The sequence below is a fragment of the Squalius cephalus genome (genome assembly GCF_949319135.1).
Source record: "Squalius cephalus genome assembly, chromosome: 13".
In the NCBI taxonomy this organism is placed as follows: domain Eukaryota; kingdom Metazoa; phylum Chordata; class Actinopteri; order Cypriniformes; family Leuciscidae; genus Squalius; species Squalius cephalus.
The window spans coordinates 11,676,993-11,821,171 of NC_137134.1; the positions used below are offsets into that span (position 1 = coordinate 11,676,993).

At 37.9% G+C, this 144,179-nt stretch overlaps 6 protein-coding genes and 1 long non-coding RNA gene across 12 annotated transcripts in view; 3 read left to right on the forward strand and 4 right to left on the reverse strand.

The window, feature by feature from the left end:
• LOC307169361 (semaphorin-3D) overlaps positions 1–24,729 on the forward strand; it is a 58,828-nt gene extending 34,099 nt beyond the window's left edge. For all 3 annotated transcript variants that reach the window (XM_079889964.1, XM_079889965.1, XM_079889966.1), the window contains 16 exons: positions 10,636–10,796; positions 13,230–13,292; positions 13,624–13,743; positions 13,926–14,019; positions 14,636–14,764; positions 16,374–16,516; positions 17,289–17,403; positions 17,504–17,573; positions 18,022–18,166; positions 19,277–19,499; positions 20,154–20,242; positions 21,200–21,241; positions 21,370–21,527; positions 21,720–21,784; positions 23,000–23,133; positions 23,248–24,729. In XM_079889964.1, coding sequence (XP_079746090.1) covers positions 10,636–10,796; positions 13,230–13,292; positions 13,624–13,743; positions 13,926–14,019; positions 14,636–14,764; positions 16,374–16,516; positions 17,289–17,403; positions 17,504–17,573; positions 18,022–18,166; positions 19,277–19,499; positions 20,154–20,242; positions 21,200–21,241; positions 21,370–21,527; positions 21,720–21,784; positions 23,000–23,133; positions 23,248–23,661 — 2,165 coding nt within the window. In that variant the 3' untranslated portion in view covers positions 23,662–24,729. The remainder of the gene's footprint in view (positions 1–10,635; positions 10,797–13,229; positions 13,293–13,623; positions 13,744–13,925; positions 14,020–14,635; positions 14,765–16,373; positions 16,517–17,288; positions 17,404–17,503; positions 17,574–18,021; positions 18,167–19,276; positions 19,500–20,153; positions 20,243–21,199; positions 21,242–21,369; positions 21,528–21,719; positions 21,785–22,999; positions 23,134–23,247) is intronic.
• A 6,924-nt stretch (positions 24,730–31,653) lies between these two features.
• Positions 31,654–33,706, reverse strand: LOC307169403. Its single transcript, XR_013823114.1, has 4 exons — positions 33,571–33,706; positions 33,140–33,472; positions 32,598–32,750; positions 31,654–32,460 (listed from the first exon to the last, which is right to left on the reverse strand). It is a non-coding gene; the product is annotated as an uncharacterized lncRNA (long non-coding RNA).
• Positions 33,707–44,924: 11,218 nt separating this feature from the next.
• On the forward strand, positions 44,925–69,684 carry LOC307169393 (V-set domain-containing T-cell activation inhibitor 1-like). Of its 4 annotated transcripts, none has more exons than XM_079890013.1 (4): positions 44,925–45,465; positions 57,702–57,748; positions 57,824–58,124; positions 58,244–60,633. In XM_079890013.1, the coding sequence occupies exons 2-4, from the start codon at positions 57,743–57,745 to the stop codon at positions 58,363–58,365; spliced, it is 429 nt and encodes a 142-aa protein (XP_079746139.1). In that variant the 5' UTR covers positions 44,925–45,465; positions 57,702–57,742; the 3' UTR covers positions 58,366–60,633. The 4 variants fall into 4 exon arrangements, with proteins under 4 accessions (XP_079746139.1, XP_079746141.1, XP_079746140.1 ...); XM_079890015.1 differs by lacking the exon at positions 58,244–60,633 and adding an exon at positions 69,374–69,684 and having other exon boundaries at positions 45,423–45,465; XM_079890014.1 differs by lacking the exon at positions 44,925–45,465 and adding an exon at positions 51,694–52,028.
• On the reverse strand, positions 50,426–53,719 carry LOC307169374 (uncharacterized protein). Its single transcript, XM_079889987.1, has 5 exons — positions 53,623–53,719; positions 53,092–53,418; positions 52,819–53,007; positions 52,244–52,353; positions 50,426–52,151 (listed from the first exon to the last, which is right to left on the reverse strand). The coding sequence occupies exons 1-5, from the start codon at positions 53,642–53,644 to the stop codon at positions 52,062–52,064; spliced, it is 738 nt and encodes a 245-aa protein (XP_079746113.1). The 5' UTR covers positions 53,645–53,719; the 3' UTR covers positions 50,426–52,061.
• Positions 69,685–77,097: 7,413 nt separating the features above from the next.
• LOC307170299 (uncharacterized protein) lies at positions 77,098–79,584 on the reverse strand. Its single transcript, XM_079891385.1, has 5 exons — positions 79,265–79,584; positions 78,715–79,041; positions 78,508–78,636; positions 77,459–77,568; positions 77,098–77,350 (listed from the first exon to the last, which is right to left on the reverse strand). Exons 1-5 carry the CDS (start codon positions 79,284–79,286, stop codon positions 77,261–77,263), a joined length of 678 nt encoding a protein of 225 aa, XP_079747511.1. The 5' UTR covers positions 79,287–79,584; the 3' UTR covers positions 77,098–77,260.
• An 11,473-nt stretch (positions 79,585–91,057) lies between these two features.
• On the forward strand, positions 91,058–96,806 carry LOC307170379 (natural killer cell receptor 2B4-like). Its single transcript, XM_079891469.1, has 5 exons — positions 91,058–91,194; positions 92,645–92,956; positions 93,278–93,580; positions 93,976–94,092; positions 94,190–96,806. Exons 1-5 carry the CDS (start codon positions 91,146–91,148, stop codon positions 94,267–94,269), a joined length of 861 nt encoding a protein of 286 aa, XP_079747595.1. The 5' UTR covers positions 91,058–91,145; the 3' UTR covers positions 94,270–96,806.
• A 7,786-nt stretch (positions 96,807–104,592) lies between these two features.
• LOC307170298 (uncharacterized protein) lies at positions 104,593–116,448 on the reverse strand. The gene is made up of 7 exons (XM_079891384.1): positions 116,386–116,448; positions 110,603–110,932; positions 107,817–108,152; positions 107,267–107,566; positions 107,005–107,115; positions 106,834–106,901; positions 104,593–105,142 (listed from the first exon to the last, which is right to left on the reverse strand). Exons 1-7 carry the CDS (start codon positions 116,405–116,407, stop codon positions 105,095–105,097), a joined length of 1,215 nt encoding a protein of 404 aa, XP_079747510.1. The 5' UTR covers positions 116,408–116,448; the 3' UTR covers positions 104,593–105,094.
• Between the last annotated feature and the right edge of the window lie 27,731 nt (positions 116,449–144,179).

The following is a 144,179-nucleotide window of genomic DNA, read 5'->3' on the forward strand; positions in this document are numbered from 1 at the left end:
AGTTTTCAGTCAAAACCTGATCTTTATCTAGGAAACTGACTCTTAATGTTCTTTTTAGCAGAACTGTTGACTGCAGTTTTACAGACGGGTCACTTAAAGTTCATAATGCTTTCCTGACCTTCTTAAAATCTCAATCAAACTGTTTCCTTTCTCCTCTTAATCGAACCTCTTATCTCTAAATATCTTGCTAGGCAAGCTATGTATTCTGTTGCATTATCTTAACTTGTACTCTCCACAAACTCAAGAAACTCATCTTAATGTCCCGAAATCCATTTCTGCCTATGCTTTACTCTCTACAAATCAAATTTCACTGCACTTAGTGCACAAACAAATCTTCTATACCTACACATAAGTTGAATGTTTGAGAAAATGTTTGCATTGTAGCTTGTTCTATAAAAGCGTAAAGATTACGATCTGCATGATATGGTTGGTGTGTGAAATTCTGATTTGTGGAGTAAAAGGTACGTCTGGTCCAAACTGTAGTGAAGCCAGCTTCAGATGCCAGATGTTCTGTGCAAAGCGTTCAGAATGTGTTACAGGTCAAGGACAGTTCAGTCTCTGAAGCACTGCTCTCAAACCTACTGCCTACGTAGACAGTTGCCTTCTAAGGGGCCATTCGTGTGTGTTATGGCGTTCCAAAACAACGAAAATGTAGCGCAACAAAATGCAACAGAATGCAGGAATCTTGAGATGTGTTTAAAACGTTGTTGTGACGCTAGGCGCTAATGGCATCCTAACTGAAATGTTACTCACAAGTTTCTTATTTGAAACACACTTGATACGCAGTAAATCTGTGTGGAGTTCAAATAGAATTCGACTCAGTTCAGTTTGATGTTAGCATGTCGCTAAGCTAACAATGTTAAACATAAAAACCTAACGTTGTAAAATTAAATAAAGTGTTTAATCAGCCTTTTTTTATCAAAGGCTGTTAAAATTTAATAAAAATATATTTCTAACTGACTTATCTCATGGCGCTAGATGCTAAATGCTTCGAAGTTACTGATTTGAAACACTCGTACAATCCCAATTGATTCCAAGAGTTTAATGGTAGCATGTTGCTAAGCTAACAAGTATAAAAAAAAATATGTAACGCACACAAATAACAGAGCATTTTAACTTTTTTTATAAATGCTTTTCAGTACTGACTTGTCGCTTGACTCATCCGCCATCTTGGATTACATTTTTCACTGACCTTGTTGCATTGCATTCTGGGATTGCCTTCATTACAATGAATTTGTGCAGTGCTGCCTTTGAATTTGAACTTCTTTGAATACCAAAAGCATAATGCTTCAGGCCACCTTAAATTGCTTCCTAGTTAGGGAGCTCACTAGGTGTTGTAACATTAAAGTGTATACACAATGTTTAGTTCATTAAGTTTTCATTTTTACTCCCTGGTCAAGCTTTATTTAGTTTATGTGGAACAATTCTTGGGTCTTGAGTCATTACAGATGTGCCAACGGCGATCAAAACAATCGTTGAAAGCCAAAACAGCAAAAGGAATAAATAAGCAGCTATGTTTTCCTCACCACTTAGGATATATAGGGCCTCAGAGAGGAAACTGAGTAAAGTTTATTAGCTTTTAATACGTCACTCTCACTTCAGGGTGACTACCTGAAAAATTTGGCATGGATAACCGTACAGTAGGCCAACAGAAGTTAGCTTGCGTGATTCTCCGACAGATTGATGTTGTTTTGCATAGACACGCATCCCTTGCTTTAGCAGATGGAAAAGATCTACATGTTCAGGTCCATGTTGGGTTTTTACTCTGATTTTGAACAGTTTGCTTATTCAAGTGGTCGGACGCAGATGCAATGGCATGGAGATGTTCTCTTGATCTTCCCCTTACAGAGACTTTTGCCTTTCCAATGAGCTTCTGACCCTTGGCATTCCTGTGATTTTCCCATCACTCAAGCTTTACACCCAATCAAAAGCCAGCAGCACTTGATGAAATCCGAGATAACGAGGGAAACGGACTCCCTGCTGCTTGAGGAGTGACAGAATCTGTCAATAGAGTCCCTCCTCCGGCTAATCAGCCATCTACTATAATGAGAGCTCTGTTTCAAACGCTCATACCCATGGAGAAATTGAATAGTCTGATTAAAAGCATTCACGCAAGCAATGCCGGTCTTTCTTAAAGGGACAGTTCACTTAAAAATGACAATTCTGTCATTATGTACTCACAGGTTATTTCATATGACAAATCAAAGTGGCTCGGACTGTCAAGTTAAAAAAAAAAAAAGCCATGAAAGTACATTCCGATTGAACCACACTGTAAAAATGTTTTATTAATGTTTTGAAAATAATATAATAAATGCATATTGTTGCAAAATGTTGTTATGATATAAATAATGACAGTAATGAAATAATGATAGATTATATGTTTGGGTGAACCGTTCCTTTAAAGTTCTTGAGTTTCTGTCTTCAATTAGAGACACACTTCCTAATTTCTCAGAAGTGGCTGCTTTGAAAAGTTTGTTACAGGTGTTTGGCAGAGTCCCAGCGATCCTTTCTGTTTGATGTGCCCATGGATTAAAAGCAAATGTTCGCAATTGTCTTGCGTCGGATACAAGACAGAGCGCTTGAGTTTTGTGATCTCTTGAGACTGTGAACTCGCCAGCACCCCATTCCAACGTACAAGAAGCAAAACAACTCTGGACTTGATTATCAGGATTTCGCTTTTATTGATATTGGATTCGTAAAGATACTTTGTCGAAGAGCTCAAAGTGGAATAGAATTCTGGGTGGGCTAATTGCATTTCCAAGCCTAATCCACAAGTTTCAGTACGTAAAGAGGAACGGTAATCAAGACATCACCTTTGACCCCTTAAATCTTTAAGGTTTCGGCAACTTGGCCTTTGAAACACTTAACTGAGGCTGAACAAAAGGTGCATCAATGTCAGATAGCTGATGTACTGAAAGACCGAACAGTATCTGACAGTGGACAAATTGGTTGCCCATTACTTTTTTTTAAGCTCCACATAACGCAAACCACATTAAATATCAGTCCCACTTCAGAGGTCTTCCCATTCTTGACTGGAAATTCAGCAATTATTTTAAAACCAAAAACATGTAGCTATGTTCCATATTTTTTGTGCAACCCTACAATAAAATAACAAATAAAAATCTGGCGCCCAGAAAAGTACATAATTTAGACCCTTTGTACAGCATGACAGGAAGACAATAAAAAAAAAAATCAGTCCAGTTTTTTACACAATTGTAGTATTGACTGTATTCATTAACCTTGAGCATCCCTGTCATCCAAGTAATATATATCTATACCTACAATTCAATATTTTGTCCTAGTTAACTAGTTAGTCGCTGGCAAGCAGTGTTGTTATTGTTGACTAAAATGATTATTGATTGGTAATTGAAATAAGAGTAAAATAAAATAAGAAAAAATAGATGAAAAAGTTAAACAACAAAAGTTGAGTACTAAAGATGAAGCATTAAAAAAATTGAAATGACAAATTTAGTGCTAAAGAATGATAAATTACTAAAACAAAATAAAATTTAAATATGAAAATGCTAATTTAAAATCTGAATAAATACTATAATCATTTAAATAATACTATAATGGCACTGCTGCTAAGTGACAGCTTAATTTAGGCTACATTTGCAAACCTGTTATCAATTCTGATGTTGTTGCTTTTTTAAAGATGACGAATTGTATGAATTAATTTATTTGTAACAAAAAGCACAAAAAACAGTTTTTTTCTAAACGTCCTCAATATTATTAACAGCACTGTACAACAATATATGATCAATGAGTTATGACAAGGTGTTTTTACATTGCTTTAGCTCATAAGTTAAGCAATTTTCAATGTTTTTATGTTATGCAAGATTCAACTAATTTTTTTTAACATCAGTTAAAATTAAATGTAAATTTAAGTTGAAACGACCTAAACATCCAAGTTGATTGTACTTAAAAAAATTAAGGCAGCAAAAAAAAATGATTACAGTGAGGGTGGAAAAAAAGGCAAATATATTTTATAAAAGTAAGTAAAACTTATATACTAAATATATAACAATATAATGTATACTATATATATGTGTGTGTGTGTGTGTGTAAACTTTTAAACAAGCAGCTTTTTTCTGAATTTTAAGCTCTTAAAGTTCACTAGCCTTTTGTTGAAGAAGAAAAAACATGTCTTTTCTTAAAAAAGATTTTAAACCTTTTTTTCTGACATTGTCTAAACAGTTTGTTGCAATGACATGATGTTCTGAACAATCAAATAAATATCCGAAATGATTGACAGAAAGCTAAACACATTAATGGATAAAACAAACAATATAATGCACAACTTTAAACAGTTGATGTCCACTTGAGTGGTTGAAGTAAAATGCCCGGAATCAATGGCTAAATATCTTGAAAATAAACAACTCAGCAACTCATTAAACACTCAACATCAAGTAATAATAAAATACATTGTATTACTGCGAGTGCAAAATGACTTTCAGCATGAATGGATCGTTCAGAAGATCTCATGATTCCAGCTGTATCATGTCGACCAGATGTGCATGTCAGTCTTGATCAGAGCCGCTCTGTGTTGAAGATCTCAAGCCTGAACGTCTTTTATCCCTAATCATTTCATCAATCACAGATCAGTCAATTAGCATGCTAGTTTAGTTGCTAGCACAACGTCATTGTTTCCAGTCACATGTTCAGATATGATTTACTAACTGTTCCAAACCATCATACTATAAGCAAACGTCATTGACTTGGGTCAGTGCTTGGGTGTTTTATGATTGGGACACATTAAAGCAAACCATTTCCTAACAGATTCTGGCTAGACCTGCAAAACTCTTTCATGCATTCATAAGACTTGATGTGAACCTGTACACTGGCACAGCATCTTAACAGCCTGGAAAAGTCTGTCCATCCAGCTGATAACTGGACCCAGTGGACAGGGTGGAGTCTCAACCAGATGTGTCTTTGAAAGAGATATAAGGAATGGAGTTTTTTGTGGCCATGCTTGTTTTTAAGACTAGTAATGAGAAGTTGTGTGTTTAGGAAGTGGGTGGGAAAGGGGGATTTCTTTCTCATTTATCAGGAATATGTGGGAATTGTTCCTGATCCAGCGCATGACACACGAGCAACACATGCTAGACTCTCAATAGCCATGATCTCATACAAAGGCTGTTTCTTTGGTCGACAATAAAATAAAGATGTCTAGTAAGATTGCGTAATGCAAACTGTGAACGCTCTAAATGAACTCAGACCCTGTAGCGAACAAAACATCACAGGAGAGGAACAGATGAGCTTCTAGCATTTTGGATTTAACTGAATCCGCGTATTCAGTGGTGGAAATGGGCAAAATTCACTGGGTGGACTCTATTTTGAAAAAGAAAAAAAAATAGAGGTCATCTGGCTTTAGTTGACCTTTCAGATGTTTAAAAACCTTTATTTAATTATTTATTTTATGTTTCATTGAACCCCCTGGGGTCGGCTATTGCAAATAATAAAAACAAAACGTTGTGTTTTTTGCATCTGCGTCCGTAAAATATAAATAAACATGATGCTCACGCATGTATTTCTGGATTAGCCTACAGTGTGCGTTTCTGGATCTGTTACTGTTTTTTTTTTTTCACTCGATACGTGTAACGGAAATTCGGTTTCGAAATCCGAAAAGCTCTTTTCGAACAAAACAACCGGTTTAAGATGGCCATTTTTTTATTATTTTAGACTGGATCATTTCAGCTACGTTAATACAGCTTACCCATACGAAAGTTTCTGTTATGACATCTGTTAAAGTAACGGTTTCTATTCATTTTTTCGAACAATATTACAGTTCATCATCCAAGATTATTTATTTACCTCAAGCGGTCTGTTTTGAAGTTCTGTGAGTAGTAAGAAAGACGCGCACTGATAGAGAAGCATTTCCATTGGCTGCAGTCTGCAGGCATTGGCCAATAACAAAAGACGACATAGCGCAGCCAATTTTACAGAATGCCATTGATAAATATCAATATCCCTCTAAGTTTTTATTATCATATATTGTGCTACGTTTATGTAGCTATTATATTGTAGATAAAATATAGTAATCGTTACAATTTCCACAAAAAAAAAAAAAACTATATATATAGCCTATATATAACCATTTTTTTCCCCTTTCAACTGGAACACCGTCCCCCCTCGAAATTCACTCCCCACACTCCGTCCCCCCGCGTCCGTCCCCCCCATTTCCAGCCCTGGGCGTATTAGAAAACTATGTAAACTACTCACTCCTTGTTGGTATTAAATGTTTTGGTCGATCGGATCACAAGTGGGCGACGCTAAATACAGGTGTAAACGGGGTCTAAAACGTTTTGAGCTTGTCCACTTTCAACCACTTTCAGAGGTAGACTGAAACACAATAGACCGGATTGCTTTTGTAGTGTAAACTCTCATGGTCGAATGTGTTCAAACAGCCACAAAAGACCATCTACTCTCCTCCTACTGACCAAATGCGTAAATATTCATATTCAGTTTCAAATATTTCAAATTGAACCCTAGTGCATTAGCATTCATCTTACGTCATCACAAACATGCACGGCGCATGATAGTAACGTAACATACAACAATAACAGAACGTGGTCAATATATTGTGTGTTTTTTTGGCGCTATTATGCTCAGCTGAGTAAACGACACTTGGGTTTACTGTATGTGTGTCGGATGACGGAGGCTTTCTGCTGCTTGCAAACAAAATCTTTTGAGAAAAAACATCGCAATCGGCTAAAATGCTTGCGCAGGTTGCTTTCTCATTCACTCGAATCGCGGCACAGTTCGAGTGCAACCGGTACAGGTAGTCTCGGGTTCAGTTCCCCTTTGCGATCAGGAGTCCGAATGACCGCTTTCACATTATTTCCAATTTTTCATGCATACCGTGCCCTGCTCTGAACTAAACTGCCAGAGTGAAAACACCCTTAGTGCATGTTAGAAATCAGAAATGGAGAGAGAACATTGTGCTTGGTATGTTTTTGTCTTCAAACCAAACTTGGGTCTTAAGCCAGCAAAGTTGAAATCGGTCTTGCTAGTGCTGTTCCCATAATGTTTACACACTAAACATCAGTTGGCGGAGAGTAGGCGTCTTTTGTGGCTGTTTGAACACATTCGACCACATGAGAGTTTACACTACGAACGCAATCCGGTCTAATGTGTTTCCAACTACCTCTGGAAGTGGTCGAAAGTGGACAAGCTCAAAACGTTTTAGACCCCGTTTACAGCTATTTAGCGTCGTCCACTTGTGATCCGATCGACCAAAACATTTAATACCAACAAGGCGTGTAGATTACATAGTTTTCTAATACGCCCCTCATTCAGTTAAATCCAAAACGCTAGAAGCTCATCTGTTCCTCTCCTGTGATGTTTTGTTCGCTACAGGGTCTGAGTTCATTTAGAGCGTTCACAGTTTGCATTACGCAATCTTACTAGACATCTTTATTTTATTGTCGACAAAAGAAACAGCCTTTGTATGAGATCATGGCTATTGAGAGTCTAGTATGTGTTGCTCGTGTGTCATGCGCTGGATCAGGAACAATTCCCACAAATTTCTGATAAAGGAGAATAAATAAATACATATATATGGAGTGTTCGATTTTCTTTAAGTTTATTAAAGTTATATTGCATTTGGATCGCATTCGCCTTTCTTCATCATCTTTGTGGACCAAAACCGTGACAATAACTAAAGAAATACAGAATAATTACAAAAGAAAGAAATATATATTTGTATAGTAGTACAGTATAATATTGTAATGTTCCAAGTTTTAAAAAAGAAATAGAAAAACAAGAAAGCGGAGAGCTGTTCAACACCGAACCAGATCGAAATGAGATCTGACTCTACTTTTAAGGCCAGGAACAGTGTGAATGCAACGAGAACTGAAAAATAATCACTTTTTGATTCACTTAAATTTGGTCTAAGTTTGGTTCTTTTAAAAGGAGTCAAGTTTGAAAACATCCTTTTAGATTTTTTTGTATTGAGAGTGAAAAAATTTAATCAAGAGACCAGTAAGAGTCACCTAAATGTGAACTCTCCATATGAAATGAGCCAAATTCCCCAAAGAACAGATTCCTTCCGGAAACACTCTAACCGAGCGCTGGAAGCCGCAGTGGAAAGGATTCCTGCAGGTGCTGTGACTTGTGTGTTGGCCTTCGTGCTAAATGGGTTTCATGATGAATAGCATCAACATGCCCCAATTATGAGATTTATTTTACTTGTCAGTGAGAAATCACCTTGTGTCATCTAAGAATTCCTTTAATGGTGAGTCATGCAATGTGCTGCTTTCATGAAGTATGAAAACTAAAAAAGAAAACTGAAGCAGGAAGAGATGTGAAATATAATCCAGAAAGACATTTGGCTTGCATTAATCACAGATCCTAATTGCATTCATTTGCATTACATATGTGGGCGATTCAGTAATTAACTTTACGTGTTTTAATGGATCATGTTACTGGATATGTTTCTTTTTTAAAGGCAGCATGGCAACTTTTTTCACAGAAATAGGCTTTATATTTTATAAATGTTACAACCTCATTAGCAAGCAGTGGAATTTCCTCACACAGGTGGAACTTTATCATGGCCTCTTCATGTCAGTTAACACACACACACAATTTGTCTAAACGAGGACATTTCATATGAAGTATATTGTTTTCATAACCATAACTTTAATAACAACAGAACATGTTTGATTTTTTTGAATAAAAATATAGTGTGAGTTATATATGAAGTATTAGGCAATGCTAATTTAAACAAGATGATTAAAATCATGGTCATGTTTTATTTTTAAAACAAATGTTTCTTTTGATATTCCCGTTTCTTAATTGTTTTCTTTAAAATAAAAAATAATTTGTTAATATATTAATGTTTAAATTTAAACAATATAATAATATTGCATTCATTTGGAATTGATTTGGCATTAAAAGAGTGGTTACTGTATTTGTAATTGTACTTATTAATCCATTTTCTACTTGCTTTATTTGTCAATGATGTTGGCTGCCTACAAATTTAGCTGGAGGTAGATTTAAAATAGTTTATATCACACTATTTAAAGTGGACCTATTATGCTTTTTAAGGTGTTCAACTTTCTTTAATGAGTAATGTTGCTGTTTGAGCATGAAAAAGGTCTGCAAAGTTACAAAACACAAAGTTTTTCTCTATATCAGTGCGCACTGTTTCTGAACTCCTTGAAACGCCTCTATTGAAGCGTCTATCTGGGAAAAAACATGTCACAATATTCCTCATTTAAATAATTCCCGCCCAACTCATACGCAAAAATAGGTGCAAGGCCTGGTTGAGTTAGTTAGTAGTGTGCTGAAACTCACGGTTATGGTAAGGCGTTTGACATTTCCAAAACACACCTGAAGCGCTTGACTAATCACAACACACTGGTCAGCCAACCAATCAGAGCACATTGTGCTTTTCAGAAGGAGGGGCTTTATAGAGACAGCAACTAAACAGAGCTGAGTTTCCCAAATGCATCATAGGCCTAAGTATTGTAGAACCATTGCTACCAATGGTCTCTACGTCCAACTTAACCCAGAGCGTTACTGACAGACTGGGAAGAGAGGTGCCGCAACAATGTCAAATATGTGAAAAATATTGTGTTTTTGAACATTGAAGCATGAAAACCTATTCTAGTATAGCCTAAAAACAAAACCAAGACTTTGTGAAAGGGCCTATTTATCTCAGAAAAGAAAAAACAGGAAAGCAACATCCAGATGCACCATTTAACCTTCACCTTGGTGTGACTGGACCAAGTAAAGAATGCAGTCTCTAGACCTTGAGCTATTTCCTGTGCAACATCTCAACTCCCTTTCATCGGCAGGGTGTGCGGCTAAGAAAACACCTGTCAATGTTTATTACCACAATCCTCCTCTAATGCCCGGCACCTCCAAAAGCTGGACGTTCTGCTAACTCAAGCTGCTTGTCGACGTGTAATTATGCACACTTATGCCACATATGTAGGCCCCTCGTCCCACTGGAATTGTGGGTAGCAGGAGTGCAGCTGTCAAGGAACGTGTTCAGGGTTAATTGGCTTTAATTGGAAGGGTTGTTTTTCCCTGCTTAAGCACCAGCGAGGGGGGTTTGCAGAGATGTGGACGTGTCTGAATGTGTCTGTTTGAGAATGCATCATGTATAATTATGTGTGAATGTCACTGTAGGGGAATATTGATACTTGTAACCTGAAATGTGAGCATGCCAGAAACCATTTCTGCATATGATTGGCATATTTATTTGACATATCCATCAAAGATCAGAATCACTTCACAATGACGTCAATCTAACAAGTTTCAAACTGCAACACAATCCTTCTAAAATGAGTCATACACTGATATACAAAATAAAGGTTCTTTATTGGCATTGATGGTTCCATGAAAAACTTTAACATGGAATCTTTCCATTCCACAAAAAGGTTCTTTAAAGTGGAACAAGGTTCTTAGATTTTGAAAGTTCTTCACATTAAGGAAAAACTGGTTCTTTTAAGAACTGTTCACTGAAAGGTTCTTTGGGGAACCAAAAATGGTTATTCTATGGTATCGCTGTGAAAAAATCATTATTTTTAAGTGTGTAGCTTTCGATATTCTAGTTAAAGTCACGTGGTACTAGAACATTTGGGAGTTCAGAACAACTAAACAAACTTTTTTTTTGTTGTCTGTCAGAACTGAGGTCGAGGAACGGCTCTGCGGTGTTCTGGGACGGTGGTGAGGCGGGAGCGTACCAGGCCTTACTGCTGGATGAGGACCGCGGATGGCTGCTGGTCGGAGGCCGAGACCACATCTACATGCTGAACTCTGACAGCCTCACACAACCGACACGCAAGGTCAGCGCACGCAAATACCTCAATCTGACAGCGCGTGATGTCATTTATAGGCCGAGAGGATAAGGGTCACGAAAGTGAAAACAGAGCGTGATTACAATGCATTACTGTTCACATGAATCTTATGAAGTTACAGGATTCCGTCTAAAACTGCTCCACCTCATGCACAGAAAATGACTCGTCCCTCAGTAAAAGTGTATGAAAATGCATTTACTAGTATATTTACAATTGCAAACTCAACAAAATGTAAACTATTTTATCGCACTGCTCTATATATAAAGTTGGATATTGTAAATACAATATATTTGCATAAAGCAATGTATACTATATAGCAAATTACAACTGCTTGATTGTTCATATCATCACAAAATGTAAAGTATATTATCGCACAGCTCTAAATGTGACTATAAGGCATAAAGATAGTATGATATTCTAAGCATTAACATCAACATTTTCTGTAAAGAAAATCTTTCTTTGAAACAATGTTTCACAATACACATTGTTTTCTTTGAAACAATGTGTATTGTGAATAAATATACAAATACACTGTAAAAAAACTTTTTTTTCTTTTGTCAGGTCAACTTAGATAATTCATGGGGTTCAGATAACATAATATTTTGAGTTTTGTTGACTAAACCAATCTCCTTTGTTGTATTAACATTGTATAAATGTTTTATTTCAATTAACTTTAAGGCAACCAGGTTACTTACTTTTTTAAGTTAAACCAACAATAATTTTTTTCAGTGTAAAATTTAAAAACTTGCTAGCAACACCGAAAAGCAAGGCTTTTAACTGTTATTATTGTATGTTTGTTTCATTAGTATATTCCCAGCTAATATGGAATGTTCCCAAGGTTTTGTAAATGTTAGGACAAAACATTCTTAAAATAATGAGACGTTCTTGTAACATTATATTATATCTCGTAATGTTGAGAAGAAAACGTTGTTAATCGTGTTTTAAACGTTGAGCGAACATTCAGATATAACGTTCTCATGACGTTTTCAAAACGATAAAATGGAATATTCCTCTAACGTTCACATAACCACGAATAAATGTTCTTTATACATAAAAAACTATATAATATATAGCGTGCGCTGCAGTTTTGTCGTCTGCCGCTTTAAATGCTCATGCTCTTTAAAACAGGATGGATTCTGATTGGCTGTCAATGTTTTTTATCGTTCATCAGCTGAAAAAAATCATTCTAAAAATGATTCCAACGATATCGCTTCTCTGTGAAGTTATCGTTATAGTTGTGGTGTGGACTCTGCTATTCGTTTATATTTAGAATGATTTATAACTATCTTTATCGTTATCATTATAGTCCTTGGTGTGAACGGGCCTTTCTATTTATATTTATATCCAATCTTTGAACTCAACTATTATAGTTAACTATTGTAAACACACTTTTTGTTAGTTTTTACAAACGGAGGGACAAATTGAAATTATTTTCTGAGGCAATTGACACAAGTTTAACTGAACACAAACGCTAGTATGTACGCCAACCGATTTCGTCAACCGAAATATGCATTGAAATGTCAAACACTGATGCAGGCTATAGTATATATGAACTTTTTCTACAGTTTTCAGGTCAACTAGCATGTCCAGTTTAATAACACAGATATTTGAAGGTATCTCTATCGCCCCCTTGAGTACGGGGCTTAAGTAAAGTGCTTGCAATGTGTTGACAAGGCATTCATATCTACATCTACATTTACATACTTCAGGCCTAAATTCTCCACTACACATAATCACATCTAAATAAAAATTACATTTGGTTCAATATTAATTGATTCTGTCTTTTATAATAGTGAAATACCAAAAGATGCCTGTAAGAAATTGTGAGGTTAAATGTAAGGTCATGGCACAGTCATTCATACGTGATCTTCATAAGAACTAAAGCACGGCAGGTTCTCGATCTTCCAATTATATCATTATGTACAGTGTGCTGATTGCCGGCTAATGATTAGGTCAATACCTGCACATTATTTCCACATGGAAATCATTACAGTTTGAGAGGCATGCAGATTGTTGAGTGATGATGGTATTGCGCCAAGGAGAGTTAATCAACTCAATACTTGTTCCTCACATTTTTTACAAAAACATTAATGTGATGCACAATAAAAAAAAATAAAAAAAGGGGTATATGACATTTTAGTAATAATTATTACTGGGCCCCGGATTTAATAATATATTTTTTCCTTTAAATATGAAACAATTATTCAAACTTATGGTATTATTAAACTGTTTATAGTACATTTAAATACAGTATATTAATATATTGTTGAGTGTTTAAGCATTTCTCTGCTTTACAAACAGCCCAACTTACAACTATAATGTGTTGTTTCGTTATGCATTATTTTCTGTTCTTTGGAAAAACTCTCTTTTATCGTTAAAGAATTCCTTGGGGAAACTCTCTTTTATCTCTTTTATTTATAGATTCACTGGCCAGCTGGACAGGAACACATCGAACGCTGCAAATATGCAGGAAAGAATCTATCGGTAAGACGCTACAACTTTAAAAGGGCACAAATGGAGAAAAAAGCATTCAAGGACCCATAGATGCCTTTTTAATAAAGTGATCTCACAGACCAAGATAAGAATAAAAGCTGGGGGGAAAAAATCATATTTATAGCTCTATGGGGGGAATATTTCAAGTTGAAAAGTCTTAAGGGAGGGCAAGTCTGAAGTTTTAACATAATTCCCCCAGGCAATAACAGGCAAAAAATCAGTAGGTGCATTACTGTGTGATTTAAACTGCTTCACATCCACCTATCCTTACAAATACTCTTTAAAATCAGGCTTTTAATCACATACCACATGTATCTCTCAGATGGACTGTGCCAATTACGTGAGACTCCTACAACCCTTCAATAAAACTCATGTCTACGTATGTGGAACCGGCGCGTTCCACCCACAATGCACCTACATTGACCTGGGACACAATCTTGAGGTGAGCAGTCAATCTTTTTAGGCCTTTAACCAGTGTGAAATGCAGTAAACACATTTTAAGCTTGTTATCTTGTACATATGAGCACCGACTTGGACCCAACAGAGGCTTATTGACCATCATAGCTGAACTAATACTGAGGGTAATGGTGCAAACAAAGTGACAGTCTTGTCTCTGTGTCCTAGAAACCAACTTTCCGGCTTCTCAGCCATGTTGGAGAATCCGGGAGAGGAAAATGTCCCTTCAGTCCGCATGAGACATTTACCGCCCATCTGACAGGTGAGTTTCCTGACCCTACACCCTAAACACATTGTCCTCAAAAACAACCCATCAGCCCTTTGCAGGCGGTAAAAGGAAAAATGCACAAAATTGTGCATTTGTTAGACGTACTCCCATGTGAGTCACTGATGAATTAATCTGTATAGCTCCGGACCAGATGTTAGTTTGCACGGGGCAATTTGGAAGTTCCCAAGTAAACAGATTTGTCACCCATATTTGTCTCCAATGGACACTTACGGTAATAGGCAGTAATTCAACAACAACAAAAAAAAGGTTAAAAAAAATTGCCCAGTTGCTGTTACAGTGTGGTCAGGAAAAGAAACCCAGCTGCAAAAATGTATAATATATTTAGATTTTTTATGACCCAGATGGTCATAATGCATAAACCATATGCTACCTAATTAAAGGCTATTACTGCAACTGGAGACCTTTTTGACCATTTAATGATGCCTCTGGAATAATCGAAATTTCCTTTTCACACAAGCTGCTGTAAAACAGAGTATTTTGACTAAGGATCTGGAGTCAGAGGGTAGAATCATTAAAAATGAGCTATGTATCATAGAAAATCATTTGTCATTCTAAGTCTAATGTGATTTTGTGTATATACTCACCTTAGATGGGGACCTGTACGCTGGGACGTCCGTAGACTTCATGGGAACGAATGCCGCCATTTTTCGCACATCTGTGCATAGCAGCAATCAACACTATATCCGCACTGAAGCTTACCAGGACCACTGGCTAAATGGTGAGAAGTGAAATAAAACATTCATTGTTTTTTATTGTGTATGCAAACTGCATGAACTTGGTTCCCAAACTAGGATGGTAGAGAAAGTGATCTAGTTTATATTTCATTGACAAATAAACAACAACTGAACACAATAAAAATGTTCATATCACAATTATAAACAATATTTTGTGAAAGCTAACAAGCATGCATAAGGGTCTAATGTACCTGGAGACAGCATTGTTTTGGATTTCCATTAATCTCAATGGTAGTTCCTCAGCTGCCAAATGCAGCCCAGAAGTACCTAACCTGGATGCTGCCATGTTTATTTTTTCATACAAAAAAACATATACTACATGTACTACACATTTGAAATACTAATTTCTTTAGTTAGCTAACAGTTAACTAACTTTTTGGATACTGCCAGCAAATTAGACTGTTAGATTAGTGTATATTTAACTGATTAGCTTTAGCATACTGTTATTAATTAGCGTCTTAGCTTGGCATTCAGCTAATATTAGTCTGAGTAGCTTTCAAATAGACTGCTAGCTTAGATACCATTGCTACAAAAAGAAATGTATAAACAGCTAACAAGAGAAGAGTTTTTTTAAGCCAATCGCCTGTGGTATGTCATGTGACTGATCAGTGTTTTTTGCAAATAACTCTTATTTTCAGTGTTGGGGAAACTTTTAAAAATAATGCATTACAGTATTGCATTACTCCCTAAAAAAGTAACTAATTACTTAGCATTACTTAGTTACTTTTTTTTGTAAAGTAATGCGTTATGTTACTTTTGCATTACTTTTTCTCACTTGGGCTGGTCTGCTTGTTTGTTTTTTAATAACAAAAACTATTTTGGGCAACTGTAAAGGCCATTTTATGCCAAAAGTTAAATGAATAATCCTCAGGCTGAAGGAAATGCAAATTCACACCTGTATAGTAGAGGGCGCTGCTCAAACCTTCCAGCTGTGCTGCCATTCTGGATCACAGAATAAGAGGACTCATGAGGAGAAAGTTTAACACTCTTTCTTCAGCATTAAAAAGAAAAATTAAACATAAATGTGATGTTCATCTAAAGTCATTTTTGCTTGTATAACTGAATTGGATCATCAAAAGTCACTAGCATTAGTTAATAAAATTAGTTTAAATCCATAAATTTGTGTTGTTGAACATGTTTTGCAGGTTTGTGTAATATTCTGAGCTTGCATTTCACTGTTTTTATTCATTTTGAGGAATACTAAACCTCTTAACATGGGGACAGGAGAGCTATCAGTCAATAAGTGCGAAAACAAAGTAGGGTGCATTTTTTATTTAAAAAAGTAATGTAATGCGATACTTTACTAGTTACTTGAAAAAAGTAATCCGATTACGTAACTCAAGTTACCCCAACACTGCTTACACTGTAATATATATCAAGCCTTAGTATCTCAAAAAAAGTGTCAGGTTTTAAGGATGTGTAGTGATTTCTTCTGAAATACGAGAAATAATACTGGTATAGAAATGTTTGGCAGTGAATAAGAAGGAGTATGTTCTGAAAAGTTTGCAAATCACTGTTTTGGGGAGCTGGTGCTGCCTAATTAACTTGTGTGACTTCCTCCACCCTCACTCTGATGCCAAATTCTTTTCACAGAGCCAGAGTTTGTGGGATCATATTCCATCCCTGACACTCACAGCTTGGATGATGAAAAAGTCTACTTCTTCTTTAAAGAGACCTCCGTCGAGTCCAACCAGCTCGACAAGCGTGTCTACAGTCGGGTGGCCCGTGTCTGCAAGGTGAGTGCCAAGTCCAGCGCCGTAATGAGCCAATAAAAACATGAAATAGATCCAAAAGACCTTTGTTTGGTATGCAGAATCAATGAGTCTTTTGTAGGCATTAATGAATGGACGTGTAGGCCTCGGTATCATCTGTTGCACACTGATGTATCTAATAATGGAAGAATGAGGTGTTTGTTTGAGAGTAATTAAACACCAATCTAGCAACAAATCTAGCAAACTAGGTTTTCAGTTCAGGGTTATCTTATCAGAGCATTCTTGAAGTGCTTTAAATATTTCAGATATTTTACGCTATATTTGTTTGTTATGTATAAAAATGATATTTTCTTTTGAGATAATGTCATTGCTTAAGGCTTGAATACACTACATGATTTTTGCACCAATTTTAGGATAGTTTGGCTAGTTGCCAAAAGTCTGATTTTGGTGATTTTTCAAAGAAAATCGTGTAGTGTATGTTGGGCACAGGCAGGAATCGAATGTTTTTAGCTTCAGATTATGATTCCATCCAACATGTTTGATATTTTGAGTCGATTTTAGAACACATATTGTGTTTCATTTGTCATGCATCTCCTATAATGAGGCACAGGATGTTTCTGTGTGAGTTTGGTGTGTTCGGAAAGGCTTAAATGCCTGGTAGTGTGTGATCCTTAGTCATTTAGTGTATTACGCCCAGTTTTTCCTCTGTAACAATTTATAATGTCATCAAGTGTATGATGCCTTGTGTTTTAAAAGTTGTGTAGTGTATTAAAATCAAGCTCTTGGTGTTCATAAGAATGACATAGGAGGAAAACGAAGCTTGATTAATCGTTGGAGCACCTTCCTGAAGGCCAGGCTGGTGTGTTCAGTATCAGGACCTGGAGGCATGGACACACACTTTGACGAGCTGGGTATATTTACACACTCGAATCACCCATCTGTTATAGTCAACATGAACTTCAAAATTCACCCTAGTTATACTGTACTTTCTGCCCATTTTTTTATTTTTAGAGGACATATTTCTTTTGGAGACCAAAGATCCACAGAATCCAGTAATCTATGGTGTCTTCTCCACTTCCAGGTAGGTTCATTACTTGGAAAATCTGTCATTCATTGGGTCACCACCCCATAATCCTCTTAACTTTTTAGAACGACATTCCTGTCAATGTTATATTTGTTTACCTCAATTTCTGCATTGGCTCCATCCAAATCAGCCAATCCGTCACACTCATTCTCATTTAACAAACCCTTCAGGTTCTCAGACCTCCCTTGTTCGTTCCAACAACCTAAATCTGATTATCTCAGTTTATCTTGTGAACTGACATCAGTATCAAAACGCCCCTAAAATCAACAGTCTGGTCACAGGATGGTCTCCGTCCCGCCCGATCCATCTAGAACAATCCGTCTCGGTGCTCCCACCCGAGGAATGGATAGCTTGAGGCCATAAGGGGGGGTGAAAGGTCACCAAACTTGAAGAACTCTGTTATTCTAACCTGGCATTTGACTAATACATGTTTCCTTTTCAAAAGCTCCGTCTTCAGAGGTTCAGCCGTTTGCGTCTATACCATGGCCTCCATCCGAGCCGCCTTCAACGGGCCTTTTGCTCATAAGGAGGGGCCTGATTATCGCTGGATGGAGTACAAGGGGAGGATCCCTTATCCACGACCAGGGACGGTGAGTTCTCAACAGGGAGGAATTATGTTTGGCAGGGTAGAGAAGATATTTCATTTGGAGGGATGCTTCTTTTTGCTTTCATGTTGACAACTTGAACGACTTTGGGTAGAGTCTAACTGTTACCTTGATGCTGCTATCGCAAGTGCATGCAATATTTGAGATCTATGGTTAGTTCTGGATTGCAGAAGTGTTGGAGCAGCTTGGAAACCATGCGGCCAGTCACTCCTTGCACTAACTGCACTGGCTCAAGGGGACCGTAAAAGTGTCGTCAAGCACTCTAGGGGTCACGTGTCTGGGCAGTTTGTGAAGTGGCTGGAGTGTGGACTTTTAGTGGTGAGGTCTCCAGAAGGAAGTCAATTATCAGGGCTGTGAATTCTGCTCCATTAATTGTCAAAGTCACAACCACAGAGTTGAGCTGAACTCTTGAGTAGACAGATTAACCTTTTCAAATTATGGGGTTTAATGACTGGAAGGTGCAGTTGAGATCATGTTGACACTAAAGGAACCTACTTTAGACTCATTTTACATGTAGTAGGAAAATGTTTCTATTTCATTCAGATGCCATGTTCATCCCTGCTGAAAAATCCAGCATGAATTCATGTTGGTTCAGGCTGGTTCATGCTGGTTAGAGCTGGTATAGTGCTGGTCTAGCGGATGACCAGAATAGTCATGCTGTTCTAGAGCAAAACTGAGCTGGTGTAGCTGGTCCACCAGCTCTCCCGCTTCCCATGCCATGTTTGCCAGCTTTACAAGTTCATAACAGAGGTTGTAATATTAGATTTAACTTTGCACAGGCAAGGTTAGTAAGCAAGTTTATCATACCAGTTTCATGTTAACACTTACTGTATAACATACACCGCTTTGAGGTTTTAGATGGACTCGCTTCAGTGGGTAAACTGACTGACAACAGAAGATTCCTTTAAAACTGTATTGCTCAATATGGAAAAATAAGAATTATGATGCTTGCTGCACTATGATCTTAAACAGTGGCCAAAACCCACATCTGCACAAATGTTTTCGACTATTTTTACCTTAGTCTGTGACTGTTATGCCAAATTCTCCACAGGGTTCCAGAATATGAGCTTAACTATGTGTCCTATGTCCCTTCAGTGTCCGAGCGAGACCTACGACCCATTGCACAAGTCCACCCGGGATTTCCCAGACGATGTTGTGAGCTTCATGAGGGCCCATCAGCTGATGTGGGAGCCAGTGGTGCCCATCCACAAGCATCCCGTCTTCACTCGGATCAACGCACCCTACAAGCTAAAGAAGCTTGTGGTGGACAGGGTTGATGCAGAGGATGGCCAATATGATGTCTTACACCTTGGCACAGGTATGTTGGAAAGTGGTTAACATGTTCAAAGAGCGAATCTTTTATACTAGTAAAAAGTGTGACAACTAGCCCTGGTGTTCCAACATCACTTCTTATAATTGGTTCTATTGTCGCATCGCGCCATTCGCGTCAGTTGTAGACACAGTGTTAGACCTAAATTGCACTACAAATGTGTAAATCTCCTAGATAGGCTACCAGATCCGGTAAACACTATCAAAGATGTTCCCATGCTGGTCAGTGGTCTTGTTGCCTGGGATCATCCCAACATTCCGCAGTGCCAATGTTTCTTTTCCTGTCTAACATTTGTCCTCCTGGACTGATGGGTGTGTGATTTGAACTCTGCCACATCTAAGTGAATCATGTGGGACAAATAGATTCTCTGTTCAGGACAAATTTGCTTAACCTGTGTGTACAGAGAGCAGATTTGCAATTTTACACTGTGCAGGACTAGAACAGTGCAACAGCTGCCAGCCCTCAGGGGGCTGGATAAATACACACGCCAAAGGCCAGTGCTCACTTACCATGGTAACTAAGGAAAGGGTGCATTATGGGAAATATTTAAAGGTTAAAGTTAATGTGAATATCTATTTATCCATCCATCATCTGTCTATCTATCTAGTGAAATCTCACACAGTTAATCTTCTGTATCCCCAGATGATGGCAAAGTAATAAAGGTGGTGTCTGTACCTAAAGAGAACTGGGAAACTGAAGAAATCATTCTAGAGGAGTTGAATGTCTTCAAGGTAATTGAATAAGATCAAATTCTCTCTCTCTCTCTCTCTCTCTCTCTCTCTCTCTCTCTCTCTCTCTCTCTCTCTCCTCTGCTGGTTTGTCATGCCATCTGCTGGACTCCCTCATGACCCCTGACCTTGGGCTCTTATTGGTTGTTGTTTTCATGTCAAGCACTTCCCAAACAAAAATAACTCCTAAAGAAGTAAAACAGATTGCTCTAAGATTTCCCATGGCTGTCTACTTAAGTGACCAAACCCAGGGACAGGAGAGGCAACGTCAACTCAGAAATATTGATTTGTATTGATACTGATATACTGATACTGAATACTGATTTATCTAAAACTTAAGACAATGAGGAATGTGTCAGTTTTGCTCTGTGGATGGAGGGAATGTACGCAATCAAAAGTCAACTGGTTAAATATGAGATTCCTGGAGAATTTCTGTAGTATAATAATGGATTTATAATAGCATTTAGCTTAGAGTTATCATTTCTTAAAAATATATGTAGGCCATGCCACTCATGTGCTATATGTTAAGTCTTCTATAGTCAGACAATAACTTTGTGTGAGGAATTTACAATTTAAATTATTCACTGAATACCACTGCATCCCTCAAATCTCATTTGTTTTTGACCAAAACACAAAGAATTGGTATGTACATTATGAATAGCTAGTATGTCAAATATCAGTCAAACCTGTCAGGAGACATATGATAGCAGACATTGCCCACCAGCATCCCACCAGCCATTTGGAGAGCCAGAGTCGTTTTAAGAGTCAAGGCTCATTTGCTGCTGTATATGAAAGAGAAATGAACCAATGGAGCTGAAAGCTTTAAAACATTCACAAGGGCCTGTTATGATGAGCTGCTCTTATTCAGCGCCAACAATGCGTGTCGTCCCCCACTTTGTTCGGGAGTTGATTCATTTTGTGTGTTGACATTTTTCTTCCTCTCTTTTTTTCGTTCTGTAGACTCCGACCCCAATACTGAGCATGGAGCTCTCCACCAAGAGGGTAAGTGGATGTGTTTGGTGGGTGGTCACTTAATAATGCTATAAGGACTTAGCTTTAACAACATTATGAGCTTTATGATTCTGCAAACCTGTCACATATCCTCATTTTTTATTTGATTTCTTCTCTAGCAAGTGCTGTTTGTAAGCAGTGATGAGGGTATCGTCCAGCTTCCTGTGCAGAGATGTGATCTCTATGGTAAAGCGTGTGTAGACTGCTGTTTAGCTCGAGACCCATACTGCGCTTGGGACGGCTCCTCCTGTACTAACTACTTCCCCAGCAACAAAAGGTACAACTTATTCTACTAGTTGACATGTAGTTACAAAGTTATTTACAGTTAGTTGAATGTCTAAAGTGGACTATTGAAATAAAGCAAAAGCTTATTTATTATTGACCTAAATAATAATACTGAAAACCACCAGCAAACCTTTGAAATAATGCATCTGAGGGTTGGGTCCTAATATCCTCTTGTGGTCCGCAGGCGCGCCCGGAGACAGGATGTGAGGTATGGAGACCCCTGGAGCCAGTGTCAGGACATGAGAGACGGTAATAAATCACACTATGTTCACGACTCTTCACCATCAGGTTGTATATGATATTGCCCAGTCCTGGAAAAAAGAATGCACACTACTCCCTCTAGTGTGCATAATGGATACTAACACATGCTAAGTGTGCACCATTTCAATATGAAATACAAACTGATTCTGTTTACTTTCTTAATGCAAGTTTTTGCTGTTACTGTGACAAATTATTAAAACATGTTTCAAAGAAATAAAAAATCTTTTATGAAGCTAAATACCCTGATTTTTTCATTTGAGCAGGGTTTAGATGAATATGCTGCACACTTTCTTCTCAATAACAAAATAAATGCAACAATAATTACAAGGAATGTTTACATCTAAACATCAAAAAAGGCGAAACGTTTGGGAAAGTTCGCTTTGGCCAAACAAACTTTCATTTGGCCTAATTTTGTTCGAAATTATGTCACCCCAGTTCTTTAATTTCTCTGGAAGTATATAAACACTTTTTGTCTGTTGGTTGAAACTCTCTTCACATCCTAATAGCAAACAATAATAGAAGTGGTCTAAAAATTAGAACATATATCTTCTGTGCAAGTCTGAGGACCAAAAAACATTTCGTCCAATTATTGCATTCGGTCCGAATGCAATGATAGGATATTCTCCCTGCCTGTCAGCATATGTATTTCCATACCTCCACGCACATGCTCGCGCAGACATCACACCTCATCAGTGCTTTCTATAAGGCTATGCGGGTTGTAGACAGACGTTAGTCACTGAGCACCACAAACAAACAGCATCCGCCTTTACAGTTCCTCCTGAACCAAAACAACGATCTTATGCTGCGTTCATGTCATGCCATAACCGTAATTACAAGAAGGCAACCCATGACGTTCTACTCAGAGCTGTTCACATCCTAAGACTCGGATTTATGCGTTTCTGTCAGCGCTATCAATGCTGAAATTAATCTGCAGCAGTCAGGTGGTACAACTTTGTCTGTAATTTGTTTACTTTCATTATTATTGTACTCTAATGTGCTCTGAGACACGAGGTAGTTTAGTGTCTCTCGTCTTGTGACTCTTTGCAGACTTTGCTGTGTGCATTCAGGAGTTTTGAAGGAGGCGTGGCTTTGGAGATGCTCTGAAAGGAGGGAGGGATCTTATGCTTTCAATGCTAGCTCACTATTGCTAGCCTCTCAGAAATTGCTTACCCTGCCTTTAAAAGTGTCCATTCCTCTCTGCAGGTTCAGAGCAGCCTGAACTGAAGACGGTATACGGCGTGGAGACAAACTCAACCTTCCTGGAATGTGTCCCACGTTCACCACAAGCCACAATCAAGTGGATAACTCAGCCAAACAACAACCAGAACAGCAAAGAGGTCCGTCCACATCCTGTTATTAGAGAAGATTTCATCGTAAACATCTGTAAACTGATAAGTGGATACACACTTAACTCACTTCTACACTAACTCAAACCCCTTTCTGTATCTCAGTTGTTTCCAGGTGAAGAAAACCTCATCCACATGCAACGTGGACTTCTCATCCAGCAGCTAACGTCTGCTAACGCTGGCCTGTACCTCTGCGTAGCCTACGAACACTCGTTCTCCCGCACGCTAGCCCGCTACGAGCTACACGTCATCCCCCAGAACAACATGTCGAAAGCGCAGAACACCCAAGCCGGAAATTACGCAGCCTCACCGCGAAGCTTAAAGGAACTACATCTCATGGGAGTTAGCGGGCTAACGGCTGACGAGTACTGTGAACATCTTTGGTACCGTGAAAAACGGCGACAGCAAAAACTTCGCACACTAAAGTGGAAGCAGGTGTCTGAAAACCGTAAAGCACGAGTAAGGCGACAAAATCCACCCTACGAGCCTCTAGGCGGAGGTGAAACTGCAGACTTTTGATGAAAAGGAGAGTGTCTTTATCTGGACAATTAGCATCTTGTTTGTAGCTTAACAAAGGCTACTTCCAACTAGCTGCAACCACCAATTGCTACTAGCACAACAACAAAAGGCTACAGACCTTGAGAACTGTATTATTCTTCATTAAGTCCTCTCTTAAGTTTAATTATGTAGCCTGTGCTAGTGTTAGCATGTAGCTGTAACACAGTATAACCAAACAGCCTGTAGCTGTGCAACTATGAATTTGTGCAATCTGGCATCGAGCTAAACACATTTTGCATTCATTTTCTGTAATATTTTCATTGTATTTCTTTTCTTGAAAGACAAGCATCTATGCTAAATGCTAGGTATGCTTGGAAAGCTAATACTGAAAATGGACAATCTAACACGCTGCCCTAAGCTAACGGCAGTGCAAAGATGAACTGACTTCTCTTGCTTTCACTAGGCATGTAGATTAAATAGATCATTGATATTATATTTGGACTCTTGATAGTCAAATGTACAAATTTGTAGTTTGTTCTGACAACAGCAGGTGCCTCCATGTTCAGAGGAAGTTTGCCCAGGATGAACCCTTCATGTTTCCTTCCTTTTCAAGAACAATCTCTTCTGCTCTTTCCTGAGAACATCCATGAGTAAATATTGTGTTTGTTTTATGACTTCTTTGCATGTCATTTTGTAAAGAAAAGCTCTCCACAACAGCTCAGCTCGTCTCTCGTGTGTACAGTTGTCTAAAATGTGTTCGTGTCGGAGCATCTGGGAATGGTAAATAGAGGATGGCCTCCATGGATTCATCAAAGGGCTTTTTTAATTCTTTTGACTGCCCATGAAAATGACTTCCAGGATCCTCAGGCCTTTGTTCTTTTCTTCCACATCTGAATGAAAAGATGTCATTGGCTCACGGTGGAATCTAAAAATAGGTTCATTGTTGATTGGTTAAAGTGGTGAGTTAGTTAAAGCTAAATGTTTTCATGTTCGTTGATTGAATAACAGAGCTCACATGTTGGGTTACTCGAGTTAATGTACGTATAATGTATTGTCATATATGTATTGAGAATATATTTTCTGGCTATACACCTATCAGAAGAACCATTTTTTTATCTCTGAATTTTTATTTCTAGATTTTGAGCACAAAAGTGTATTTCTGTGATAGTGGTTGCTATATATTTAAATTCATAATACATGATTTAATAACTGTACACTCTACTATTCAAAAGTTTGGGTTTAATTAGTTCATTAATACTTTTCTTCAGCCAGAATAATTAAATGAATCAAAAGTTTTAAAAGAATTCTATATTTCAAATAAATGCTGTTCTTTTGAATTTTTCATTTCTAATGTATCACGGTTTCCACAAAAACATTAAGCAGCACAACTGTTTCAACACTGATAATAATAGTAATAAATGTTTCATGAGGATCAAATCATCATAGAGTTATTTCTGAAGGATCATGTGACACTAAAGACTGGAGTAATGATGCTGAAAATTCAGCTTTACTATCATAGAAATAAATTACAATTTAAAATAAATAGATTTAAAAATGGTAGCCTAATAATATTTCACAACATTACTGTTTTACTGTATTTTTGATCAAATAAATGCCGCCTTAGTGAGCACAATATACTGACATACCCATTTTTAACAGTGTATTTTTGTTTAATGTCAGTAACAGCATTTTTAAACTTTTGAACGGATATGTATGTATGTGTATATATCAATATGATGGCAGTTACCAGCAACTGCGTATGTGGCCTCAGGGTATTAATATCTATGATCAGCTATGAAATACTTCATACAGAAACTATTTTAAACCCCTGCAACATTTTTTTTTTTCTTTTGAGGTGAATAAAATGGTGACGACTATGAAACTCAAGGCCAAGGTGAAAACATTTGGTTAATTCACACATCCTGCTGTGGGTGAGACTTCGTGGTTCATTGTTTGTGGTGCAAAGCTTTTACTGAGCTTGCCTCAACTTTAATTATAAAGAAATGTTAGGCACACCACAAATATTGAAGATCACAGATTTTTTAATGGTTTCTACAAACCCTAATATGTATTAATATTTACCTAACTCAGCATACTGAAAGAGTGATGGGGACACAAGAATTGGCGTTAGCAACTGTGGCAAAACAACTAACTAACACATTCGTTCAAGTAATCATGCTTTGACATAATGTATCACTGTTGGGGCTGTTCAGGATCCATAATTTGAAACTGTTGTAGGTCCATGACTTGAGGTGGTTGTGGATATTCGTTTCTGCAATCAACAATAAACTTTTACTAGGCCTGAAAAAAAAAAAAAAAAAAAAAAAAAAAATAGTAATAGGCTATTTTCTACCCGCTGCTTAAAAATGGATAGAATGAGGGTTAAAAATAATATATACTGAAAATCTACTATTTTTAACCCTCATTCTATCCATTTTTAGGGAGCGGCTATATCATTTGTTTAGCTTAGTCAAAATGAACAAACAAAGGAAAGGCTGCTGCAAGAAAGTTTACCTTCAGGAAACTACAAATGCTGTCACGGTTTATCTGTGAATATAAATGAAGTATGAAGAAGTCAAGTGATTGGAGCTTTTTGAAGCACTGAATCAATTGAACCAATAGGTAAAATGATTCACTGTTTCAAAGCGCTCGAAACACCACATGCTGGCGGCACCTGCTGGTCAGAACAGTGTAATGCAACGAAAACTCAGCCCAAACATGTATAGGGGAGAGTGGGGTAAGATGAGCCAGTTGGTAAGTTGACTCACCCCATTTATCTCGGCAACTGTATACTTTTATTGTCATGTGACCATATATTTTGGAACCACCCATTATTTCTGCCAGACTGTGAAAAGGAGAAGCACATGGGAGGAGTGGAAGGCACCCATTTCTACTTAAAAACCTGTTTTTGGCTTTTTTTTTTCTCTTATCTTGAGGACCACGTGAGTAAAAAAAAAAAAAAAATAAAAAAAAAATAAAGGCTCATCTCCCCACTCTCCCCTAATGATAATGCATGTATAAATTGCCTTTTACAAGCCTATTGCAAATGTTTTCATGAAAATGTAATCTTTAAAATGTAATCTACTAATACCATTAAATATGAAGGTTATTTTTCTGTTTACTCTAAGCGCGTTTATCCGTTACAGCAGGATGGATTCTGATTGGCTGTCAATTTTTAGCATTCATTAGCTGGATAAAATCGTTCTGAAGCGATATCTTTTCTCTGTGCCGTTATCGTTGTGGTGTGAACTCTGATATGCTTTAATGTTGAGAACGATTTTTTAGATCTATCTTTATCGTTATCTGCATACTTGATGTGAATGGGCCTTTAGACTATAGGTAGGCTGTGGGGTTTGGCAAATTAGGTAAATTCTAAGAAATTAAGTGTCTTGATCGTTTTTTCATTATACACGCTTTTGCCACAGTCACAGATAAATAGCTGCGATGGAAAAGAGCACTCGCTATTTCTCAATCATCTTTAATATTAAGCATTTTATACTGATTCCATTTATATTTTGTCTTTTCCCTTCCAAAATATTTGTAGCGGCAAGGTCTGAGGTCAACTTATGACGCTCGCTTGGTTTTTACGTTCAAAAACATCAAAATGAATAAGTAATAGGCTATTTTCTACCCTGGTTTTGAGCCTAGCTCCTTAAACTCTCGGTTTTTATGGGCGTGCCGCATTGAAGACTTGGAAGTAAACGCCCACTGCTATGATTGGATAACAGTTTTGCATATTATAATGAGTTTCATTTAATGTGCGAATCGGTGGGTGGGGCTAAACAGGCAGTGTTGAAGTAGGCGTTGATCTTCTTCTGCAGAGGCGGGGTTTGATACCCTTTGATGTCATAGATCCCCACTTTGAAAAACCTGTCGTTCGCTGTTTTTGTTGGACTTAAAAGGAAGTTTTCAGTTCTGAAACTTACAGGATATTCTTATAGTATGATGACCTCTTATGTCAAAAGCCCAAGGAAAATTTGATTTCTCAGTTCATCACCCCTTTAAGTTTGTTTAATAGTTACCGTAATGTTTGTTGTTTAGTTCCTGTTTAGTATCCTCAGTACAGAATGAGTCAAAATTCTGGTGGCTGTAATAAACCACCGGCTGGACGACGTTACTAGTTATATTTCGTAACAAGACCAAAATAGGTACAAAAATCATTTACAGTGTTACAAAAATTTTTGTAACACTGTAAGGATTTCTGTTGTTTTCACACTAATATTACTGTATACAGTAATATAAGAATGTAAATGTATACCTTGAAATGCAATGTAAGTCGCTTTGGATAAAAAGCGTCTGCCAAATGCATAAATGTAAAATGTATCTGAGTACAGTTACTGTAGATTTTGTCATTTTCACATAATTATTAACAGTTTCCTATTGTATAAGCTGTTTACAGTATGTTACTGTAGATTTTCAATGCATTGCAGGAAAATATTAACCTACTGTTTGTTGCCGAATTTTCATTTTATGTCGACTTTAAGTTATGTCTAGTTAATCTCTAAATGAAATTTGAAAGAGTAAAGAGTTTTTAAAAAGTAGGGGTTGCACACAACATTTCTCATTTCTCATTGGTCAAAGAGGTCTGAATGTGGTCAGACTACGTTGGTCTCTGACAATGTATACCCTTAAATCGACTTGATGGGATGATGAGAAAAAAGAGAGTCTATAAAAGCACAAACAAACAAAAACACCTGCGAGTCTCGAGTCTTGACATCCTGCCTTGATAAAGATGAAAGTTTGTGGTTTGATATTTGCATAGTGCAAAGCCAGTGGAACAATGCACTGAGCTTGCCTCAACACGTTATGACAAGCTACTCCAAAGAAATGTTAGTCGCAGGTATTATATGGGTCAGTATCACTAGAAAGTGCCTTTGGTGTCCTCATCAGAATCGCTCAGTCATCATGAACATAATGCAAAATAATTAAATTCTGAGGTTTTATTATATTATAAATGGCCAAACACTTACACACATACAAGTACAATGATACGTCTCTTGAAATGTGTTTTTCTGATTTTATACCATTTTCTTTGATTGGATGTATGTGATTTTGGCATGTCCCACACGCTGCTCATCTCTTCAGTGAGTGTAAAAAATGTACTTATTGTCCTCAGCAAGCTATTTAATAAAACAAGTCATTTTGATTATTTATATTTTATTTTCATAATAATATTAAGCAGTTTGCATGTGTCCCTGAAATTGCTGTCCACCCTGTCATTATGGGGTAAACGGCCCTTTAAGAAACCAACTGATGTACTCAGTGACATCCCCTCCCCCACTTGGTCTTTCTTCAGTGGAGGTTAAAACATCTGCAACACACACAGTAAGTATCTACACTTATATTTCCTAATTTTCATCATATTGTGTTTGTTTGTAGTTGCGTGCTGTCAAGCTTAACATGTCCACCCTGTCATTGTGAAATATTAATTAATATAAAAACCTTTCAGAAATTCTAAAAATATATTTTAAACAGTGCACAGTCAGCTTCAACAGTGAATCACTTTGCTAACTGCTGTACACCATGTCGAGGGCTTGGAGCCAGAGGGGCGTAAGTGGCTTTTGACAAACTTTACAGTAGAGACTAAACAAAATTTTGACCACACTTCAATCACCTGTATTATTAACCTTAAACCACAAACATTGTAACCACAGGCATACTTACATGAATGAGTATTTAAAGGCACAATATGTAACTTTTTTGCTTTAAAAATAGCAAAAATCACTATATCTATGTTATATATATTTTTTTAGTTGTGTACTTAAATTATCCCGACTGTTTCCAACAACTTTCAAACCAGGAGAAATTTTAATTTAATTCGAAGACACGGCACGTTTCTTTATTTCCGTTTTGTCGCAGTCAATGGCGTCATATCCGCGTTGTCCCTAGTTTCCGCTCGTACTGCCATGGTAACCAGAGCTATGAACCAGAGCCCTCTGATAGTAATCAAAGCGACAGACGTGGACAATGTAGTTCGCAATGTCTATTTGCACGCTGTTGTTGTTTCGTTCAAACATTATGGACCATGGCAAGCAGACGTTGGATAAAAAAGGAGAACTAAAACGAGAATCAATATCAACGCGGTGTTTTCGAGATGCCTAGAGCTCCACGTCCAAGACTTCGACCGCTCCTTCATGTACTTTATTAAACAGGTGAGCACATTTACATAAAACTAATCAATGTTATATAGTTCAACAATGATAAAATGTTAGAATATGATCTGTATGTTATTCTAATGTTGATCTAGCTTACTGCTAGTCTCACTGCTTTAGTGTGCTAGTGTAATGTTAGACCAGGTGAAACAGCGCTGTGTTACCTCACAAGTTTATTTTGTCTAATAAACTGACCTGTGAGTTGTAATTCTGCACTTGCGTGTAGTTCGGTGGAATGAAATGTCCATATTCCTTTTATATCTGCGGGAGCTCGCGTCGCGTGTGGAGCTGAGAGCTGTCTCTTAGCAATCCCGAACTGCTTCATATCACAGTCGTGATAAAAACATCGATGTATTCAGTCATCCATAAACATTATTAGATCGGTCGGCTACTCGGCTTGACGTTGGCGACAAGATCCATAATTCTTAGCAAATGTTGCGTCATCAAACTACGCCTTTGTTATTGTAAAGAGGTTAGCGACCCCTAGTGGAGAAAAAATTCCATACTGTACATTTAAGTAACAAACTTATGGCATATTAACACAATGAACAGGTTCTAAAACATTTTAAATAAAAAAAATATGGCAAAACCGTCAGATACGCCTTTTTGGCACCAAACATTTCCAAGTCTTCTATGCGTATCTGATAAACAATGCAGAAAAGAATTGGTCAAAAGGGGAATTGATTGAATAATTAACACTTGAATAACACTTGAAAAAGTAATTCATTTTCATTTAACTCATTAATTAATTCATTTATTTAGTTTTCATTTCACGTTTCCATTCTGGGCATCTGCTGAACAGTACAGACTGTAATAAAAGTCACTGAACTTGCTAAACACACTTCTGATTGGCAATTCATGAGTTGTTCAATTTATTTCATTACATTCATTCTTTTTTTTTTCAAATACTCTATACAACTGACAGTTCTCTCGTGTTCTTTTTACTCATTTCACTTTTCTTTTTTGTTCAACCATTTCAATTACTCTGTGAGTCTATTAATTGATCACATCCAAAGAATCATGTCACGTCTTATTTGCTTTTCTGTTCACTGGTTTGTTTAGTTCTACTCACTCTCCACTGTCAGAGCATTGTAGAACTCTGCGTATGTGTGAGGAACACCCTCACCTACATGTACTTTTCAGAGCCAGAAGGGCGTAAGTGTGGATTTACGCCCTTCTGGCTCCAAACATTACTCACACTTTTGTGTTAGGTCTTTATTGTTTTGTTGCTTTATTCAATACAGTTTGATCTCAGATAGGTCTTATTGGCCCTCGATGTGCTCATTAAATACTAACTTTAGCCAAAAAAATGGCTTTCACCAAGCCTTCCATGACAGGGTGGACATTTGCAACTCCTGAAAATCAGCCTGAGCCAGGCCCCTCCTTTTTCTATATTGGTTAAGGGTTTCTTGAAGTTCCTGTTGTTTTTCTAATGTTCCCCCGTTCTAGTTCACCCATTAAAGCATTTGTCCACCCTGTCATGCCAAGTTCCACCCTGTCACTTTGTTGTCCACCCTGTCATGTTCAACTTTTATGATGAAAATAAGCAAATTATTTTAACAAGTTAACAAAACCTTGTGTGTGATTTCTTAATAAACAAATGAGGGCCAGTTAGTATTGTTTTAAAGTTTGACTAAATATCTTTGTTGTTAGAATTTATTTAGAATAGAATGTGCAACTATCGCATATTTTATTGGGCAATACATATTTAAGCAGTAACTTCATTATTATCAAAATACTTTTACCATTAAGTAAAATGTTTTGTTGGGAAAGGGACACATTATCTTTCCTCAGATCTACATTTTATAATCACTATGCGATGAAAATGTATTTATTCTACTATGAATTTGTCCATGACAGGGTGGACATATTTTATGGTTTGCTCGTATATTGTCAGCTTGCAGTTAATTTATAAAAAGTGCTGGAGCTTGACCAATATGCATTTCTAACAGCCTAATGTCTCTTTAATACAACACATATGAAGTTAAATGGAAAATCTCAGATTTTTTGGAGGAAATTGTGAAGTCTCAAAGGCACTTTATGGTGATTTTGATTTTGAGTCGTCACTGCTTGAAGAAATTTCAACTACACATGTAATTTTTACAGCAGATGACTTTTAAGGCTTTGTGTTCAATTTATTTCAACAAAATATTCATGATGGAACCTGAAACAAAACGCAAAGCCATGTAATATTTAAGCGATTTTATTATGATGACGTTAGCGGAAGTCGAAAATAGAGAGCGTTACTCGATATGATATGTTGATAAGCATTTTATCATTTATGGTCGTTATTAAAAGATATTACTCACAGTCACCTAGAAAGCAGTAGCAGATAGGCTACTTTCCGTGCAGAGGAGGAGCGGAAACTCTTTTGAAAGCAAAAGGCGAGTGTTGTTGTGGCTGCTTAACACAGGCGAATAATGAGTAACAGCAAGCCCACTTGCAATGGTAAAGAAACAGCTTTACATCTCCGTAAACGACACCTTACAGTAAATAGGAGGATATTGAGAGATAAAGGGAAACGTCCGTGATAGTGATATTTATATTTGTAGAGTTGTCCCGACACCGGGTCACACGTCGTGAAACGTCTGGACACTTGAAACTGCCGTAGGTCCATCTCATGAGGTCGTTTGTTGCTTCCAAAAACACTTTATCATTGCCAAGAATGCTAAAAAATAAATTAATAAATCACATTAAGATCTAGCCTACTGGAAAATAACATTATACCTATGTTCATTATTGTTTACAGATTTTCTTTACATTTAACATTTAATTAGGCTATAATATTTTCGAAAACCAACTTACCGATCAACCCAATGACTAGAATAGCACTGATCAGACAAAATATGACAGTAACAGTCTGCCACAACATCGGCTCATCATCACCATCATGCTGCCCCACTACTGTGCGATTCTGACACTGTGGGTTTACTGTAGATTCTGTGGGTTGACTCGGGTCTGGAAAGAAAAAGTGTTAAAATTTCAAGCGCGCGAAAAAAAAAAAAAAAAAAAAAAAAAACAGCACACCCAACCTAAAACATCTTTCCGCACCCCTGTAAATATATAGGCTACAAATGTTTTTGAATATGCAAATGTGTAGCCTATTATTATAATGTTAGTTGCAATAACATAATATAGTAGTCAACATTTGAACTGGATCAAAAAAGTTCATCAAAGTTGTCCTATAAGACAAGAACGGGTATTGTTCAAAATTCATGTAACTTAAATGAACTTTTGATCCGCTTCTAATGTTGTCATAATATAAACAGGCTATATTAAATGTAGTGTATATATAATAGAATATAGGATATAATTTTACATGTAGTGTGTAGGATACATTCACTTACAGATGATGTATAGTCTGGTGCCATTGCTGAATTTCACAGTTGTTTCTGTGTCCATGCAGTAATAAACTCCTAACTCTTCAATGGTGATGCTATTTATGAACAGATGATGTGCAAATTTCACTGAATATTTCTGTCTGAAGGTATTTTTGTAGTAAAATTCTGTTGGTGGGTTTAAGAAGGAGTGTAATATCACAACCGGAGGATCTGGTAGATTCAGCAACAGCCATGTCACCTCTTTTGCATCATCAAGATCACAGTTTATCGTCACATTTTGACCCAAATCTGTTACTCGATCAGTTAAAGTTTCAGCAGCTCGACACAATATGAACAGATCTACGAGGAGAACATTATTTAGGAGTATTTCACTTAAAAATTGTTCGTTATAACATGTCAAATGCATTTGAAAAGATTGTGATGTATAATAAACTCACAGAGGTGCAGCTTTAGGATCCTCAACATGACGTGGTCTGGTTCACACTGCTTTAGGTGAAGCCGGACCCCAGTGTTTTTCGGAGGGCTCTTTTAACCACATCAAGCTGAGGAAGTCAAAGCCCACACTCTAAATAAATAAAAGGCACAACAGTCCAGCAGGTGGCAATATTGTAAAAAAAAATTAAAAATTAATGAACAAAAAATAATGAGCTGACAAACATTCAGAAGAAAAATGAAAGGGATGAGTGTTTTTCATTTTCAATATTTTGAAGGCAACAGAATTAAATAAAACTAGAGCAGGAAGTAGGCCTATTTATACAAAGAATATAATAGTTTGGTGGTCCCAATCCAAACTAACATACCTTTCATTGTATGATATCCGACACAAGACATCAGAAAAAGAACCCAGACAGCAACATAGTGTTGGCCCAGATCCGGCCCAATTATGGCCGACACTGTAGGGGCTTTCGCATGGGATAGTTCTAGGAACTTAGTTCTAGGAACTCGCCACCTGGATGGTTCCACGAGAACTAATGGTTCTCATAGGAACGTTTTCCTGGTTGCATTCGCACCACCAGTAGGAACTCTGAAGTGACGTAAGCCGCGCTTGTTGTTGTGACTTTTATTTTGACGGCGCTGAGAACGCCAGAGCTAACAGTGCTCGCATTCTCCGTGTTCATAGTTTATAATCTGTCTAACAGTCCTGTTTAATATGTTATTAAATAGAAATGTTATACATAAGTATACAGTGATGAAAAGATATTAGCGTATGCCGTGTGGTTGATGTCCAGTGTTGCTAGCTGAGCAGAAATACATAATCATGTTTCGCTCGGTCCCCTCAAAGTCGCGTTGGATTTTCTCCTCAGCGTAAAAGTTGAGAGGCCCATCTATCACTGTTTTCCATGTTCGTAGAGTTAGTTTCTGGAGTTTAACTATAATCTGTGTGCTTACACAGCCTTTTAAAAAATAGCGGGTGCTGGTGTTTCATGTGTGTTCGGCCAATCAGCGCATACTAATGTCACGGATAGTTCCTATAGTGTTGGTTTAGACCCGAAGTAGGAGCTAAATTAGTTCCTCCAAAAGGAGTTCCTAGCTAAAATCGTTCCTAGTTCCTGCGGTGCGAACGCGCCAAAAACCGTGAACTTCGATCCGCCAATGGTTCTAGGAACTATGAAAAGGTTCCTCCGGTGGGAAAGCCCCTAATGCTGAAGGTTCCCAGATTAGAGAAATTGTATCATCTCATCAGGGGCGTGTTTCCCGTACAACGACGTAACTCGCTGCCTTACTAGTATGATGCATCGTTGAAGAAATCAACTAGCTAGTCACGACTGTTTCTTGAAACCATATTGTCGCAAAGTGGTCGTTCAACCGCGTTGGTTAATGATGTCACGCACCTGTTGGAGTAATAGCCTAACTACTTTTAATGAATCTGTTTGAGATCTAATTAATAGGCTACTAGATGTTTTTATATAAATTACAGACATGGCATCTGAGGACTATTTCTCATTATTTTTAGTTATTTTGCTTTATTTCCAGATTCAATCATAGGCTCGTTCTTATAGTAGAGCACACATGCGCACTCTTCAAAAACAGTGCTTTAAATCTCTTGACAAACTACAGTATAAGGCATAATGACATTTGTATGTATTCAAATAAAAGACACATATTGTACTGAATGTCATCTTGCTTATTTTGCTCAAGATTAGGATTTATTGACTCCACATGTCATGCAAACAAGAAACTCTGCTTCTAACCACAGGTCGAGAGCTGTCGTTCCAACCACTCAACTTTGCAATGCTGTTTGCGAATGTTTACTAGGGTGATATTGGACAATCATTGGTAAAAGAGCCTTGCAGGGCAATGAATATTAACTGGGCTAAAAAAATCTTATAATGGAAATAAAGTTCAAGAAACGGTTGAAAAATAATCATATTCGGATTCAAGTTTCGGCAAAACGGCAATGAGGTGGTACACAAATGTGGGCAAAGGAGAACAAGTAGAAGTTTTTTAGGTTTCTGAGTGTGTGGTATGAACGATCTGCAGTTGTGAATATTTATATGATTAGATCATAGGGCAGCTGTCGCCTCACAACAAGAATTGGACTGTGACTCTGGAGACGTTGGATGTGAAGGAGGAGCTGTGGGAAAGATGATCTACTTTCACTCTCACAGAATCACTCGGTGGACAAGATTGTAACAAAGGTTAGTCGCAAAGATTTTCAGAGCGGTACACCTATTTGATGCTTTTAATTGGAAATTATGAGTAATAATGAGTGAGATGTTTTTTATGTGCCAGGATTTACTTCACAGAACTGAAGATGACCGCTTCCAATTGGTCCACGGCAAGTGGTTTTGGAGGTTGAAGATATTTCTGAGAGTCTACAGACCTCTACAAACGAGGGCGCCGCCATCTTTAGAATATTGTCTTTTAACTTCCGTTTTTGCGGTCGCTCTTTATATTTCTATGGCATTGCTTTCCAGGAGTAATTAGCTTTTGAAGTGGATTTACTTAATGTAAAGTTAACGAAAGTTATCATGAGGACTGTAATGTTTAAAGTAGATGTCTTAACAAATGTCAGTCGACCGGGAAGATTTTAAAACGAGCCGTTCATTAATAAACACGCAGAACCGCTGTGAAAATACAGACCGGAAGTCAAAAGACAACGAGCGCAGCGCTGAAAACTGGCGGGGCTACATAAGGTCAATAGGCTACATTCTGTTACAAACAAGAAGTCATTGTTTCCAGCATGGAATTCTGCCAAAAATCTGGAAATGTCAGGAGGTAGGCTAACATATTTTGTTTCAACATAGGCCAACTAATCTACACTTAACCTATTACATAAATATGGATGTAAATATAAATGGCAATTATAAAATGTTGGCCAAACATACACACTTTATAATATCTTTTATTTTGTAGATGAATTAGAACAACAAGTCAAGCTCTTACTGAAGCTTTTGTGTCTTGTTTCAAAAGCATCACTAATAATTTGATTAATAATGATACAACTTATATGATGATGTTCAAAACAGCTGTTACATGGATACATGGATTGTGAATGCTGTTTTCTTTTAGTTTACTTGGACATCATACATGTGTAAAGATGTTGAGAACTCAGTGAAAGAACATGTATAAGTGTATTGCAGGGATGTACAGTGTGTTCTGTCTGCAACACTATAGCCACTGTGGAGGAAGAGGAAAACTGAAGCATTTATCTAAGGCCCTGTTTACTACTGGTATTAAGATGTGTTTTCATTGTTCTGATCAGAAGTGGTTAACTGTGTGAATGGAAAGATTGTAATCTGTGTGTTTTGGCACATCATAGCCAAGTTGGAATGGATTGTTTTGTGCACTTTCTCAAAAGATAATACTCTGGCGTTAAGCCAGTGGGTGGTGAGTACCCAGCTAACAGAAATATGTTCTAAGAATGTTTTGTTTACGTTTCCAATAACTCACGAAAATTTTATTTCTGAAAGCTCTCTGACCGTTCAAAGGGTACATTTTTTCTACATTCAAATTTTTTTTGTGGCTGTTTGAAAGCATTTTTTTTTTTTTAAATTAGACTGTATTTAAAGGTGGGATTGGTAGTTTTTGAAATATGCTGTTTGGATGTTAGTAAATCCGACACCAACATCAAACGTGTCAGCCAATCAGCATTAGAGGGAAGACGAGAGACAATGAGCAAGAGGGAGATTTGAACTGAAGAAAGACTGCAGAAATAGAGATGAGACACAATACAAAAAAGAAAAGCTCTGAAGAAATCACTGGAAAATAAAGGGTTATGTCTGGGCAAGAGCTTTAGGACCCATGTTAATATTAGAAAAGCTGGATATCCAGCACTGGAGAGGGCGAAGCGGGAAGGCCTGAAAACAGACACGGATGTTACTTTGATTCGCTCCACACGTGAGTAACACTGGGTTAGAGTGTCATCGTGTGTCTGGAGCTGCTGTGCTGTTGGCAACTAACAACAAACTCTTGTTTGGAATTACCATTGTGTAGTGTACGTTAATTTTTTGTGCTTCCTTGTCATTCGTTCATCATCTGAAGCATTATTCTCTTGCGCTTCTGTATAAACAGACATGCACTCCTGGGCTGCGTTCCAGTCCACTTTTAGACACGCACTTGCGAACTTCCCTAAGCACTTCCACTTGGGGGAAGTTTATATGGACAGACCCTCGTTCCCTCGATTTTGACCGAGGGAGCGAGTCTACTTCACTTCAGGCACCTATATGTCCCACAATGCAGTACGATTGTGATGTCACCACAGATCTCATCTAATCACCACCACAAACAACTCTATGATATATTAATTCTATTTTGTTTTATTTAAAACAACCCAAACACACCTATAAACATGTGGATGCTGCATTAAACAAATTCTTAAAGGGCTTAGGACGTTCCAGTTCAGCCCATTGCAGTTTCAGCCAGTAGTGGGCACTCATGCAACGTAAGCAATGACGTACATCCGAGTGAACGAGACGGAGGGAAGTTAGCGAGTGAAGGGCATGACAATTTTGGACTGGAATGCAGCACTGGATTGTGTGCCTAATGGAGGACAGTTAGTGTGAGTCGCGCTGACGACTGCTAGTGAATGCCGTGTTTAGCGTCAGTGTTAGTGCACTCGACTCGCTTGCAGGGGGATTGGGGTTCGAGAGCGACTCGGAGCGGGGTGGTTAGGATTGGAGTGTGAAGGGGTGTGTTTGTTTGGGTTGATTTCAAATATCAGCATTGGCTAATAGCATATTTCAAAAAGTACTGATCCCACCTTTAATTTCGTCAGTAATTAAAATCTTTTTCTGTGTTTACAGACGGGGGTTATTTTATTTCCTGCTTGTGTTTCTTTTAATAAATGAAGGTGAGTGCTAAAATGAACAATTATTTCAGAGGCAAATTTCTACTTTTCTTATCTGCTAATTCATATTTGTTTCTTTTTTATAACCTCTCTCTGTTTTCAGTGTCTCTGCAGGAGTCCGTTGAGGGTTTTATCGGAGGCTCTGCTGTTTTACCGTGTTCGTCTGAAAAACATCAGCCTAAACTTGAAGACATCACTGTGCATTGGAGACACAACAGCCTGAGTGTTTATGAGATTAGTAAGGGTAAAGACTCTGTAGAAGCACAGAATCCAGCATACAAGAACAGAACTGAAACCTTCCCTGAGGAGTATCTGAATGGAAACTTCTCACTCAAACTCATCAATCTTCAACACAATGACGCAGGAAAGTACAAGTGCTTCATGACCACACAGGATTCAGTGGTGAAGTCCGTCCAGCTTTTGGTTAAAGGTGTGTAAAACCAAATGATTGGCATAAATGTTCACACCCTATTACATTCTACCATAGAAACATAAAAGGATATACTTGTGTGTTTATCACTGAACTTTTGTAATTGTTTTGTCTTTCAGAGACACAAAAATTGCACAGTACAAATGAAGGATCAACCCAAAAACCAGAGATGATTGTAATGATCATTTCCACTCTGTGTATTGGCATATTTTTTGAGCTGTAAGTACATTTAGCAATGTTAACAGCGTGATCAACATGTACTTTATATTGTAAGTAGGTGACAACCTCTAATTAAATGTTATTACAATGTTTTACTGAACACCCAACAGGGTTAAAGAGTTTCTTTCCATTGCTGACTTCCAGTTCGCATGACTCAACGTGAACCTCACAGATCCCTGGAAACAGCTGGATGGTTTTCACCAGTTCATCATAAATGGCCTGTCCGTAAGAAATCGACAGTGCTTGTTTTACAGGATCATACAAAGACAAAACACACAACACTAAAATGATGAAGAAAAAACAACAATGACAACACTGTAATGTGCATAATCGATAACTAATATAAGCACTGAACTATCCCGACAGACTTCTGTAATTGTCATTTCACTGTTTTCACCATTTATTATCTCTCATTATCTCTCTATATTTACTAATTCCTTAATAATAATATATTCAAAGCTATGCACTGTTAACAAATGATTCAGATATAAGGGAATGTATCCGTTTCATGTTTTTTTTAACATCACAGGATTATGTTATGCATATTCTGTCTGGATTTCACAATTTAAAAAAAAAATTTTTTTTGGTCTACAGTGTTCAATATTCAACACATGCCGTATTTTTATCTCTGTGAAGTGAACTCTGGGTGTTCACTGTCTCTACTAATTTTCCTTGTGGTCTCATTCAGGATGTTATCAAATGAACATTGAATTGTGGTTTGCACTTTGATACTTCCTGAATGTTATTGGTGCAGGAACCTGTAGGGGGAGCGCTCCTCTTATCTATAGGCCTATATAAATGGTTATGTGCACATGTGTGTTTTATTTTATTCGTACTGTATAGTACAGCACTACTCACAGAACAAATGTTGAAATGTACTTTAGGAAGACAAACTCTACATTGATGTATCTGTTCTGTGTACCTCTCTGTCACAGAGTGATAAAGCTGTGTATCCAAAGCCTTGCCAGTCATTATTTGCTACCTAAAATTGAATTGTTTATTTACTGCAATGCAAATATTTAAATGAAAATAAATACAGGTACAAAATGACATTTGTGGACATGTGTATTGTATTGTGAGCTTTTTAAACAGGAGGTTATGATATTACTTTAACTCCATAGATGAACAATCAAGAAGATCTAAACTCCACATGCTCCTTTCTGCAGATCATCACACATTTTCTAGCATTTACAGAAGTGTGATGCTAACGGACAGAGATTAGGAGATTTCAGACACTTTCATTCAATAACAAAACATGGTTTATTTTGTAAAAAAATAAATTAGTTGCACTTACAATACTATATAAACCTCAGGGAAAAGAGTAGGAAATGTGGATCTAATTGCAGCTTTATTAAGCATGTGAAGGATATACAAGATAAACAGAAGAGAACAAGATTACAGCCAAAGGAAAAGCAAAACACTACAACTTAAAACAAGATGGCTGCATTAAAACAAGAACTGACAACAAACTGAAAGATTCAGGGTATGTTTACACGACAACGATGTACTAAAAACGCAAAACTGTTCACACAGATCCGCGAAAACGATTCAAAACACTATTATTCATGCCAGGCCAGTAGATGGCGATATCACTTTGTAAAGAAACACTATGCACCTATAGACCTTATGTAGCCCCGCCCCTTTTCAGCGCTGCGCTCGTTGTCTTTTGTCTTCCGGTCTGTATTTTCACAGCGATCTTACGTATTTGTGAATGAACGGCTCGTTTTAAAATCTTCCCGGTCATTTGTTAATACATCTGCTTTAAACATTACAATGCTCAAGATAACTTTCGTTAACTTCACAATAAGTAAATCCACTTCACCAGCTAATTACTCCTCGACAGCAAAGCCATAGAGATATACAGAGCGACCGCAAAAACGGAAGTTCCAAGACATTATTTTAAAGATGGCTGCGCGCTTGTTTCTCTGGCACATAAGGTCTATAGACTGAATATGTAATATACATGCGCATGGGGCACTATTTCTTAAAGGGGAACTATGCTGGATTTTTTTAGCTTAATTTACCTTAACTGAACAGCTTCGGAGTCATTGGAATGGTTATATGACTTTTTTTCGGATTGAATGGTGGCCGTCTCGCTTCCCCCTAGTGCCTGTGAGCGGAAAAAAACCCTTGCAACATTCAGGAAGAATCGCGTGATATCAGGTCTCGCAATGTAACAAATTGCTTTACGGCACTGCACACATACATTTATATGCTAGCCTTCTGTGTATCATACATACCTCAGTGGACATGGCTCCGTTCGCCGGCTTCTTTGAAAACAAATGGACATGACCAGAGGGAGAAGATGGGTAAATTAATGTCCAAAACTCAAATAAAAACTGTTTTCTGTTTTTAGTTGAAAATACCTCAGTGTATATAGAGAGACTAAGATTACAAGATTGAAAGCAGCTGTGCATGATCAAAACTACAAAAAAAAAAGAAGAAATACCGGGAATGAGAACACCGATACAAAGCAACCTAATAGAAACTAAGAGTCCATGGATAAAATTTAAATAAGAGTCTCTGGTCAAAAACACAGAATACACATGACATTAATCCCTCCAATGGGGGACTCATGATGCCCACTTATCGTAGCCAAAAGAAATCATGATAATGATATATCGTGATATTTATAGAAATCTTGAAAAATTTCCAGTCAAATTCAAATTTCCAGTCAAATTCAAATTCCAAATTCCATACATGTTCCAGTCAAATTCATCTTTATTTTGTTTAGGGTTATCATTAACCAAAATTATTTTGTGGTAATAAAAACAGACCTAAGCAAACAATAGCCTTTAAAATGACTTAAAAAAAAGGTTACATATATAATAAAAATTAGGCAATAATTTTGGTTCAAATAAAGTATCAAAAACAAGAAATCATGTGGTTTTATAGAACGTCCATTGCTGTGTGGTTTTGCCTGCATTACAGGATAAGAAATATCTTTGGCCGTAGGATCTGTTTCTAACAGTTTTAATGACAAAATAAAGGTATAGATCCAGTTCATTTGTATGGCACTGACAACATAGTTGTATATAATTAGTTTAATAATAAGGAAAAAAATAATAATTAGGATAAATACTTTAAATTTTGCACTGCAAATGAACTTCACACTCTTTTTTTTATTGACCTATGACATGAAATTCAAATGATCTCATGGATGTGGTTGTTGTGGTTCACAGTCATAGTGGCACCAGCTGGCTGCAGTGAATGTGGCATATTCAATCGACTTTGACATAGTTCTTTTACATTTGCCTGGCTTTAAATGCATATTGCCCGGTGTGCACCGTTGCCCAGACTGCATGGGCTTGGGCCCATCGTCACTGCTTGCAGCTATATTGAATTCCTGCTTTTCTTTTCATGAAGAGTAAAACCATTCATAATTGTATAATCTCTTTCTGTTTCAGTTTTATACAGGATTGATTTATTCACAAATAACAATAGTGTCAATTGTTCAGTGCTACTTTTATTTTCGAAATGAGTCTGGCTGAAACTCTCTCAATTAAAGCAAAGTATAAAATCCCATTACAAGCTCATACACAGAAAATGTAACAGACAGATAACCTGTTGACCTTTACTCCAGTGCTGCTGTAACATCCACAGATTTGACGAATCAGCAACTATTTGGGCTGTTAATTCCATCATGAAAAAAAGCCAAAGACATTAATTGCTCAAAATCTGTTTATATTATTTTTTGTTTTTTTGGCAAACTGACATTAAATTCTATTGACTCTGGCACAATTTATATGCATTGTCCTAATCTGTCCAGGAATGAGGCTGTATTACAGGCTGTCAAATGTGGCACTGAGGTTATGAAATCAAGTGCATCTGCAGCATGGTAAAATATAAAATCAGAAAAAGTAATGATAATTTTTTTTGCCAGGACAATATCCAGTAACTTTATGGAAATTTCCGTTAACCCTTAAACCACAACCTAATGCAATGCATAATTGAAAATACAGGTAAAACAACTGTAAAAATCCAATATGGAAAATTCCTTAGATAGATAGATAGATAGATAGATAGATAGATAGATAGATAGATAGATAGATAGATAGATAGATAGATAGATAGATAGATAGATAGATTTGTAATCATAACAACCTGGAGATGAACACGCTCAAAACAGTGGAGATGATTGTGGTCTTCAGGAGAAACACCCCTTCAGCACTGGAGTCATTCATGTTCCTGGGCAACACCATCTCTCAGGACCTGAAGTGGAAGTTCCACATATATTCCATTGTAAAAAAGGCCTAGGATATGTTGTACTTCCTTTGCCAGCTGAGGAAGATCAATCTGCCATAGGAGCTGCCGATACAATTCTACTCTGCAGTCATTGAGTCTGTCCTGTGTTCATCTATAACTGTGTGGTTTGGTTCAGCCACCAAATCAGACAGCAGGAGACTACAACAGTTCGGACTGCAGAGAGGGTTATTGGTGTTCCCCTGCCCAGCCTCCAGGACCTGTACTCTTCCAGAGTGAAGAAGAGGGCAAGTAAAATCATCACAGACTCCACTCGTTGTTGCGGTCTGGACGGTGGGTCAGATCACTATAGGCACAGGAACAGTTTCTTCCCACAGGCTATTTCCCTCTTGAACAGTTAAATGCCTTCCAAGTGCAATACCCCACTTTTTTGTGCCATATTCTTATAGATTTATTTATTAACTCATATTATTATTCACAATACTGTAAATGTTTCATCTGTACATTTTTATTCTGACTAAACCTACACTGTTAAAAAAAGTGTAATTTTACAGGTAATGGTCTGTATTATTATTATTTTTTTATTATTATTATTTTTTTTAGTTCAGACCAATTTCAGTCCATCCTGTCCATAAAGTCATGATGACTTGCTGCCTAACACAATATACAGTGGAATACATAACACATAAATCTCTTAAAATGATAGTTCACCCAAAAATGAAAATTTACATGTAAGTCAATGCTACGTCAACTGTCTGGTAACCCATTTTCTTCAAAATATCTTCTAGAAAGAAACTCATACAGGGTTGAGTAAATGATGATTTTGGGTGAACTGTCCCTTTAATGAGGGTTTGGTTTTTAAGCTTTGGCAGCCTCTGTTGGTAGATATCATAACTACACCATTATGTGGACAAAGAACATTTTAACAGATAGCTCTTTCCAGCTATTATAGACCTCTTTAAAATCACTTTGTGTAACAGCAAGTTTGACATGCTCTGTCTTTTAATATCAAAACACTTGCCGAATAAAAAGCAATGAAATATCTGAAGTCAGATGGCGATCTTCCACTCAAATCTATCACCACCATCTCTGCTGCAGGGTGCCTGAAAAGCCATTAAAAGTTGCAATAGTATTTTCTGCCTCATTGTGACGTATATCTGAGTGAGACGGCTTCTTGAACAAGAAAAACTGTAGGGTGAGACTAGGGTTGGACGACACAGCTAAAAAAATAACCTTTTTTAAACAAAGGCCAGTTAAAAAAAAGGTTTGAATTTAACTACTGTCTTTTTAATTGACCCAATTTATTAAGGCAAACAACAAATAATCATAGTTTTAACAGTCAAACACAAAATAAAATTTAAACAAATATCTTTCTTATGCATTATATGAAGATTAAATAAATGTTAAAGAAATTTTTGGCTTGTCTTCTGAGGCCACAAGAGGGCGCAATGAGCAAAATATCAAGATACTGCATTAAACTGTTTATTTAAAGCAATGAAATAACAGGACTTTCTGTTAAAATACCTCGATTGAATTCTCCCTCACATACCCACTAGGTGGAAATATTTGCATAATGCCGCCCAAATGCATACGCAAAGAAAGAAGGTGTGGCTTCAGTTATTGTAGTAGTGTTGTGGCCGCCAAGTCGTGAGATGGTGTGTTTCTATACGAAAGCAAAAGCAGCACTTTTATTTGGCCTTCAGAAAGTGGACACAATAAGAAATCAGTGGTTATGATTTATTTACAGCACTTGTAATGTCTCTGTAATGTCTCTTAGAGCATTTACAGTAATTGAAGGTACAGTGAGAACTGCTGCGAGAGTGTGTCTGTAATAAATGTGAAAGTTGAGCAGGAGAAGAAATAACCGCTACACTGACTTTTGTACTGTTTCTTTTTCTCACCCATGAATGTGGATGAGTGTGACGTTCAAGTCATTTTATTAAATACGCCTTTATACGCCTCCAACACCACAGATTGTTTTTCTCTCTGGGCAACATCTCAACTTTGCCTTACACACTGTTCCAGAACAGTACAACCCAAATGCTCATGTGTGTGCAGCGCATTTACGGAGGACAGTTTCCTGATGTGAACCTGGGAGACTACAAGACCAGCTGAGCACAACGGCTATTTCTAAAAAATGGGGTAATTCCAACTTTGCTAGGACAATCTGGCACTTCTGAATCAGAGCCTGTAAGTATGTTTTATTATTTGTGACCCTGGACCACAAAACCAGTCACATGGGTCAATTTTCTTGAAATTTTTGAAATTGATTCATACATCAGAATAAATAATTATTCTTATACAAATAAGCTTTCCATTGATGTATGGTTTGTTATGATAGGACAATATTTGGCCGAGATACAACTATTTGAAAATCTGGAATCTGAGGGTGCAAAAAATTCGAAACATTGAGAAAATCACCTTTAAAGTTGTCCATTTATGTTCACTATTTTGCTGCATTCACTCACAAAAATAAATGTTTTATATATTTACGGTAGGAAATTTACAAAATATCTTCATGGACCATAATCTTTACTTAATATCCTAATTAGTCTAGATGGAAATAGGGGTCCACGCGCACCCCCCGGCTTTTTTTATGCCACCTGATTTTTTAAAATCTTTAAAGTGTCTATTTTCAGAATCTGCCGGGTACCAAGCTGAAATAATGTCCCAAAGGCTTCATTTTTAACGCTTTGCTGCACCCGACCGGAACCCGAATAATCAAAAAACTATATAGAGAGTGGCATAACATTTAAAGTAAACAACATACAGAGACAAATGAACACATTTTCCCATACAATTCTGACCCCAGGAATTTAATGGAATTGTTATTTTTTGACATTTGACAACATATTTCTGGACAATAATAGCAAAAAATGGCCAAAGATGTGTAGAGGATCAACTATATTTTCGTTTTCTCAAGCGCATAGGGTGATTTTTTTTTTTTCACAACCTGTTATTTCTTTATGATTCAAGTGTCTATTTTAAGATTAAATTGGGAACCAAGCTGAAATAATGTCCAAAATGCTTTATTTTTTGCACCAAACCCGAAAAATATAATGTGATATAAAGTGCCATAACTTTTGATGTAAACAACTCACAGAGACAAATGGACACATTTTTCCATACAATTCTGACCCAGGGAAATTGTTATTTGTTATATTTTACAACATCTTGAACCATCAATGGTCAAAAACAGAAAAAAAAAAAAAAAAAAGCTAATTTGACAACGTTTTTATTATACTAATAGCAGCCTGAAATGGGGTTTATTTTAACCTTTTACTGCAGCTATCCTGAACCTGAAGAAATTGAAAATAGCTTTACTTTTGAAGTAAACAAAACAAAGCAAAGCAAATTAACTTCCAAAATTAAAAAATCCAAAAAGGTCCAAAAAGTTGACTTACTGCCAGTTTGGGAATGTTGGGGCTTTGCAGTTGGCAGTTGGTGGCCGTTGGTTGGTACCTGCAGATCGCCATCTCCCACTGCTCTCTCTTTTGGAACAATTTTAGTTAGTATTTGAAACTATAATTAAGATATATCTTTGTAGTCATAACTAAGTCATAAGTAATTTTTCAACAGTTTTTACTATAATCACAGGCTTTCGGAAAGCGAGAAGCTATCATATCTACACAGTATCCGAGATATGAGACTCTGTGAAGCAGCCAGTTCACCATACTGCATGATGGATATAAAAAATCACCCTATGCGCTTGAGAAAACGAAAATTTAGTTGATCCTCTACACATCTTTGGCCATTTCTTTCTGTTTTTGTCCAGAAATATGATCAATATGTTGTCAAATATCAAAAATAACCATTCCATTAAATTCCTGGGGTCAGAATTGTATGGGAAAATGTGTTCATTTGCCTCTGTCTGTATGTTGTTTACTTCAAATGTTATGCCACTTTCTATATAGTTTTTTTCGGGTTCCGGTCGGGTGCAGCAAAGGGTTAAAAATGAAGCCTTTGGGACATTATTTCAGCTTGGTATAAAAGACTGATCAGGGGTCAAATTTTATGTCCCGTGTGTTCTCCCAGGTGCTGCAGCAGCTGTCTATTCAGCACTGTTTTTCTTCTGCCTACCATCCAGAGTCTCAGGGAGCCCTAGAGAGGTTTCACCAGACTCTAAATGCAATGTTGCGAGCATACTGTAGAGAGTTTGAAAAAGATTGGGATGAGGGAACCCTTTTACTCCTCTTTGCGGCTAGAGAGGTGACCCAAGAGTCCTTTGGTTTCAGTCCGGCTGAACTGGTGTTTGGCCATACTGTGCGGGGTCCACTGAAACTCTTGAAGGAGAAGTGGTTGGGAAATCAGCCTTCTACTACTAACCTCTTAGACTTTGTGTGTAACTTTCGGTCTAAGCTTAACAAGGCATGTAAACTGGCCAAGCAAAATTTGGAGGGAGTTCAAGGGAGGATGAAGGAGTATTATGATAAAAAGGCAAAACATCGAGTGTTTAATCCAGGTGACAAGGTATTAGTCCTTTTGCCCCTTCTTGGATCTGCTTTGCAGGCTCAATATAGTGGACCATATGTGATTGAGCGTCCGGTCGGTGAATGTGATTACTTGGTTAGGACCCCAGATCGGAAGCGTAAAACACGTTTATGCCATGTTAACCTGTTAAAGTCCTATTGTGAGAGAAATCAGGCTGTGCATGTAGATGTGAAGGCCGTTGCTGTGTTGAATATTCCAATCCATGTAGGTGAGAAGGACGCTGATGTTGTTGTTAATCCAGAAATGTCTCAAGGTAGGCTGCCAAATTCAAGAATCCTGGCCAGTTTAGATGACCATCTTTCTTACCTGGATCCCCCAAATCGTTTTGACATCATGGAAGTAATTCACCAACATCCTGACCTTTTCTCTGATGTGCCTACATGCACCAATGTTCTTCATCATGATATTGATGTAGGTGTTGCTGGTCCAATTAAGCAACCTCCTTACAGAGTCAACCCTGTTAAGCGTCAGCTTTTACGTAGGGAAGTAGACTATATGCTGCAGCATGGCATTGCTGAACCTAGTGCTAGTTCATGGAGTTCTCCATGCCTGCTTGTGGATAAGTAAGGAGTTGTAGATTGTGAGGCTTATCTTGATTATGTGGTTATTTACAGCTCTACCTTGTCTCAACATGTAGTCCAGTTGAAAGAGGTGTTCCATTGGCTGGTTGCTGCAAATTTGACTTTGAACCATGCCAAATGTGAATTTGGACAGGCCACAGTAACATACTTGGGCAAGATTGTTGGACATGGAAAGGTCTGTGCCAACGGCGCTAAAGTAGAGGCCATTGTGAACTTTGGTGTGCCGACGACTCGGCGTGAGCTGAAACGTTTTCTTGGGATGGCAGGCTATTATAGGAGCTTTTGTAAGAACTTTGCTACCATTGCTGCTGCCTTGACTAACCTTCTCAGCCCAAAGGTACCGTTTGTTTGGTCCAGCTTGTGTCAATCTGCATTCGAGAACTTGAAAGCACTGTTAGTAAGTGCTCCTGTTCTTGCTGCCCCTGATTTTGATTGGCCTTTTAAATTAGCTGTTGATGCTAGTGATGCTGGTGTTGGGGGTGTCTTATTCCAAGAGGATTCAGAGGGAGTTGAGCATCCTGTATGCTATTTTTCTAAGAAGTTTGACGTACATCAGAAGTATTAGGCTCAATCCCAATTCTATTTTATACCCCTTCGCCTACCCCTAACCCTTCGCCTACCCCTTACCCTTTTCCCTTGAAACAGAGTTTCAAGGCGTAGGGGTGAAAATATTCCCCTAAGAAATGGGACACCACTACTACACCGTTACATGTCATTATACATCGTCGCTAGCGCCTACGTCACAGGAGATGCGCCAATGTTTATCACAAACTTCCAAGACGCCGTCGTCAGCTGTAGTCTTGCGTGAGTTACAGCTATTTTTTTCAATTTTTCTTCTGAAGTTTGCAGAAAACAACGGAGATGACGATATCTTCGACGCCTACTGCTGCGTTCACACCAAACGCGAATAGAGCGTCTGGCGCGAGTGATTTCAATGTTAAGACGCGTTTACGCGCGTCTGGAGGTCTTGCGGCGTGAATGAGGCGTTTAGCGCGGCGCGGTGGACGCGAATTCGCCTCATTCGCGCGTCCACTTCGCTTCAAACTTTTGCTTTTTACACGCGTCATATTGTTAACGAACTTTAACGATTTTTTTGCAACCGTTTCTTTGAAGAACATGACCGTAAACACTAGATTGAATGTGACATAAAGAAAATGATTATTGGCAGTCATGTTGCCTCTGTAGCCGGTGTATGCAGGTACATTTCTCACACCCCTTCGTTTGAAGAGTGGTCCCAAAAAATCTTCGTTTCAAGGGCTATCTGGCCCTTCCCCTTACCCCTACCCCTCCAACCAAAAGAGAATCGAGACAGCCCTACCCCTTCACGGGAACGCGCAAAACGGAGGGGTAGGGCCAAGGGGTAGGGGCAAGGGGTGAATTGGGATTGAGCCTTATTCTACTATAGAGAAAGAGGCCTTGGTCCTTATTCTAGCTCTGGTTCATTTTGATGTTTATACCTCTTCTTGTCAGACCCTAGTGGTCTATACAGACCATAACCCTCTTGTTTTTCTCGGTAGGATGAAAAACTCCAACCCCCGGCTAATGCGATGGAGTTTATTTTTGCAGGGGTTTAATTTGGACATCCAGGACATCCGTGGAAAGGACAATGTGTTTGCAGATGCCCTGTCTAGGTCGTATATATGCAGTCAGTTTAGTTTTGTGTTATTCTGTGTGACATTTAACTGAGTGGTTGCTTTAGAGCAACCTACTTATGGAAGGAGGTGTTATGTCCAAAGTTATACTCCTCCCATCATTTCCCTAATTACCTGGGTCTGCTGGCCAGCCTTTAAAAGCCTGTGTCTAGCTCCACCCACTCTCTCTCACACACTGCAGCCTGGAGCAGTAGCATTGTTAGCAGCAGCCACCATTATTCTTTGTCTGTTTAACTTTGTTTGCAATAAACCTTATTTTGGTCATAATAGACGTTTGTGACTCCTCTATGTTGCCTCCCTTGAGCCAGGGTCGTAACACTTAGATCTAAACATTTTGTGGCTGTCACCTCCTACACGTTCCTTTCTGCAAATTGTCACACCTCTATTTTAAAGTGTGAAGATAACAACAGCAATGATACAGAAATCAGGGGATTGCATGACACTTTAATTCAATAAGAAAAATGGTTGAACATGGCATATAAGCTTAAATATTTATGGCTTTCAGGTTATTGTGAAATATATAATTCTTAGCATATCATAAAATATCACACACTTGTTGAGAACACCGATAGCCTACGCAAATGTTAACATCACAGAAGACAAAGAGGAAAAACTCTTCACTGGGTTAAAGTGCAAACCACTTGTCTAGATGCAACACTTCTTCTGAAGCAGACCAAACCACACGGCACACCTATTATCATGTGCACTACAACACCAGAGCTTCAGTTATTTGTTCTGTGCTTGATCTTATTTTTTATTTACATCTCTGCTGCAGGGTGCCTGAAAAGACATGATCTGTTACTTCAAAGTCGACATGAAACAAAAGTTGCGATAGTATTTTCTGCCCCATTGTGACGTATATCTGAGTGAACAAGAAAAACTGTAGGGTGAGACTAGGGCTGGGCGACACGGCTAAAAAAATAATCAAACAACAAATAATCTTAGTTTTAACAGTATCAAATATCTTTCTTATACATTATATGAAGATTAAATAAGTATTAAAGAAACGCTCAGCTTGTCTCCTGAGGCCACAAGAGGGCACAATGAGCAAAATGTTAAGATACTGCATTAAACTGTTTATTTAAAGCAATGAAATAACATGATCGAGTCGCCAGACCAGAAAACGTATCGGATCCATTTGAATTCTGCACAGAATGATATATTTTAAAGTGATATGGAGGAGATTATGAGGAGAAACGGTTAGATATTAGGAATTGCGTCTTTACTGCTCAACAGCTCTGTGGCCAAACTGTGATATAAACTAAACGCTATTGGCCATTTTAAAAAAGGGGAGGAGCTGTTCAATATTTCCCGCCCCGTCTTCCTGTTTCAGTGGAAATGACATCAACACATTGAATAATGCTGCGCATTTCAAAGGAACTTCAGTGGGCCTTTAAATTGAAATACTATTGCTGAATTAAAGATATAGCAGCACTGTGGTTGTTTTAAAACTCACAGGATCTTCAGAAAAACTATTAATATTAGTTGGTAGTTTAGTGTTGTTTTGGGTGTTGTTGTATTTGTCTGTGCCTCATGTCTGCCACAGTTCCAGCTTACTCAGCTCACCTTAGATCTAGACTTTTTGTGGTTGTCACCTCCTCCACATGTTCCTTTCTGCAAACAGTCACACTTCTATTTTAAAGCATTTTGCAGAAGTGTGAAGATAACTCCAGAAATGATACAGAAATCAGGGGATTGCATGACACTTTAATTCAATAAGAAACATGGTTGAACATGGCATATTAGCTGAAATATTTATGGCTTTCAGGTTGCTGTGAAATATTAGCATATTAGCATTAGCATATATAGCATATCATAAAATATCACACACTTGTTGAGAACACCGATAGCCCACACAAATGTTAACATCTAAACTCTTGGAAAAACTCTTCTCTGGGTTAAAGTGCAGACCACTTGTCTAGATGCAACACTTCTGAAGAAGACCAAACCACACGGCACACTTATCATGTGCACTTGGACAACACCAGAGCTTCAGTTATTTGTTCTGTGCTTGATCTACCGCTATGAAGTAAGTATGCGGTCAGCTGTACGCTTGTGTGTATTATTTTGGCAGCTGTAATGTAACATAGGTGCCGTTGACTGGAAAGGGATGAATATTTGTACATAGCATGGAACTGTCCACCTCAGCATGCTGAAAGAACAAAGAGGAAAAGAGTGTTAGATGGATGGATGGATGGATGGATGGATGGATGGATGGATGGATGGATACATCACATAATGTACCTGTAATTGATTTGGATCTAGATGCTGTTGTAAATCTGGTGTCGGCTGTACATCAGTATTATGAAGATGTTGTTCTGCAGACCTTCTAACAGCACAAACCTTCAAAAGTCCTGAGAATGGAATAAAATAAATGAAATACAATGAAATAATGTACAGTATGTTTCAACAATTAAACACTTAGAGCATTATGTTGAGCTTTTCACAGATGCAACCCCTACACTGTATTGGCTGATTTTAGCGATATAATGTATCATATCTGTTGATATTTTTATTGTGCTTGCTTATTTCCTCTATATTTATTTAAGCCATCATCCAGCTCTCACTTAACGTTAATCTTTAAAAACACTTATAATTTATGTTCACTGTCAAAAGTGATCTATAGCAAATCTGAAAATGAATTATAATGTTGAGATGCCTACATTCACTTTTAAATGTAAAAATGATTGAAATTTAAATATAGTGGAATTTTAATGTGGGACATTTATCGGTTATCAGCCATGACAGGAAATAATTATCAGTTTATTGGTATTGGTGCAATTATTGGTGTAATTTTACTTACACTGATGAAAACTCACCTATAACCACAATGACCAAAACAGCATTGAACAGAGCAGATATGAGAGTAAGAGTCTGCCATGACGTCTGGTTCTGCTGAATGTACTTCACCTCCGTCTGGTTCTGCTGAATGTACTTCACCACCGTCTGGTTCTGCTGAATATACTGTACGACTGTATGATTCTGGCACTCAGTTACTGGAGTTGGTTCTGTAAAGAATGAATTAAGCTACAATGTGTTAATAATCTCTAAATAATCACTGTACAGAACAATATGACTAAAAGTGTACTCACCAATGATGTGTAGTCTGGTGGGATTGCTGAATTTTGGATCTGAGTCTGTGCTCATACAGTAATAAACTCCTAACTCATCAATAGTGACATTATTTATGAACATATGATGTTTAGAGTTCACTGAATATTTGTGGATGGATCTTTTATTGAAGTAAAACGGAGATGAGTGTGAAACAGAGCGCATTATCAAAACCGCAGAATCTTGAAGTTTTAGTAAAAACCAATAAACCTCTTCTTCATCAAGATCACAGTTTATGGTCACATTTTGCCCCAAATCTGTTAGTTGATCTGTTAAAGTCTCTGCAGCTCGACACCATATGAGCAGATCTACAAGATAAAAAAAAAAAAAATCAAAGAATCATGTTCATTTATAAGTATCCTCTTAAAACGCTGTCACACATATTTTAATTATTTATGTATCAAGAGAAATTAATATAGTGCAGTGTGTCCAAACATTTGACTGAATACATGAAATAAAGTTACAGGAATAAAGCGCATGAAAAGCTGTTCAAAATACTCAAAGATACTTACAGAGATAAAGCTGAATAATCATGTTGTAGTTGTAAATAAACACTTGAATATGAAACCCGGGTCCCTCGAGACAGTGATGAACTCTTGTACAGCAAACAGAGGAAAAGTTCAACCACGTTAAACACAGGAAGTCAGGTTTGCTCCGGCCACTTTTTCTGCATTTCACCCATCATCTGCATTTCATAAGTGACTGAGTGGAGATATTACATAGTATAAACCTAGATATTTATAGAAAACCATTGGGGAGCAAAATGTATTTTGGTGGGATCAGAAAAAAAAACTTGAATTGAGACAAAGAATTAATAAAACATTGCAGTTAATATTAAGGCATCCAACCCCTGAAGATGAGCTTATTTTCATCTGGAAGATGTATTTCTTTGAGCATTTGCCCATCTCCAATATGTCTGAGACTCCTGTCACAAATATACATTTAGATTTTAATTGTTCTTAAAATGTTTGATTCCAAATGTATGTAAAAATGTTTGTTTTGCATATTATAAACAGATGACTATCAGATGTCTGTATACAACAAAAGGGTTTTTTAAGGGTATTTTTATTTTTTTTTTCTAAAAGATGACGTGTGCTATTTGCAAATGGTGCAACATGCTGAAATATTGAGTGTGCAGGAGCCAAATGTAATGATTGTTCAACCACTAGATGGCGGTGTGCACCAGTCTGTGTAGGTGTAGTATGTTAAAGCTACACTGTGTGATTTTTACCCCCATCTAGCGGTGAAATTGTATATGACTACCCAGTGAATATTAGTTTCTGTTCCTCTCAATTCCGAGGGCGTTTTAACTCCTACGGTGGCCGTATTATTCCAAGATTAACATGGCTTCCAGTTATCGACTTCGTCCATGACAATAATAAACAATACGTCTAAAATAAATAAAACTACAGGACAGATGTCAGGAGGTAAACGTCACCCTTGGAATCGGCTATCCCAGCATAATCAGATTAGGCTAACGTTACAATGTGTACAAAGTAAAAGCAATTAAAAATAACTAAAATTTACAGTGTCCTTTTTTTTACATAGCTTAAAAAATTGCGCCTTTAAAACTATTCATCACCTGTGATCCGTCGCAGCACAGATTTATGTTACAAGGTAAACAATACTTTTTCACCATTGACGCGAGGATGAAGTTATACTAGAGGTCGTTCTGGCGTTATGCACAACCATGCTATGGTTAGACAAGCAACTATAAAACTTCGAATTTACACAAATGAATTACAACAGGCTGAATTACCTGTCGAGAAGAAAGCAGGCAACCTCGGCGTCCGTTTTAAAATCTTTTCTCCTCATGAGCTCTTTCCATCTGGGAAAAGTTACTCCAATATTGTCTATGGTCTTGCTGATTTGCCTGTCGCGTTGACGTTTTAATTCTCTCTTTCAAATGTGAGTACGCACGCACACATGCACATGCACACACACCACACTATCTTTCAAATCTGCCGGCACTCGAGAGCTCGCGAGTAATCTCCCCCTCGCATTCGTCACGGTGTCACTGAGTGAAAAACGCAAAAGGCGAAGCTTGAATTTACAGGCATGTCCCTCTTTGGCTAATGTAGTTTCAAGATGGAGGGGCAACATGGCGACCGGCATTCGAACCCCTCACCCGTATCAGAGAATGGGTGTTTCTCAAAACCAAGAATGCCAAGAACGGACTTGTGTTCTTGGGGAGAATGCTCTTGCTAGTTGTTCTTGGAAGAATGAACTCACAAGGTGACGAGCACACTGACAGTTTGAGACGATGTGTTCTTGCTGGTATTGCGCAATAATACCCCCGCACATACGCCGTCTGCAGTACCCAAACATAACGAGAATTTAACAGCCAGGCTTTATCGCCCAAGCCTACCCCTCAGCTCAAGGGATTACTCTACAACTGTACACTATGTAATGTATATTCATAACAATAAAGCTACCTATGCTGGAGATTCTCACTTCCGAAAACGTTTGAGCGCATTTTCGAAAAATGCCAATATTTGAAATCTACACAGTTGATTTCTCGCATCAAATGTTCTCAGAAGTGAATTTAGTGATGAAATGGCGTACGAAATTGTAGAAAAACGACTTGCTGTATTGACCTCTCGTTCCTCGAATGCCGAAATGAATGCTGGGATATTTCTGCCGTCAAGTTCACACAAGTTACCAACCTATGCATCCTCGGTAAAATGGGCGTGTCAAGAACACTTCCGGGATTTTTAACCGTTCTTGCCAAAATGCAAACTTGTGTATTGGGACGGTACTTGGGCAGCGACTGATGACGTTTCACAAGTCCACAAGAACGCAAGTACAGACAAGAACACATATTGAGAAACGGCCAATGTCTAATAGGAAGAGAATTGGCACTCTCTGCTTACTTCCGGTTTCTGGACTGGCTGCAGTAACACGTCTCTGTCCATGCGGGGGCGCTCACAGGCGAGTGCAGAATGAATGGAGGTCTATGGCGAAATACCCCTCAAAATCCACTTTTCTCAGGATATAATTTTTTGTCTAGTAATTTGAATGTTGTATTCGAAAGGAGATGCAAAGAAATTACACATTGCTGGGTGTTAGATTTTTTAGAGTCACTTATTTGCTTTAAAAAGTCTTTTAAAATGTCAATGACGTCAGAATGCTGACGTCATTAGCAGAATGCTAGCGTGTTATGGGCAACAACAACTCAACCTGTAAGAAATCGAAAAGAAATAAGTACTCGTTCATTCAACTTTCGACCTATAACCCATGTTGAACTTGCAAAACCTACAATAAAATCTGAGATTTCTCAACGGCAATCGGGTGAAAGAGACACATTTAGCCGTCTAGCCCCATAGACTCCCATTCAGTCTGCACTCGCCCGCGATCACCTCCAGTGGAATTCTAATGGAACTGCAACCAAGATCGATACAATGGGGCTAATAGGAAGTGCCAAGGCTCTCCGTAGACGGGCTCTGCCCGTATGTACTTTCAATGGCAGATTATAAACTTAAGAGAATACTTTATTACTTGAAAGAAGTAAATATACATTAATGAGCACATATATTTTTGAAAGAACTAAGTGTTTTTTGCTAAGAATCAACTAAAAAAGTTACACAGTGTAGCTTTAAATAACATTAATTTGAACAATAAATTGAACATATCAATTTAACAGATGTTATCAGGAGGGACAGGTGTGCTTGTTTTAAAAACAAGTTACGGTATATTTTTCATCATACAGACAACAAAGCATTGAAAAGGATATTGCTGTGTGGACATTGTTTATTTGTTTATAACAAACTATGAGTGAAGAATATCTTACCACTGTTCCCTGGATTAAAGGAAAGCCACTAGTGTGTAAAGACACATTTTACTTGAGGATTTCAAGAGGAAAGGTGGACAGGAAATAATTAGTCAAATTGGGACAGTGTCACGATTCCTGTCCTGTGTTTCCCTTGTCTTGTGTGGACTTTTGTTATTTCCTGTCCTGTGCCATGTTTTGTAGTCCTTTGTAGTTTTTCTTGTTTATTAGTCTCCCCAGGTGTTTCTGATTAACCACACCCCCTTGTTATCTTGTTTAGCTTGTTTGCCTGTGTATATATACCTCTGTGCTTCAGTTGTTGTTTGTTGGTTGTTGTAGCTGTTTCCTGTCCTGAGTTCCGTGTTCTGTTTGTTCTATTAAAGTATGCTTGCATATGGATTCTCTCTCCGCTTCATTCCTGCCTCATCATAACAGACAGTATGGAATATTACGTTAATATTATTGGAGAGAAACAGACTGAAGTAGTGAGTAATATTAAATTGCTGTAACACACAGCAGTTCATCAAATCTAAAATATGAGAGTCAAACACGAATAAATAAAATACAAATAATATTTGAAAAATAAAAAAATACATGGCTACAGACTGCTTAGATTTTTACTTTAAATTTCGTTACTGTTAATGAAGGCTCCGACTGAAACCCCACGGTACGCCACTGCTTTTAGCTAGAGCTCTTATAGAGGAAGAAAAATATATAAATAGACTACAATAATAATTTTACACTTTTACTACTTTCTTAATTTTTGAATGCAGAGGTGTAGCCTACTGTTACCTTGACTAAGTGCTGACATTGTGTTTACAGGTGTTCACGGGTGTTTTTTCTGCATGTGTTTCTGTTAGTAAATGAAGGTGAGCACTTAAAAAAAAAATTTTTATCTGGTAATTCATATTTGTTTCTTTTTTATAACTTCTCTCTGTTTTCAGTGTCTCTGCTGGAGATCCCTTTTACCTTGTTCTTCTGAAGAACATCAGCTTAAACTTGAAGACATCAGTGTGCTTTGGAGACACATCAGCCTGAGTGTTTATGAGATTAGTAAGGGTAAAGACTCTGTAGAAGCACAGGATCCAGCATACAAGAACAGAGCTGAAACCTTCCCTGAGGAGTATCTGAATGGAAACTTCTCACTCAAACTCAACTATCTTCAACACAATGACGCAGGAAAGTACAAGTGCTTCATGATCACACAGAAACCAGAGGTGAAGTCCGTCCAGCTTTTGGTTAAAGGTGTGTAAAACCAAATGATTGGCAAAAATGTTCACACCCTATTACATTCTACCATAGAAACATAAAAGGATACACTTGTGTGTTTATCACTGAACTTTTGTAATTGTTTTGTCTTTCAGTGAGACAAGAAATACAGGATAATACAAATGAAGGATCAAACCCAAAACCAGAGATGATTGTAATGATCATTTCCACTCTGTGTATTGGTATTATATTTTATTTGAGCTGTAAGTACATTTAGCAATGTTAACAGCGTGATTAACACAGGGCCGTGCACAGGGGGGTGGCCTGGTGGCTAGAGCCACTGCCCTTCTGCCCTCATCAGCTGAGGTGCCCCTCTCGCCCCCCTCCCTAACCCTCCAGAGGATTCCCATAAAAACGTTCTGTTATCGCTCTGCTAAAGATCCACTGATTCCGCTAATCCGCTCCATGTTTTCCACAGACAAGCACCTGGTCTTGCAAAATATCCATGTTCTTGGAAGAAAATTAAAAATCTTGTTCAATCAAATTATTTTACCTGATTTACATTTTCTGTTGTCGGCAGATTTTGTAGACAAAAAACAATGCCTTCACAAAATTAGAAGACGACAGAGTGAGAAAGAGCAAAGACAGGTTAAAGGTCCCGTTCTTCGTGATCCCATGTTTCAAACTTTAGTTAGTGTGTAATGTTGCTGTTAGAGCATAAATAATATCTGTAAAATTATAAAGCTCAAAGTTCAATGCCAAGCGAGATATTTTATTTAACAGAAGTCGACTACAGTGAACGGCTCGTTTGGACTACATCCCTCTACTTCCTTCTTTAATGATGTCACTAGAACCGTTTTTTGACTAACCTCCGACCCACAGGAATACTCCCTCATCTCTACCAAAATTCGTTTATGTACTTGCGCACTTCTAATAACTTACTGTCTAAGCTCTTACGGTGATTTTCTGAAGTAAAACTGACGCTTCATCTTTTGTGTGATGTACAATAAACTTTATTAAACTCATCAGTATATGTTTGATCATCATTCACACAGCAGACTTGTAGGCTATTAATAAATAATGGATGCATACAAGCAGATGACAAATACGTTATAATAACCGTAATTAAACTACTAAACTATACCTGTTTCATCTCTATACAGCACTCTGACTCTGTAGGCATTATTGTCCGACTCGAACTGAACACCGTTACTGAGAGTTTCTGATATTATCATCATTCCGTGAGATGAAATTGTTCTGAGAGACTGTGCGTGAGCTCGTGAAGCTCCGCCCCCTGTGTCGTGCAGCAGCAGCTCATTTGCATTTAAAGGGCACACACTAAAACAGCGCGTTTTTCTGAGCCCCAAAAAATGACAATTTAAACATGCTGTAAAAAATGATCTGTTGCGTATTTTGAGCTGAAACTTCACATACACACTCTGGGGACATCAGAGACTTATTTTACATCTTGTGAAAAGGGGCATAGAACAGGACCTTTAAAGCCCATTCAACATTGCAAACATTGATTCAAAGTTCTAGAAAGCCAGCGGGTAAATTATTATATAGCCTATAGAATTTTTAGCAGACAGTTTTTCACACTTTAACTCCTGTAAATATATTTCCCATTATAATCAATTGCCTTAGTTGATACTTAGTATCTATGTATAACATATTTCTAATATTTTACAGTTTTTTACGATTGCTATGACAGATTTTTTTTGAAAACTGTTAACAATTTTCCAAAACTCTTAACACAGTTAGCACTACATCCGTCTGTGTAAGCTATACTATTAACACATTTCTTGTTGCTTTAACACAAAATGCATACAATTAACACAAATTTAAAATGCTTGAACTTCTTTTACACAGAAGCTCAAACAAGACCAAAACAATGGATTTTTACTGCCAAATTTACCAATGCTTTTACACTGTATGTCAGAACAGATAACACCATGTTCTAAACCTAACCTTACAGGCTGAAGTCAAGGTGAGCAGCTGTTTATATTGTGAATTGAAACACAAATATATCCCCTGTATTTTATTCCATTGCTACTGAGAAACAGCTGATTGAAGTTATGCAAATATGGGACAATGTGGCATTCCACCATTCCCGTCTATAGTCACAGCCTGATTTGACGCCAATCAGAGGATGATGTCCATTTTCCCCTTACTTTTCCTCAACCCCATTGAGGAGTTTTCTCAGCCTGGAGATGAAGAAAGGTTTTTGACCATAGTCCACAGGACCAAATGTCCCTCCTGTATGCAAAAGATGCTGCATACCAAGACATCACAGCTGAACACTGCCAGGGGTGGATAAGGCATGCCAAAAGATTCTTCCCAAGATGCCTTGCCAGGGAAGATATCAGGTGTGATGTGGATGAGAACATGTGGAGAAATGCAGAAGACTGGGCAGATTAGAAGATGGATTTTTTTTGTTTGTATATTTTGTATTTTCACATACAGTAATACTGTAAATGGCAGCTATATTGCATATTTATGTTATCTTGCAGAAATGTCCTGTTGCAAATAAAGCCGTTACTGCAGCAATTCTGTCTCTGTACTTTTTTTTTCATAAACCATACATTCTATAAAGCTACTCTAAGAAGGGTCATTTATTTTGTTGTATTGAATTTCAACAAACAACAACAACAAAATGCATGCATTTACATTACAAACAAAACAAAAATGAAGAGAGACTTCAAAAGAAACTGCAGTGTAAAACACAATTTATGATCAATACAATATACTGTCTATTGTATAAGGGCATACCTGACACATATAAAATAATGCAGTTTCTGTAATTCCATGTGATGTTAGTGTTTTTACAACATTGTGCTATGATTGACTAAATGTTCCTGTTGGAAGAGAACATGTGTTAATGCTTTGGTAGACAGAGTATTGTGTTAGTGTATTGTTGTATTTTGAAAATTAGTGTTGGAGTTTAGTTTACAATGTGTGATTTTGAGCATGAAATTAACTGTTTTGCCAATTGTGTTTTATAGGTGTGTAGGTGCGTTAAGAGTTTAGGAAATGTGTTAAAAGTATTGGAAAAATTGTCATAGCGATTGTAAAAAACTGTAATAAGACCATATTAACATTATGCATGATAAAAGGTAATATACTATAAATTATCTAAATGAGTTCTAATCTAAATGAATAGTACCAGTACAAGGTGGCCAAAGGCACACCCAAAGAAACATTTGCTTTTCACTACTCCCATAGTGTATGATTGCAGAAAAGTATATGTTTGAAAACTGATGAGCAACAGATTTTGTGTGAAAATAAATCATAAAGGTGGTTTGTTGGTTTAAAAATCATATTAATGTATGAGGTGGTACACACGGGGTAAAACCAGCATGGTATAAAAGACACACAGTATTGATACTTTAGCTAAATTAAAATGCTTTTAATAATGCATAAGTTGATACTTGTTCAAAATAATCACTTTAGCAAAGTTTATACTATTTTTGGGGTTATTTTGATAAATTAAATAAATAATGTTTGTTCAGTAAATATACTGTCATCAAAATTTACTTAAAAAATACAGAAACAAAAGTATTTTAAAAACTAAAAGATTCTTGAGATCTTTGTATTTAAGTTGCTACATAAGTTTAAAACATTTTTTAAAAAAACATAAAATATTAGATCAAATTAGTACAGAATCAACTTTGCCGCGATCAAGTCAAGGATCAGCCAAATTTTCTTTTCATCAGCTTTTCTCTGAGCTGAATTTGTGCCATCCTACGGAAGCGTATTGCATTCACTTGAGGAAAAAAAATCTACTCTGTTTTTCTGAATTAATGAGTTAATTATCTCAGAATTACGAGATAATTTTTCATGAAAAAAAAGTTTTTGCTCTGTTTTTCTGAATTAACGAGTTAATTATCTCAGAATTACGAGATAATTTTTCATGAATAAAAATTTTTTGCTCTGTTTTTCTGAATTAATGACTTAATGACTTAGATAATTAAGTCATTATTTCAGAAAAACAGAGCAAATATTTTTTTTCAAGAAAAAATTATCTCATAATTCTGAGATAATTAAGTCATTAATGATTATATGGAATGATTATATGACTTTTTTCGGGTTGAATGGTGGCCGTCTCGCTTCCCCCTAGTGCCTGTGAGCGGAAAAAACACCCTTGCAACTTTGGGCCGGCGGGCTGGAATTACCGCGTTATATCGGGTCTCGCGATGTAACGAATTGCTTTACGGCACTGCACACATACACATATGTGACCCCGCCTGTGAAACCCCGGCTAAAGTCGCAGAATCGAATTATGAGTTAACGAGCGTCAAAGTAGGCTAGTCATAGCCATAAAAATGACAAAAATAGTCCATGTGTGTTTATTGCTGTAAATTATAGATTATACCATTGGTTTTGAGATGCAATACTTACATTTTCATTTATAACATGATAAATACTGAAATTAATGATTTTATTGACACTACGTTATACTTTTGCGCAACAAAAAAAAAACGGACGTGGGCTTCCTAAACATTGATTTCAGTCGTCTCTGCGTTTATTTCGCGCAACAACACTGCTGATTCGTATATCAATCGGTTCAGGAACTTCTTTTCTGTGTATTTTATATTAGAAAGAGTAAAAACAGACTTTAATATCAATCCGCGAGCGCCGGTAATCAGGTCAACACAATGCAAAAAAAGAGAGAGATGTCAGCCGCGTTTAGATGTCTGTGGTGATTTTTTCTTGTCATAGCCAATATTTTAAGAACTGCTTATTTGTTTTGTAGCTTAGTATTCTGCCAATAATATTAAACTTATTTTAAGGACATTTTTGGCCTGCTACGTGTTATTTGCTGGATGATGGTAACGTAACGTTAATGCGTTGTTTTGACATCTGCCGGCGACACCGAAGTATGAGCAGGAACGGAAAATAGCTGCTTGCTTAAACAGCTTGCTTGATATTAATCTCGGTGGAATTGAACCCAAATTATGATTTAACCGGTTTTATTGCGGATTATTTTCTGGAGGATGATTGTGATGATGAACAGGACACTTCTTTGACGAAACTGACGAGGAATTTGACGGTAAGTTTTTGTTATTATTGTTTTATGCTAAATATGTAGGCCTAAATGTATACTGTCAGTGTCCAGCCAATGTAATGCTAACACATATCTGTGATGCAAAAATAGTGGATTTAAATGTTTATTACATTTGTTGATTGGGATTTAGTCAGTTTAAATGAATTACGTTTATGGCATGATGTTTATTTGTTTCATTACACTCTGAATTGAAGTCTGCTTACCAGCTATAGGTAGGGTGACCACCCGTCCCGCGTAGCGCGTGCGCGCACAGCGTTTGAAGCCCAATTCATGCGTCCCGCAAATTGAGACCGTGTCACGCATAATCTTTGCTTGCTCAAAAAAAAATTTGGTCGCTCTATATCCTCAAGCCCCAGGCAGCCAAACGAACATTACTTGACAGTTCAGCACGCTATTGTTGCCACACCCACCCCTCAGTTGAACTGCTCACTAGGTTGTTGTCAACTTTTTCGTTGTTGTCATGACAGCGCACGCACGCGCATACCAGACACACTGAGAAGGAACTTTTAGATGCGCGCTTTCCAATTCGAAAAATGGAGAAAGAGACTGAGAGGCACCGCCATCATCAATTAAAAAGAGAAGGTGTGGGTACAAGAAAGACTGGGAAAATGAATATTTGTGGCTGAAAGGTGTTGAGGGGGATACCGAGAGGGCTTTTTGTGACCTTTGCAAAACGTCCTTCTCAATCGGACATGGAGGGGAATACGATGTCAATCGTATTTTTTTTTAAATACTTTTTTTATATATATTACTGTTCCTGTGGTGTTGAGCAACTACAATTCCTGTTAATCCTATAATTTTATATTATAATTTATTTAAAGTGAATAAATTGTAATGAAAAATAAATAAATTAAATTAAATAGTAAATCTTAAGTGGAAGTGCATCTGTCAATTCATTGAATGTTCAAAATATTATGAATCTTTATTTAGAAAAAAATACACATTGGTTGGCCTATTCATGAGCATACATCAGCAATTACACGTTTAGGGGAATAGGGCATTATTAATATACCATGTAAGGTGGTATGTGCTAGAAATGGGTAAACCACTATCAGTGAGTTTGCCTGTGGGATGGGGGCACCGCCACACCAGGCAGTGTCCCACATTGTCCCTCAGAAACATACCCCTTGTCCCCCCTTGGGATTATTAGCAGGTGGTCACCCTAGCTATAGGCTGTTTCTTATTCCTATATGCCCTCCCCTCAATTAATCAGATCCAGTCTGACTAAACTGAAAAAATATTTTCTGATATTTTCATATAAAATGCTTCATTATCCATTTTAAATGTGAAATTAAACCCATTTCCCATTCTTGCATGTTACACAATCATGTTTTTAGGTATCTTGCTTTGAATTGAAAAAAAATGATCTTTGCTTTTTCAGGCAGTGACCAACATGATGAGGAGGACAAGCCAGTTTTGGTGATTGAACCCCAAGCTATTTGTCTGGCGAACATGAAGAGGGAACACCAGCAAGAAAAATTTGCTTTGAATGCTGGAAGTCCAGATGTGAAACTGAAAATCAGTTTCTCTTGCAACTGCAAGTATTTCAATGGGGAAAAGTGTTCTTTATTTTTCAAGGAGGGAGAGTTGCTGTCACTCAGGATTTTATTTTGCATCTAGACAATTTTAGAATGTGTACAAAGTTTGAGACTGACCTGTTAAAGGGATAGTTCACCCAAAAATTATTTACTCATACTCATACTCACCCTCATGTTACCCTATCCAATCCTGTATAAGTTTATTGCTTCTGTTTAACAAAAAATAAGATATTTTAAAGAATGTTGGTAACCAGACAGTTGGCGGCACCTATGGAAGTCAATGGGGTCCGTCAACTGTCTGGTTACAAACATTCTTTAAAATATCTTATTTTTTGCTCAGCAGAAGAAAGAAACTCATACAGGTTTGGAACAACATCAGGGTGAGTAAATTATGACAGAATTGTAGTTTTTGGGTGAACTATCCCTTGAAATGTTATTTGTTTATTTATTTTTTACTCCAGATTTACTCAATGTTACACCGTGGGCCAGTAAGAGAAAGATAATTTCAGAGAATGAGAAATGGTATGTTATTTAATTGATATATTATTGACATTTCACTGATATTTCATTTTACTAATAAAGTTATACAAATCATTCCACTGAATTGACATGGTAATTGTTGCTACGATAAAGCTCTTGTGGTACCCCCATTCGTTTTCAATGTTTTTATGCTTTTAGCTTTTTGGACATGCACATCATAATAAATAGATCTGTTTTACAAAACTTTAAGAATTTTTCCACTGATGTGTCATATATCACTAAAAAGGGGAGAATCTCAGCTTTAATGTGTTATAAGTCACATATGCAGGATAACTATGGATCAAATGTGTTGCAGTTTTAAAAAATAACTTATCTTTAAATTGGAATTTCTCAAAAATATGATTTTCTGAGGCCGAATTTGAGCAAATCTTTGACATGGCCTTACTCAGTCAATTTTAAAGATATCAAGGTTATATTTTCACAGAATGTTCTTTACATTGTGTAGGATGATTTTATGTAAAAAACACTGAATCACAAAAAAATGACTTTAGCTGGGTTTTCACAGGCAGGGTCACATATGCTAGCCTTCTGTGTATCATACACACCTCAGTGGACATGGCTCCGTGCGTTCGCCGGCTTCTTTGAAAACAAATGCACATGACCAGCGGGAGAAGATGGGAGGGGGGAGAGTCGCCAATGAGTTTTTACGACAGTGTTGTCAAATATCTATTCTGAAACTGTAGGGGAAGCTCTATAGAGAAACCTGCCAGCAAAAAGCAAGAAAACAGCAACTGCATAGCGCTGCTTTAAATTTGCGTTTTTTGTAGTTTACAAATAGATTTTAATGGTATTGTTTTCAAAAACTTGCATTTTGAAACCTGTTTTTAAAAGTTTGTGTTGTCAGGCCTCCAAAACACTGTTGTCATGTAAATTAATGTCCAAAACTCAAATAAAAAATGTTTTCCGTTTTTAGTTGAAAAAAACTCAAAGTGCATATAGAGAGACTAAGATTACAAGATTGAAAGCAGCTGTGCATGATCATTAACTACAGACATAAATATAAACAGGAAAAGAACCACCAGGAATGAGAACACTGATACAAAGTGTTCTTAACATTAAAATAAGAGTCTGATTCGATTAATCAGTAACTATTTGGGCTGTTAATTCCATCATGAAAAAAGCCAAAGACATTTATTGCTCAAAATCTGTTTGTATTATTATAATTTTTTTTGCAAACTGACATTAAATTCTATTGACTCTAGTGTGGCACAATTTATATGCATTGTCCTAATCTGGCCAGGAATGAGAAATGGCGTTACAGATAACTAAGCTTAGCTTCTGTCCAATCTATTTCAATTAACTGAGGGACTATAGCTCCAAGACGCATCTTTTGTCTTTAATGGCTCTGGGATGGCCCGTGGAACCAGAGTTCCTGGCCAGTATCAGCATTTGAATAGGTATGTTGATTAAATTGATACTGGTAACACGCTGGGGTCTGGGGCGGGTTCCTTAACCTGTATACCTAATTTGCATGCTTTGTTCAACCTCAATGTAAATCCCTCCCCCTAAATGTCTATAAATTTGCAAGGAAACTGTCTTGAGTTAGTCTTGATGATGATGAATTACAGACTACAGACTTAGAAGAATAAATCTCTTCTGCTTATAAGATCCATCTCAAGTCTCCTGGTTTTTGCTTCGATGAAGGAATAATAAGTTCCCAACAATTTGGTGCCGTGACCCGGATGGAGAAAAAGGAAACTGAATCTTGAAACTTCAAGCTCAAAGATCTCAACAAAGCCTGACTAAGTTCCAGACTGAATCTTCTGAATCCAGATTGAAAAACTTCAAGCTCCAAAAAGATCTCAAAGACTGAATTTTTCCAGAAGGAATCTTTCTCTACAAACGAAAGACTTGGTGAGTTTCACTCCATTCATAGAACCTTTGCAGACCAGTACAAAATTTTTTTCCTCTGCGCCGTTCAGAGAAGTAGTTAACAAACAGCTGTAGAGTTTGGTTAACTAAAGATAAGCCTCTAAAGTTTGCTTTTAGAGATGAAAGATATCCTCTGCCAGGCAGGGAAGATTAACAGTTACATGTTAATATTGTGTGTATCCTCTTGCTAGAGAAGACCTATCCTCTGTAAGCTAGAGAAGATTAGCGTCATGTGCTAATAAGATTGTACCCTCTGTTTGTAAGACAGTAGAGAGAAGTTTTAGTGTTTGTTTGTGTGGTAACAAAGCAAATCACAAAATGGTTAGAAGGAATACTAGGCTGATTCCCACAACAGAGAAAGGTGGATTAGCTAGCCCGTTATGGACAGACAATGAGTTTAAGTCTTTGTTAAGAGAGCACATGGACTCAATCGTGACTGAGGAAGTCAGATTGAATTTAACAAAGAAATTTGGCATTGATGCAGACAAAGTATGGTCAATTGAAGATTGCAAGAAAGTGTTGGGTGCATGTATCAGGAAGAAAAATGTGAAAGGTATTATCTTCTGTCACAGAGAATTTAGCTTATCCATTGTACAAGAACAAGCTTGTTGTATTGATAAGTTAAAAGAACAGAACAAACAATTGCATACTCAAGTGTCCTGTTTCACGAAAAAGTTGGGCCATAACAAGACCTCAACCAAATGTGACTCAGAAAACCAACAGTCAGATGAAAGCTATCCTGATTTACAGTCTTTTGATAGAATAGAGGACAATGTCAATGCAATGATGAAAGATGTAAATGCATTCGAAGTGTGTGGAGCAAGACAAAAGGCTCAGAGTAGGGAAAAAGGAGTTGATCCAGTTCTATGTGCAACCCCAATACAAGCAGTCAACACAGCTTTAGGTCCTAAAGATATAGAGAGACTCTCCCAGAGTTTACCCTCAGCACGCACACATTTTTCTGAATTTAGAAGAGCATTGATCAGTAGAATGTGTCTTTACGACATGTTGTTGCCGGAAGTCACACAGCTGATGTCACAAATTCTAACTGAATCTGAATTCAACAGTTTTGAGTCTGCTGTTACTTCCGAACTGCTATATGCCAGTAAGGGCGATTTGAGAGAAGGTGTTTTGAAAATCCTAAAGAATATCTTAGGACCCAAAATCAATTGGTCGAAAATTACCAATTGTGTACAGAAGTAGGGTGAAACTGTTTGTGAGTACACAGAACGATTCTGTCAGTCAGCTGCAGCGTACAGTGGAATTGCAGACACTCCAGAGAAGGTGTTAGGTGATAATGGCCCTTTGGTTCGCACATGGTTTCATTGTCTTTTGCCAGAACACAGAAAGGCGTTGCCTTACTTAAACATCACATGGTGTACGAGAACCCTGCAAGACAACTTGGTCAGTTTAGTTACTTGGGAAAGAGACTCTGATGTCAAAGAGAGAGTAAGAATTGCAGCAGTTTCTGTTAAGGGCAACTCAGAGAAGCAAAAGAAACGCAAAAGCCCTAGAGAAGCCAGTTGTTCTTACTGTGGCAAGCACGGACATTTTGGAAAAGAGTGTAGAAAAAACAAAAATAACTTAAGACAAGTTAACAATGTTATGCAGCTTTTACTACATTTGTTTGCTACTTTGAAGCAACCCCTCCCCTCGTCATTGGAATCGTGGGTAAGCTTTTTCAGGTGTTAACCATTTTATCCCCAGTAACTTACAACAAAGATGAAAGACTTATCGACTGTCACAGCTTTGTTTGGGGGACATTCATTATACTCACAGCCTTAAATGTTATACCACAGAATATTCCAGTCAGACACCTCTGTTATGATGCCTATTAGGACTGATGTTTCACTGGAGAATGGAAATGTGCCAATTTTCTCACACACTGTACAGTTGTTTCCCCCTTCTACAGAGACAGGATAGGACACACAGACAAGTGAGGTGCCCTGGGAAGAACTGAACGCAACAGGCGTTCGGGGGTGAACCCATGGTGAAGACACTACCTCATAGGCCTTTCCCCATTTAGTCCATCCTTACCTCACTGGTCCATAGGTGTCGAATCAATTAAGATTAGGAAAAGAAAAAACACTATACGATCACAATGTTTACTGTAATATAGTTATATGTAAAAACTATATGGTCACCTGAAGTTTTACTTTGATAACAGTTAGACGTAAAACCACTATACGATCAAATGACTTATGGAAGAATGAAGTCTATGCATGAATACTGCTGGTCTGCCGTTTCTGCCTTGTTTTCTTGTGTTACAGGTATGTGTTGATGTCTTCGCAAGCGGAAACCTGGTGTAAAGCATCACCTCAGATATCCACGAACAAGCCTCATGAGGGACGAGTCATCAGAGCGACTCTACGTGGGAAATGGACTCTACAGGAAACAGACTTCACAGCTATTCAGGCGCCATGGACTTTCCAGACTTCCACTCTTATGCTACATGGTTTTCTGTGTAATCATGTAGTTTATATGACATTTTACACCCTGCGTCGCAGGTGTCAACAGTTATGGTTTCGAGAAGAACTATGACACTCATGTAAATCAAGGACACAACACAGAATAAGTTATACGTGCCTGTAACTTACACAAGTTACAAGAATGAACATATGCTATGTGCCTGTAACTTACAAGAATTAACTTTTAAGTGTATAAATTTGTATATTATGTGAGAGTTATTAGAACTCTCAAAGGGGGAAATGTTGTATTACAATTTTATTAAATGTTTAATTTAGTTTGCAACAGTAAAAGTTGAGTATATTGAAGTTAGCATTTTAAGGTTAGGTTAGGATAATGGTATCAACAGTTCCTGCCAGTCCTGTTTTCTCTATTGTGTTTTAAATGAGTCTTTAATGGCTCTAGCCAGTAGCTCCAAGACGCACCTTTTGTCTTTAATGGCTCTGGGATGGCCCGTGGAACCAGAGTTCCTGGCCAGTATCAGCATTTGAATAGGTATGCTGATTAAATTGATACTGGTAACACGCTGGGGTCTGGGGCGGGTTCCTTAACCTGTATACCTAATTTGCATGCTTTGTTCAACCTCAATGTAAATCCCTCCCCCTAAATGTCTATAAATTTGCAAGGCAACTGTCTTGAGTTAGTCTTGATGATGATGAACTACAGACTACAGACTTAGAAGAATAAATCTCTTCTGCTTATAAGATTCATCTCAAGTCTCCTGGTTTTTGCTTCGATGAAGGAATAATAAGTTCCCAACAGCTGTCAAATGTGGCACTGAGGTTATGAAATCAAGTGCATCTGCAGCACGGTAAAAAATAAAAACGGAAAATGTACTGATTATTTTTTTGCCAGGACAATATCCAGTAACTTTACGGAAATTTACGTTAACCCTTAAAACACAACCTAATGTAATGCGTAATTCAAAATACAGGTAAAACACCTGTAAAAACCCAATATGGACAATTCCTTATTATACAGTACATTGTGCCCTATTTTTGCTGATTTGTTTTACAGTGTAGGCCACAATCATGAGACATTTTTTACAACCAAATCTTGCTTTGTGTGCCAGATATATTTTTAGCACTATGGTCTTTTAGTAAACATATGGAGAAATCAACCAAAATGTAAGCATATCTATTAAGTTTGAGAAAAGAGATAATATTTACTCATATTATTATTCACAATACTGTAAATGTTTCATCATCTGTACATTTTTATTCTGACTGAACCTACACTGTTAAAAAGTGTCATTTTACAGGTAATGGTCTGTAGTATTATTATTATTATTTTATTTATTTTTTCAGACCAATTTCAGTCCATCCTGTCCATAAAGTCATGATGACTTGCTGCCTAACACAATATACAAAATCATAATGGAACACATGATAATGGCCACAAATCTCTTAAAGGGATATTTACATAATTTACATGTAAGTCAATGCTACATCAACTGTCTGGTAACCCATATTCTTCAAACTATCTTCTAGAAAGAAACTCATACAGGGTTGAGTAAATGATGATTTTGGGTGAACTGTCCCTTTAATGAGGGTTTGGTTTTTAAGCTTTGGCAGCCTCTGCTGGTAGATATCCAAACTACACCATTATATGGACAAAGATAAGGTTAACAGATAGCTCTTTCCAGCTATTATAGACCTCTTTAAAATCACTTTGTGTAACAGCAAGTTTGACATGCTCTGTCTTTTAATATCAAAACTCTTGCTGAATAAAAGGCAATGAAATATCTGAAGTTAGATGGCGATCTTCCACTCAAATCTATCACCACCATCTCTGCAGCAGGGTGCCTGAAAAGACATGATCTGTTACTTCAAAGTCGACATGAAACAGAAGTTGCAATAGTATTTTCTGCCCCATTGTGACGTATATCTGAGTGAAACGGCTTCTTGAACAAGAAAAGCTGTAGGGTGAGACTAGGGCCGGACGACACGGCAAAAAAAAAAAACCTTTTTTAAATCAAGGCCAGTTCAAAAAAAGGTTTGAATTTAACTACTGTATTTTTAATTGACCCAATTCATTAAGGCAAACAACAAATAATCATAGTTTTAACAGTCAAACACAAAATAAAATTTAAACAAATATCTTTCTTATACTTTACATGAAGATTAAATAAGTGTTAAAGAAACTTTTGGCTTGTCTTCTGAGGCCACAAGAAGAAATACCATGGGTTAACAAATAATGTAAAGATTAAAGGGATACTCCACTTTTTTCAGAAATATGCTCATTTTACAACTCCCCCAGAGTTACCGTTTTAGAATCCATTCAGCCGAACTCCGGGTCTGACGGTATACCACTTTTAGCATAGATTAGCATAGATCATTGATTCTAATGAGCCCAGTAGCATTTCTTTCAAAATGACCAACGAGTTTCAATATTTTTCCTTTTTAAAACTTGACTCTTCTGTAGTTAAAGTCCAACTGAAATCAAAATTGACCCTATTTACTTTGTTAGTGCATATTACTAGTCTTGAGGTGAAAAATTTATCCGTGCAAGTTAATACACAGAAAAAAATTGTTTGCCGTCGTAATCTTTAATCAAAGTCTGAAAAGTTACTTCCGGTCTGGAATGGCTGATGATGTAGGTTTGACGGCTTGGGTTGGGAAACGCTTAACCACTCCCCTCAAACCGTTAGTCTGATATGAGCAGAGATGGAGAGAGGAGGAGCGCTAGAGTAAAACCCTGCCCTCTGTTCAATATTCTGTTTCACTGGGAAATACGTCACAACACTGGAGAAAAGTCGTTTGCAACTTCCGGTTCACGCGGACTTTAAACCGTGTACTAAGATCGACGGAAAATGAAAAGTTGCGATTTTCTAAGCCTATATGGCTAGGAACTATACTCTCATTCCGGTGTAATAATCAAGGAACTGTGCGGCAGTACCATGGGTGCAGCAGGCGTAATGATATGACGCATCGCCTGATAATAGTCCCCAGCTCGGTAGCCTATTATCAGGCGGCAGGCGCTGCGTCATATCAATACGCCTGCTGCACCCATGGTACGGCCGCACAGTTCCTTGATTATTTTTTGTTCAGTGTAGAGTAACCATATTGTTTGTTATTCTTATGATCAAAAGTGCAGATATGGATTTATGTTTACAAACATAGTATCCTATATATACGAGTATCAGGTTCCGATCGACCGGCTTGGTCATCTGGGGCCTCATGTATCATTCTTGCGTACGCACAAAAACTTTGCGTACGCCAGCTTTCACGCTCACGGTCGGATGTACTAACAGTGAAATTAACGCGAGAATGTGCGTTCCTCCACGCCAATTTCATGTCTGGCGTACGTACATTTCCCATTGTTTTTGTCCGACTCTTAGGCAATGAAGTGAAGTTGCAAACATTACACAACGAATTGTTCTACAAGTCTATCGCACCACCACCTGTGGGAAGCATTGCTATTAATTTGCAATTTATAAAATAATTGACATATATTGTCACACGAGCCTTATGGGAATATTTATGCAATTAAGTAAGAACATATAAAAGCATATGCAAATTGATACAATGCTCAGTCTATAAATAAAATAAAATAAAATATAAAATAAAATAATATAAAATATAATATAATATAATATAATATTAATAAAAATATTAAATATGAATTAATATAAAATAAATAATATAATATATAATAATATATAATATAATATATAATATATATAATATATAATAATATATTTAATATATAATAATATAATATATATATATATATATATATATATATATATATATATAAAATCATATATATAATAATAATAATAATAATACCGCATTGATGGCATCAGCCAAACTCTCCCGCTCATATTTTTTCCTTTTGTTATAAATTCCGGAGGACAAAGTTCCAAATAAAATATTTTTTCTCGTTTCTACCTCCGATAGTAGCACCTCCAATTCACTTTCTGTAAAGTTTCGTTTCTTGCCGCTTGCTTTAGCCATTTTCTTACTGATTTCTTTTGCCAAAATTGACTCATTACAATATTTCAATTGATTTAATTAAGGGAGGAGACTGGGTGGGGCGTTGTGCTCGTGCATGTGCGCTCAATTTACGTTAATTGGGATGTACAAAGAGAATATGCGTGGGATCCTTCGTACGCAGAGATTCATACATCTGTTTGTTTTTTTTGTGCGTACGCACATTTACAGCTTTGTCTGTACACAATGTTTTAGTATGAATTCAATGCAAGTCTTTGTACATGAGGCCCCAGGATTTTCAGAATCCGACCCGGGCTCGAACTGATATGGTAAAACTGTCTTTAGTCCTTATGGTAAAAAAAAAGTCTTTAGAATTGCTTTGGAAGCTGAAGCTGGCAATTGTAGTAAGGGGCGTTACATTTCCAACGCACTCTCGGGAAATCACAATGCACTAGGTCAGCTGGCCAATCAGAGCACAATATGCTTTTTGGAAGGAGGGGCTTTGTAGAATTCGACTGTGGCAAGAAGGACGGGGCCAAGAGCCGTGGGAACGGAACAAGGGCGGTGGCGTGATTACTATTGAGATTGCTAATGACTTGATTTTGTCCATGGAGAATTGATTGGATTGTTGGATGGTTGTGGTTTGCTTTTGGTAGATCTCATGTGAGTGACAGGTTGTCCTGCCCTCGCACTAGAAAACGTCATCATAGAGATAAATAATCATGAACAGATAAACAAATTATAATAAAAACTGCAATATTACAAAACAAAAAAAACAAGAATTGTCCATTTTGATTGATCTTTTAGTATGAATATGTTAGCCTTACTGTTTAAGCTAGTGTGCTCCAAAACAATGACGAAATTCACATTGAGAAGATTATATATAAGCATTCAAAGCATTCAAAACACCGACTATGGATCGGTGATTTTGATGACATCACTCTTTTCAGCCTCTCATCAGATTTTCTGTCCAATCAAATGCTCTCTAGAATCTGAAGCCCCGCCCCCTTCATTATAAAAAGCTGCGGCTGAATTCAATCACTTGTTCACACATTCGCTATTTTCTACAAGGTGAATGGCACATAGTGCACTATATAGGGGATGGGGAACGATTCAGCCGAATGAAATCTGGTTTCATGTTAATGTCACACAAACCGCCACAGTGCACACAGTCTTCTCCAGTCTAGAGTCATGACAACACAGAGTGGATCTTATGTGCAAATCGCCGCAGAACAGAAAACGTATCGGACTCATATGTATTCTGCACAGAATGCTATATTATAAAGTGATATGGAGGGGATTTGGAGGAGAAACGGTTAGAGATTAAAAAGAAACTGTGTCTTTACTGTGGTCAACATCTCTGGCTGAGCTGTGAAATAAACTAAACACTAAAGGGGAGGAGCTGTTCAATATTTCCCGCCCTGTCTTCCTGTTTCAGTGGAAATGACATCAACACATTGAATAATGCTGTGCATTTCAAAGGAACTTCAGTGGGCCTCTCACAGTGGGAACTTCAGTGGGAACTCACAGGATCTTCAGAAAAACTATTAATAATAGTTGGTAGCAGATTCTTGTTCGGGCAAATATTCTTAGTGTTGTTTTTGGTGTTGTTGTATTTGTCTGCCACAGTTCCAGCTTATTCAGCTCACCTTAGATCTAGACATTTTGTGGCTGTCATGTTCCTTTCTGCAAATTGTCACACCTCTATTTTAAAGAGTGAAGATAACTCCAGAAATGATACAGAAATCAGGGGATTGCATGACACCAATAAGAAACATGGTTGAACATGGCATATTAGCTGAAATATTTATGGCTTTCAGGTTACTGTGAAATATATAACACTTAGCATATCATAAAATATCACACACTTGTTGAGAACACCGATAGCCTACGCAAATGTTAACATCACAGAAGAGAAAGAGGAAAACCTCTTCACTGGGTTAAAGTGCAGACCACTTGTCTGGATGCAACACTTTTTCTTGACCAAACCACACGGCACACCTATTATCATGTGCACTACAACACTAGAGCTTCAGTTTGTTCCGTGCTTGATCTTATTTTTTATTTATCCATTTGAATTCTGCACAGAATGATATATTTTAAAGTGATATGGAGGAGATTAGGAGGAGAAACGGTTAAGGAGGAAACTGCGTCTTTACTGAGCTCAACAGGGCTGCGTTCAGCCCCGACAAAACGTTGCACAACGTTTTTTAAACAGAAACGGTGATGCGTTGAACACACTGTTCTGATGACGCAAGAGTTGCAACTATGGCAGCTGAGAAGGCCATTCTTTGTGTTCTTTGGGAAGAATTTTCGGAGCCTGATGAAGTCGGTATAAACATGTGTTTAATACTGTTTAAATATGCCCGATGTTACAGTTACTGCACTTGCCGCCCAGAACAAAAGAGAACATCCCAATCGAGTGAAGGGATTGCTGAAACTGAAATGGAAGCACACATCTTACCTAATTCAGACTAAAACACATCTATTTAGCCTCACACTGACTTTATTTGTAGTTCATACTGTTTTAATACCCTGTATTTTCTTTCTCATTTTTAGGAAAAGCACTTAATTACCATTGTTTATTTCTATGTCATACACTTGCAATGAAGCTAAAAATATAAACAACTACATCATGTTGATATCCTATATTTTTACAACAAAACTTACGACAAACATGTCTTCTAATATCCTCAGTTGTTGCGTATACCGAGCTGCATCGAACACATTTGTAAATTACTTTCCTTGAACCCATTGTGCGAGTTCACTTTAATACCGCGTGCTTTATATACATGTTGCTGCTGATTGGACTGCAGTTCTGACACACCCACCAAACAAGAGAAAACGTATCTCAAACCCCGTTGCACATCGGTGCACGGCGTTTCCAGGAAACATGACGTTCAACCCGGAAACCGTGGCAAAACGTTGCGCACCGTTTTGAACTTGAACGTGCCTCAGCTCTGTGGCCGAACTGTGATATAAACTAAACGCTATTGGCCATTTTAAAAAAGGGGAGGAGCTGTTCAATATCTCCCGCCCTGTCTTCCTGTTTCAGTGGAAATGACATCAACACATTGAATAAATGCTGTGCATTTCAAGGCACTTCAGTGGGCCTTTAAACTGAAATTTTATATTGCTGAATTAAAGCTATAGAAGCACTGTGCTTGTTTTAAAACAGAACAACTATCAATATTAGTTGGTAGCTTAGTGTTGTTTTTGGTGATGTTGTATTTGTCTGCCACAGTTCCAGCTTATTCAACTCACCTTATCTAGACATTTTGTGGCTGTCACGTCCTACACGTTACTTTCTGCAAACTGTCACACTTATATTTTACAGCATTTTGCAGAAGTGTGAAGATAACTCCAGAAATGATACAGAAATCAGGGGATTGCATGACACTTTAATTCAATAAGAAACATGGTTGAACATGGCATATTAGCTGAAATATTTATGGCTTTCAGGTTGCTGTGAAATATTAGCATATTAGCATTAGCATATATAGCATATCATCAAATATTACACACTTGTTGAGAACACCGATAGCCTACACAAATGTTAACATCTAAACTCTTGGAAAAACTCTTCTCTGGGTTAAAGTGCAGACCACTTGTCTAGATGCAACACTTCTGAAGAAGACCAAACCACACGGCACACTTATCATGTGCACTTGGACAACACCAGAGCTTCAGTTATTTGTTCTGTGCTTGATCTACCGCTATGAAGTAAGTATGCGGTCAGCTGTACGCTTGTGTGTATTATTTTGGCAGCTGTAATGTAACATAGGTGCTATCGACTGGAACGGGATGAATATTTGTACATAGCATGGAACTGTCCACCTCAGCATGCTGAAAGAACAAAGAGGAAAAGAGTGTTAGATGGATGGATGGATGGATGGATGGATGGATGGATGGATGGATGGATGGATGGATGGATGGATACATCACATAATGTACCTGTAATTGATTTGGATCTAGATGCTGTTGTAAATCTGGTGTCGGCTGTACATCAGTATTATGAAGATGTTGTTCTGCAGACCTTCTAACAGCACAAACCTTCAAAAGTCCTGAGAATGGAATAAAATAAATGAAATACAATGAAATAATGTACAGTATGTTTAAACAATTAAACACTTACAGCATTATTATCTTTTCACAGATGCAACCCCTACACTGTATTGGCTGATTTTAGCGATATAATGTATCATATCTGTTGATATTTTTAATGTGCTTGCTTATTTCCTCTATATTTATTTAAGCCATCATCCAGCTCTCACTTAACGTTAATGTAACGGTCACCAGCTGGAGTGCCCTTGAGAGCCACCAGAGGGCACTCCACATAAGATTATTATCACTCACATACTACATTTCCCATACTCACTGCCCGGACTCATCATCACTTATCACTGATCACATTCACCTGTACCTCATTCACTGATTGCATTCACCTGTGTCTCATCATCCTGTTAGTCTCAGTCTAATTATACCATGTTCATTCATTCACTCACCGCAAAGTCTTGTTTAGTGTACACTGCAACTCTGAGCGTTTTCCTGGTTTTCCTGGTTTTCTTGCCTCTGACCCCTGCCTGTCTTGTTTTTGTTTTGTTTTGTTTTGTTTTGTTTGGACTGTCTACCTGTGTTTTGACCCATTGCCTGTTTATTGGATACGTGTCTGGATTGCCCCTTAATAAAGCTGCGTTTGGATCCTCTACCTTCGTGTCTCGGAGCAGTTCATAGTTAATCTTTAAAAACACTTGTAATTTATGTTCACTGTCAAAAGTGATCTATAGCAAATCTCAAAATGAATATCCATTTTTCATACTGTACATTATAATGTTGAGATGCCTACATTCACTTTTAAATATAAAAATGATTGAAATTTAAATATAGTGGAATTTTAATGAGGGCCATTTATCGGTTATCAGCCATGACAGGAAATAATTATCAGTTTTATCGGTATCGGTGAAATTATTGGTGTAATTTTACTTACACTGATGAAAACTCACCTATAACCACAACGACCAAAACAGCATTGAACAGAGCAGATATGAGAGTAAGAGTCTGCCATGACGTCTGGTTCTGCTGAATATACTGTACGACTGTATGATTCTGGCACTCGGTTACTGGAGTTGGTTCTGTAAATAATGAATTAAGATGGTTAATAATCTCTAAATAATCACTGTATAGAACAATATGACTAAAAGTGTACTCACCAATGATGTGTAGTCTAGTGGGATTGCTGAATTTTGGATCTGAGTCTGTGCCCATGCAGTAATAAACTCCTAACTCATCAATAGTGACATTATTTATGAACAGATGATGTTTAGAGTCCACTGAATATTTGTGGATGGATCTTTTATTGAAGTAAAACGGAGATGAGTTTGGAAAAGTGCGCATTATCAAAACCGCAGAATCTTGAAGTTTTAGTAAAAACCAATAAACCTCTTTTTCATCAAGATCACAGTTTATGGTCACATTTTGCCCCAAATCTGTTAGTTGATCTGTTAAAGTCTCTGCAGCTTCACACCATATGAGCAGATCTACAAGATAAAAAAAATCAAATAATCATGTTCATTTATAAGTATCCTCTTAAAACGCTGTCACACATATTTTAATTCTTTATCATTATTATGCAACCAAGTTTTTATGTATCAAGAGAAATTAATATAGTGCAGTGTGTCCAAACATTTGACTGAATACATGAAATAAAGTTACAGGAATAAAGCACATGAAAAGCTGTTCAAAATACTCAAAGATACTTACAGAGATAAAGCTGAATTATCATGTTGTAGTTGTAAATAAACACTTGAAAATGAAACCCGGGTCCCTCGAGACAGTGATGAACTCTTGTACAGCAAAGAGAGGAAAAATTCAACCACGTCAAGCACAGGAAGTCAGGTTTGCTCTGACCACTTTTTCCTGCATTTCACCCATCATCTGCATTTCATAAGTGACTGAGTGGAGATATTACATAGTATAAACCTAGATATTTATAGAAAAACATTGGGGAGCAAAATGTATTTTGGTGGGATCATAAAAAAAAACTTGAATTGAGACAAAGAATTAATAAAACATTGCAGTTAATATTAAGGCATCCAACCCCTGAAGATGAGCTTATTTTCATCTGGAAGATGTATTTCTTTGAGCATTTACCCATCTCCAATATGTCTGAGACTCTTCCTGGCACAAATATACATTTAGATTTTAAATGTCCTTAAAATGTTTGCAAAAAACAAATGTTTTTTTTTCTAAAAGATGACGTGTGCTATCTGCAAATGATGCAACATGCTGAAATATTGAGTGTGCAGGAGACGAATGTAATGATTGTTCAACCACTAGATGGCGGTGTGCACCAGTGGTGTAGGTGTAGGTACCTGTTCATGTTATTTAATATTATGTTACACATATCAGTTTAACAGATGTTATCAGGAGGGACAGGTGTGCTTGTTTTAAAAACAATTTATATTTTTCATCAAATGGACAACAAAGCATTGAAAAGGATATTGCTGTGTGGACGTTGTTTATTTGTTAATTCCAAACTATGAGTGAAGAATATCTTACATCCGTTTCCTGGATTAAAGGAAAGCCACTACAGTGTGTAAAGACGAATTTTACTTGAGGATTTCAAGAGGAAAGGGGGACAGGAAATAATGAATAAAATTGGGAAAGTATTGAATATTACATTAATATTATTGGAGAGAAACAGACTGAAGTAGTGAGTAATATTAAATTGCTGTAACACACAGCAGTTCATCAAATCTAAAATATGAGAGTGAAACAAGTAAAAACGAATGAGCGAATTCGGACAGCCATTGAACGTATAGGCTACATCATTATTAGGCTACTCATTATTGTGGTGCAATGCGGGGTTGAATAAGTAGGCTGCATTCAAGAACATCCACTATGGTTTCGGACAACACAAATGGCTGAATAGGGGGCGATTTCAGATTCAGCCTAAGATTTATGCAGAAGGTCGGATCTCCACGCCGCTCCCGTGCGCCTCAGCATCGTCTGTAATACAGCAAAAGTGGGCATAAGTGGTTTGAGCTCTCTTGCAGGCCGTTTCTCAATAAGCGTTTTTATGCGATCTTACGTCCTTGCTTCTTGTTCAACGCCGTTATCAACTGCCGAAGTTCAGTTCCAATACTCAAGAACGCAAGTACAGAGGACGCTTGAAAATACTATTGTGGAAAATATGCAATTGTCCTGTTAGCCTATAAGACTAGTCAAGTCAAGTCACCTTTATTTATACAGTGCTTTTTACAATACAGATTGTATCAAAGCAGCTTCACAGTGATAACATGAAAATAATACTACAAAGTTTGTTTCTAGAAGAAAATTGCGTCATTGTGTAACGGATGACAGACAGGATGTATATGCAACAACGCTCTTTATTGAAAACACTCAGTGGGTCAGAAACACAGCACAAAGACGATCGCCAACACAGCGGGACAGGTGGGCAGACACAAACGCTGATGGTGTGGTGACGCAGGGACCTCGGTGGGCAACAGGTGCTGGTGCGGTGATCCAGTGGTAATCCCTCGTGAGTGCAAGATGAATCCGTGAAGAGTGCAGAAATCCAGGAGAACACGACGAAGACAGGAAGATCCAAACAGCACGGGGAACACAGGAACAAGCACGGGAACACACCAGGAACAACCACAACGATCTGACAACATGAGACACCGGTTACTGAGCTTATAAAGGGACAGACAATTGAAACCAGCTGGCGCTACTGATCACTAATGATTAGTGACCACGCCCACAGACACACACACAAACACACAACAGCACGTTAGACGAGAGAGAGACAGCGAATTCATGAACCGTGACACATTGTCCACCTTAAGTAAGGCAGATCATAGCCGTTGAATATTAAATGTCCCCAACTAAGCAAGCCAAAAGCCAAGGCAACAGGAACCAAAACTCCATCAGATAATCTTTAGATTAGAAACGACTTATTATGTCAAAATAACAAGATATTATGTCGAAATAACGAGATATTTATGTCGAAATAACAAGATATGTCAAAATAACGAGATATTTATGTCGAAATAACGAGATATTATGTAGAAATAACAACTTATGTCGAAATAACGAGATATTATGTCAAAAATAACGAGATATTTATGTCGAAATAACAAGATATTATGTCGAAATAACGACTTAATATCTCAAGTATTTTGGGAGTGAGAGCGGGGACTCAGGGATCTTTTTAGTATGATCCCTGTTAATCGTTATGATAATTTCATCCTCTTTGAGTAAGGATTCAATTAATTCATAACAAATGAGGCTCGTCCGTTCGTGTTTTTTTTTTTTTTTTTGTGATTTTAGAATTATTATTTTTTTTACAAATGTCTAATGAGTGTACCGTTGTCTGTTTTTTCGGTGGGTAGCAATTATTCCTAAAAATCTTGCTGTTCTTAAAAGGAAAAAAGCAGTGATGAATGTTAAATATGGAGTTTGACATTGAAGCATTTCTTTCTAAACCCAATATACAGCAATTTAATGCGTTGCGGGGAAAAAAGCGTCAAAAGCAAGAAAATAGAGTGTTACATTTGTGTGAGTTGGAGATGGTGCATAAAGAGAAAGAAAGAGAGCATGCATGAACTGCCATGCCTTCATCTAATCACTCTGCAGAAAGGGTAACTTATATGCCTACTGATGTGACTTCATTTGATCCTAGTAAGCATATTAATCTTGTGCCTCCTTTTCGAGAGTCAGAGGTTGATGCTTATTTTATTGCATTTGAATGAATTGTTGCCAAACTCAAATGGCCAAAGGATATGTGGGCATTAATGATGCAGTGTAGTTTGGTAGGTAAGGCACACAGAGTCTGTTCAGCTTTGCCCATTGAAGATTATCTGAATTATGCTTTAGTGAAAGCTGCTGTCTTGTGGGTTATAGCTTGTTTCTGAAGCATAGAGACAGAAGTTTCGTAACTATACTAAATCAGCGAGACAAGCTTTTGTGGAATTTGCACGTGATAAGAAAGTTTTTTTAGTAAAGTGGTGCGCTGCCTGCATCTAAGACAACTACATTAAATAAGAATATCGTTGCAGAAGCGCTGTCTAGGGTTTATGGTTTATTAAAGGGTAACTCTCGTCAAAATGCAACCTAGGGTCTTTTTGTTAATTTTGTTAATTAGAATGGAAGCGCCACTTTTAAGTTTGACTGTATTTTTGTTTTCAGTCAAATTGCCTTGTGAATGGGAGTGCTAGAGGCACGACTATGAAAGCATCAAAAATCACTATTTTTAAAACACTGAGAAGGCTCGACACAAATGAAACTTTGTTTGAAGTATCACTTCTTTATTAGTTCCTAAGGCTGACTCCTCAGTTAGTTTCTGCACTGGCTATCGCAAGGTCAATGCAGTGACTAAACCTGATTCCTTTTCACTTCCACGTATGGAGGACTGCATAGGCTGAGTTGGACCTGCAAAGTTTGTAACGAAATTAGATCTCCTGAAGGGATACTGGCAAGTTCCCCTTACTTCTCGGGCATCGGAGGTTTCATGAAGTATTCTGTTATGGTGTTCAGAATGCGCAACGCACCATCAACATTCCAATGCATTGTTTTAAATGGAGTTGAGAAATGTGAAGCTTATTTAGACGATATTGTAATATATTCTTCCAGTTGGGAAGAGAATCTTTAAATGATGTGTTTTCACGTTTTGTTGATGCTTCTCTGACTTTAATCTTAGCCAAATGTGAGTTCGCTAAGGCAACAGTGGTGTAACTAGGGAGAAGGGTAGGTCAGGGACAAGTATGTCCAGTTGAAGCGAAGATCTGTTATGGAATGTCAGTGAATAAAAGGGAGTTGCGTAGATTTTTGGGTATGGCAGGATATTACAGAGGATTCTGTCATAACTTTGCCAGTGTTGTATCACCATTAACAGATCTTCTCAGCATAACTCAAGTTTTTGTGTGGTCTCCTGCTTGTGAGGAAGCTTTTCGAGCAGCTAAGGTTTTGTTGTGTAACGCCCCTAGTCTCTCAGCGCCGGACTTCGAGTTAGAAGTGGATTCTTCTGCTACTGGGGCTGGTGCGGTTCTTCAAGAAAGCGAGTTAGGGATTGAACATCCAGGGATTGTCACATAGTTATAGGAATAGTTTCCTTGCTATATAGTGAATAACTGTAATATCTAACCTTACGTTTAATGTAATTTTACAGTAAATACAACATTGTACAGTTTATTGAACTGAAAAACAAGTCATTGTATAATTTGACAAAAACATAAATTGCCATTCCCAGTATTCTGTGTGACACTTCATATTTGATGTTTTTTCCTTGAAATTACTGTTTCTTATTTTTTTCTAATCAGTTGTGTATATTAGGGTTTTTTATTTTTGTTACAGCAAATGTTGTTCAGTGAATTCTTATTGCATTCATTTAAGTGTCAAGTGTAGCTACACAATCACTAATGACTAAAAAAGACACACCAGAAAGGAATGATCAAACACTGAACCAATGAGATCATATGACACATGACTAGAAGAGACCATGACAGACAAGAAACTAAACTTTGAAAACAACATGAAACAAAACCAAAACTAGGCACGACACTGATACTCCCTATGAAGACAGTTCCTGAATGTTAGTAAATGCAGTATAAGGTCAACACAACTAGAAGTACTAACATTGTTGACATTCATACCAATTCTTGCTAGTTGAGTAATCATCTGTGTGCGTGCAAACATCAGCCATTGATTTTAACTTTTTTGTTAATGAGCAGTTTTTCAAAAAACAATCAATAGTAAAATTACCAAGTAAAAATATATCCTTATTTTCTTCTGTTACCCCATCCATGTTTACACATATTGTCATGAACCACTCAGAGACTCGAAGGTGAGATCCAAATGCAGCTTTATTTAAGGGCAATCCAAAGGCCTAATCCAAAGTACAGGCAATAGTTCATACACAGGCAGGCAGTCCGTAAAAACAAACAAACAAAACAGGCAGGGGTCAAAGGCAAAGAGTAATCCAGGGAACAGGGCAATAAATCCAAAAAAAACAAGAGACATGAAACCAGGGAGAATGCTCAGAAATGCAGTTAGACACATACAAAACTTCACAATGAGTGATGGGGTGAACCAGGCTTATATGGGGTGAACTAAACAAGATAAGACACAGGTGACTGTGATAATGAGTGTTGAGTCTGGGCAGTGAGTTCTGGGAAATGTAGTTTGTGAGTGAAATATGATAGTCTGGTGTGGAGTGCCCTCTGGTGGCTCTCAAGGGCACTCCAGCTACATAGCCCCCCCTCAAAGGAGCGGCTTCCAGACGCTCTAAAAAAAATTGTCCAGGAGGGAGGAGGAGCGGAGGCGGACCCCGGGGCGGGATGGAGGGCCAGGCCCATGGAGCGGAAGAGGACCTGGAGACTGCGGCAAGACGGGAGGCCAGGGCGGAGCAGGCGACCAGGGCAAAGCAGGCGGTGCAGGCGACCCTTCGGGTGGAGCAGGCGGAGGAGACGACCCTTCGGGCGGCCAGGGAGGAGCAGGCTGTGCAGACAGCCAGGGAGGAGACGACCCTTTAGGCGGCCAGGGAGCAGGCTGTGCAGACGGCCAGGGAGGAGACGACCCTTCAGGCGGCCATGGCACAGGAACAGACACCGGCCCAGGAACAGACACTGTGGCGGCGGCCATCTCTGCTGAGAGCTCAGGTTCAGGTGTGTCGGCGGCCATCTCTGCTGAGGGCTCAGGTTCAGGTGTGTCGGCGGCCATCTCTGCTGAGAGCTCAGGTTCAGGCGTGTCGGCGGCCATCTCTGCTGAGGGCTCAGGTTCAGGCATGTCGGCGGCCATCTCTGCTGAGAGCTCAGGTTCAGGTGTGTCGGCGGCCATCTCTGCTGAGGGCTCAGGTTCAGGCATGTCGGCGGCCATCTCTGCTGAGAGCTCAGGTTCAGGCATGTCGGCGGCCATCTCTGCTGAGAGCTCAGGTTCAGGCATGTCGGCGGCCATCTCTGCTGAGAGCTCAGGTTCAGGCGTGTCGGCGGCCATCTCTGCTGAGGGCTCAGGTTCAGGCGTGTCGGCGGCCATCTCTGCTGAGGGCTCAGGTTCAGGCATGTCGGCGGCCATCTCTGCTGAGAGCTCAGGTTCAGGTGTGTCGGCGGCCATCTCTGCTGAGGGCTCAGGTTCAGGCATGTCGGCGGCCATCTCTGCTGAGAGCTCAGGTTCAGGCATGTCGGCGGCCATCTCTGCTGAGAGCTCAGGTTCAGGCATGTCGGCGGCCATCTCTGCTGAGAGCTCAGGTTCAGGCGTGTCGGCGGCCATCTCTGCTGAGGGCTCAGGTTCAGGCATGTCGGCGGCCATCTCTGCTGAGAGCTCAGGTTCAGGTGTGTCGGCGGCCATCTCTGCTGAGAGCTCAGGTTCAGGCATGTCGGCGGCCATCTCTGCTGAGAGCTCAGGTTCAGGTGTGTCGGCGGCCATCTCTGCTGAGGGCTCAGGTTCAGGCGTGTCGGCGGCCATCTCTGCTGAGGGCTCAGGTTCAGGCGTGTCGGCGGCCATCTCTGCTGAGGGCTCAGGTTCAGGCGTGTCGGCGGCCATCTCTGCTGAGGGCTCAGGTTCAGGCGTGTCGGCGGCCATCTCTGCTGAGGGCTCAGGTTCAGGCGTGTCGGCGGCCATCTCTGCTGAGAGCTCAGGTTCAGGTGTGTCGGCGGCCATCTCTGCTGAGAGCTCAGGTTCAGGCGTGTCGGCGGCCATCTCTGCTGAGGGCTCAGGTTCAGGCGTGTCGGCGGCCATCACTGCTGAGGGCTCAGGTTCAGGCGTGTCGGCGGCCATCTCTGCTGAGGGCTCAGGTTCAGGCATGTCGGCGGCCATCTCTGCTGAGGGCTCAGGTTCAGGCGTGTCGGCGGCCATCTCTGCTGAGAGCTCAGGTTCAGGTGTGTCGGCGGCCATCTCTGCTGAGGGCTCAGGTTCAGGCATGTCGGCGGCCATCTCTGCTGAGAGCTCAGGTTCAGGTGTGTCGGCGGCCATCTTGTCCGGAGACACTGGCTCGGCGGAGACACTGGCTCGGTGACGGCCATCTTGTACGGAGACACTGGCTCGGCGGCAGACTTGGCAGGCATGACGTGAAGAGACTCAGACTTGGCAGGTGTGACATGAACAGTCTCTGGCTCGGCAGCGGCCATGATGGGATGAGGCTCTGATATGACTACGCTGGTGAGCTGGATTTGCCAACACTAGAGTGGGCATGACGTGAAGTAGCTCAGGCATGGCAGGGCTGACGTGGAGCGCAGGCTCGGCAGGGCTGACGTGGAGAAGCTCAGGCTGAGAGGATGCTGTGAGATTGTGGGACCCCTCATCCACAACGCCCACAGTAAAGAACACGCCACTTATTCAAAGGGTGATGTCAATATATTGTCTTAAGGTCCATTGAGGGGTGTTATCAGGCATGAGGTAATCTAGAATGTCCATAAGCCCATAGCGGAACATGTCCTTTAAGACACCCTCATTAAAGTCCACCTCCTGGCAGAGCTCACAAAACTCCTCCACATACCTCTCAATAGGGCGGTCACCTTGGCTGAGATGCATAAGTCTCACTGCTGGATCCATGTTGGCGAAGTTTTGTCATGAACCGCTCAGAGACTCGAAGGTGAGATCCAAATGCAGCTTTATTTAAGGGCAATCCAAAGGCGTAATCCAAAGTACAGGCAATAGGTCATACACAGGCAAGCAGTCCGTAAAAACAAACAAACAAACAAACAAACAAACAAACAGGGGTCAAAGGCAAAGAGTAATCCAGGGAACAGGGCAATAAATCCAAAAGACCAAGAGACATGAAACCAGGGAGAATGCTCAGAAATGCAGTTAGACACAAACAAAACTTCGCAGTGAGTGATGGGATGAACCAGGCTTATATGGGGTGAACTAAACAAGATAATAAGACACAGGTGAATGTGATAATGAGTGTTGATGAGTCTGGGCAGTGAGTTAAAAAGTGATAATGTACACCTAAATAAACCGTCAGGCGTAACCAAGGAAACCAAGTTATTGTTTGTAACTTGTAACTTTAGATTTCGATTGTAAAACTAATTAAAATATAAACTAATGTTTTAAAAATGTGTTATTTGGCAAGTGACCATGGTATAAGAGGGTTAATGCCCGACGAGGTGTCCATTATCAGGTTTTAATGGACGACGGCGAGGCGTGAACCGTCCGACGCGCAGCGGAGTTATGTTATGTTACTTACATGCACTGTTATGTTACTTACATAACAGTGATCTTTTATTGACAAGCCTCAAAGGAGCCACCCCTTAAAAACAGATCATTTCAGAGTCAGAATGAAGGTTGAAAATAATAGTTTTTCCACGTATATTTGTTTTCTGTGTAAAAAACATTAATAACATTATAATTGAATCTTCAAGGAGCATATTAAAATAACAAAAATATCCATGTCATGACCCCTTTAACCTGTTTTTAAATATTTAATGTTTGAATAAATCCGTCATGAAAACAAGTTAACCATTTAGCCACCATTTAAATGTTTATATTTAAAAAAAATAAATAATTGGAGTTGTGGTATATTTTCCGCTACGCAACTGACTTAAGTTAAACCGGGTGTCCCAGAAACCTATAAAATGTATACTCTACTAAGCGTTCTTCAATACCTGTTTGAGTCAAATGACATCTCGTCCTTTTTGAACACTATCACTTGGGAATAAGGTCTCTAGTGCTCCACTAAACAAAGTCACTTGGGAATAGAAGTAAGATCTCTAGTGTTTAAAGGGTAACTCTCGCCAAAATCCAACCTAGGGTCTTTTTGTTAATCTACCTGAGGCAAATTTTCGTGTAAAAGCATAATTAGAATGGAAACTCCACTTTTAAGTTTGACCGTATTTTCGTTTTCGGTCAAACTGCCTTTTGAATGGGAGTGAATGGGGCACGACTATGAAAGCATCAAAAATTTTATTTTTAAAACACTAAGAAGACTCGACACAACATGAAACTTTGCTGGAAGTATCACCAGGGGCTCTACACATGAACTCCAGCATTGAGAACATTGTTTGTGTACACAGAGTTTACTAAAAAGAAAGATTTTGAACAACTCACTGAAGCTGTGTCCGCCGGCATTTTGACAGTCAACGTAACGGGGAGGAGAGTAAAGATGGAAAGCTCCTAAAGCTCAGTTTCATATAAATTCACAGATATTTTGTTGTTTTGTTGTTAGTGAAAATCAATATTGACCTTGTATTTGAAAAAGGATGCTCATATAAGAAGCAATATTAAAATTCAGAGTCAGTTCATTCGCATTCGGAGATCGACTCGTTTAATTCAGCAAATCTAAATTACTTCACTTTGTTACTCAAAGTCATGGGTTTATATATTTTGATGACTCTAGTTTCATTTCCTCTTTTGTTATGATGATTCATGACACATGACACGGACATGATTCAGACACCCTTTAGTCCAAGTTTTGAGGACATTTGTTTTTCAATATACATGTTAATCCTGAAGGAAAAAGAAATGCTAGTTATGATTAATAAAATAAAAAATAAAAAAATCCATAACAGAGTAGAAACATAATTGTGATTTATAACGTTATTATTATAAAACTTACTGTCATTTTAAAGGTTTGTATACAAAAAAGGTAATTTTAACCTTTAAAATTACAGTAATGTTCCGAATGACAGTAAGGTCTGTAGGCCTATAATTTACAGCAGTCATTGAGAGAGACTTAAAAAAAAATTTTTGTACTGTACCTAAAATGTGATCCTGGACCACAAAACCAGTCACGAGTCGCACGGGTATATTTGTGGCAATAGCCAACAATACATTGTATGGGTCAAAATGATTGATTTTTCTTTTATGCCAAAAATCATTAGGATATTAAGTTAAAATCATGGTCCGTGAAGGTATTTTGTAAATTTCCTACCGTAAATAAATATTAAATGTATTTTTGTGAGTGAATGCAGCACTATCGCAAACATAAATGGACAACTTTAAAGGAGATTTTCTCAGTGTTTAGATTTTTGTGCACCCTCAGATTCCATATATTCAAATAGTATAGTAATTGTATCTCGGATAAATATTGTCCTATTCTAACAAACCAAAACTATTTATTCAGCTCTCTGATGACGTAAAAATCTCAATTTCAAAAAATGTACCCTTGTGACTGATTTTGTGGTCCAGGGTCACAAATAGCAAATTAATTGATATCGAATCGAAATTGTAATGGAATTTAAGTGCAAGCTTGTAAATCGAAATGTAAAATTCGTGTCAGTACTCAGTCCTGCCATACTGATCAACATTTTATATATATATATATATATATATATATATATGTATATATATATATATATATATAGTAACTCTGCTTTTGTCAAATGAGTAGATCACAATGTTCCTGACTTACTGTTTTTATGTCCCCACCCTAAAAGCTTTTGAAGTGCTTCATCTTTAAAAAGAAAAAAAATTACTTAAGCAGTGCACATTGCGTGCTGTTTGAGGGGCATTTGTAAGGTGGCCAAGAGAGCTCCAGGGGAACCAAATAAGTGACGAACCGGGCTGGGACATGCTTATTGTTCGTGAGCATCCCTAGGGCAGACGGTAGAGCTCTTGTAGTGGGCACTTTGGAGTGAGCAGGGCACTAGTGTGCCATTATGTAGCCGTTTGGAACGCACTTAATGAAGGGAGCAACGAAAAACAACGTAATTTCCTCATTATTTTCACCGGGGATGTTCCCATGACAACGAAGCACGGTGTCCATCAGCTGAATACCTGTTCTTACGACAGAAATATAATGCTGTTAACATAATGGTTGCAAATATTTTTTTTTTTTTTTTATTTATTTTTTTTTTACAAAAAAGCTTTTAAAATATGCGTTATATATCTGTGTGTGAGTGTCTCAACTTTAAAACTTTGGACCCTACATTTCCTAACATTTCTTATTAAACTTTTTTTTATGAAAATTTAAACATAACATGAAAAAATTTGTACAGTGTAACTGATGTATAGATTAATATCTTTCCCTCATGTTCTTTTTCTCTATCTTTTTTATTTATTTTATTTTTCAGCTCATTGTTCTTTTTTCATTTGTATTCTGATGACATTGAACATATTGTTAATACGTTTTGTATATTGTATACAAGTTGTATGTCATAAAAATGGAATCGCTGTATGTTTTACAACAACAACACTAACAACAACAAAAAGTTAAAAGAAATAAATTAAAATAAAATAAAGTAGACTTTTTTGAGCTGTAAGCACGTCCCAGCCGGGTTTGTCACTTATTTCCCCTGCAAACATTTCTGTTATGGTCTGTGTTATTTGCAGTGCGTTTCTGTATTTGGTTGTGTTGTGAGTATTTGGAGCACATGTGTGGTGTGAAACTGATGAAGATGTTTTCTTAATTTTTGGGTGTCTATTCAGAAAGAAATTATAAAATGTTTGAGTAGGCTATATAATTTTTCATAATCTACTTTAAAGTTTTGCTAAAATGTTATGTTGGTTAATCACCTTTTGTGATTTGCAATGTATCTTTTTGTTTCTGTTTCTGTTCTTCCAATAGGAGTCAGTTCTCCCTTCCACTCACAAGATAATCAGCTGCTCCCTTTCAACAAAGCTCACATGACATAGATCCAGATAAACAACCTGTCTTAAAACTGGAACACGTTATTTTCAGCTTCAACTCTTCCATTGTCTAAGGAATATGGAAAGCTGCTTCAAGTTTCTTTCTTTATCATTACTGATCACAAATGGTATGTTTTTATAGCTTCATCATTTCAGTTTTGATCATTCTGTCAGTAGATTTGAAATGTTGGGTTGGTACAGAAAGGGTGGTTCGCCTAGGGCACCATATGAGCTAGAACCGCCACTGAGACAAATACAATGTCTGTCATTGTACAGTGCATATACAGTGAAATAGTTGTTAAAGTGACTTCAATGTCACTTTCATAGTTGTTTATAATTATCGTCTTAATATTTTTCAATTAAAGCCATATCGTATCCGATCAGTGACTTCTCATTAATGAGTGAATGCACAATGTTTATTTTCATCGATATTTATGAGAAATTTTATTTGAATATATCATTATATTAAATTTATAAGAACATACAATATGATAATTACCACCAGTATGAACTCCATTGATTTCAATGATTTAATTAAATTCATTGAACTTCTAACTTGCGACTGCTCAAAACACTCTAAAGTTATGAAAACGACATATTCTTTTTCAAAACATATAAAACAACATCAATTTGACTGAAATGTTTTCAAACAAAATACTTGCATAAACTGCATAAGCAGAGTGAAATGTGGACCTCTTTTCAAACCCTCTTTCCTTTTTTTTAAAATTTAGACTATTTAGTCTAGATTACATGTTTTTCTCTTCCTCTATATCATCTGTTTTGAATATGTTTGTGTTTGTGTGTGGTCCTGGTAAACCCTACGTTATTGCAATTAACAACTTTTTTTTTGTCCCAATGAAGAAAACAGCTTATAAATCAGCTTATAAATTATGTTTGAAAACAGCTTGTAAAAGTGCAGAAAGTTTTCTGCCGATGTGTGGACAAAAACAGTTTAAACATTTCTCAGAATACCTTGCGGGTTTAGGATGACAAAACAGACCAGTAAAGCAGGTTTTTTTTGTTTTTTTTACTGGGTGAGGTTGCTATGTGTCCTGTGGGTGTGGGTGTGTGTGTTGCCACAACTTGCAGTAGAGGAGAGGATTTAGTTTCAGTATTTATTTTGAACTAAAGTAAATACTCTAAAATGTAGAATGCAATGGGGAACATAACACAAAAACACATAACACTTAAGAGAAGAGACTGAACCAGACAAGGGACTATAATTGCACAAAATAATAAGTGATAAAACAAAAAGCGCTTTGGGTGTACAGTGGTAACGTTATATAAATGCCTCATTTCATTTTCATTTAAAACAAGGCACAGGTTGGATTGATCAATCAATTAATAAGCAACCATAGACACAGGAACTAAACACAGGCCAAAAAACTAAATTCAAAGAACCAAAACACAGACAACATGTGAATTTTCAATGTCCAGCAAACTGACATCCCTGAACACTTGTTTTTATGTCCATTGTTAGTCTTTATCCGTAGTTGAAACATTGTTAATGTTATTTGACAATAATGAGAGTACTGGCCATAGTGTAAGTAAAAAAAATAATAGTATTTTTTTCTCTAGGTGTGTTTGGTGTTGAGACTGAAGGAATGGCAGTGATGGAGGGGAGTTCTGTCACTCTACAAACAGGTGTTAATAAACAGAATGATGATCTGATAGTGTGGTATTTTGGACCTGCCAACACTCTTGTTGCCCAAATCAATGGAAAGGCCAATAGCACCACAATTCATGCGAGTGTTGTTAGGAGAATGCAGCTAGATAATGATGGGTCTCTCACCATCCTAAACACCATAACCGCAGATTCTGGTCTTTATAATCTTAAGATCACCAGCAAAAAAAGAGTTTCATACAAGAGATTCAGTGTTACAGTCTATGGTGAGTATTCTAAATTCAGCAACCTTGATACATTACACTTTTAGGGGGCAGCAGCTCTGCATGCACCTACTGTCATGATTCCTACAGTATATAAAGGCCCTTTCATCAAACACAATGAAAAAATATTCAGATTCAGAAACATTCGTTTTTGATGAATTTTTGGTTTCAATAATGTAACCTGTCCGCAGCTGCTTCTTTTTTTTTTTTTTTTTTCTGAATAAGTATTTCTACATATAGAAAGTGATACACTGCAATATTCCATCTGTTTGCAGTCTAAAATACAAATTGGGGAGACAATCTTTTTTCTCTTCTGTTTTTCAGACAATCTCCCCGTTCCTGTCATCATCAGAAACTCTTCACAATGTTCTTCATCATCTGAAAGTTCATCAGTCTCTAGATGTGTGCTGCAGTGTTCAGTGGTGAATGTGAGTGATGTGACTCTCTCCTGGTACAGAGGACTCAGTTTATTGTCCAGCATCAGTGTGTCTAATCTCAGCATCAGTCTCGCTTTACCTCTGGAGGTGGAATATCAGGATAAAAACACATACAGCTGTGTGTTGAACAATCCCATCAGCAACCAGGCCACGCATCTGGATATCACTCAACTCTGTCAGCCTTGTACAGGTACGTCAGTGATATTCGTGTATCTCTGTCAGTCATGTCTTTATATAATTCATTATAATTGATCAGAACTCATTGATTGGTTAGCATGGCAAAGGTTTAAAATTGCTATATGTCTACAAGAGATGTTTCTGATCAAGATCAGATTAAGCTCATCACTGTTAACTGAATATAAGGTATGATAGCTTTTGCTAGAATAATTGCAATTATTCCTTACGTAGTTAATTTTACTGAGTACTTATTTTTGTAATTACACTGTAACATCACCTTAAAACCTGTAACCTGAAGTATTTATCAGCTGATTCGAATCGGTGACCAATCCCACCCCTAATGGCCACTATATTTTTAGGTCCTTAAATTTATTTGATAGTAGTTTTTGTCTTTATTTGTCTTTTTAGATGCTCGCTATAGACCCATATTTCTTCCAGTGTGTTTGATTGCAGTATTATTTGCAGTAATCCTAATAACACACAGAGTGATATTCTTCAAAACAAAAAGAGGAGGATATCAAAAAGGCAGGTCTTATAAAGAAAACAAAATCATTTTCATGACTTTCTCCTCATCATAATGAGTGAAAAATGAAACATTTTTATCCTTTATTCTGCTTTTCAGCCAACTTGATGAAAATTGGGCATGCTGAAACATTTCTGAAGACCAAAGAAAGAGGACATAAAATCCAGGAGCAAGTCTGAAGATGCAAATGCATGCCTGAATAATTGAAATTGTCTAATCTCTTATCTCTTATTCTAATTTTAATCTACAGGTGATATAAGTCATTATGTGCAATAGCAAATGCTCCACATACATTATATTCAGTATCATAGTAGTTTAATGCTGCTTTCACATGCTATCAGAAATGTTAGTTCCCACTTCTGATCGTGATTATGAGCTTGTCGCTTTCAAGTGCTTTGTTGTCCAAAAGAATAGTAAATCATGGAGGACACTAGATTTCTTAAGGAAATCTTATTAAAGTCAAAATGTATTGAAGATATGTAGTTTTGAATAAAATGTAGCGGCCCATCCATTGACAATAAATATTCTAGATAGTGAGCTTGATAAAGATTCTGGAATTTCGGTCAAATATACAGGCTGTTTTCGCTGTGTATAAAATATACAATACTCTTCAAATAATTATTCGTATATGTAAATATGCACTACTTTAAGAAGACAAGGCAATGTAACTTTTGTGGAAAACTGAAGAATAGCAGTCACAGCAGCAATCGTTCTCCCCTCTGCCATGTTTAAAGTTTATGGTACGCCTAACTCGCTAACTGTAAAATGATTCCCAAGCTTCCCAGTGGTAAATGATTTGAGAGGGTGTGCATGTCTAATTTTTAACTAGGAAACTCATATTTATGATAATTTCGATAGCATGTGAAGGCAGCATAAAAATATCATTAAACATAGAAACTTTAAATTCATCCATCCCTGCTTACTTTACAACAGTATTCCCGGCAACACTTTACAATAAGGTTTAAATTTTTTAACATTAGTTTACAGAGAACGGAAAGGCGTAGCACCAAGCACTAGTCCAAAACGGAAGAATGAGCCAACTTCTTGTGGTGCGTAGATCCCAAAAAATCTGCACACAAATTTGCCAAAAAATTTGCAAAACACTTTTTGCACTTTTGCACTTTATTTGTGGCCTCAGGACAACATTATTGTAAGTTTTTGGCCACTTTCTTTATGTGCAGATATTTTTTTCTGATTTTTTAACATTATTATATAGTTAACATGAACTAACAGTATACTGTACAACAATTCTACAGCATTTATTAATCTTAATGTTAACCTCAACATTTACCAATACATTTTTAAAATCAAAATTGGTATCTGTTAACAAAAGTTTAATGCATTATGAACTAAAATGAATATTTTATTATATAACATTCACAAAGGTTAATAAAAGCTGTAAAAATATATTTGTCACGGCTTGGCAGATTAAGGTCATTTCCAACGGAGATAAGTTAATGTAACAAGCAGGCATAACAGAATGTAACAGCGTGTCCACAAGACATGAACAATAACCGACAAGAGACTGAACTGAACAGGGAGACTACACAGAGTAATGAGGGAACAAACTAGACACAGGTGGATGAAGGTTAACTAACGAGAACAGGTGCAGACAAGACAGAACATACTTGTGTCAACATTGCTCATTGTTAGTTCATGTTGGTTAATGCATTAACAAATGTTAACAAATTATTTTAAATATTATTATTGTATAAAATGTATTGTTGTTACCTTATTGTAAAGTGTTGCCAAATTCATTGCAATGCAGCTGCAGGACACTTGAACAGGTATATTGATTAATTAGTTTGGACTCTGAATTATGGATTTTATTTATTATGACTTTTCCCCCCTCTCAGGTTAAAAAGAAAATAAGACATAAATGCAAGCTGCTTGATATTGCATTCGATTCTGCCATCCCAGAATAGGGAAGTCCTGTCTGGATTAATGTTTTTTGGTACAAGGCTTGAGTGACACTGACTAGCACTGGTTTTTAGATATTCTGCAGTCATTCCATCAAATCCTGCAACCCCGTATTTCTTATTTAACCCAGCCATATAGTTGATTATTCTGCCATATGCCGGTCCCAAGCCCGGATTAATGGGGAGGGTTGGGGAAAATAACTAAAAACAAGCCTGGAAAAAATACATTAGTTATACAGATATAAATACTAATATATAGAAGGTGCACAGTGTCATACACACAAATACACAACACCACCACAACACTGAACACACGTGACACCAAATTATTAATTAAACAATATAAGATGTAAAAATGAAACCCAAATTTATATAAAAAAATCATTAAACAAAATACCTTCAAGTGTCATGCAGGGAATTTTGTACAGTACAGTTTTTACAATAATCTTTTACTTTTAAAATTATGTTTACACTATAATGGAGCAGTGGTTTAGGTTTAGCCTATGGGTGCTTGGCTTTTCATAATAGACTTAAATAACATGGTTAAAATTATCCCATTTAGCTTGGGATCTTAATTAGCATGCATCAAAGTTATAGTAGTTTTAATAATCACATTTTTATACCTGTATGTCTATGTCTTATCTTAAAAATTGTTAATTGTTAAACTAAAGTAATATTACAGTTATGAAAATTCTGTAGGAAAACATGTTACAGAAAAGAGCAATATAGAAACCCTGACACTGAAGCTGAAATTACAAGAACAGACTTTTGAAAGACATTGGACAAATGGAAAATGTATACATAAAAGAAAATTAAGGGATAAATAGAAATGTGATTGTATATGCATATGTAAGCATATATTTTATATGAGCATGTAAATATGTCTGCAGATTTATAATTATATACTGTATATTGCAACTTGTTGTCTTTAAGGAATTCAGTGATTGTACTAAATTGATGTAAATAATGAATATGTATAATAAATAAAATAATAAATATGTAGTCTGTATGTGACTTACTACTATTTACTACTGTTTGTTTGATGCTAAATAAATAAAAATACTGTGAAATATGGTTCTGCGGTTCTGCAGTTGGTTATTATCAGAGGTGGGTAGAGTATTTGTATAGAAATATTTACTCAAAGTAAGAATCTTAATAGTTAGTTACTATTAGTTACTAGTTACTTCATATACTGTGCAAAAGTCTTCGGCACGTTAGTATTTTCAGAGTTAAAACTGTTCAGATGTGCTCGCGCTCGTGACCACTACTGAACATCTGAACACAAACAACTATCAAATGCACATTGACAGATCTTCTTCCATCTGTTCTCCAAAATGTTTTTGCAGGCGAGTGTAAACAGGTTCACTGTATCTCAGCAAAGGCATTCCTTTTCAAGACGAGTTTGCCCACGACTGTGCAATACCCACAAATTACTGCGGGTTGGTGGGTGTTCATTTCATACTCTGTGAACAATGGTAGCTTATTTAATGTATACATTAAGGAAGGCTAAATGTCAAAATGAAAACTGGTAATGTCATACTTTGTAGTAGTAGTAGTATCGTGTAGCGTATAATCAGTTTGGTTGTAAATGTATTACTGTATGAAATTAAATCGAATGTAGCTGAACCTGAGTGGAATCGTTCACAGACAGCATATGCAGATGTTCAAATATTAATTGCTGGCAATATATAGGATGCTTTTGCAGATTTGCTTTCAACTGATTGTAGGTCCACTGCCACTTCATCCAACGCTCTTGATGTTCTTAAATTTCCTGTTACAACTCTGTGTCAGTGCATGCAGGAAACTGAACAAATAATTTAAAAATTATTAAAAAATTAGATTCCTGATACAATTTACACAGTTTTGCCAACTTGTTTGATCAAGGTTTTGAAAAGAATCAACTCAAAAGATTGATTCATTTGTGAATGGGGCATCGCTCATGTCCCAGAAAAAAAAAAGAGATAAAAAAGTAGTGTGCATGGAATAAACTACGCATTTCTTAACATTTGCATTAAAATAAAGTAACAGGAGGAACGTCACCCAGCGTAACGAAGTCAAAGTACAGTTTTTTTCCTTAGAAATGTACTTGAGTTAAAGTAAAAGTACCCACATTTAAATCTACTTTTAAAAGTAAAATAAATAATAAAAAAAAAATATTCAAGTAAATGTTACAAAGTAATTGTACTTTGTTACTACCCTCCTCTGGTTATTATTGATTCTCAGCTTATGCTACGTCTACGTCATACGTCGGGTCAGAATTCACTTTTCCGCCTGAAAGCCCAGAACTAGACTCTCTCGTGAACGCGTGTACGTCCGTTGCTGGAAGCCAGTGATTATAGTTTCACATATGGATATTTATCTCACAAAAATGCATCGCTTCAGAAGGCCTTTATTAACCCACTGGAGTTGTATGAATTGCTTTTATTATGGATAGAAGCACTTTTTGGAGCTTCAAAAACTCGGGAGAGGTTCAATGCCATTACAAAGCTGGGAAGAGCCTGGACATTAGTTAATATAACTATGATTGTGTCCGGCTGAAAAAAAGAAAGTAATATACTGTAGACCTAGTATGGCTTGAGGGTAAGTAATTTAACATTAACTATTTCATTAATGTTAAGCAAAGAACAAAAGATAGATAAAATCACTCACTGCTCTTGATTGAATCACTATTTTAGCTTTAATAAGGATTATAGCAATGTTACATTTATAATTTATGCAGTAAAGACTGTGCTGTTTATTAAATGCAAAGAGACACTGAACACCCTGATTACTCAAGAAATTATAAAATTTCTGTATATTCACCTGTTAGACCTACCTGAAAATCTTAAAGCACTGTTTAGAAGGTTACATGGGTCAAAAACAATAAAAACAATAACCTTTTTTTCTGCATTGTAGAAAGGCAGGTAAAAATCATACCGGTCCGTCTGGGTTAAGTAGAAATAATAATAGCGTTGAACCCTGATTTATTAAAGGCACACCTAAATGTGATATTTATAATGATTTATTATTATATTATATGTTTTAAGTTCACTTAAATTAGAGGACTTACTGCTTTCATTACCCATGAAGACCTGTATCAGTTTTGTAGAGTACCATATGGACTGTGTTCGGCACCATCTGCTTTTCAACGAATGATGACCATGATCTTAAAAGGCCTTGACGGTTACTTGGACGATGTGATTGTCCATGGTGCGTCCGAAGCCATTCACAATGCAAATCTCAAAGCTGTTCTGCACAGGATTAGTGAAGCTGGTTTAGTCTGAATACAGAAAAGTGTCAATTCAACTTAGCTTAGCTTAGACGACACTTAGCTTTCTTGGATACAGACTCTCAGCTGATGTCCTGCACGCAGATGATGCTCATGTTACTGCAATTACAAATGCACCCTCTCCTACTGATGCAGCTACACTATGGTCGTTTCTGGGTTTTAGTGCCTAGTACAGTGAGTTTGTGCCTGCCTATGCTACTCTGGTAGGTTGAGCCAATGAGAGCCTTACTTAGTAAAGACTGTGAACAGAAAGAACCATTGCTTTTGCTTCATGCTCCTTGTCTGATAATGAACGGAAATACTCCATCGTTGAGAAGGAAGCACTGGCATGATATGTCTGTGTGTACCTGGCTGTGGGGGAAAAAAAATTCCTATTATGCACTGACCATCAAGCTCTTACTACTCTTCTCACGAGTAAAGGAAATAGTCGAGCTGGGTTACGTGTAGTGGTGGGCAGATCGAGGCTTCGTGAAACAATGAAACAGTTGAAGCGAATGTGCCATATTGTGTCGAGGCTTCGAAACAATCCGACACCCATCTCAACGGTGACACCTAGTGGTCACTTGCAGGAGTTGATCTGAAACAACCTTGACAATGAGCCATTAAAAAATGTGTTGTTTTTTTATCATTGTATTTTTCTAATATGTGAAGCTTGTAACCTGTAGGCTCCTCACTAGGCATAATGTTATTTTGGTCATGAAAAATGAATATTAACGCCATGCGCCATTTGAGGATGAGTGCTCCTCAAATGGCGCATCCTGGATGATGTATTGTTGCAGTAGGCTAGCTGCCGATCACAATACACACATCTCACTTTATTTGGGGTTTCTAAATGGAAATGCTCCCACACCACAGATGTACGGCATCTCTTCTGTGGAGCCTCCATTTTTATTTATCTATCTATCTCTTAATCTATCTATGTATCTATATATGTATCTATCTATTAATCTATCGGTCTATATATATTTCTGTCTTTGCATCTATTAATGTGTCACTATATGTATACTCTGTCTGTCTCTAGCCTATCAGTCAATGTGTAAATTTAAATGTAAGCCTAAATATAACTAAACAAATCGCACTATAAATGTCACTATATCACCAAAAATCCGCTATCTCAAAATCAAACTCCTCTCACAAATACCCACGAGGTCAAGATGCATTGACTTCACTTTTATACAGATGTGTGATTGTGTGGTCTGTTCCCGACCCTGTCAATCAAACGCTGATTCGGCGGACCATGCCACCTGTCGAAATACTTGTGAAACACTCCGAAGCTTCATTTAGCCGCAGTCACGTGACATGGGTGTTTTGAATCACGCTTCGGATCAGTGTTTCGAAACATCTACGCTTCGGGATCTCGAAAAGCTTCGGTGTTGCTAGATGGTCTACATGTTTAATTGAGTTTGACTACAATGTTGAATACAGACCCAGTTCATTGAACAATTTGAACAGTGTTGCTGATTGCTTATCAAGATTGCCTCTTGCTTACAATGAACATGACTTTGCGGAAACCATTGAGTATGTTGCTATGATTTCATTTGCTTCCAGCGCAATTTCCAAGGAAGATTTCCAGTCTGTATGCAACAACTGCCCAGTGTTCGCCAAACTGCGTACATATCAACAGACACGTTGGCCAAAACACATGAAGAATGTTGATCTGGACTTACAGGGATACTTTCCTGTCCGACATGAGCTCGCTGTCGTGGATGGATGTATTGTCAGAGGAACATACCTTCTCTTGGTACCTGAGTCACTACAGAAGAAACTCATAGAACTGGCGCATGAATCACATCAAGGTATGGTCCGTACAAAGCACAGACTTAGGCAGTTGTACTGGTGGCCAAAGATGGAAAACCAGACGGAAGCCCTGATACGCAACTGTCAGACATGCAAACAAAATGACAAATCTGCTGTGACACATAATGCTCCTCTCAACCCTGTTGAATTGCCTTCTGTTGAATGGGAAAAGGTCTCCATTGACATTGCCTTCAAGATTCCGACCTGGTGATCTAGTTCGAGTTAAGAAACCTTGGATGGTAAAGAAGGGTGATCGGAAGTTCACACAACCAAAAGCTGTTGTACAGTAGAAAGGTGAAGATTCTTACCTGCTTGATGATGGTGAGGTGTGGAATGCCTCACGTCTTGCTGAAATGCCGAAATCAAGTGGAAGTGTTACTACTACTGAGGTACAACATGGAACAGCATCAAGTCCGTTGAATAGGTCTGTTAGAGTTAGACAAAAACACTTCTGGACCAAGGACTGTTTTAGATATGTAAGGAAATGAAGAACTTGAGATAATGGAGTTAATATTTGAATGAAAAAGTTGTTTCAAAATACTTGTTTATTCTTGATTTTGTTAATTTCTGTTGTGATATACATACAGCTGTATTCTTTCTGAAAAGGGGAAGATGTTGTGTTCTCTTCTCCATTGCATTGCTATAATATTAATGTCCACTAGGTGGCACTGATGTGTTGACATGTTCAACTGATGTTAGAGCTGTGTGGGAGAAAACGAGATATTTGAGTAAAGTGAATGCTAAGCTGTTTGTCTGCTTCTTATCCATTCCTCCTTCAACATAACAATTGTCTTGTGTTAATGGACTTATTGTAGCCAACTAATACCTGTAATGTGGTATTAACTCATGCAAAGTCTAGACAGAGCCAGGAGGTGAATGAGACAAACTCCTTGAAATGCCTTCCTATTTATGATTGTGATATTCCAACCCATCCAGTGAAACCTGTGAAATCTAAAGCAGAAAAGCAGGTTAGATATGGTTAAATCTATTTTAGGACTAGCTGGGTGGTATTGGAGGTTTATACCTCATTTTGCCACTAGGGCGGCAGATTTGACACAGAATCTAATTCAGTGGTCCAGTCCAGCTTTCCAACATTTGAGGTACAAGCGTTAGTGACTAATTCTGTATAGTCCTGATTTTGAGAGAATTTTTGTGCTTCAGATAGATGCCTCTTAAGCCTATTTATTGTTTAATATTTGTATATGTTTTTTTGTAAAATTGAAGTTGATGTATTTTGAATTTTATTTTCATTTAAGTTTATTATTCATGTATGTGAACATGTCATTTCAATTCCCTATTATTATGAAATGGTTGAACCTTTGAGTAAAAAATTATTAATTGTGTCTGTTCGAGTCAGATCTGGTGAGGGACCTCCATGAGGAGGATCACTTTTTGTGTCTCTGTTTTATGTTCTTTTTGATTTTTCTGTTCTTTTTGTTGCAAGTTTTGAAGTCAATACAAATTTGAATTGACTGCAAGCAGTGTCTCCTGTCTTTGCTCTGGTAATGTCCCCACACCTCCTCACCGGCCTTATGATTGTGCCATCGATCTCCTCCCAGGCACTTCTCTGCCCCAAGGGTCGTCTTTATTCCCTGTCTGGTCCAGAAAGAGAGGCTATGGACTATGGCTATTTGTGCCGGCTGTGTTGCGTCCTGAAGTTCTCCAATGGGGGCATTCGTCCAAGCTAGTCTGTCATCCGGGATTTCGTAGATCGCTGGCCGCCTTCCGCCAGCAATTCGGTTGGCCATCCATGGCCCAGGATGTCAGGCAGTTTGTGTTGGCCTGCTCGGTTTGCACCCAGAACAAGAGTTCTAACCAGCCACCTGTTCGTCTGCTTCACACTTTGCCCATCCCCTCCCGCCCCTGGTCACACATAGCCCTTGACTTCGTCACTGGCCTTCCGCCATCAAGGGGTAGAACTGTAGTTTTGGTGGACTGATTTTCCAAGGCGGCCCATTTCATCCCCCTTCCCCAATTTGCCCTCAGCCAGGGAGACTGCTCAAGTGGTGGTTGATCACGTCTTCCGGATTCATGGCCTTCCTGTAGATGTGGTCTTCTATATAGGGCCACAGTTTGTCTCCCGGTTCTGGAAAGAGTTCTGTTGGCAGATCAGGGTCTCTACGAGTCTGTTGTCAGGTTTTCATCCTCAGACCAATGGGCAGTCCGAGCAGGCAAACCAGGATCTGGAACAAGCTCTCCGCTGCCTGACGTACCAGAATCCAAGCTCTTGGAGTCAACAGTTATCATGGATTGAGTACGCCGACAACTCCTTACCTCCGCAGGTATGTCCCCATTCCAATGTTTCATTGGGTTTCAACTTCCTTTGTTCCCCTCACAGGATCTCAATGCCACTGTTCCATATGCCTTCATCCGCTGGTGTCGTTACACCTGGAAAGAAGGCCCGGGCTTCCAGACAAACCAAGGCGGCTGCCGACCATCACCGGACCGTCAACTCCTGCTCCCCGCTACATATGTGGCCAGAAGGTATGGCTGTCTACCAAAGACCTACCTCTCCGGATGGCCTATTTAGCGCCCAGGTTCTTTGGGCCATACCAGAAGTTCCACTGAGACTATTCCTGTCTGGATTATTGACAGGCTTTTGTGTTGTGTTTAAATTATTCTCAATATTTATTTTTATTTTTTGGTGCCTGCAGACTCTGTGTCAGAGTCTGTGTCCCATTCTGACAGGATCAGTATTGGTATCAGTGATACTGGCCTTCATTCATAGTGCTCAATAGATGCCATTAAACTAATATTTAAAATATTTTGTCTATGTTGTTTCTTGGTGCAGGTTCGCATCTCACGCTGCACCACGCCATGCACACTTTACCCCATTTGACACGAAAAACACAGCAATTCCACTACATATATTATAAAGTTATAACATTTATAATTCTAAATCATTATCCATAATGTGTGCCGTCAAGCCCACTGGAGCCTTACCAAAAGTGTACACTTGTGCTGAATTGCTGTGAAGCTAAGAGGCGTGTACCTGTAGTAAACTAACCCAGCTCAGCAGGAGGTTATGTTCAGAGAGTAAGTTGCTATGGCTATATACATAACCTGAAAGTTACTTACATTTTTTAAAATGAAATTTGAGGTTATCTAATTACTTATCCGTAAATTTACCCAGGAATGTTGCATTCTTTCTGGAATACCCTCGGGCAGACCGGTTCAAACTGCTCATTGAACGTCCGCCACTCTGGCCTTCAGTGAGTTGCTCTATGATGTGGTTATTTGCAATAACACAAAGTCATGCGATCAATCATGATCATGTTTTTATAATTGCTTGAAAGCCGTTTAAAACACTTACTTTTTCAGTAAGTTATGAATTTTCCCATTGGTCCTGTAAGGGTGGTATTCCTACAGTGGTTCCTACCACTTCTACTTCTACCAACGACGCAAATAAGCGCAGTTATAATAGCAAAATATGTGGGAGCTATAGTGTGACGATATTGTATTGCAATAGGTAGCACATTAATGTTAATACCAAACCAAAAATAGTTAGCACATCATTTGTAATTGAAAGGGTTTAATGACAATATATGGTTATGGTTACACTTAAAAATAGTTACAAAATAGATATATGAGATGATAAAAACTTAAACCATTTATCATACCCAGCATATACAGTGAGGAAAATAAGTATTTGAACACCCTGCTATTTTGCAAGTTCTCCCACTTAGAAATCATGGAGGGGTCTGAAATAGTCATCGTAGGTGCATGTCCACTGTGAGAGACATAATCTAAAAAAAAAATCCAGAAATCACAATATATGATTTTTTAACTATTTATTTGTATGATACAAAATGTAAAATGTTACTTCACTTGAACTTCACTCATCACTTATGATTTTTATGTTGTGAAAACAATAAATACATTAACATACCAGGTCACACAGACTCACAAAAAAGTAAATATTTAAATATCACAAAACTCAAATAAAAGCATATTTGAAATAAAAATAATACTGAGAAAAACATATGTATGATCAAAACAATTTCAGGAATCAGAATGTGATCATCTCACGACACATGCGTACACCACCTCATCCTCTTGTTTAACTCTCTGAAAGAAAGAAAAAACAATTTCACACAAAAATAGCAATAGTAATTTATATAATTTTGACAAATTACACATTAATCAACTGTAATTCTGCAAGAAATAAAGTTTTTTTATAGTGTATTTGTTTGTCAAGAAGACAACATTTGAAGAGTACTGAGATTAAATATGTGTTATCTGAGAAATCAAGGTAGTATAGGTTTTATAGTGTCTTTTTCAATCATTCTGTAATTTTGTCAAAATAAAAGTCTAAAGAAAGTAATTGTATACATAAAATGCTAGCTATGAAATTTGTATTACATCAAAACTTTATTTTATAATGTCATTTCCATAATAGAATGCTATAAAGAGTAAAAAAAGTTAGGGCTTGTATATGTATATATATAACTGTATATATACAGTTACAGTTAGTAACTAAAGTATAGATCACATTTGTACAATTATATGAAAATAAGAAGATTGAAATAAATGATAAACTTTAAAAATTCAACTTTTATCTTTTTTAGGTTTGATTCTAATCATAATGTAACATTACGGAAGAAAAAAAAAATCAGTACAAAAGAAATGCTAAACTTTGACAAAAAAGTAATTTTTACTGTTAGAATTGTGATTTCATAATATTTAGATATGAATCCAACTGGAGAAACTTATAACTTATATATTTCAGTTAGTCAAATAGCATATAGTGGAGCTCTATAGCCATCTAGTGGCTAAAATGATCATTTTTTTACTTTTAAAACTACATTTTACAAAACATGGGCAAAAATTTTACACTAAACCATGTAAAATTATCCATGTTATCCCCATGATAACAAAGTTAGAAATGTGGGTCTTTTATAAAGTGAATTTTACATAAAATGCTGTTTTTTGTAAAAAGCCTATTTAAATATTTATTTATAGAAATTTAAAATATATCATAAATCCTCCAAAAACTGCACAAATGTTGAGTAAAAACATTAATAAACAGAGTAAAATTACATTTGTAAAACAAAAAAACTATTATTCTGTTACAAAATTAAATGTTATTGTCTGGGGTCCCAAAGATAACTAGTGTCGGCCCAAATTAAGATAATCAGAGGGTTAACTTTCACTTTTGTTTTGATTTCTCTACAAGAGTCTCACATACAGTACCTTAACTTTAAGTATCAGTTGCAGTTTACATTTAAATTTAATGTTAATGCTAAATCAAACATTTTTGTTGGTCAACTTGTTTCTAGTTATTTTTTCATTACAATCAGGCTACTTGTTTGGTCGGGCAAGTAAAATTTTCTTTCAAAAATTCACTTGCCCTGGTCAAGCAGACAAGCATTATTGTCAAGTCCTTTAACACAAAAAAGCTACCACTAACAGACAGGAAACTGCTGTGAATCTGCCAAAAAGTCACGTGGTCTCACCTGGCGATGTAATCGACCTCTATAGTGCACAAATATGTTGCATTGTACAATGCTGATATGTAGTGTTGAATACAGATATTACATAAAATAATTATGAATTAACTTTTTTTTTAAGTTAAATAATATTTAAAAAATCCTCCAACTGCAACACTCTGTATCATAGCAGAAATATCCACCTAGAGCAATTGGCAAAAAAAAAAAAAAAAAAAAAACAACAGTCCAAACTACATTTGTTGTAGTGTTTGCTTTGTAAGTAATATCTCTATAAACACAAAAGAAATACATAACTGTTTTTTTTCTTACCGGTCTTTGTGCATTTCTTTTACAGAATGTTGGCTCAGCATAAGTCATCTCTTTTTCAGGGGCCTGGACTATTTTAACAGTGATGACAGATGTGTTAAATTATGTTTCTTCATATATTTTTTTTTTAATATTTTTTTACAGATGTATTAACTGTGCTTTAGTTACACTTGCCTTCTTGATCTGTTTTTCTGCATTTCCTGCAGATCCAGATAACTGCAACTGCAGCCACAATCAACAGAGATCCAGCAGCAGCAGATATCAGCACTATGTGATTTGTAATGCCTGAAGAGACAGTCATTAGTGTAACTGTATCGGCCAGTCTTTCAAGGGCACATATAAGGATTTACACTGCGTCCAATCACTGCTTACATCACACACCTGAACACGATCAACAGAGTAGCTCAAGAAATAAACACAAATATCACTGAAGTACCTGTACAACGTGGACAGAGTTGAGTGATGTCCAGATGTGTGGTCTGGTTGCTGATGGGATTGTTCAACACACAGCTGTAAGTGTTGTTATCCTGATATTCCACCTCCAGAGGTAAAGCGAGACTGATGCTGAGATTATACACACTGATGTTGGACAATAAACTGAGTCCTCTGTACCAGGAGAGAGTCACATGACTCACATTCACCACTGAACACTGCAGCACACATCTAGAGACTGATGAACTTTCAGATGATGAAGAACATTGTGAAGTGTTTCTGATGACAGGAACGGGGAGAAAAGCTGGATATTAGAGGAACAAGAGAAATCAGAGTGAATCAAATCAAAAACAAACAAGAATGTCCAGATTTATATTCTCGGTCAAAGCTTAGTCAACACACACAGGAGGATACATTACTAACAAACACTTTTTCACTATATCTAATTCGCTTAAATATACAGTATTTTTAATTCTGTGAGTTAATGTGACAAAGATTGATCATGTCACAATCAAATTTGGAAAGAACAGACCCAATTCTACTGCTGTACTCACCATAGACTGTAACTCTGAACGTTTTGACTGCTACTGTATTTGTGCTGATGTCTACTTTATAAAGTCCAGAGTCTGTGGATCTGATGTTTGTGATGGTGAGGGATCCCGTCTGAATGTCCATCTGCCCTCTGTCTCTGAATCTCTCATCATCAACAGTATTAATATTTGCTGCTCTATTGATTTCAGCTATGATAGTATCTGGGTTTTCAGCTCCAAACATCCACTCTATCACTGTATTATCTCCCTGTATGTCAGAAACATCAGCGTGTAGAGTAACAGAATCTCCCTCCATCACGGACAAAGTCTTCATTTCCCCAGTCTCAACACCAAACACACCTGGAACACATCCGTACATAGACTTTATTCTCTTTTCCCACGCCAAACTAAATAAGCGTTTCAGACTGAAAACACAGACGTCAATAACTAAAACAAACCATTTATAAAAAAAGTGCTAGTTAAATTTTATGCAAACACGGAATGCATCAAAAATATTTGAATACTTACCACCCAAATGCCACAACAACCAAAAACGCAGTAAAACTAAAGCGAGAATCATATTATTCCGCAGTTAAGTGTCAGAAACATCAGACGCCGCTTTAGGCTGATTGACAGGATTTGACACCCTGTCGCGTGAACGCGCACAGGCGCTAAATCGCGGTGTGTGTGTGTGTGTGTGTGTGTTTTTTTTTTTTTTTACTGATCCCTGTCATTTAATCAGTAACGGAAACCAACCTTAAATCCATTTATTTACATATCGTACTAAGTCTAATTTTACTTAAGAGGGAGCAGGTGGTTTTGTTTTCTTTGTTAGCAAAAATATAGGCTATTTTTTACTGCACATGGGTTTCGCTGTCCTTAAATGTAAATCACTATATCTTTACATTTTCACGTTAATAGTTATTTAACTTACATTTGATCCAATATGACAATTAACATGTACATAGTCATTGCCCAGGTTGTGTTTTAGTTAATGGCTTTTGACTTTCTCCTTGCAGGATTACCCAATAACTTACCAGCCTTGAGCTTGAGCCACTTAAAATGACACAATCACAGATCATTTGACTGAAATAAAGTTCATGAAAATAAAAAGGACACTATAGGCCTAGCCTTGCACAAATGTAAGGGCTTTAATAGTTAACTAACTTTAGAAATCTCTAATAGAACCAGAAATATGAAACCAGATACTCCAATCTTGCTCTAATCTTTATCTTAAAAATAGATGTAAAAGATAGATGATAAAAAACAACTTTTTTTTACTCTTGTGGTGTAAATTATTTTGCTTGACCTGTGACCTTTGTTTTTTAAAGCAATAGCCTAGTGTTGATAGATGTATGTCTGTTTTACTGTAAAGCTGTTTTATAGCAAAATGGATGTCAGACTGCATATTAATGGTTGGACAAGATATTTTTTACCCTCAAACTACACATGCAAACCAACCACAAACATCCATCCATTTGTTCACCCAACAGAACAAACCACATTCATCACATGACCTGTCTGTGTGTGTGTGTGTGTGTGTGTGTGTGTGTGTGTGTGTGTGTGTGTGTGTGTGTGTGTGTGTGTGTGTGTGTGTGTTATACTGACCAAAATACAGCTCACACCACAACAGGTTTGTATTTGACTCTGTGCACTTTTGTTTTAATGTTACGGTTTATAATGGAGCTGTATCAGATCTGAAGTATAGTTGCATTTTTTTTTTTTTTTTTTTCATATTCTTCATAAACTTGGCATCTGAATATTAGCATTAAAATGTATCAAGGTATCAAGTTGAGTTGACAAAACAATATTTTAAAAACTTTATAAGAATTGTTAATCTAGAAATAAGAATAATTCTTTACTCTTCTTTTATAGCATCCAGCTCTTCTATGCTTGATCTGGCTCTGACGTCACTCTGAACCGAAACAGCAACTGTAGCCACACCCACCAGAGCGCACACGACCAATCAGACGACAGCTTCAGTAAACCTCAACAGGAAACACAAACTGAAGCCCTGAAACTGAATATGTTCCAGCTGGCTTTAACATGGACATACATTTTCTTTGAATAATACCACTCTTGTGTTTTGCTCCAGTTTATTTGTAGTTAGAATGTGACTGGTTTTGACAGGGTTGCGTGCGTGTGCGTGTGTGTGTGTGTGTGTGTGTGATGACAAACACAATCAGCCAACAGTGTGGTTAGCCTTTATGTCTTTCATGTGTGAATGTGACCACAGACATATTTCCTATTTATGCTCATTAGACTTTTATCTTCTGTCTATAGAGTCCCAATATTACATATATTTTTGATTAACCTTTTATTTATTTAAAAGTTAACAGTATATTTTTCTCAGGTTTGCATTCAAGGCTTTTCATTTGCTTTCACATCCGACAACCCGGAATAAAACACACACACATTTTGTGGCTGTCACCTCCTCCACATGTTCCTTTCTGCAAATTGTCACACCGCTCTATTTTTAAAGCATGTTACAGAAGTGTGAAGATAACTCCAGTAATGAGAGGATTTTGTGACACTTTAATTCAATAAGGAACATTGTTGAACATGGCACATTAGCATTAGATGAAATAATGGCTTTTATGTTGATGTGAAATAGCTAGGCTAATACTTAGCATATCAAATATCACACTTGTTGAGAACACTGATAGCCTACGCAAATGTTAACATCACAGAAGACAAAGAGGAAAACCTCTTCACTGGGTTAAAGTGCAGAACACTTGTCTAGATGCAACACTTTATAATAATCTCTTTATAATCACTGTACAGAACAATATGACTAAAAGTGTACTCACCAATGATGTGTAGTCTGGTGGCATTGCTGAATTTTGGATCTGAGCCTGATGTGCTCATACAGTAATAAACTCCTAACTCATCAATAGTGACATTATTTATGAACAGATGATGTTTAGAGTTCACTGAATATTTGTGGATGAATCTTTTATTGAAGTAAAACGGAGATGAGTTTGGAATAGAGCGCATTATCAAAACCGCAGAATCTTGAAGTTTTAGTAAAAACCAATAAACCTCCTTTTCATCAAGATCACAGTTTATGGTCACATTTTGCCCCAAATCTGTTAGTTGATCTGTTAAAGTCTCTGCAGCTCGACACCAAATGAGCAGATCTACAAGATTAAAAAAAAAATATATATATAAAAAAAGAATCATGTTAATTTATAAGTATCCTCTTAAAACGCTGTCACATATTTTAATTCTTTATCATTATTATGCAACCAAGTTATGTATTGTAACCTTCACAGACGAGACGAGTTTTACTCAAAACAGTTAACTAGGCAGAGTTTCAGTGCAACAAAACATAACTTTTATTCTTCATAAAGTGTGGGAGAAGGGAGTGGGAGAAAACTAGGTTGTGACATCAAGTTTATATCTGGAAGGGAGGCAGAAGAGATGTAGGGTATGATGTGACGTTCGGCACCGAGGCTTCGACGCTTGTAAAAAAAAAAAAAGAAAAAAAAAAAAAAGGGTTGTCTAAAGATTATTAGCCTATGCATCATACTGTACATTCGGTCTTCTTCGCTAACCGAACAATTCATTGTCTGCGGCTGTGTTTGTGCGCGCGGGAAATATGCTGCGCATAACAATAGAAAACAAGGAGAAACGTGCAGTCACATGCTCAAACAATCAACAACGTCTCTCTAGATGTGTAAAAACAAGTGGAAAGCGCGAGCGCGCCGCTCTCTCCTTTCCACAAGCGCTTGCTGTCCCGTGGCGTCTGTCGTTGCTATGCAACCATGAACTCCGATCTCCATGATGACAAGGAAGTATAAGAGATTTAATAAGAGATTTAATAATTTAAAAAGATTTAATTGATTTCTAGCCCTTGCATTAGCTTTACTACTAGATATATTTATGGAGATGAAAAATAATAAGGCGCCCTGTACAGCTATGATCAGGCAGGGCTTCCGCGGGGCATTAAAAAGCATTAAAAGTCATTAAATGGATTTTGCGATAATTAAGGCCTTAAATGGCATTAAAAAGCATTAAATTGTAATCCTACAGGCATTCATTTTTTTTATGGTTTTGAAGAAAATGTTATATTATCAATTTATATGAATAGTCTTCATGATTAATCATTTTATTTGCTGTCGTCGCAAAATATGTACGTTAGTGTGATTAAAAACACGAGGAAACAGTTTGGTGATTGCCTCCGGCCGGAGCAAAGTTGCGGAGGTGGCGCGAGTAATTTTGGACAGCAGGAACAACAGGAATAAAACTAGACCAGAAAACTGGGAAAGTGCATGGAAGACAAACAATTTAGAACATGGTTGGTGGTCAAAATAAAGAAGGATTTTGCAGCGTTTGTAAAAAGGTATTTAAATTGGGTAGCTATGTATGGGAATCAATGGCGTAAAATCTCATATGCAGTCTGACAGCCACAGGTCGACGGTAAAAGGCAGACAGCAATTAACTATGTGTAGTAGCGTTCCCTCATCAGCTCGACATCCGCTGTTGAAGCTCACTTTGCGTTTAACGCGTTAACGCATGAAATTATTTTTTTCCAGTTTAACGCGTTAAAATATTTAACGCAAACGCAGCATTCGTTAATTTTTGTCATCCCTTGGGTAGCGTTACATTATGATCCCGCTCTTATTCATGTAAATGCTTTTAAACGCGCTGCCTGCGAATGTCCTGTCTATGTAACACACACACACACACACACACAGAGAGAGAGAGAGAAAGACGCGCGCCAGATCGTGCGCACAGACTGCGCACCAGAAAACGGTCCTCTTTCGCGCAACGAACAATAACACACAATTTTGCCAAAATGTCTGTTTTGTGAGTATCCTCATAAAATAAGAGAGGTCTTAAATTAGTGAAATAAAGTCTTTAATGAACGCAAAGAGTTGTGAGAGAATGAGGCGCGTGTTAGATCTGTGTTTCTGTCAGCAGCTGCTCTTAAAGGGACAGCAGCCAATAAAGCTTTCTGTCAGTAAAGTTAATCACAGAACAAAGGCACCAGAGAAAATTACTCACTGCTATTGACTAAAGAACTCTTGTAGCTTTAATAAGCATTAGTCTATATTTAATCTATAATTTATGCTGTGCAGACTGTTTGATAATGTATGTTAGACAAGAAGGCCAAAGGTAAATATGACATTTATTATAGGTTTATGTGAGGATTGTTTAAGTTCACTTAAATTAAAAGTTGTCATTTTTTTTGAAGCCTAATGTTAAAAACTTGATAGCTTTTAATTACACTGTAATGTTGGATGGCTATAATTAATGTTTAAAATTAGGGGGGGGGGGGGGGGGGGGTATTAGTATCAGTGAGACTGGCCTTTATGTTGTCTCTACATTCATTTGTAGATTAACTGTGAAATGATTACATTATAAAATATATAAACCTAAACAAATGTAAGTGTTTTAACTACGGAAAAAACGTGTGATTAATCAAGTTAAAATATATATATATAAATATATATATATATATATATATATATATATATATATATATATATATATATATATATATACATACATACATACATACATAATATCCGTGGTTAGTCATGGGTCATGTATGGCATTAAAAATAAAAAAATGGCATTAAAAATGTATTAAATTTAAATTGAAGATCCCTGCAGAAACCCTGTCAGCTGTTCGGCCGAGCATTCAATGTTGTTACGCTGCAAGCTGATCAGTTGGTTCGTTGCTGCCGCGCTCTATCACTCGCACACCATAAAGAGCAAATTGTTTTTTAATGTTTCAATTTTGTGATTAAAATGACATAATTTGGAAGCGGATAATTTCTTCACAAACAGCTCATTATGACTCAATGTTAGAATGCTGCACCTACACTCAATAGTGTGAATAAGATCAGCAACGCAGACCACTGCATTGACAGCGTGAAACATATGATCTGTCTACGGCCAGGGCTCAGCGGAAGACAGAAAATGGCGGTCCAGCACTGATTGAGGAATTAAATTCGAAAATAAAAGACAGTTTGACATCTTTTTTTCTCGCATCTGTAAATTTATTTTTTAATCATTTGTTCTGAGATGAAGCGAATATATTTGTGCGGGAATTTCTCACACTATAAAAGCTAACCTAGCGGGAATGGTTTAAATTATGCGCAATCCCCACATTCCCGCACCGAAATTCAAGCCCTGAAATGGCAGCGGGATGTGTAACTCTAGCATATGGCGCATATGTCATATAAAGTTAGGCAAGGCCAAACAGCGTTATCCATGTTGTTGCGATTGCATCGCTAGAGTAAGCTAATAGTGAAACTGATAGCGTTCTTCATTTAATTACAATATGAGGACTGACGGTAGGCTATAAAAATCAGCGTTTCTGTGTAGGTGATGACAACCATCTTTACAGCAGCAATCAAAGCATCGCTAATTACGGTAGACCTTAATTTGAGATAGTAAATTTGTTCCTAATCAAAGGGAACACTCAACCACAGAACAGCTGGGTGAGTTTTGTATTGGCTTATCGGATACAGTAAATGAAGACTGTCAACTTCTTTTCAATACTACTTCATCACCCAAAACACTCCCACTCTCTGCTGTATATTCATAACCAATTATTTCAAAACCAACAACCAAGCCACATAAACAATGCCATTGGCACTAGTCTACATTACAGACATGTCTCTTAATGCACATAACTTTTCACCTTTTTGCACAATCTTGAAAAAAGTACTATTGTTGAAATTCTCACATCAAGCAAACTTCAACGCACCCTTATCCACTACCTGCTAACGTTAGTGCACCGCACCCGAGCAAGCACACTTTGCAGTTCCTCCGGAAATGCATTTTTCTAGTTAAAATTGTTTTATTATATTTTGATTTTAAAATGAATTGTGATTCACGAATTTATATAAAATAAATATAAGAATTAATTATAATGTAAATTGATATTTACATGGAATTTTATGCATATTCAGTGTATAATAAAAAATATATTATGTTAAATAATAGGCCTACATTATGTATATGAAAAATAAAGTTCTCCAGTTAATACATGTGACCTCCTTCTGTAGGTTGAGTGCCTAATGTTCTCAACAGCTTTCTTATAAAAACACATTGTCAATGTTGAGACATTTTAGAGCTAAACATGAAAACACATCTTCTGGAAGTGGACCAACAAAGTAGCAATCAAGGTATACTTCTGATCAGTCATTCATTTATTTGTTTGTCAATTTCTGTATTTATAATGAGGTATCTTAAATAGAGCATAGTTATGTAATACTTAGTTATATTTTAAATATTTTACTGTATTGCAGGGATCAGAAAACAAATGATTGATGGGGCCTTGGTTAACATGATTGTTAAAGATTACCAGCCATTTTCAGTTGTTGAAGATGCTGGCTTTAAGGAGTTTGTAGGAATGTTGGATCCAAACTACATTATTCCATCCCGCCAGTCATTAAAGAAAATGGTAAAAGGCAAAAGAAGAAGTGAACAAGGCCAGAGCTACAAGCCTCACATCCGATAAGATCCCCTGCATTTTTGGGCTACTCAAAAGGGTGTCTATCCCCATCTTCATTGTCTTGCCCTGGAATTTTTTATGCACTCCTGCCTCCTCAGTCCCATGTGAGAGAATATTCTCAAAGGCAGGGGAAGTAGTAAAGAAAAAAAGAAATAGACTTAGCCCTCACACTGTTGAACAAGTCCTGTTCCTTAATAAAAATCTTTAATTTCTTCAATTACCCAACTCCCCAGTTCACAAGCACTTTCACTACCCAGCACTTCACCATTCCACATTGGTTTTCTTTGCTTTTGATTATATATGCCTATATGAGCCTTGCCTATGAACTCATAGGTTCAGGACTACGGCTGAAGTTTTAAGGCTGCATTTGTTGAACAGAGCAGAGTTAATTTCTCCTATGTATTAATTTTTTCATAAATTAATTCATAGACTCATTTGTTCATACACTGTGTAAACATCAACACTAACAATGATGTGTATATATATATATATATATATATATATATAAAAATAAAATTGTTGCTTTTCCACCTTTTGACCACAAGATGTCGTTAGTGTGCACCGTGTTGAAAAGCTTTGAGTAATGAACCAATTTACGATACACTTGAGGGGAAATCCTCAGTGCTTCACAAAGCTTCATTTCACCATCACTAATGTAGGGTTATCAAAGATTGTTCAGGCTACTCACATCCTCCTCTAGGACGGTCTCTATCCTCCAGAACAGGGCAGTATAACATCCAGCACTCAGTGTCTGATCTCCTCCTCTGTTCTCCTCCTACTGTGGTTGCTTAGCTCTCTTTTATGTAAGTGCTAATTGGCCCAACAGCCTGCAGCGGAGGCTCCCTGCCAGAGGGGGAAATTGTGCACACCTGTGTTGGAGCTATCCTTGGTCCTGAACCTCACGGTGCAGCCCTGACCTTTTGTCTTCCTCTGATGGTGCTCTCCATGGTGCTGCAGGTGATTGTGCTGTGTTGTGAGGGGCCATGTTTCCTTCTGGCTACCACAGTATCAAGAGAAATTAATATAGCACAGTGTGTCCAAACATTTGACTGAATACATGAAATAAAGTTACAGGAATAAAGCACATGAAAAGCTGTTCAAAATACTCAAAGATACTTACAGAGATAAAGCTGAATAATCATGTTGTAGTTGTAAATAAACACTTGAATATGAAACCCGGGTCCCTCGAATGCATTTCATCCATCATCTGCATTTCATAAGTGACTGAGTGGAGATATTACATAGTATAAACCTAGATATTTATAGAAAAACATTGGGGAGCAAAATTTATTTTGAGTTATTATTATGAGTCAGAAAAAAACTTGAATAGAGACAAAGAATTAATAAAACATTGCAGTTAATATTAAGGCATCCAAACCCTGAAGATGAGCATATTTTCATCTGGAAGATGTATTTTTTTGAGCATTTGCCCATCTTGTTGATTTATATGTAAAACTGTTTGTTTTGCATATTATAAACATGATTATCAGATGTCTGTATACAACAAATGTTTTTTTCTAAAAGATGACATGTGCTATCTGCAAATGGTGCAACATGCTGAAATATTGAGTGTGCAGGAGCCGAATGTAATGATTGTTCAACCACTAGATGGCGGTGTGCACCAGTGGTGTAGGTACCTAACCTGTTCATGTTATTTAATATATGTTGTGACACTATATTAGGGCTATGTGTAAAATATGTAAAGGGATGATTTAATTGGTTTCAGGCCCTAGTTGAATTTCTCTGTCTTTTTTGTATGTGGGACTTTTATGTTTGGTGGAGAAACATCCTGTAGTAGGCAAAATGGACTTTTATTTTGACAGGAGAGCACCTAGGGGAAGGAAGGCCTTCTTTAAGAGAGATGGCCAAGCAAGTTGAGAGAGGGGCATGTGATTTGATCCTGTTTGAATCAAACGGATTGTTTTTTTTTTAGCCTTCTCCTTTTAAGTCGCTTATGGATAAATTACCCATCGAGATTCAAGAGAAGACTTGTTTTTTGGGGGTGTTTTTGCTATTTCATCACGTTTGGAGGATTATTATCATTTTTCTTGGACATTTTGATTAGTTTTTTTGGGGCTCAAGGACTAAGGATTCACACATAAGGACAATACTGGATAAGTGTAATTTTTTTCTGATTTGACTATTGAGTTATCAATATACTTTGTAGGTTAACCTGCTTATGCCTATCTTTGTCTGATTACAAGTGTTGATTCAGTTATTCCCCTTATTCATTAATGCCTTGTGAGTACCCTGAACTTTTAAGTGACTACTGGTTTATTTAAATTGTCCAGTTTTTTTAAGTCCAGTTTGTTACAATGTTAAATAACATGAATTTGAACAATAAATTGAACATATCAATTTAACAGATGTTATCAGGAGGGACAGGTGTGCTTGTTTCAAAAACAAGTTTTTCATCAAATGGACAACAAAGCATTGAAAATGAAATTGCTGTGTGGACGTTGTTTATTTGTTAATTCCAAACTATGAGTGAAGAATATCTTACCACCGTTCCCTGGATTAAAGGAAAGCCACTACAGTGTGTAAAGAGAAATTTTACTTGAGAATTTCAAGAGGAAAGGGGGACAGGAAATAATGAGTAAAATTTGGAAAAGTATTGAATATTACATTAATATTATTGGAGAGAAACAGACTGAAGTAGTGAGTAATATTAAATTGCTGTAACACACAGCAGTTCATCAAATCTAAAATATGAGAGTGAAACAAGCAAAAACGAATGAGTGAATTCGGACAGCCCGAATTTTCTTTTAATGCTAAAAGAAAAAGATGAACCTCTAGCTATAGCAGGTCTTAGGTGGAGTGCCTTTACTCAAGGCAGGAACTGAACTGAACTGCTCTTCCTCAGTTACACTGAGGTCTTCATTGGGGTTTAGAGTCACACTGCATATGCCCTACTTTCATTTTCCTCCCTTAAGAGCAGGGGTGTAGGCTCTCCCTTGGAGGAGCTTCAACATCGAAGGTTGTAGCCTGAAGGCCTAATTACTGAGGTTTTTACCCTCTCCAACTATTGTTGGCACTCGAAGTAGGGTCTTATGCTCCCCTTTGGTTTGGTACCATGTAAGGTCTCTCTAGTAAGATCCATGCTCAAGGAACCTGACATGGTTGGCAATAACAAGGAGGAACCTGACAATAACAAGGAGGAATGGTACATTGCCTGGTAGCATTCCTCCTTGTTATTGTAGCACTTTATAACTTAGACAAATTAACTGAGTCTTTTATGAATCCTGGAGAAGTAGCTTTGCTCAAGCAGGGCTTACGTGCGCTCCCCTAATTGCTATAGGATATTTAATTAGAGCTGAATCTCCTTTGCGGTTTCACTAGGGCAGTGTTTCCCCATAGTGTCAACTCCATGATGCAGCATTGAAGTTCCACTTAGAAAAGAAACGTCAAGGTTACATACGTAACCCTGGTTCCCTGAGTAGTGTAACGAGACGCTGTTTCTTTGCCATGCCTAGGGCTTGCCTGCACTTCTCCTTCAGAAAATGGAGTTGATAACATGTATTAAAGGTACGCTTTCTCACGGGCCAATGAGATTGGCGTGTTTGGTACACATGCTTCAGAAACCGATCAGGCTGATGGTGTTCCAAATGGCGTCAACTCCATGACGTAGCATCTTGTTCCCCTTCTTAGGGAACCAGGGTTACATATGTAACCTAGACATTTTCTGTCAAAATGAAATGAAAAGCCTATGGGTTTATCTACATTTACATTTACATTTAGTCATTTAGCAGACGCTTTTGTCCAAAGCGACTTACAAAAAATTAGGACTAAATTAAGCGAGTCATCGTGAAGAGGCAAAAACAACGCAAGAAGTGCTCAAAATACGAAGTTCAGGCATTGTTCAGAGTAGCATAAGCCCGATAAGCAAGGATTTAAAGGAAAAGAAAGGTTAGGGTTTTTTTGTTTTTTTTATGAGGTTAAGTGCTCACGGAAGAGATGAGTTTTCAGCTGTCTTTTGAATGTTGCCAGGGATTCTGCATTCCGGATCAGGGTGGGGAGAGCATTCCACCAGCATGGAACTGTGAATATCTCTTGCTATTAAAGAAATTAGGATAAAAGTATTGTAATTTCCCTACTGTAGTATAAAGTAAAATAATATACTTATGAAATATTAATTTTCATTTATTTTACAGTGCATTTGTTTTACAACATAAAGGCTATTACTGTCATTGGAGTAATAATAATAAAAATATAAAATTATTATTGTTATTATTGTTGTTGTTGTATTCTTATTATTTGGCTTCATAAAACACCAGTGTGCATGTAATGTCGACTGAGCAACCTCTTTTAAAGGTTTATATCACAACTTTTTTTTTTTTTTTTCATTATATCACAACTAACAATATAGGGACGTACCGGGTGACATCACGCCACTTGGAGCAGCCATCTTGACGGAATAGAAACTATAATTTAGTTGTCCATGATATTGGCCAACTTAATATCAGGTTATTGCATAACACCAAAGGACATTTTTTTTCTGTGACAAACTTTATTAAATTCCTACACTTTTAGAAATGTATGTATAGGAAAAGCGATGGCCACTTAGTGAAATAGACACTTGCACAATTATGCCAGAATTATGCCAGGAGTGTTCATTAAGATGTTTAAACATTATTTTCTTTATTTATAAAAGTTAATATTTATGAAATAATGTTGTCTACCGTCACACCATAGGACGATTTTGAGATTTTGCTCAAAGTTGTAAAAAAATAAAAAATAACTCAGGTATTTAAACAACAAATTCATGTAAAACAAGAAAATGTTTAACCATTTATAGTATTCTAAATTATGAAAATGTGAAATAAATTATGTTTTATCTTCTGTGACGGTGAAAAAGCCACGTCACGTCAACTACCCTACATTTTTATTTCAATTTTCAAAACAACCCCCCAACCACGCAGGTAGTTGGTCCATTACCACCGCAGTGGTAAAAAACTGCCACCGTCACAGCCCTATAACCCGAGAAAGTAAAACAGATCATTTTATAATTAGCCTAATAGATCCATTGCCGCTGAGTAGCTGACGGATGTATTCCGTCAAAATGGCTGACACGCGGCTACGGGTCACGTGACTGGGAGATCCTGGTGGTGCATGCGGGCAGCAGTTCTTTGGCAGCTCTCGGATGCAGGAATATCTTCTCTCAAAGTCGAAAAAGAAAAACAAGAAGTGTACATATTTCCTGCATGAGAGTTTGGAACATGAGAACCAGGTATAGCCTATGGGTTTTTTATGTTATATGTTTTATATGTGTTAAATGTTTAATGTGAATTTTCAGTAGTAATACAGTACTGCTGTAATAATACAGTAGTAATACAGATTGCTGTTTTCCTTTATTATTAATTATGAGCTCTGTAAATGATTAATTAAATTATTTAATTGTGTTGTTTGTTAATTTGTTCCAAAAAAATTGCTTGCTTTAAACTACAGCACCTCAGTTTCTAATTTTAGTTCTGAAAAATATCAGTGTGCTATTCAATACATGTCTGTGCATTGCCCTCCAATGTAGTTGTAATACACTGAACTGTGGTTGTGTTCCCCTGAATTTTGTATTGTAATGAACTGTAATCTACGATAAGTAATATTATTTAACTACAATAAGATATAGGCTTTTACTGTATCAGCACGGCTGTGATATATTACAGTGTTCTGATATAGAGCCATATCGCACGGCTACGAGTGTGATATTGCATTTATACAACATTTCAATGGCACAAGTGAGTAAATAAATAAGAAACAACAACAGTGTTTTTAAATATCCTCTTTTGTGCAGAATTTCTTCCTTCCGCCATGTATTTAAATTTTAAGTTGACAGTTTGACAGTTGACCTCAAGCCTCCAATACTAATTCTAAAATGTCACTTTAGAATTAGTAACAAAGGAACGTTGAGTCACTTCATTGAAGCTTATTGTATCATGTAGAGTACAGTATTATGAGAGAGGGATTGACACTCATTGCAGTGTGTATAGTTGTGTAGTGTGCTCGTCTGTGCAGCAACGACAGAATAGTTTGCATGCTTTGCTCGAACTTTTGCCATTGCGTTAGAACTGGTTACATTGTTGTTGCTTGCGAAAACCAAATGGCGGCGCTGTGGGTGAAAACATGCAGATTAAGGGGCGGTAATATTATAATAAGATCCCCTTCCTATGTCAAAAGGGGAGTGAAATCTGATCGGCTTATTTTTTGACATGTTTGCAAGGAAGGTTTACCAAAACAAAGTTACTGGGTTTCACTTTTCACGTTTTCTGGGTTGGTAGATGCACCGGGGATCTGATTATAGCACTTAAACATGGAAAATGTCAGATTTTCATGATATGTCCCCTTTCAAGCTAAAAGTTTTTCAGTCAAATGCAGTGAGTGATTTTTCTCTTTGTCTTTTTAGTTGTTTGATTAACATTTTGCTGTCACTTAGTTTAAGACTTAATGCATGGATCACATTGACCAAATCCGATTGCTCAGCTTTTCACATTTAAATCTGCATATTTATAATAATTACCCCAGGACGTTATTTACTTTTATAAAGGCCAATTTTTTTAACTTATTAAATGTATGCATCATCTTTAATATCAATAAATTCAGTTATAATAAGACACTATAGGGCTACCAATCAAATTAAACAATTTACACTGCAAAATTACAGCTTAAGTAAATAGCCAAATGATGAAATGCAATGATACTTTTAAACATGAACCTAAACCGCCAATATGTGACGGCAAATGACCGTCTTAATGAGTCATTGGGCCCTATTTTAACGATCTGAAATGCAAGTATCAAACGCGAAACGCAAGTAACTTTTGGGCGGATCTCGGGCGATGTTGCTATTATTCCGGTGGGATAAATGACTCTTGCGCCTGACACAAATCTAAAATGGGTTGGTCTGAAGTAGCTACAATACTGACAGGTGTGGTTTGGGCGTAGCGTGAAATAAACCAATCAGAGCATCATCTCACATTCCCTTTAAAGGAACACGCCCACTTTTTGGGACTTAAGCTTATTCACCGTATCCCCCAGAGTTAGATAAGTCCATACAGTACATACCTTTTTCATCTCCGTGCGTGCCGTAGCTCTGTCTGACGCACCCACCGCTAGCCTAGCTTAGCACAAAGACTGGAGGTAAACGGCTCCAGCTAGCATACTGCTCCCAATAAGTGACAAAATCACGGCAACATTTTCCTATTTACATGTTGTGATTTGTATAGTCACAGCGTGTACAAATAACAAGTTCATATGAGACACAGCCATCTTCTAACCGTATACAGTACATACTGGGAACTATATTCTCAGAAGGCGCAGCACTACTTGGGTGGAGTGATTAGTTAGTGGTTTACAAATCGGTTTATGGGTTCGATATTTAATTTGCACACGTGGGCGGCGCTGAAACGCCCCTTTCATCTGATTGGTCAAAACGCTTCGCCTTCAGTAAGCTACAAGCTTTTCTTTCTGTCAGGCAGAATAAGAGTCGGTATGAATGCGGCACTGACAAATGCACTTTAATAAAATAATGTCTGAAACCACCACTCACTGTTAATTACGTACAATATTTGAAGCAGTATATGTTGCTGCTCACGTAATTCGTGCTGCTGCGACTTGCAAGCAACCGCAATAATGTGAGCCACAGTATATGACAGATTATTTTAGCATGATGTATTTCCCATTGATAAATACAGTGCAAATAGTTCCGTCTCTTTGGATAAAAGGGAAGTGGAAATAAAAATCAATAATAGGCTGAACGGTACCATGAAATGTCTGTAACATGTCCGTAGATGACCTACCCATAACTGTTACATTAGAGTTAGCTAAGAGGATAACACAGTTTGTACAGTATAAAAATTATGTTTTTAAGTTCCCATAAAACATGAAAACCCAATGGGAATATATCATTGTAGTGTAAATGTTCATAATCTGTGATTCAACAATTCCAATACGAATAGCACCGGGAGGCATCTGGAATAACTCTGCAATGATCAATCCGCATTTTTAAGCCAGCTAATTTTACAGTAGGCTCATATTCAGAATGTCCTTCTCGTATAACGCCAACGACCGCACAAATGGGCTAGCTTCCTTTGTAAATATAGCAGACCACCGTTTTAAATAACAGTCTAAAAACAGTGGTCTGTTAAAGTCAGACAGATAGATAGATAGATAGATAGATGTTTAAATGTGATAGGCCTATATACATTTAGGAACATAACAAGCATTAAAGGGGACCTATTATGCAAAATTCACTTTTGCATGCTGTTTAGACATAAATGTGTGTTGGCAGTGTGTGTACACAACCACCCAATAGTGATAAAAATCCACTCACTCCTTTTTTATTCATCCCCATAAATCATCAGCAATGTCTCCCAACGACCTGTTTTCAGATGATAATATCAGAAACTCTCAGTAACGGTGTACATTTCGACCCGGAGTCGGACAATAATGCCTATAGAGTCAGAGTGCTGTATGGAGATGGAACAGGTTTAGTTTAGTTTAATTACGGTTATAATGTATTTGTCATTTGCTTGTTTGTATCCACTATTAATAGTATACAAGTCTGCTGTTTCGGACCAGGTCCGAATGATGATAAAAAATATACTGATGAGTTTAATAAAGTTTATTGTACATCACACAAAAGATGAAGCGTCAGTTTTACTCCAGAAAATCACCATAATAGCTGATTAAACACAGTAAGTTATAAGAAGTGCGTAAGTAAGTTACATAAACGAATTTCGGTAGAGTTGAGGGAGCATTTTCTTTGAAAACAAAATAATTCCACCTCGTCTACATTGGTTGCCGCAGATTTCGAGAGTAAATAGAGAGAGAGCTATGTGGATTAATACATCCAGCCACACAACACCGCTTGGGAGACATTCTCGTCAGTGCAGCAGCTGTGAACTCGATCAGGGCGGGTCTATGTTAAAATGGCAGTGTCTGTCAACACTCGTGGGCGGGGCCTGTGGCTTTAGTGACGTCACTAAAGCCGCATTCTGAAAACAGGTCGTTGGGAGACACTGCTGATCGTTTCTTTTAAGATATTGTTATTCCACTGGTTTTTGAATTTAAATTTGTCCATCTGGAACTTTTATTTGTCATGAGCTCTATATTTAAGATGTACTAGAAAAAAATATGGTTCAACAACACAAACTCTGTTTTTACTCGGCAAATTAGTTTTCCTTTCAAGTAGGCTATGTCCTACAAGTTATCCTGCATTTCTGCAATGGCTTGACATTGTCTCTGATGTCCCCAGAGTGTGTATGTGAAGTTTTAGCTCAAAATACCTTTTAGAAGGTATTAGAATCAATACTTTTTAGAAAGAAAAGCTAGCTTACTGAAGGCGAAGCGTTTTGACCAATCAGATGAAAGGGGCATTTCAGCGCCGCCCACGTGTGCAAATGAAATATCGAACCCATACATTAATCGAACCCAACATGAATATTGTTTTGCGTGTATCTTGCCCCAGTGGATGATTCAACAGTCACCTGATTTCCAGGTTTGCTCACAACCTGGTGCGGGATTAGATTAAATGGGGTCGTAAATGTATCCATCTTTTTTGTTGCACCAGCACTGTGTCACCTAAATTTACATTTCAGTACTGTGCCCCTCTCGACGATCGTCTGCATATAACTTTGCTTTTGTTTTTTGCTCTGCATCCCCGTCGCATACTTGCTGATCTTTGCATGCCTCTGAAAAATTGGGCAACTTTCCTCGAATCTTTCTGTTAAAAAGCAATTCAGCTAGGCTTTTTCCTGTTGTGGGATGTTCAATACTTCTATACACAGTGACATATTTCCTCAGCTCTTTTTTCCAATCAAGTTCCTCAGCCTGTGCAATTCGGATTCTTTTCATTAACAATGAGATTTGGTGTTCCACCTCCCCGTTAGCCTGAGCCCATTTGGGAGTAGTTTTCACGTGTTTAATGCCACTGCTCCCACAGAACACACTAAACTGAAGATTTTAAAGATCTGAACTGAGGTGCTTGATCTGACCTACATGTAACAGGTAGGCTGTGTCTACTAAATATAGACTCCAGGCTGTCTATGATTTTTTTCTGATGTTGTCAACATCAATAATACAATAGTACGACTATAATAATCCACCACAACAAGTATGGAGTGACCAGTCGGGAGTGGGCCTAACAGGTCTATGGCTGAAACCTGCCAGGGTCCATCTGGCAGTGGTGTGGGCCTTAGTGTTTCAGGTGCATCTGGCCTGGATACCACCTGCAGGGGTTAAAGTGAAAAAAAATCCTGAGCCTGAAATTTTTTTTTGTGGGGGAGGGGGCTTCATTGGCACCATTTATTTTCAAGCACGTTAATGGCTTATTTTTATGAATGAAGACCAGTATCACTGATATAGCTACTTATGTCTCCATGAAAATGTATTTTTCAAAAATTTGAAACATTTATTAAGCTTAAAAAATATAACAACTTTTAATTTAAGTGAACTTAAAACAATCCTCACTTAAACCCATAATAAATGTCATATTTACCTGTACCTTACCTGTCTAACCGATGTGAATTATATAGAAATTGAATACGTTTATAAAACAGTCCGCACTGCATAAATTATAAATGAAAAATAGATTAATCCTTAAGCGTTGAGCAGTTAGTAATTTTCTCTGTTCCCATTGTTCTTTGGTTAACTTTACTAACAGAGAGAATTGCTGTCACTTTAATACCCGCCGCTGCTGACAGGATCTCATTCTCTACTCTTTACTTTCATTTAAGATTGTATTTAACTCATTTGACTGTTCTTGTGAAGATACTCGACAAAACTGACATTTTGGCATAAATGAGTGTGTTATGGTTCGTTCAAGCGCGTCTTTCTGTGTGTGTGTGTGTGTGTGTGTGTGTGTGTGTGTGCGTGTTTCAGGAGGACATTCACTGACAGCGCGTTCTCTTTTGTCTTCTCGCGCATTGATAGTTTAAAACATTTGCGTGAAGGAGAGCATGATCATATAACCCAAAGGATGACAGAAAGAACGGACGCTGCGATAAATATTTTAACACGTTAAAGCTGGACAAAAATTAATCGCATGCGTTTACGTTGACAGCATTAACCTTAGGCTGCTTGTCATACATTGCTGACAGAAAATGCTGCGGTTTAAAGTGGACTCGTTTTCATGGTAGGCCTACACAGAATGTTTTTTTTTTGTAAGCTACACAGAATATTTAATTAAATATTACAATTAAATATTTAGCCACGTCTGAAGTTACCAAGCAGTGTATGTTAACGTTAGCTCAGTTATCAACAGGTGTAGACAGAAAATATGATTATCCTGACCTGAGCTAATTTACTGAATCAACCAACTCACATCTCCTTTCTTTCTTTTCATCCATGATGACATTAAAGTCACCTGTTGTTGTTTCTGGCGTTTCATCGCTGTCTGTGCCGCAACCGCTACTTGCTCATTAGAACATTCAGTGAGCTACTTTACACAGGCTCGGTCCTGCTCCTCCGTGGCAATGACGGCGTGCGGTTAAACATCATAACAAACGAATTGAGTGGGGGTGGGGGGGACAACGGGATTTTGGAAAGTGTCCCCATAGGAAATTACGCCCGTGGGTAGGACATCATCCCCAAGCTTCATGAACTAGCGCTCCTTTCACCGACAACGCTAACGTGACGTATAAATCTCAATCACACTGTGTTGCCAGGCCCCGCCCTGCTCTGCTTCTGATAGGCTTGTAACGTTAGTAGAGCTGCGTTCCTTTCATATGATTGGTAGGTGAAATCAATTGACTCGAAAATATTAAACCGCATGCAAGTTCCAAATTTTTATTTATTTTTCTTCCTCACGGCCGCACGCCGGAGATCCGGCACGGTGCCGGAATATTTTAAGTTTAAGCCCTGCACCTGGCACCCATGACATGACTTGCAGTACTTCTCTGCGGCTTTATCCATACCCGGCCACCACACTTTGGACCAGAGGTGCTGTTTAGTGCCCACAATTCCTAAGTTACCTTCGTGCGCTAGTGCCAATGCCCTAGGTTGTAATGCTTTTGGTACCACTATATGTGTACCACTATGGACCAAATGGCCAATACAGCACAGCTCATTGGCTATTGGAGCATATGCTTTACAGTTCTCAAAGTGTCCGCTGTTACCTGCAAAACGCACTTCTTTCAATTCTGGGTCGCTCTCAGAGGCCTCTTCTACCTCTCTGGTGGTAAAAGCATGAGGTGTTGCACTCACTGCAAATAAACCTGACCTATTTTGGCACAAGGATGACAGGATTCACCAACCTTGTGGGACCTCTGACAGGTTCAATGATGTCATGTCCTTTAGCTCCTTTACATTTACATTTATTCATTTAGCTGACGCTTTTATCCAAAGCGACTTACAATTGCTATATATGTCAGAGGTCGCACGCCTCTGGAGCAACTAGGGGTTAAGTGTCTTGCTCAGGGACACATTGGTGTCTCACAGTGGATTCGAACCCGGGTCTCTCACACCAAAGGCATGTGTCTTATCCACTGCGCCATCACCACCGCTACCTTTATTTTCCGTTCTACCGCTCTCCTCAGATTAAACTGAATGCGTTTGAGCGGCTGTGCTACTGGTTTCACACTTGGGTCTATGTGTAAGGTAACCTGGTTGGTATTTAACTTGCCGACCCCACTGAACACTTCTGGATATTTCTGTTGCAGTGCTTGCTTTATTTCCATCACCGCAGAGATGTCCTATTTTTAACACTCCCAGCCTAACAGCTGTCTCTCTTCCTTAAAGGGGGGGTGAAATGCTATTTCATGCATACTGAGTTTTTTACACTGGTAGAGAGTTGGATTCCCATGCTAAACATGGACAAAGTTTCAAAAACTAAGTTGTACGTTTGAAGGAGTATTTTTGTTCCAAAAATACTCCTTCCGGTTTGTCACAAGTTTCGGAAAGTTTTTTTTCGAGTATGGCTCTGTCTTACGTAAGATAGGGCGGAATTTCCTTATATGGGTCCTAAGGGCACTTCTCCGGTAAGATCGCAGCCGCGCGCGCACTCGTAGACTAGAACAAGAGAGTGAAAGCAGTTCGCCATCAAAGCGCCCTGCCCGGCTTTTGGGAAGTCAATGTCACCAAAGAGGTGTGTTTTTGGTTGCCAGGGCAAGACAACCCTGCACAGATTCCCAAAGAACCCAGCGTTAAGGAACCCGTGGATGGAGTTTGTTTTCCTGAGCATAAACGGAGTTGTGTAACTGTTAGACTGTTTGTTCCCTGCATTTCGACGATGATTGTTTTATAAACAAAGCCCATATCGACGGATTTGCAGATCGTCTAATGCTTAAGGATCGAGCAGTCACAATGATAAAGGTTCGCGGTCGTGCGTTGGAACCGGACGGTGAGTAAAACTGTTTGTTGAACAAATGTCTCTGTGTGTTGTCACTAGCTTGGCGCGTTAGCACAGCTAAGCTTCGCCCACAGGGCCCGCCCCCGGCCGCTCGTTTTTTTTCCGGAAAGACTCGGTACAGCCGATCTTTCTGTTAAAAATTTAATAAAACAAAAGACTTTTTGGAGATATGAAGGATGCAATATTACTCTATAGGTGCTCAAGATTAAAGGAGAACTCCGGTCAATTTTAACATTGAGCTAATTTTTTTGTACATTTGGAGTGCTGTCAATACAGAGAACAACGACAAAAATCGGTGTTGCCTACACCGAGTTATTCTATTTTTAAAATTTGCACCCTGTTGACTTCAATGGGGCAAGTACTAAACCTGCTTTTAGCCTCTTAACATCCTTGATGTGTCATTACAAGTGCACAGAAAATGTGAGTGATTCCTTCTGAGTGAACACGAGTGAGTCTGACTGCAGTAGATGTGAAAGAAATGTATAAAAATGATGTTATTTAAGCCAGCGCAAATACCTTTGTTTACATCCTGTTTTTCGGTTGAAGTCCAAAGTAGTCGATTGCAGAGTTCACACGCATAGGTTTAATACCTATGATCACGCGCGTGAACTCGGCAATCGACTACTTTGGACTTCAACCGAAAAACAGGATGTAAACAAAGGTATTTGCGCTGGCTAAAAGCAGGTTTAGTACTTGCCCCATTGAAGTCAACAGGGTGCAAATTTTAAAAATAGAATAACTCGGTGTAGGCAACACTGATTTTTGTCGTTGTTCTCTGTATTGACAGCACTCCAAATGTACAAAAAAATGAGCTCAATGTTAAAATTGACCGGAGTTCTCCTTTAACAGGAGATTGAGTGAAAATTAGCATTTCACCCCCCCCCTTTAAAGGGGTTCTCCTTTCCCTCATATCAAAATGGATTCAGCCTGCTCTGTTCTGTTGGATATGTTCACCTCACATTTGAATACACCCTTGACTGCTAGAGGTTGGTTTGAGGAGTATAAGTTGAGCTTTCTTCTCAGTTTCAGGAATGTAGGACTTGCATCTAATTTTATTCCTCCCAGGTGCCTTTATCTATCACATTATTCATGGCGCCTAAGTCATTTAATTTTACTCCACCCACAAGGAAAGACAGCCTCTCTGACATTGTATTCTCCTGGACAACAAATGGATGATCAGTTTCCTCTACATTATTTACACAATTTTTTGGGGGGATTTTTCGTGCGACACATCTTTGAAAAATGGTCTTTTCCATTGCATTTATGACATACTTGACCTCGTGCTGGGCATGTTTGGTCTCTGCCTTAATGGTCCTTGTTTCCACATCTGTAACATTTCCTATCCACTTTTTCACATTTTCTCTCTGCAGGTCTGTTTCTGGTGTATCCTTTAACTCCTTTCTCTTTTCTGTCTCTCTTTGGCGCAATTCTATTAACTGCACCTATTTCAGGTTTCAACGACATGACTGACATCTGTTCTTCAATTCTTCCTCAAGGAGAGTTTTACTGAGCGAGCAACAGGTAGACTCGAGCCTTCGTCTAATAATTTCCAATGGACGTAATCTGACGTGCATTTACTAAGAATAGGATCTCTTATCTGATTGTCTGTATCTGCTTGAAATCCACAGTTTTTTTGCAGCTTGCCGCAGGCGAGTAGCAAATTGTTGTATCGTCTCACCTGTTTTCTGAGTCAACTTGTGAAAAGCTTGTCGGGCGAATGCCGCGTTGACTTGAGGCACGAAATAGGAATTCAATGCAGTCACTGCAGCGCCGTAGTCGGTAACCGCCCCTGTGTTTTCCAGAGTTGAAAAGATATCTTGTACGTCTGGTCCTGCGAGGTGTAACAATAAAGCTCTCCTCTGCTTTTCATTTGCGTCCGTCGCGTCCTCTGAGATGAGGAGTCCATTTCCATCTGCACACAGTTCAAAAGGCATTAGCCATCGCATCCATCTCGGTCCTAGCGTGGCTGGGTTCGAAAAACATTCAAAGTTTCTCTGTCATTGTTCCTGTTCATACTAATTTACAGTATTTTTACAATGAGCATAATAATTACAACAAAAAGAAAAAAGAAATAGAGAAGGCGTTGTCAGTCAAGTCCAAAGACACACGCCACCCATAGCAACTCGCCATGGCAATGATTTCTCCGACTTATGGCTACGTAAAAATAAACGGGAAGTTTCTGACTTTTGAGCACTTTGTTACTGGTCTATACACAATTTCATATTGATTATAATTCAACTGCATTGTTTTATTGACCACAATATTAAAGGAATAGTTCACTTTAAAATGAAAATTCTGTCATCATATACTCACCCTCATATTGTTTCAAACCTGTATGAATTTCTTTCTTCTGCTGAACAGAAAGGAAGATATTTAGAAGAATGTCTTTAACCAGACAGTTTCTGGGTCCCATTGACTTCCATAGTATATTTTTTTCCTACTATGGAAGTCAATGGGACCCAGAAACTGTCTGGTTACTGACATTCTTTTAAATATCTTCCTTTCTGTTCAGCAGAAGAAAGAAATTCATACAGGTTTGAAACAACATGAGGGTGAGTATATGATGACAGAATTTTCATTTTAAAGTGAACTATTCCTTTAATGATGATAATTGTTGAGAGGGGCACTTTTGATTAGTTTTGAAAAGGTGCAGGTCTTGAGGACCTAAAGCCTTCCTCTGCTTTGCAGCTGCAGTAGTTTGTGCTGTGTCATTGCACCAAAAATGCTGCAGTTTTACAGGTCAGCACTGAATCAGCTAAGCTATTCTGGAAAGCCAATAACACTAACGTCATTAACACTAAAAGCATTTGCTATAGCCTCCAGTGCAGAACACCAATACATGTACTACTGGGGTGCAAATAGACAAGTGTGGCCATTGATGTGTATACCTGGTGCAAATAGTCACTTTTGCAATGTTAGTTATTTTATGTTGCCTCTGATGTATTTTTCAGCTTCTATATATGTGTGTTTGCAGTATTGATAGACAAAGGTGAGTGTAGCATGGAACCACATTTTCTGCCATTTTCAATGTCTAAGTCTAACTATTTTTATATAACACATCAGTAACTGAAATATTATTCTTTTTTTAATCAGGAAGGCAGTGGAATTGATTTTCAAACCTTAATCCTTCATTTTCTCTTATTTTCAGTGTGTCTGCAGGCCACTGTTGAGGGTAATATTGGAGGCTTCGCTGTCTTGCCTTGTTCTTCCATTGACAATGGCTTTAAACATGAAGATATAACGGTTTATTGGAGACATAACAGCAGCCAAAACGTTTATGACATACTTGAGGGTAAAGGTTCAGTAGAGAAGCAGGATCCGGCATACAAGAACAGAGCTGAAACCTTTCCTAATGAGTATATGAAAGGAAACTTCTCACTCAAACTCAACAAACTTCAGTACAGTGATGCAGGAAAGTACGTCTGCTACATCACAAAGGCACATCAAAATCCAAGCACACAGCTTTTCATCAAAGGTATGTCTTAAAGGGGACATATCATGCTAAATCCACTTTTTTAGCCCTTAAATGCATTTAGTTGTATATTGGGAGTGTTTAGAAGTACAGAAAAGTTTAAATTATTCTCTTTAGGTGTTTCGTTGATATCTTTATATTCTGTTTTGGCCTTATTTTTCAACCTGTTCCGATTTTTCTGTTCTCTATTACGTTTTTTGAACTATTACGTCACAGTATTTGCAGCGGAACTGCCAAATAAGGACATTGACTTCCGGCCCAACACTTCGAGCAATCCGCCATTTTTATTTCTCGCTGCAATTTTGTAGTCCAAGCCGCTAAAGGATGCAGAAGTTACGAGAGGGTAAGTTAAAATGTTTGGTTGTTGAATGTAGTAACCCACACGCTTCATTACACCGTCTAATGTAGATGAACTGCTGCGCTTGTGACAGGGCGCATGTTTAACTGAAAGAACGAGCAGAGAGAGAGACCCGGTCGCGCGCGCGCTCTCTCTCTCTTCGGAGCCAGGCGAAAGTGTAAACAAGACACCGTCTCCAAACTAGACGCTGTCTTGCTCTCTCTCCCTCGCACATATTAATCAAAATAAATCGACACGGTGGTAAAAGGTCGGAAGACCAAAGTTTCATGTGTAAATATAGTAACACACCATTGCGATACATCCATATGAAGACGTTGTTCTGCAGGTTCGTCGTCTTCATTTTCATCTCGCTCCGGCTCCGACTCTGGCTTGAACATGTAAGGCTGACTGGACAAGTCTTCCGTTGTTGACATTTTGTTAATAACGTGTGAATAAAAAGTTTCTGTGCCGGTAGATAATCGTATCTCTGCTATCAAACTACAAAAATGGCTGAACGGGGTGGAGTTGAACCGAGTGTCACCTCTGCATCCTGGAGAGGGGGCGGGGTATGACGTGTCTCAATTGTATTTAAAGAGACCGCACCAAAACGAGTTGCTCTCAGACGCACATCAGAAAAGGGGTAGAAAAGGGGCCTGTGGAGCTATAATAATGAGGAATTCAGACCCAAGCATTGCAGTTCCGCTTTATATAGACTACAAATGTATGATTTATATGTAAAAAGGAACGATTTAAAAGCATGATATGTCTCCTTTAATGTATTTATTTAAAAATACAATGTTAATGACTGATTTAATGAAACATTCTCTAAATGTTTTTGTGATGTTTTGTCTTACAGGCAGAGGAAACCAGGGAGCAAAAACAATAGCAGAGGGGACTGTGTTTTTAATTCTGCTTAATATACTACAATTTATTTGAATGAAGAAAGAATATGCTGTGTTGTGTGTGTATCAGCCGCATGTACACTACAGATGCAATGACAGTAGCTCAGCTGATGCATGAGTGAATGGGCACTCAATAGAGGGTATGCATTGACGGACTGATTGGCAGAAGAGCTGCTGCATGACTGGATTTAATAGGGGAAACTGCAAAATCGCGAGTAAAACAAACAATTATCAGTTTAAACTAAAGGTTGGACTCAATATAGTGCTCCTTACAAAGATCCAGTGATCCACGGATATTGACATGCAGCCAGGAATCATGTTTCCTGATATTTATATGTGCTGATTTCGACGTCAGGGAAATATGTAAAGCAAATTTGCCTGTGAACGCTTTATATTCCAGCCCTAAAACTTGTATAGTTTTTTGTCAGTGTTTATTTAAAAACATCCGATTATGCTTAATAAGCCGACAACGCATGTAGTCATGTAAACGCGGAAACCCATTTTCTTTAATCGGAGTAGGGTCATAACCGGCTTAAGGATAAACCGGTTGACACAGGTAGTTCCCTTTCGAGAGGTCTCTCGTATTGCGTAAGTTAGCTTATGCTTCAAAATAGGAAAAGGAGTTTTTCCCATAGCGTAAGCTAACTTACAATACTCGTTCCCTACTCTCAGAGAACAGAGGTTAGTAACCAAGACGTTCCCTTTCGAGAGGTCGCTCGTATTGCGTAAATTTGCCTACGCTATGGGAAAAACTCCTTTTCTCATGAATATTGAAGCTAAATTGCGCAATACTCGTTTCTTACTCTCAGGGAACCGAGGTTACACTGTAAGACTGAAAATACTGGTCTATGGGACAAAATGGCCCTGCTGGCTAATTAGCATTCGACCTCCCCATACAGCCTTTCTTCCTCTCAGAAACAAAGAACTCACACAAGAACATGGTTTAATGTGAATGTTTATCATTGACTTTTATGCTTTTGGTGTCATTTGAAATGTCTCAAAGTGAGTGGTACAGATATCTCATATCCAGATAGATAAAATAAAAGGAAATAAGGTTTATAGAAGTTTAGAGAAAAATCAAGCGTAGCGTTAGTTCTGGCAGGTCACGTTAGTCAAGCTCGCATCAGATGATCCACATCTACCTATAGGAATACGACACCTATCACCGTATACATATCTAAGCTCCTTAAGTGTTATCAGCAGCTATCGCGTTTCTCAGGAGCTAATTAAATGGCGGAATTCGGCAGGCAAACAACATCATCTCACAAGGAACCGTGCAATCGGGAATTTAGCAAGAGGAATTAGTTCCCCACAAGGATTTCACCTCAGATTCATCTTAAACTTGAACACGAGATTTGCCGCATTGATCATGTTTCCTGATTTGGAAGTGACCTCAGTCTGCATTGCTGTTCGCATCGCTGCATTATTGACACAGGACTCTACGTGATTCATTCTCCATTCATCTCTGAAAGTCTTCACAAAGCTAAGCTAAGTTCCTTTTTAATGCTCATTGCTAAAATCTATCAGGGTAATGGCAACATGCTTGTTGCTAATGCTATACGTGTGGCTTGGGCTTATCTAACTTAGTCGTTTTCATTAAAATGCTCTTGCTAGGCTTATGCGATCATATTGGCTATGTGCGTTACAATGTGTTGTCATTGGCAACTGATCGCGTTGCACACGCTGTGCTTTTAGCACTATGCAGCACAGATTCAAGCAGCTGCTTGATATGAATTAACAATTCATGGTGCAAACGGAATAATTCTGCTGTGGCACAGCTTTAAAAAAGACCGTAAACAGTCACAATTCAGTTGAGTCACTTCGGACATGCTTGGTCTATCTAGTTCTTGGAAACACGTCGTTCTTAAAGCTACAGTGTATTGTATACCATGCTTTCATTTTAATGCATTGTTTGTTTGTTTTTTAAAGGCTTGCATCTTTATAGGATGAAATTCAACATGGTGGTATATTTAAGCTGTGTATTAAAAAAAAACTATTATTGAAACACTGCTTGTTCTAAGGCTATCTAGTGGCTATTAAAAACTGCTGTTTTAAAATATGTCAGTTGCTATTGAAACATGGTTATTTTATTTTTAAGGTTATTTAGCCCAGTTGTTATTTGGAACATGGCTTTGTTTTAGGCTTATACCTGGTGTCATTGTCACATGCTTTGCTAAATTTTTCAGGCATCAGTGTAATATGCTGTCATTTCAGCAACATTGCCATCAGTACTGTATGGTGGTTGCTAGAGCAATGTTATCGAATATGTGTTTGTTACTTCGTGCATACTTGTGCATACTGTCCTCAGCAACATGCTATAGTAATCAAGCGTTGTTTATGCTATCTGGTTGCATTGGATTATTGCAACATAATGTGTTAAAGTTACCACATGCTTGTGGCTAAAGCTATCTAGATATCGGTAACATACTTGTGCAAAATACACAGTACATTCACCGCAGAGGTCTGGTATTCAACAACACTAACAACATTGTAGCTTGATGGTCCTGTGAAGGAGTGTGGAATCATGGGAGTCGTCATCTTCACCTCCACAGCCGAAGGAATCTGTAGGACGGGAGCAGAAATCATGTTCATTAATGAGGAAGCACACTGTATTTCATTGCTTAGCTGCGCACTGCACACTGCATCTGACTCAGAGCTAGAGGGTGTTTGCTTCTCTGACCGGACTACGCTAGTTTTAATACTAGTCCTATGGTTATACAAACATGCTAGTTGTATTAGTTTTCTTGCCGCTAGTCGGAGCTATTGCTGTAGGGTGTATGCTTCCCCTGCCAAACTACACTAGTTTTAGCAATAGTTCTGTGATTTACACACTATGATTGTTGTATTAGTTTGTTGCCGCTAGTCGGAGCTATTGCGTAGGGTGTATGCTTCCCCTGCCAAACTACACTAGTTTTAGCAATAGTTCTGTGATTTACACACTATGATTGTTGTATTAGTTTGTTGCCTCTAGTCGGAGCTATTGCTGTAGGGTGTATGCTTCCCCTGCCAAACTACACTAGTTTTAGCAATAGTTCTGTGATTTACACACTATGATTGTTGTATTAGTTTGTTGCCGTTAGTCGGAGCTATTGCTGTAGGGTGTATGCTTCCCTGGCCAAACTACACTAGTTTTAGCAATATTTCCGCGATTATACAACATGCTTGTATCAGATTTTGCTGCCGCTAGGGGTGTAAGCTTCCCCCAATAGATCCCATACAATTGTTAAATTGGCTACAGCAACACGCTTGTTGCCTTGTGTCCTTGCTTGCTCCAGCTTGGTGTGATGCTTCCCCAATTAGATTGGATCTATAGAGCTCAACATATGATGCTAAAATCAGGATGTAACCATTCTATCAGCCTCAGTCGTGGTGGGGGTAGTGTGTAAAAATTATAGTAACAAAATGTGTGTATAATTTTTTAGAATTTTTCTCTTTTCTACAGAAGTAAACTACAACCAAGTATAACAAGGTTATGACGTCATTGACAGGTGACAGTGTACGCAGTGCACGTCAACAAATAACTTGTCTAGTGATCGGAATTTATTCAAATCTACATATTTGTGAGTAAATGTATCCAAGCATCAGCGTCACGCTTGTTACATTAAACCATCCAGCTAATTCTAATTCAGTGTTGCTAATTTTGTGTGAACCAGAAGTTTCCACCAGGATTACTTCAGTATTGTGTACTCAGTACTTATTTCCAATGAAAAAGATAATTGAAATTAAATCTCCATCTCTCATCTCTAGTCCACAGGCGTCACTCAAAGAAACTGGAACTGGACTGCGGATATACAACAAGCAAGCAGCTGATTCATTTTGATATCTAATTTTCACTTCTTTATTTCAGGTGGATGTCATTCATTGCAATATGCATGTTTACTGCCAAACATTCGGGTATTGACAACATGCTTGTTGCTGGTATTGTTGGTAGCATGCTGTTGCTCAAGCTTTTCAGGTATTGGCAACATGCTTGTTGCCTTGGCTCACTCAGGTAACTACAAAAGCATCCAGATTGCGTTGTCAGTTGGTTTTGGGGGATATTGGCATATGGTTTTGTTTTGGGGGATTATTGCTGCTCTCCCTGCTCTTATCCATGCTAGGCTGCATGGATGCGCAGGGAGTTCTCGCCCAGAACGGAACCATACCGCCAATCCAAACTGTATGCAAATTGTCAATCATATTTGACGGTAGTGGTCCTGACAGAAATCAAGCGTAGCGTTAGTTCTGGCAGGTCACGTTAGTCAAGCTCGCATCAGCTGATCCACATCTACCTATAGGAATACGACACCTATCACCGTATACATATCTAAGCTCCTTTAGTGTTATCAGGAGCTATCGCGTTCTCAGGAGCTAATTACCCTCCTCCATCCCCAGCTCCTCCTCTCGTCAGTCAGGATTTGACATTCTGATTCCCCTTGAATCAGAACAATTATCGAATATGTTGTACTTTTAAAATCTTGAATTAAATATATTTGCAAACATTCATGTTGGTTCTGTTCTGTTTACCCCAAGGGGGATTATTGCTGCTCTCCCTGCTCTTATCCATGCTAGGCTGCATGGATGCGCAGGGAGTTCTCGCCCAGAACGGAACCATACCGCCAATCCAAACTGAATGCAAATTGTCAATTATATTTGACGGTAGTGGTCCTGACAGAACTGGTTTAGAGATAAGGCCAGATAAGGCAACCCCCCTTCTGTGGGATAGAAGCCATTTGAGGGTGGTGTCCCCCATCCCCCATATCACCTGGTCAAAGGAGGATAAAGGAGGGTGTGCTCGGGGTCTTCTTGGCTGGGTACGAATGGAGTAGGTGGTCTTACTCTCTCCCTCTCTCTGTCCCTCTCTCTGTCTCTCTCTCTGTCCCTCTCTCTGTCCCTCTCTCTCTCAGGTCAAGCTGGGTAAGATTCTTTGGTGTAACCAATGTATAACCATGTACTAGATATTTGAATTGATTGTGGAATTGATCTCTGATATCTGAAATATTAAATTGCTACAATGTGATTATTCCAACTGATTTTGACATTGTTCATTTAATGGTTAAAAGGAATAGTCAAACATTCGCTCACTTTTAGTGAGGCACAGATATTATTAAAACCTTTCATTTATGGAGTCAGATGAATTAACGAGTAAATACATATGATTAATGTATTACAAATCTAACCAACCAATACTTTGCACGAGTGAGGACAGAACACGTGAAACCTTCCCTGTGTATTGGCGAACCGGCACTTGGATCAATATAGCGGGCCTTACAAAATGGTGACCTCGAGACGTGATCTCAAAACAGATCAAAGCAGTTTCACGAGAAACGTCCTTTCCAGCAAGTATTGGGATTCTAAAATCAGCACGAAGTTTGAACATCTTCTCTTTCTTCCGCCGCTATGTTAAGTAAACTTTTTCTGCCCTTTATAGAAGTGTTGAAGAAATGTTTGTAGAAACGTGATGTGGCAGCCAGATGAAGAATGAAAAACCTTGTGTATTAGATTTTAAAGATCTCCTTGTTTTGCCTAAGCAACAAGAAACAAAACCTAAAGTGAGAATAACATCTTCCAAATAATTAATAACTCGATGAAGAGCCGAAAAAGTAAAGCCTAAAAGTTTTTAAATCAGCCGCATGTTTTCCGGCCATTGTTGTATTGGCTTTGTTTAAACGCTAGCAAAACGTGAAGAGAATGAGCAAACTAACAGAAAACAAAGAAAGAAAAATCTAAGTTTGTAAACGATCGGAAAACACGTGATTTTATAAATAAAAAGGCAGATCGATGCATTGTTTACGAAAAGAAAATTTTGGGAAAACAGGATGATATGATTTACAGGCTAAAAACGCTCAAGGCTAATGCTAAATGCTATTGTCCATGTTGCTTTCAAAACGCTCAAGGCTAATGCTAAATGCTATTGTCCATGTTGCTTTCAAAACGCTCAAGGCTAATGCTAAATGCTAAAGCCATGCTGCGTTCAAAACGCGTAACCCCTTTTGTGTTTAACTGACTAGTAGGCCCAAAAGCCACATTGAAAACATTAATATACTAAACCTAAACTAATCTTGATAAACTCTATATTGCATTTAAAAGCTTAAACTTTAACACCGATGGGATTAAAAGTATGCAATAATTCCGTGAATTTTCAAATTTGAAATTGTGCTTAACACATCGTGCACATAGAACACAATGGGCCCTATCTTGCACCCAGCGCAATTGACTTTGTACACCGACGCATGTATCATTCCTATTTTGCAGCCGCGCAAAGCGCGCTTTTCCCTCCACAGAAGCATGTCGCTAAACTAGGGAATGAACTTGCGCTCCCTGGGCGGTTCAGCGCAAAAAAGGAGGCGTGTTCCGGCGCAAACGTTCCTTCATGCTATTTTGCAGGTTTAGAAAACAATTGCGCCACTAACCAGGAAAAAATAGTTTAAAGTCAGTGACATCTAGCTTACACATTTACCCAAATTATCACACGCCTTTTTAACCGAAGTTAATTTGGGTGGGTTTCTCCATCCCCAACGTCCCTGACGAGAGCGTTGCTCTCCTCGGCTGTGAACCGCTCCTGGCGCGCGCCTGGCAAATCCGCCGTTATGATAGGAATCCGCTTTAGAACAAGCGCGCCTGCTCTTAAAGGGAATGTGAGATGTCGCTCTGATTGGTTTATTTCACGTTACGCCCCAAACCACACCTATGAATAATGAAGCTACTTCAGACCAACCCATTTTAGATTTGCGCCTGGCGCAAGAGTCATTTATCCCGCCGGGAAAATAGCAACAGCGCCAAGACCCGCCCACAAAGTTACTTGCGCTTTGACACTTGCTTTTCAGATTGTTAAAATAGGGCCCAATTTGGTTGTTTGTGCTACAGCATGCACATAGGCTAATTTAAAGTTTATTGTTCAAACACAGGATTGCTTTACTGTAAGTGTATTTGAAACACTTAAGCAAAGGTGATATAGATGTTGTATTCTATTGCTTTGCTGTGAGTGTATTTGGAACACTTAGGTAAAGGTTGTAGATGTTGTATTCTAAGCCATGTATCCTGTGTAAACTGAATTAAACACGTGTGTCTATGCGGAATTTGGTGGCTATAATGTGATTCACAATGAATTTGAAAATCAGAAACTGCGAACGCATCTCATTAATCCTGAAACAAAAACCTTTTCATATTTAAGGCTTCAGAGAACGAAATATTGTCACGTTTGAACTCATTCTGGATTGCTCTGCAATTATTTTTCCCAAATAGATTACCGGATTCGTATATTTCCACAAGTTTGCGCCAGACATTAGTGACGACTAATACTGGATATCAGATTCAAGTGTACTTGAATGAGGGGGGTGAGTTATTTCCGTCCAGAATCAGCAAATGCTGTTTGATCAACCTGGATTCGGGTGCGTTCCATAACCTCTGTTCTAATTTAATTTTCTTTTAGATAAGTGTACGTGGATATACCACGAGCTTGACTAAACCAAAGCCATTTTAAGAAAAGTAAGTTGATCGGCTAATGTCTTTTAACGGATAACGATTGAATTAAGTTCCTGAGGTGGCATTCAAGGGGGCTATTTAAGTGTCTGTTATTTTGTACGTGTGAATACGGCAAATATCAGATATTTAGCCAATTACCTCTGTTTTGATAAGTCAGACTGGCGAGGTTGTGTCGTGCATCCTTAGGAGAAGGACTGCAAAGCGATATAGTTTCCTTATCTATAAACGGAAAATATAAAGTGAGAGTAAATAGAATAATCAAACGTTATAATGGCCATTTAAGAAGACTAAATGAGAAGAAAAGGTATTTGAAACCTAGCAAATAGAAAAGAGAAACAGCCAATGTACATCTTATCAGTCCTGAGCCAAAAGCCTTTTCATATTCAAATGTATTGACATGAGAACAAGCAGAGATTTGACCATGCGTTAAGTTGTTCCAGAGATTCTTCAGAGACCGAAAACAATATAATTTGACTTGTATTGTTAAAGAATATAATTATATTATAACTTGAATTATAATAAACATTATATTACACTCGCCGAGCAGGATAATAATTGGAGAAGTGTGACTTTCGTCATTAAAATTGAATTTCTGAGACAGAATTTCATTTGTGTGCTACCCAGTGCCAAAAAAGGGGAGGGGTATGCCTTTATTTTTCACCGTTAGAAAACACGGCTAGAATTGTGGCACAGGTAATCTGCCCTACAAAGGCAAAAGACCTTAAGTCGCTAGAGTGTGGAACTGAGAAAAATTACTTTAAAGATTTTTAGTTGTCTCGCCAAATTAATTATAGGTAGGACACTGGAAATCTGGCAAATAGATGTTTTAGTAATGGAAATTATATACATAAAAAAATTTTGAGCTCGAACTTGACTTTTGACCACTATTTTAAAGTTACTGTACTCTGCCTTTGTATTGTCAGCAAAAAGTGAGAAGTCATGCCAAGGCAAAAGGCAGTAACTTCCACATTATCAATATTTAGTTGCTGATCACCATTAACAAAATCATTATAGTGCACCTGTATAAAATCTAGTGATCATGGCATTTATTTTGTATGATTTACAATTATTTATAGCCATCTACTTATTGCTATCCTGTGCTTTGGTTGCATTCTGATGGCATTATTAATACATTTGACATGACAAAATACCTCCTATTAGTCCAGCGTTGACTCGACCGCGTTTAGGGCGGGGCTGAAGGCGAAGTTTTGGCACTCTGCCAGCTAGTTTGCCGAGCTTTAATTATTGGTTGTATTCATCTGATACGGCAATGTGTATCGTTTTTCTGTCAACTCTGCATAATCCTTCGCGATCGATATCGCACGTTTGTCGATGGAGCAGACCATACTAAATGTTCTGACCGCTCTGAGGACATCAGAAGTTAGAGCGACTGATGGCAGCTGTACAAAGTACACAGGCTACACCGTAATTTTAATTTTAATGGACATTAAAACAAAGGCAGATAACCGTACAATCTGGTAGGTAGCATTATTTGATAGAACACCAGCACAGTAACTTCATATTGACGCGCGGCTAAACAAAGGCAGAGCGCCGAAACTCGTAATTTGAGCGTTCCAAAACAAAGCCAAAGAGCGGTAACTGATGTTACGGTGTTCTGCCTTGGTTTCTCATGGGCTTTTGGAAGTTACTGTTAAGACAAATCATTATTTTCTCGATAAAAAAACGGAATTGATTCAAGATACTTATCCACATGATAAAGAAGGTCTTGAATGTGCCAAAAATATAAATAACTCATTTTCGACCAAAAACGAAGTTACGGTCTTTTGCCTTTGCACGGCAGTAATAGCAAACCAAATTGTGCAACAACTAAAATGTAATCTAATCAAAGAAGTAAATTTACGAGGAGGGTGTGAAATGCTAAACAGAAGACAGAAGTACCACAGTTTTTGGCTGTAATGAGAGAAAGCAATGAGCATTGCACATGCAGCGGACTGAAGGCTGAACTGAAAAAGCAGCTTCAGGTGTCACAACACACTGAAACAACAGCAACAATTCAGACGTGGTCAATGAAACTCGGTTTCATGTGACATCTGGAATTAAAATTGCTACTGACATGATAATGGAACAAGTAAAAGAATTCTACACGTCTGAATTTAATGCTTTTGAAATATTGGAATTATCTGTGGTTCGCTCTCCTCTGTTTTCTGTATCAGGCTTACTTCTGCAAAATCCTCGAAAGAGAGATGCCAGGAGGGGCAGGAGCCCATCTGGAGCAAATCCAGGACAGCGGAATTGTTAGAACATAACCTTAGACTCGGGAGATGGGTGAAAAGACATTATAAAAGGCCTTTTCACACGTCACACTATTTCTGCATAAATGTGGCCTCCCAGTTTAGAACTGGATCGAAATTTGCAACACAATTGTTATAGATTAGATGACCACCCATCTCCTATGAACACTGAACACACACCTCCATCACTATACCCTCACAACTGAACACTACACATCATACGAAGATGTGTCATCTTCACACAAACAGATCCAGATAGCTTCACACACATAGGATGGTCACGACAGTCTAAAAGAGACACACATAGCATACTATTCACAACACACTGCCAACTCATGGGAAAACACTGAAATATACATATGAATGGCTACAGTCACAAGTCAATGATGCGAATTATAAAGCAGAGACAGACCTGCTATCAAATTTCAAAATGTTCAAACTTTCTGATTGTTATTGGGGTGATTGGAAGATCAGAGGGCCCCTGATTTCTCAAACATACCACTAATAACAGAAACAAAAAAAACGGACAGATCTGAAGTGCGAGCACTTCAATCAATTACAAAGTTTACAATTCAACTCTGTCATCGACTGTGACTTAGCTAGATCAATACACACACACTTTCAAATACACTCTCCCACAAACACACACAAACACTCTCTGTCACAGACAAATACACACACACACACACACACTCTCTCGCAGACAAAAACACACTCTGACATTCTAAAAAACACTCTCATACAAACACACAAAACCATTGATCTGAAACTTATTTTGATTTTAATTTCTGAAACTTATTTTGATTTTAATTTCTGAAACTTATTTTGATTTCCTTTGAGTAATTCAGACAAACATTTCTGAAACTTATTTTGATTTCTGCATATTTGTATATTGTCCATTTTACTCGCAACAATGTTTTTGGACATCAATTCAATTGAATCTCTATGTTTGGTTACACCAAAATTTTGCTGACACTCTTCATGAAATGTTGTTTTAACCTAGCACTGGTTGTTTTGTTAGAATGTCATTTATTTAAATGTTTCTAGAAACAGGGTAAGAGCTTGTAAGATCTTCCTTTGTCCTTCCTTGACCCTCTATATGAGTACTATTGGCGTGGTAATTAAAAATCAGGTAATTAATGAGACCAAAT

Bases quoted from the DNA above. Each gene is read 5' to 3' on its own strand.
- LOC307170379 (XM_079891469.1), top strand. From the start codon at position 91,146: ATGGAAAGCTGCTTCAAGTTTCTTTCTTTATCATTACTGATCACAAAT. The intron at 92,957-93,277 runs GTGAGTATTCTA...TCTGTTTTTCAG, and splicing joins ATTCAGTGTTACAGTCTATG to ACAATCTCCCCGTTCCTGTC. The intron at 94,093-94,189 runs GCAGGTCTTATA...TCTGCTTTTCAG, and splicing joins AAGAGGAGGATATCAAAAAG to CCAACTTGATGAAAATTGGG.
- LOC307169393 (XM_079890012.1), top strand. From the start codon at position 51,966: ATGTGCACTTGGACAACACCAGAGCTTCAGTTATTTGTTCTGTGCTTG. The intron at 52,029-57,823 runs GTAAGTATGCGG...CTCTGTTTTCAG, and splicing joins GCTTGATCTACCGCTATGAA to TGTCTCTGCTGGAGATCCCT. The intron at 58,125-58,243 runs GTGTGTAAAACC...TTTGTCTTTCAG, and splicing joins CGTCCAGCTTTTGGTTAAAG to TGAGACAAGAAATACAGGAT.
- LOC307170298 (XM_079891384.1), bottom strand. From the start codon at position 116,407: ATGATTATTCAGCTTTATCTCT. The intron at 108,153-110,602 runs GTGAGTACACTT...GATGTGTTCCAG, and splicing joins CACCAGACTACACATCATTG to GTGTGTTTGGTGTTGAGACT. The intron at 107,567-107,816 runs GTGAGTACAGCA...TCTAATATCCAG, and splicing joins GTTCAGAGTTACAGTCTATG to CTTTTCTCCCCGTTCCTGTC.
- LOC307169374 (XM_079889987.1), bottom strand. From the start codon at position 53,644: ATGATTATTCAGCTTTATCTCT. The intron at 53,419-53,622 runs GTAAGTATCTTT...TTTATCTTGTAG, and splicing joins GATTATTCAGCTTTATCTCT to ATCTGCTCATATGGTGTCGA. The intron at 53,008-53,091 runs GTGAGTACACTT...CATTCTTTACAG, and splicing joins CACCAGACTACACATCATTG to AACCAACTCCAGTAACTGAG.
- LOC307170299 (XM_079891385.1), bottom strand. From the start codon at position 79,286: ATGATAATTCAGCTTTATCTCT. The intron at 79,042-79,264 runs GTAAGTATCTTT...TTTATCTTGTAG, and splicing joins GATAATTCAGCTTTATCTCT to ATCTGCTCATATGGTGTGAA. The intron at 78,637-78,714 runs GTGAGTACACTT...CATTATTTACAG, and splicing joins CACTAGACTACACATCATTG to AACCAACTCCAGTAACCGAG.